This window comes from Macaca mulatta, chromosome 12, assembly GCF_049350105.2.
Source record: "Macaca mulatta isolate MMU2019108-1 chromosome 12, T2T-MMU8v2.0, whole genome shotgun sequence".
Taxonomy (NCBI): domain Eukaryota; kingdom Metazoa; phylum Chordata; class Mammalia; order Primates; family Cercopithecidae; genus Macaca; species Macaca mulatta.
This window is the reverse complement of record NC_133417.1, coordinates 112,773,983-112,895,878: the sequence shown is the minus strand read 5'-3', so window position 1 is coordinate 112,895,878 and position 121,896 is coordinate 112,773,983. Positions and strand designations below refer to the sequence as shown.

Genomic DNA, 121,896 nt, shown 5'->3' with positions numbered 1-121,896 from the left:
AGAACCCGTAAGTAAATATAATGAGGCACATGTTCTACGTTAGAGCGCTGGAGAGGTGGGGAAGGTTTTGCTTTATTTTTTGAGGTCATATGCATGATTTCGGCAGAAAGGATGGAGAATAGGAAGAAGAAACAGAAGCGGCCCAAGGTTCCAGGACAGGCTTCAGGGATGAGCAGCCTGGGGTCTAGGGAGGTTTAGTAATTTCCCAAGGTCATCCCACTTAAAGAGTCAGAGGAAGAATTTAAAGTTTCCATATTTGTCTGGCCCCAAAGCCCGTACATATTCTTTCTTGTGCCCAATGCTGGTTCTCCCTGCAAAAAGGGGCAGAGAGAGAGAAAATAAGGGCAAGAAAGGGAGGTCTTAGTTAAAGTGAAAGCTGAGAGGCAAGCGCAGGAGGTAAGAGAGAAAGTAAATACTAAGAGAGAAAGCGAGAGGACCAAAAAAGAAAACGAAAAAGGTGAAGACCCTCATTGGTGGTCTTCCAAGTTCCCTTGTTACCCTCGAAGCCGCAGTCCCCAGCCTTCCGATGGAAGATTAATCTGGAGGCCGGGGACGCCGCCTACAGGACGGAAGAGGCCGGGAGAAGGAGGTTCAGGCCCCCGCCAGGCTCCCACCGCGGGCAGCAGACGCGGGCCCCGGGGGAGCTCTTAAAAATATCTGCGCTCCGGGAGGTAGGGGTTGGGGAGGTGGCGGTGGCTCACGCCTGTAATCCCAGCACTTTGGGAGGCCGAGAAGACCGTATCACTGGAGGTCGAGAGTTTGAGGCCCGTCTGGGCAACATGGTGAAACCCCGTCTCTACTAAAAATACAAAAAAAAGCCAATTAGCCGGCCGTGGTGGCGGGCGCCTGTAATCCCAGCTACTTCGGAGGCTGAGGCAGGAGAACTGCTTGAACCCGGGAGGTGGAGGTTTCAGTGAGCCGAGATCGCGCCACTGCACTCCAGCCTGGGCGACAGAGCAAGACTCCGTCTCAAACAAACAAACAAACAAAAAATCCCACAAAAATTTCTGGTGTAGGCCATTTATCCCAGCTACTCGGGAGACTGAGGCAGGAGAATCGCTTGAACCCGGAAGGCGGAGAATGCAGTGAGCCGAGATCGCGCCCTTGCACTCCAGCCTGGGCGACAGAGACTCCGTCTCAAAAACAAACAAACAAACAAACAAAAAATCAGCGCTCGGGGCCCCCTTCCATGGCCGGCTCTCGGGGCCGGGTCGCGGGTAAGGGAGTTTACCCTAGCTCGCTCTAATGTGCAGCCGCGCTGAGTGCGGCGGGCGACGTGGGGCGAGGGGGCCCTGGAGGAAAAGGAAGCCTGCCTCGGGAGGATGCCGGCCCCCGCGCGGTCCCACTCAAGGGGACCCACTTCAGCCGCGCTCTCTGCCAGGGCCTGCGGCCAGGGTGCCAGGCCCTAGACACCTTCCACGTCCAGCGTGGGTCGTCACGGGTAGGTGCGCCTCGGCATCGGGAGGAGGGAGACGGGGGCACTGGAGTCTGCAGCGCCGCCCGGGGCAGGGGCTGAGACCGAGCGCGCGCCAGGGGCAGGGGCTGGGACCGAGCGCGCGCCCGCAGCTCCGCGCTCCCGACTGCAGCCGGAGCCCGCCGCGTCCCCCGACCCATTTAAAAAACTTAACACTCGGGCGCCCACGTGTTCACTTCCCCCACCGCGCTTTAGTTGAGAAGGGTTTTGTGACTTTTCCACTCGACTGCCGCCAAGCGGGCTATTACGCCGCTTCGGACCCCATAGTGGAGACGCGGGGACCAGAGTGACCACGCATTCTTCGGAGGTAGCTTTCTTCATCACCCGCTAACCCGCCACCTTTAAAAAACAGGCACAAGGCGCAAGCGAGAAAGTCAGAGGCAGAGAGCGGCGGAGCACATGCTAGAAAGGTAACGAGCACATTCAGCGCCAGGTAGGTGGCTTTTCCCTCCGGCTGGGAGAGCCCGGGGCACCCCACGCTCTCCCTGCGCACCCGCGGCTGCTCGGCACCCCGGTCTCGCTCTCGCTCCTGCCCCCACAGCGCTTCCCTCGGCGGCCGGGGAAACGGATTAGGTCGTCCGTGTACTTGGGGATGCACGCGGGAAAACCCCGGTCCCCCCTCCCCGCAACGTCACTCCTCCTCCGCGCCACGGCCCGGCTCCGCCCTAGGCTCCGGGGACACCTGCAGGGGGCGGGGTGCCGGGAGACCGGAAACGCGTGGCTCCGGGCCGGGGCGGCCAGCCTCCGCCTCCACCTCGCGGGCTCTTTAAGGCCGGCGGTTTCCGCAGCCAGCCCGGGGCGGGGAAAGCTGAGCGCGCGGGCCCCACTCGGGGCCGCCTCCCGAGCCGTAAGTACCGGCGTGGCGACGCCTCCGCCCGGCCTGGGCGAGTCCTGGGCGCTCCGCCGGGAAGCTCACGGCGCCCCGCATGGCCGGGGGGTCCTGAGAGGCCCTGTGCCCCCCTCGCCTGGTCTCCCTCTCACCCCTGAGGGGATGCCGCAGCTCCGGGGCCCGCGGGCAGGAAGGGCGCACTGGTCGGCCCGGGAGAGGGGTGAGTGGGGGGCAGCTCTAGGGGGACCTCGGGGAGGCCTCCGAGCTCCTGCTGTCCCCGTGAGCCACTCGGAGGCCCCCAGTGTCGCTCCAGTCCCGGGAGGACGGAACTGCGGCGACCGTATATTTCTGGCTTATCAAAACGCTAACACCCAGTTTAAGGGCAGGTTCGGTCCCATTGTTATCACTATTGAAGCAGCCGATGGAGGAGGGGAGGTAGGTGGCGAAACCGTAACAAAAGAACCCGGGCCGCCCGGCTGGCTGCAGCTGCAGTCCCGACTCCCGGGTCTGGATTGGAAGCGCTGCTTTCTCCGCTTCCCTGGGGCCCTGGGCGGTCACCGCCAGTTCCACCGCCTGTGCAGCTCTGAATTCACGGAGTGGTAGCAGTGCAATGTGTAGGGTATTCTGCGGAAGTTGGAATGTTCTGGGCTTTTTTTTTTTTCCTTTCCCGAAGACATCCGTTGACACAAATGCCGAGCCAAATCTCACTCAGGTTCGAAAGAGCCATGCAAAAGAAATTGGACAAAGGCTTCCTTCACCTGTTTTTTTTTTTTCTTTTGAACTTGTAAAACAACCGTAAAAGCATTTGGAGTTAGTTAAGAGATAATGTATCTTTTGGCCAGAGCGTCACCCAGGATTCTTTTGCACGACAGGTCTGAGCAGAGGGCAGGGTGCAGGCGGAATGGCCCTGGTGCCCTATGAGGAGACCACGGAATTGGGGCTGCAGAAATTCCACAAGCCTCTTGCAACCTTTTCCTTTGCAAACCACACGATCCAGATCCGGCAGGACTGGAGACACCTGGGAGTCGCAGCGGTGGTTTGGGATGCGGTAAGTAAGCCCTGTGGGACCTCTGAAAACGTCCACACTTGCTTGTAAGACTGACTTTTAAAATTATTTTTAAAACAGCCTTATTGAGATGTAATTCACATACCATACACTTCACCTTTTTTTTTTTTTTTTTTTTTGAGACAGAGTCTGGAGTCTCGCTCTGTCGCCCAGGCTGGAGTGCAGTGGCGCGATCTTGGCTCACTGCAAGCTCCGCCTTCCGGGTTCATGCCATTCTCTTGCCTCAGTCTCCTGAGTAGCTGGGACTACAGGCGCCCGCCACCACGCCAGGCTAATTTTTTGTATTTTTTTTTTTTTTAGTAGAGATAGGATTTCACCGTGTTGGCCAAGATGGTCTCGATCTTTTGACCTCGTGATCCGCCCGCCTCGGCCTCCCAAAGTGCTGGGATTACAGGCGTGAGCCACCGCGCCCGGCCAGCTTCACCTGTTTAAAGTGCACAATTCAGTGCGGTTTTAAAAATTTAGCATATTCCCAGAGTAGTGCAACTATCACCGCTTCAATTTTAAAACAGTTTTACTATGACTGCCATTCCAAACCGGTATCCCTTACGTCACTCCTCTTGTCCCCCCACATAGATTACATTTTTAAGGTGAGTAAATGAAAGCTGAGGAAAGTTAATGACTTGCCAGTAATTACCCACTGGGTAAGAGAAGATCGGAAGGAAAGCTCCCAACTGCTTTGGACACGAATTATCTCTCTCTCTCTCTCTCTCTTTTTTTTTTTGAGACGTAATCTCTCTGTGTTGCCCAGGTTGGAGTGTAGTGGCGCAATCCCGGCTCACAGCAGCCTCCCCTTTCTGGGGTCAAGTGATTCTCACACCTCAGCCTCTGGAGTAGCTGGGGCTACAGGTATGCGCCACCACACCCGGCTAATTTTTGTATTTTTTGGTAGAGATGGGGTTTCGACGTGTTGGCCAGGCTGGTCTGGAACTCCTGACCTCAAGTGATCTGCCCGCCTCAGCCTCCCAAAGTATTGGGATTACAGGCGTGAGCCACTGCCCCGGCCGAGTTAGTCTCTTTATTCACAGAGTATTGTAAAGTGGCAGAGCCCAAAATGAAGATTATGTGTTTTAAGTTTTCCATAGTTATAATCGTTAAAAAATTGTAACTGCTTTTTCACTTCTTCCTCTCGCAGCAATGTTCTGACTTGTGCCCCTAGCATCTAGCCCAAACCTAGGACTCAGTGGGAACTCAATGTTGAATGCATGATTGGCATAAATATAGTTTGACAGTTTTAACATTGTTAGGGATGTTAAACACGTAGGAATAAAAATCTCAGTATCGTAGTAATACCACTTCTAGGAATCCAGTCCAGGTAATTACATGAAAATTACTCTGGTAATAATAAAGATATAGGCCTGGTGTGGTGGTTTGCACCTGTAATCCCAGCACTTTGGGAGGATGAGGTAGGTGGATCACTTGAAGTCAGGAGTTCGAAACCAGCCTAGCCAACATGGTGAAACCCCATCTCTACTGAAAATGCAAAAATTAGCTGTGGTGGCTGACACCTGTAGTCCTAGCTACTCGGAAGGCTGAGGCAGGAGAATCGCTTGAATCTGGCAAGCGGAGGTTGCAGGGAGCTGGGATTGCACCACTGCACTACATCCTGGGTGACAGAGTAAGCGTACATCTCAAAAAAAAAAAAAATAATGATGGGAAGTCTCCTAAATACCATGAGGAATTGCCAATTATACTCACAATATGTGGCTGTGAGAAATAAATTATAGTAAAAGTTATGTTAACTTTACATACTTCTTTCTGTAGGGTCATAAGCAAATGCTAAACCACACATCAAGTATCCAAAACTTTGGCCAGAACTTACCTTCTGATGCCCAAAATGTATGGTGAGGGCCCCTGTGGGGCGATGACCGTCAGTGACACAGCTCAGAGAGCCTTGGGCAATGTGTTACTTTTTCCCTATGGGTGAAGTTGTGGCTTTGCTGACTTGAGTTTGGTTTAGGAACTGGGCGTTCCCTTAAACAAAATCATAGAAATTGTTCACGTCAGTTCTTGCAGAATAGTTGTGTAAACTTCAAGTGTAAAAGTGCCATGATACAGTAAAAAGTTAAGTTTTCCAGGCTGGGTGTGGTAGCTCACGCCTGTAATCCTAGCACTTGGGGAAGCTGAGGCAGGTGGATCACTTGAGCTCAGGAGTTCAAGACCAGCCTGGCCAATATGGCGAAACCCCATCTCTACCAAAAAAACTACAAAAAATAGCTGAGTGTGGTGGTACATGACTGTGGTCCCAGTTACTGGGGGGCGCCGAGGTGGGAGAATCACTTGAGCTTGGGAGGCGGAGGTTGCAGTGAGCCGAAATTGTGCCACTGCACTCCAGCCTGGGTGACAGACGGACTGAGACTCTCATCTCAAAAAAAAAAAAAATAAATAAAATAAAATTAAGCTTCCAGATCCAGCAGGACCCCATTTAGTGTGGGCATCGTCTCTGGGCATTGCTGTGGGACCCTGTGCTTGCTCTAAGGGGGAGGTTACCTTGCTTCACCAGCTAAGTTCCTGTGTGTGTTAAATTGGGAATTGAACCTCGAAGTGGGAGAGGTGTGTGTGTAGCTGACCTGAAACCCTGCAGCTACTCAAGCACATGTTGACCTTAATCGTCATCACGCTGTGTTTTCACTCAGGCCATCGTTCTTTCCACGTATCTGGAGATGGGAGCTGTGGAGCTCAGGGGCCGCTCTGCCGTGGAGCTGGGTGCTGGCACGGGGCTGGTGGGCATAGTGGCTGCCTTGCTGGGTGAGTGTCATGCATTGACTCCTTAGTGAGTAGAACTCACTGAGAGGTGCATTTGCTGTTTTCTTAGCACAAAACCCATTGTGGGTTTTCCCCTTACTGGGTTATTATCTTTTGCTTATACTTATGAGTTGTGGGCCAACTGCTGGGGCTCTTAACTCCAGTGAGGCTAACAGGCTAATTTCACTCTCTCTCTAATTTCTCTCTCTAATTTCTGTCTCTTACACACACTGTTATTTATACTTCCCATGGGAGATTGCTCTGCTCCCCTCAATTCTGTGATGCCAATAGTACGGTCTTAAAGTGAGTCGATTCCAGGAGAATAATCTTACCCATGCATAGAGTTTTTTCACGTTAAGGGGCTTTCTTTCCCATAGACTATCAGATTTAACCCTGTGAGGGAGATAGAGCAGATAATCTTTTCTTCATTGCTGAGGGAACTTTCTCTTGTAGGGAGGTTTAGCCCCCACTATAGTTTGTACTGACTTCTTATTTTTAAAATTGTATGAACAGCATACAGTTCTGACTTGATATCAAGGCTTGTCATTTTAAAATTTGGTATACAGACATTAATTGAGGCCTGGAGCTGGAGCATTTTTAGGCTTCATTGTTATTTTTATTATTGACTATTGACTCATTTCTATAACTTCTGAGATATATAGTTCAAGCTATCTAATCATAAGGATAGACCAGCTTTCAAGATTCCATGTATGATATTTATCACTTCCATATTGTCACCTGGTGCTCTTGTTAAAATGCAGATTCTGATTTGGCAGGGCTGGACTAGGGCCTGGGAACCTGCATTTCTAACAAGCAGTAGAAATGTCAGTAGTGATGCCGACACTGCTGGTTCTCAGACCACACTCGGGTAGGAAGGATCCAGGATTCTAGAGTATTCTAAACTCATCACATTGTCTACAGATATTTGAGGACCAGCTAAAGCCCCTCTTTTGTTTTGCCTGTTTTCCAGAAACCCAATTCTTTTTCACTATTCCTTTTTCTGCTTAGCTGTTACTTTCCAAAATTCGATAGGGAGCATGGGCAGGGGTGGTGGTTAAAAGTCTGTATAAATTGACGGAGATGTCCGTCCTCTTCGACCACAGCACTTAAGTCATCAATGAAGCCCTGGCTGGTACACTGCCTTTTATTCTTTTCAGGTGAGCCTTATAACATCCCCATGTATGTTAGGTATTATTTTTAATTTTCATTTTTCAAACAAAGCTGGAATTCTGGGAGATTAAGCTACTTTCTGAAGTCCTGATCCCTGGAGATCTGGGACTCAAAACCAGGCTTGTTAGACACAGTTAGTTATTTTATTTTATTTATTTATTTATTTTTTGAGATGGAGTCTCACTCTGTTGCCCAGGCTGTAGTGCAATGGCACGATCTCGGCTCACTGCAGCCTCTACCTCCTGGGTTCAAGCGATTCTCCTGATTCAACTTCCTGAGTAGCTGGGACTACAGGCGCGTGCCACCATGCCCGGCTAATTTTTTGTTTTGGTAGAGACGGGGTTTTACCATGTTGGCCAGGCTGGTCTTGAACTCCTGACCTCAGGTGATCTGCCCACCTTGGCCTCCCAAAGTGCTGAGATTACAGGAGTGAGCCACTGCGCCTGGCCTATTTTATTTTTTTTCTGTAATTCCAACCTCTCTCTCTGCTGATATGAGAAGAGTTGCATAAGGGGAAATGAAGTGTCTTCTGTTTCCTCCTGACAACCAGGGCTTCATGCAAAAACTATTGGCTGGTGTATAGACATGTTAGTGTAGCAAAGTGCATAGGCTTAGTTATACTTGGTTTTGACTTTTCTTTTCATTCTTACTAGTTTTGTGACCTTGGGCAAGTTGCTTAACCTCTAAACATTGATTACCCCATCTGTACACTGTGCATAATAGTAATATTTACTCCACAGTGAGGAACCAATGAGATGTGTGTATAACATCTGCTGGCTCATTGAGTGACACAAAGGAAATGCTCCACGAGTGTTGATTACTTTCTGAGTACTGCTTTTTCTGATCTAGCAATCTGGATCTCTGAGGTTGGGAAAGTCAGAATACGGTATTTCAGATACCACCATGAAGCAAAGCATGCTTCATGGCCAGGCTACACTGTGGCCTTGTGGAGTCCTTTCCTGCCCCACTGCAAAGGGTTAATTTCTGCCTTCTTTTCCCCATAGTGCTTGGAATACCCCGCCTCTATCACAGCTCTGTCACATTTTATTGCAGGCAGGTGTTTCATGTGTCTATCTCTCCTGGCAGGCCAAGGCTCCTGAGGAAAGGGACCATGTTTCATTGTGTGGCCTTGGCCCTTGGACAACACCTACCACTCAGTATTTACTCAAATAACTCTGGAATAAGAGATGAACAAACTAGATTGAAGGCTTTTTGAAAATCACGGAAATTTATTCTGATTCAAGCAGCAGAGACAGAGAAATAATTTTTAAAATTATGAAAATATTTTTGTTATAAAACTGATGTAACTCTGTTACAAAAATAAGCTTAAAGAAAAGGGAAAAAAACTCACCAGTGATTCGAATTATTCATGACTCTGCAACATAGTTACCATTAGTATTTTGGTGTGTTTTGTCTCTCTCCATCTGTATTTTTAATCATCGTTGTAATTATGATTATATATATGTGAATATATATGTCTGTGGATGTGTGTGTGTGTTGTGTATCTGTATACACACACCTATACAAATGATGTTTTCACATTATGTCATAAGCATTTCTCTGCTACTGTATGATTTTCATACTCACTATCTGTAGTCGCTACAAAGTATTAGGCTGGAGAAGTTTTGCTGTTGGAGCCTGAGGGTAACAAGATGTTAATCTCTTCAAAATAGAATCAGTGAGTACTAAAACAGGTAGTGATTTTGAAATATCAGGAAGAGATTAATTATTATTCTTTTAAAAGTAGCTTCCCTTTTTGTAACCGTAGTCATTTATTCCTGAATTTGGGGAGAACCCACCACAAGCCTGGTGGTCCACTGGTTGGAGCAGTAAACAGGCTGGCAGGTGTCCCTGGAAGCTTACGTTCTGAGTTTAGTGGGTAGAGGTAAAGAAAGAACACACACACACACACACACAAAAGCAGTGCTATGTAGATATTTATATAGGGTGATGAGACTTTCCTGTTAAACCAGCTGCTAATTCCTGAGCAGTTCCTGTGTTCTGAGGACTGTGCATTACACCCTTTCATTCTCACAGTGACCCTGCATGGTAAGTAGGCCTTACCTACTTATAGCACCCTTCCATTGGTGAAAGGAAGGCTGCTTGGAGGGTAAGTAACTTGCCTGAGGTCACAAAGCTAATGGATTGTGCTTAGAATTTGAATCCAATCTGACTCTCAAACCCTGGTTCTTAGTTTGAAAATCTCCCTGGCCTTAATGCTACTTGGAACTATAGTAGTCCCCCCTCATCTGTGATCACTTTCCCCGGCTTCAGTTACCCACTGTCAGCCTTGGTCTGAAAACACGTGACTAGAGTATGATATTTTGAGAGAGAGAGAGAGAGAGAGAGAGAGAGACCACATTCACATACCTTTTGTTGTTGTTTTTGAGACGGAGTCTCACTCTGTCACCCAGGCTAGAGTGCAGTGATGCGATCTCGGCTCACTTCAACCTCCGCCCGCTCCCTCCCACCCCCCACCCCCGTTCAAGCAATTCTCCTGCCAGGCTAATTTTGTTTTGTATTTTTAGTAGAGATGGGATTTCACTGTCTTGGCCAGGCTGGTCTTGAACTCCTGACCTTGTGATCTACCCATAACTTTTATTATGGTATATTGTTATAATTATCCTGCTTCATTATTTATTGTTTATCTCTTACTGTGCCTAATGTAGAAATTAAACTTTACCATAGGTGTATACATATCGGAAAAACATCTTATATACAGGGTTTGTTACTATCTGTGGTTTCAGGCATCCACTGGGGGTCTTGGAACATATCCCTTGCAGATAACAGGGAACTGCTGTATCCATAGAATAAAAACACCCCATCTTGAAGATAGGAGGATTCTGTAAATTGGGATGGGGTCAGGGAATCTGAACTTTAAAAGCTTCCCATGTGATTTGATGCCCAGCCAAGCCTGTGGACCACTGTCTTGAAATATAATGCTCAAGAAGATCCTATCTTCAACTTTTCTGTAATTCGAGTGCAAATCTCAGCTGAACTTTTGGCTTGTGTGTTTAACTGAAAGCTGGATATCTGTCCCTGGCTATTTCCCAGCACCTCAAATGGTATCTGTTTAAACCCAAACTCTTCTCTTTCTAAACTCGTTCTTCTTCCTTTATTCTGAGTTGGCATCGCCTTCCAAGTAGTCACTGCCCCCTCAACTCCTTGACTCCCCTTCTACCTCCCCTACCCCTTGGAGTCCCACTGATTCTGTCTTTTAACTGTTTCCTGGATCTGTCTCTCTCTGTCCCCTCCCACTGCCTGGCTTGAGCTCTCATCATCTGTCACCTGCCTGCATGACCACATCACTCTTTCACCTGGCCTATCTGCCTCTGTTTGTCTTTTTAAACCTACTTTCTCAATAGCTGTTAGAGTGGCCCATCTAAAATGCAAAATTGATGGCATGACCTGTGCTTGAAAGCTTCTTTGGCTTCCCACTGCCTGCCTGCAGGCTAAATCCCAGCTGTCTTAGTAAGGCTTTGTTATCTCATCCTGTCTGACTCTTCAGCCTCACTTTTTCTCAGCAAGATTGCAGTGCATGAAGTTCCTGGACACACATCCTGCTCTGGCCTGTCCCATCTGCCTTGGATGCCCTTTCTTCACACCTTTCCCTTGGTTCATGCCTCATCTTTTAAGTGTAAGCTCAGATTTCCCTTCCTTTGGGAATTTTTCTTTGAACTCTGCTCCTCTTGAAGAATTTCTCCTTTGTAATTTCCTATGCACACTCATGCTTCTATTATTTTTCTTCCCACACGGCATCACAACTGTGTTTATGTGTCTCTCCCGTGTGAGACTTTGAGTTCTGGGTAAGGACTTTCTTCCTCATCTTTGTATCTCTAGCACATAGTATGTGCTTGAATGTTTGCATGAATAAGGTGTTATAAAACTAAAACAAAAAGTGCTGACATGTTTATACATTCTTTTCCCATTACTAATTGACAGCATACTGTGTTGTCTTATTGGGTCAGTTTCCATTAGTCTTTTCTGAACTAAATACTGTCTCACCCTCCTTACCCAGCATAAATCTCACGGGCAGTCATTTTATCACCATCTTCATGTACGGTTGACACCGACACCCTGCCTTTCCTTGCTTCAAAACAAGCCAGGTTAACTGCAGCCTTCCACTGTCCCCGGTCTGTGCCTCTGTGGCTGAGAGGGGCTGAAGGAAATGCTGCTGCTGGGTTTCACTGTATTTTTTTTTTTTTTTTTTTAATAGGAAGTTTTACTCTTGTCGCCCAGGCTGGAATACAGTGGAGTGATCTTGACTCACTGCAACCTCTGCCTCCCAGGTTCAAGCCATTCTCCTGCCTCAGTCTCCTGAGTAGCTGGGATTAGAGGCGCCTGCCACCACACCTGGATAATTTTTTTGTATTTTTGGTAGAGACAGTTGGCCAGGCTGGTCTCGAACTCCTGACCTCAGGTGATCCACCCATCTTGGCCTCCCAAAGTGCTGAGATTACAGGTGTGAGCCACCGCACCCAGCCAGATATTCTATTTTTAAAAAAACATCTTACTGCCTATCTCTCACTTGAATGTAAGTTGTGTGAGGGGAGAGGTTTCTGTCCTGTGGCTGATGGTAGTCATTCAGATATGTGTGGAATTACAGGGAGTGGTCAACTGACATTAAGATCCTATTCAGACTTCTGGAATACCTACCAGATTAGAAGTAGTCTTTGAAATGCCTGGGACAGACATTAGAGAAGGCCTTTATGAGCTGGTAAAATGAATACTGAGGTGATGAGCAGATGACTCAGTCACTCCAATATTGCCTGTAGAGTGCTCTGTGTACTGTTAAGAAATTTCAGAGATACAGTTCTAACTCAAACCCTGGAAAAGGCTGTCTGCATTTTTTTTTTTTTTAAGAGATAGGGTCTCGCTCTGTTGCCCAGGCTGGAGTGCAGTGGCATGACCATGGCTCATTTCTCACATGACAAAATACCAAAAATAGGGAAGGCCTGTTTTGTGAGGTTAAAATTTTAAAAAAGAATGATACGGCTGGGTATAGTGGCTCAGGCCTATAATCCCAGCACTTTGGGAGGCCAAGACAGGTGGATTGCTTGAGCCCAGGGGTTGGAGGCCAGCCTGGACAACATGGCAAAACCCTCTCTGTATATTTCTAAAAAAAAAAAAAAATCATAGAAGAGAGAAATTGGCTATTAAGAAATCCCAGTCCACCTCTCCTTAGGCTGTTATGAAGCAGCCAATCTGTATGTGTTTATGTAATACATATATAATCACTGAAAAATTACTGAATTGTATGACAGTAATGTAAGTGAAAATACTTGTTCTTTAAGTGCTAAGTTAAAGTTGCTCTTTTTTTTTTCCTTTTTTTTTTTTTTAAGACGGAGTCTCACTGGGTTGCCAGGCTGGAGTGCAGTGGTGCGATCTCAGCTCACTGCAACCTCCGCCTCCAGGGTTCAAGCAATTCTCCTGCTTCAGCCTCCTGAGTGGCTGGGACTACAGGCGTGCGCCACCACTCCCAGCTAATTTTTTTGTATTTTTAGTAGAGATGGGGTTTCACCATGTTGGTCAGGATGGTCTTGATCTCTTGACCATTGTGATCCGCCTGCCTCGGCCTCCCAAAGTGCTGGGATTACAGGCATGAGCCACTGTGCCTGGCCTAAAGTTGTTCTTTAAGTGCAGCCTTGACCTCCTGGGCTCCAGAGATCCTCCCACCTCAGCCTCCTGAATAGTGCCACCATGCCTGGCTAATTTTTTAATTTTTTGTGGAGATGGAGACTCTCTATGTTGTCAGGACTGGTCTTGAACTCCTGGGCTCAGGTGATGCTACTGCCTCAGCCTCCCAGAGGGCTCGGATTACAGGTGTGAGCCACTTGGCCTGGCTGTCTGCAATTTTTATTGTCAGAAGAGATGAAAACTATCATTGAAATCTGCCCATTGGGCAATACACTGTCTAGCAATGAATGGTCAAAGTGGTAGGTTCAGGCTTCTAAAATTCAACAACTTGAGCATTTTCATCAGTATCTCATACTAGGACTGTAAATTTCAAATTGAATTACTGCCCTAATTTATGTGTCAAGATAAGAAACACTGAGTTTCAGCTGCCACTGAAATAGTGCTTACTACAGCTAGTCTGGAATCTTGTGGGAAGATTACCTATGAAGATTACAAACTGAAGAAGGATGCAAATGGAAAGAATTTTATGAAAGATTGAAACATAATTTTAAATTTCAGAATTTCTGGGGCCAGAAGTAAAGAGTATTACACGTATTATATCTTTCCTACAACGTAGAGAAGGTGGATCCAACCTGATCTTATGTGCTTGTTCCACCTTAAGGTTGTCTCTTACCCATATTGGTTCAAAAAAAAGGATCTTTTTGTCAACAATCCATAAGAAACAGTTTAACTTTCTACACTGTGTGTAGAAACTTAGCATTAAGAACAAGCATTTTAACTTACAGTACTGTAATATACTTAAGTAATTTTTAAGCTTACTATTTTTCAATAACGATATACAGAAAACATGTAAGTTGGCTGCTTCATAACAACCTAAGGAGAAGTGGACTGGGATTTCTTAGTAGCCCATTTATTTCTTCCATGATTCTTTTTAAAACTAACCTTACAAAACAGCCTTTCCCTGTTTTTGGTATCTTGTCCTCTTTGCAATAACAGTCTGCTCCCAGATTTTTTTTTTTTTTTTTTTTTTTTTTTTTTTTTTTTTGAGACCGAGTGTTGCTCTGTTGCCCAGGCTGGAGTGTATTGGCATAATAACAGTTCACTGCAGCCTCAACCTTCCACGCTCACGTGATATCCCACCCGTGCCTCCTGAGTAGCTAGGACCACAGGTGTGCACTGTGCTTAATTAAAAACAAAAATTATTTGTAGAGATGGAGTCCCCTGTATTACCCAGGCAGGTCTTGAACTCCTGGGCTCAAGGGCTTCTCCCACCTCAGCCTCCCTAAGTGCTGAGATTACAGGCATGAGCCACCATACCTGGCCTGCTCCCAGATTTTTCATTCTTGGATTCCATGTTACCCTGCGGCCAACTGACTTAAAGATAATGACCTTTGGGAGGCTGAGGCGGGCGGATCACGAGGTCAGGAGATGGAGACCATCCTGGCTAACATGGTGAAACCCCGTCTCTATAAAAATACAAAAAATTAGCTGGGCACGGTGGCAGGCACCTGTAGTCCCAGCTACTCGGGAGGCTGAGGCAGGAGAATGGCGTGAACCCGGGAGGCAGAGCTTGCAGTGAGCTGAGACCGCACCACTGCACTCCAGCCTGGGTGACAGAGCAAGACGCTGTCTCAAAAAAAAAAAAAAAAAAAAAGATAATGACCTAATGAATAAAGTATGGGCCAGCTCTGTTGGCAGAATTCAGAAGCATCAGCCGTGTCACTGCTTAATTCTGCATTTTTTTTTTTTTTGAGATGGAGTTTTGTTCTTGTCACCTAGGCTGAAGTGCAGTGGCGAGATCTCAGCTCTGCAACCTCCATCTCCCAGGTTCAAGCGATTCCCCTGCCTCAGCCTCCCGAATAGCTGGGATTACAGGTACCCGCCACCATGCCTGGCTAGTTTTGTATTTTTAGTTGGCCATGTTGGCCAGGCTGATCTCCAACTCCTGACCTCAGGAGATCTGCCCGCCTTGGCCTCCCAAAGTGCTGGGATTAAAGGCATGAGCCACCGCACCCAGCCAATTCTGCAATTTATGGGCACAATTTTAGCAAATAGCAGGTATGTCATAGAGGGAAATCCAGAGTCACTTTTGCCAGTAGTTAGTGCAAAAGGAGTTATGAGTCATTTTTCTATTGCAGCTGTCCATGAAAGGCATGATTGATATTCTGCGTATCAGATGCAATATTTAAGAGACACTCTACATTTAACTTGACCCCCTCTCTACCTAACAGAGCTGTACTGATGTGCACATCACTTTTTCTTTGTCCCACATTGTAGGTGCTCATGTGACTATCACGGATCGAAAAGTAGCATTAGAATTTCTTAAATCAAACGTTCAAGCCAACTTACCTCCTCATATCCAACCCAAAACTGTTGTTAAGGAGCTGACTTGGGGACAGAATTTGGGGAGTTTTTCTCCTGGAGAATTTGACCTGATACTTGGAGCTGATATCATATATTTAGAAGAAACATTCACAGATCTTCTTCAAACACTGGAACATCTCTGTAGCAATCACTCCGTGATTCTTTTAGCATGCCGAATTCGCTATGAACGGGATAACAACTTCTTAGCAATGCTGGAGAGGCAGTTTACTGTGAGAAAGGTTCACTATGATCCTGAAAAAGATGTACATATTTACGAAGCACAGAAGAGAAACCAGAAGGAGGACTTATAATTGGCTATAATTTATAAGAATGCTGTCATTGAGTGTGCCACTTAAGGTCTTAGACTGCAAATCTAAACATATTTAATGAAATGTCTTACTGTACAAAAAGTCTAAAGCAAAGGTTCTCAGGGGAGAAAGCACATGTGCAGTTTTAAAACAAAGCAGTGCTTTGTCCCATTGCTATGAGTTTTAGTCATATTTACTCACACTGAAATCCAATTAACATTAAAGGATTAAGTGTGAGATTTTGGTTTATGCTATTTCTGTATCTCATACTATTCCCTCTTAATAAAGTTTCCACTGATGACATGAAGGCTGGTATAAAGATGTCTTTAAATGAGCAAGCTTTCTTTGGTAAGATTAAATCTTAACAAATTATTTTTAAAACCTTCTGATATATACAATGTTTAGCCAAGTTTTCTAATTTTCTGGATGTAAAACAAAAGGTTTAACATACATTCCTTGAGCTGTTAGTGCTATTGAAACCTTTTGCCCTGTTTAGATCCTAAAAACTTTTAGTTGGTTGAGTAGGATATGAGTTTTTTTGAGTCTCATATCATACTTTTTGCCTTAATTTCAGGTTTATATATGTTAATAAAGGAATTAAATAAAAATGAAATTTCAGTTACTTTTTGAAAGCACCTGAAATCTGGCTGGGTGCGGTGGCTCATGCCTGAAATCCCACCAATTTGGGAGGCTGAGGCGGGCAGATCACCTGAGGTCAGGAGTTCAAAAACAGCCTGGCCAACATGGTGAAACCCCATCTCTACTAAAAATACAAAAATTAGCCGGGCGTGGTGGCAGGCGCCTGTAATCCCAGCTACTTGGGAGGCTGAGGCAGGAGAATCACTTGAACCTGGGAGGCAGAGGTTGCAGTGAGCTGAGATTGGGGACAAGAGCAAGACTCCGTCTCAAAAAAAAAAAAAAAAAAAGCACCTGAAATCTTGAATATGTTGTCTATTTCAAGTCAAAAGCTGAGGTTTTCCCCTTCTGCTTTACCCTTGCTCAAATGTCTTAATGCAGTTCTTTCCCGAGCTTTCCTTGCTTCCTTAACAATGCATAGGATGACATTAGAAGTTTTAAATCTCATCCCTCCCTGAGATGTTAGCTTCCCACATATAAGCTCCTTTTGTATTGTACTTGTAATTGCTCATTCAACATTAGTATTGCCCCATAGAGTGTAAGCTTCTTGAGGGCCAAGAATGCTTCTGCCTCTTCCATTGTTGCTTCCCGAGTACCTTCTGTATATTTCATAACCAAATAATGAAAAAGATATATTCCATTTAAAGGACATTGACTTTGGGTTAAATGATTGTTATACTGTTTGATGATTATCTTTGATACACTTTGACATCTCACATACACACGAACTTTTCTTTTTACAATGCAAACGTTTAAACAATAGCTTAACTTTAGACTGCAAGAATATTATAATCTCAATATGGTATTTGGTACTAGAGATAGATTTCTTTTATAAAATCTTAAAAACAGGACGTTCTCTTCCTTTTGATCCCAGAGGTGAAAATATTCAGTATGTTGTTTTCTACATATATTGAAATAGCAGTTTCACTTTAATAAAGATGGATTAAAAGTTGTGAGCATTCTGTGATATACTAGTTCAACACAATTCTAATACACATGAAATGGAAATACCCATTGCTTACTGAATCCATAAAATGTCAGTGCTGCACCATGAATATGAAAGATTGTTTAAAACAAAGCCTGGCAGTATCACCAACACTATAATGACAAGCCAGTTCCACTTAGGTATGTTATCGGAAATGCATATATTAGTTAGAGTTCAGTTTCTTTAAGATCCATAACTTTGGAGATGGGTGTTAACATGGATGGGGCAGGGTGGGTTAGAGGTGGGAGCTTCAATAATATGCCTGGGTGATCTACCAAATGAGGTAAGCTATTATTGGGTTGTTTTCCATTTTCATAAAACATTAAGAATCAGAAAAATTTGAAAGCAGCTTTTTTCCTTTGACCTACAAATTAGAAGCACAGGCAAGAAAAAACAAAAATCATCAGAAATAGTTAGGTTGTCCAAGTGAAAAATCAAGTGATTTTCTTGGCTTGGGGCTTAGAATGTTGTTGCAGGTCAGGTTCCTTGGGGAAATAGACTCAAAGATTGAGATTAGGGTGTGAAAAGTTTAAATGGGGATGCTTTCTCCAAGATCAATATTCTGACCTTGGAAAGCAGACTGACTGGGAAAGAGAAAGAAATTGGGCTGGATGTAGTCAGGAAAGTCCTCAGCTAATTCTTTAGAGTTGAGATGGTCCTGCAGTTAAGCCATAATTGAGGCAGGTGATGGTCCTTTATGACCCTGCGTGGACTGGTGGATACAAGGGTCATAACGTGAAGCTGAAGATAGTACTGGAGAGGGAGTCTGTTGGGAGCCATCAGCCATCAACATTCCCAGAAGCTGGGGAAATGAGTGTTTCAGGTGTGTGTGTGTGTGTGACAGAGAGCGAGCGAGAGCGTATCTGGGCAGCACACCACAGTGTCCACTATCAATGTCAGTGAAGTTGGGATGTATTTTTTACTTATTTTATCCCATAAATGCACATTTTAAGTGTGCTTGTTTTGTCCTCAAGTTAAAGATAGAAACCTAATCCAAACCTATTTTACTAAGTCTTGATTCTCACTCACATTGCCCAATTTCTTTAAACAGTTATGCATTTAAATAATCCAGTGGGTGTCACTAACTTTTCCCCCAATTAATACCAAATACTGCTGCCAAGATGCTATGTTAAAATGTATGTACGATACAAGGTTCTTGGAACCCCACTCTAAAGAATGCTGTTTTCCAAGTAGATTATCACTTAAAGGGTAGCTTGCTTTAGTTCATGGTAGATAGCCTGGATGCCATCTTCAAATAGTAGTTATCAAAATGCTTTTATCTGTTAACACTAGATTGCAAACTCAGGGCAGAATAACATTATTTGGAATGTTTTATCTTAGCAAATACAATTTATGCTCCTAGAAGGCAAGGATGATAGCACATGTCCATATATCGTTTTCTTTTTTTTTTGAGATGGAGTTTTGCTTGTTACCCAGGCTGGAGTGGAGTACAGTGGCGTGATCTTGGCTCACTGCAGCCTCTGCCTCCTGGGTTCAGGCGATTCTTCTGCTTCAGCCTCCTGAGTAGCTGGGATTACAGGTGCCCGCCACCACGCCAAGCTAATTTTTTGTATTTTTAGTAGAGATGGGGTTTTAATTATATTGGCCAGACTGGTCTTGAATTCTTGACCTCGTGATCCACCCACCTCAGCCTCCCAAAGTGCAGGGATTACAGTTGTGAGCCACCATGCCTGACCTTATATTCTGTATTTCAGGTGGTAACATGGTGCCCTGTTCATAAAGGGAGTTCACACTGACTCATGAAAAATACACATTCTTTTACAGATGAGTTACCATATGCCTAATTTATGTGCTTTATTTCTCCTTGCCCAAGGTATAGGAGAAATAAATTTGCAGGAATATTAAAGTATCGAGGCATACTCTGAATAACAAAATTACCATAATGTAAAAGATTCACAAAGATTCACCTCCAATAATAATACCATTTAATTGCTGTTTATGGTAAGCATTTACTGCCAATTCTTTAAAAATGAACAAAAGTAAAATTTTAAAGTACTTAAAAAAAAATCACTATATAATGTACCCCAGTACTGTTAAGTGGCCCTAGGTATAGGACTTCACTTAATAGTTGGTAAAACAGACTTGTAATTTGTGTTAGTGTTAGACAAACAGTCACCACCTCACTGCTCCCCAGAATGTCTCTCTAGAGAGAAGTAGCTTTCTCAAAGTCTTTAACACGAATGTAGTAAGTGAGTATAGAGAACCCTGCTCTGGGAAACTAGAGACTTTTATTGTCTTAGCACTGACATAAACAGCATGACACCGGATAGTCCTTAGTTCTGTTTTACCTTAAAACGTGAAGATTTTTTTTTTTTTTTTTTGAGACAGGAGCCTTGCTCTGTCGCCCAGGCTGGAGTGCAATGGCACAATCTCGGCTCACTGCAACCTCTGCCTCCCGGGTTTAAGCGATTCTCCTGCCTCAACTTCCCAAGTAGCTGGGATTACAGGCGCCTGCCACCATACCTGGCTAATTTTTGTATTTTTTAGTAGAGACGGGGTTTCACCATGTTGGTCAGGCTGGTCTCAAATTCCTAACCTCAGGTGATCTGCTCGCCTCTGCCTTGGCCTCCCCAAGTGCTGGGATTACAGGTGTGAGCCACCGCACAAGGCCCAACTTGAAGATTTAATTGTTAGCTCTTTCTGCTCTAAAATCATGTTACACCTTTCCTTCTACAACCAGAGAGGAGTTAAACATTTAGTAACACTAGAAAAGATGGCATATTGAAAACTTGTTTCTTTGCTGAGAACAGTTGTTTCTGAGGATGAGATTAGAAAGAAAACAGTATTAACAGAGATGAGAAAAGGAAAGTCTTATTAAAGTCTGTGCCACTTCTAATTTTAATTCCAGAAAAAAATGCCTAGACTGTAAAGTTTGACATAAAAATAGTAATCAACATAACTTAATAAAAATTGCTTAGCAGATACCTAATAATCATTAGGAAACAATATCCAAATATGAAGAAAACCATAATTCAGAAATAACTTTTACTTCTCAGTATTCTGGAGATGTAACTTGTGTAGACCTAGTTACCAACCTGTGTATATCTGTAACAGTAAAAAATTTCAAACAGCCAAATGTCCCCAAAAGAGGGTACTGGTTAAACTATATCTGTACAATGACAGCTGTTTATAAACCACTGTTTGTAGCTACCTTTTGTGTAAAAAAGGGAGAGGGAGGAGGAGAGAACATACATTATATTTGTGTATATATGCACAGACTGTCATGAATAACACAGAAAACTGCTTCTTACAGTTTGCCCTTTTGCATGTTCCATTTTTTTTACAAGTGTACATATTTCATAAAGTTTGAAAATAATGAGGACATTATAAAGCAAAAATTTATAGGTGAAATATTATAAGGGCCTAGTACCCAGAATATATAAGGAACTTAGAACCCAACAATAAAATTTCAGTGAACAAAGGACTTGAACAGACATTTCTCCAAAGAAGATACACAGGTGGCCAAACACAAGAAAAGATGCTCTACATCATTAGTAATCAGGGAAATGCAAATCAAAACCACAATGAGAGACCACACCCATGAGGATGGCTATAATTTTTTGAATGGCAAAATAAGTGTTGATGAAGGTGTGGAGAAATTGGAACCCTCATACGTCAATGGTGGAAGGTAAAATGGTACAGCGGCTGAGGGAAAGTTTGACAGTTCCTCAAAAAGTTAAATGTACAATTTCAATATGACCCAGCAACTCCACTCCCAGGTATATACCCCAAATAATTGAAAACAGGGACTCAAATACTTGTACAGGAACATTCATAACAGCACTATGAACATTAGCCAAACGATAGAAACAACTCAGCCGGATGAATCGATAAACTTATGGTACATATCCACAATGGTATACTTACTATAAAAAGTATACTTAGCTATAAAAAGGAATGAAGTACTGCAAACATGCTACAATGGATCAACCTCAACACCACGTTAAAGAAGCTAGACCAAAAAAGTAATACACATATTGTATGATTCTCACATGAAATATCTGGATGTAAATCCATAGAAATAGGAAGCAGATTGGTGGTTGCCAGGGACAAGTGGGGAGGAGAAAATGGAGAGTAACAGGGCTTTATTTTGGAGTGATGAGAATGTTTTGGAGCTAGATAGAAGTGGTGGTTGTACACCATTGTGGATGTACTGCCACTTAATCGTTCACTTAAAAAGTTAATTTTGTTATGTGAATTGCATCTTAATTAAAAGCAAGGATAACATTCAATCCTGGACATTATCCTTCCTTTCCATTTGGTGTCAGGCCCGTTAGAATTCTCGTCCGGTTTGGTCAGTGCACTTAAGATGTGGAGAAATTAGAATGCACAGTTAAGAGGGAGGATAAAACTGATTAAGGTAGTGCTTTTCTAGGTTTCCCCTAAACAATTTAACAGGTGGATAGTGGCACCACTTACAAGATGGAAAAACCAGCTGAAGGAAGATTTGGGGGAGAAGTTAAGAGTTTTATCTTGGGCTTGTGTTTTGCAACCAGAGTGTAAAAGACATGTTAACTCTTCAGTGGAGAAGCACTAAAACTAGAAATGGATCAGAATTTTCTCTTTGGATGTGACTTCTCAAGGATGGTCTTGTCACTTCAGTGCCTGGTCAAATGACAATGAAGATGGGCAATCTTTTCCTGAAGGTCCAAGCACCTGAACATGGCAGGGTGACCTCAGATTCCGATATGCTCAGAACAACCCTGGTTCATGCCTATTGTCCCCCATGTAATTAATACCACTCTCAAAAATGTCTCATTTTGTGCAATAAATTATGTAATCATTGTTGTAGAAAATAAATGAAATTAATTAATCCTTCCAATACAATGGCAGGTATAGCAGGCTTGAACACATCTTGACAGTGAAGAAACATACGAATATGCAGCTGCTTATTTTCAGATGTCTCAGAACTTATTTCAGAAGTTAATAGTCTAAGAGGTAATTTTATTATTCTTACATCTTAAGCAAAGATTAACCATATCCCTTCCCCTTTCCTTCCAATTTATATGATCAGAGTTTTAGAATTGCAAGGGGACCTGAGAAGGTATATATTCTTACTGTCCTTTCAGTGAACACATGTGTTTTATGACATCAGAGACAGCTGGTCATATGTCTCCATTGGTCATCTCGACAGTAACATCTCCAAATCCACAAATAGGCACTGTTCAATCTTACTGAAAAACAGGTTTTGTCCTTAAAATTAGGGATCCAGTAACTGAAGGTATGTTCTTGTTGTCTGAATTAGTTTTGTTGCCTTCCATCACAAGCTTGTAATATATTGTAACTTTAAGTCCAATAAAACATGGCTTCACTCTACTAGCAAAAAAACCCAACAAAATATCAAGAGATCCCATTCCCAAAAAAGAGACTTACAGAGTTTTTAAAAGCATGTTTATGTGACTGCACATAAATGTTTGTGTAAAAAGAGCATTGACAGTTGATACCACAAAGATTACAGTAAGAAAAAGCACTTTATGACAATATTTCACAAATTCACAAGGATCACTTTAATATACAAAGCAACTGCTACCATTGTGAACACAAAGCAGCTATTATGTACATAGTGTTAATAAAATGCATTGTAACTCAGTACATTTTTTTCTTTACACATAAAGCACAAAAAGATTTAGGTAAAAAAATTAAAACAGGGATGTTCTAGAATGTAGGGAATTTTATTAGAAACGTATTTCCCTCATTATTTATTTATTATTTCAACTCCAATAGAAACATCAGAGTTAAAAATCAATACCCTGTTTTGTGCTGACAGTTTTGGGGGAAGTCTTTACCCCAATCCTCAAGGAAAAACCAAAAAGCCAAACACCTTTCTAGGAACTTCCCTGATTATTTTGCTTTTAAAAAGTTTCAAGTGATATATCTGGGTTAGAAATAATTCCTTTTGTAGGGTGTTACAACTGACATGTGGACAAATCAGTCAAGGACAACTTTACATGGAAAACTGCTAACTAGCACTCTTTGTTGCCACCCCTAATAAATCTATACTCAAAAAAATGTTGACAAATTATTTCCCACTTTTAATATAAATAATTTTATTACATACACAAATTGGAGTGGCACTTGGATAAAAATACATCTATAAAGCATTTACCAATTCAATTTTAAAAACATAAGAAAATAAAACCTCCCAAACACAATGATAGATCATTTCACTTGGCCAACAAACATAAAATCATTATTTGCAGAGATTTTCTTCCTTCCCTACCAATTTTTAAACTATCTCAGATTTACTCTCACATCTCTGAGATGCTTCTCAGACAAAAGCTTCGAAATGCCATACTTCTATAGGCAAGTAATGTTAGGTCAAATGTGAATTTCCTACTCTTTGATAATTTTCAAAGACATTTCCAGAAGATTGTTCATTTCCTTTTACTTGCTGGTGAGAATAATTAAAAATGTATCATGTCATACCCAGCTGGGACCTGCACCCACCGTACCAGAATGCAGACAGGTCAGTATTTTCTTTCTGTGCTAAAACTGCCTGTTTATAATATCAACTTGCATCACCGGCTTTGTTCTATTTTATTTATATATTTTTAAAATTTTTCTTTTTTTAAAAAATAAATTTCAAGCTAAAACACCTGAAATATAATCCCTCCATTCAAACGTTATCTGGTCCCTCTTAAAGTCGGTCTGCCCCCTGAGGACACATACAAAGGCTTAAGCTACATTCACTAATCAATAAGAACTTATCATAAGCAGATGAGACAGATGGAACTTCAGCACCCTGTTTATTTGAAAATTTTCCATACTGACTCAGCTTCATGATATGTTCAGCCCCTCAAAGATTAATGCCTCTCCTAGCCATTGATTCTACAATGTCAAGGAAACCAGTTCCTAGTACATACAGTGACTGTGTAGTCAACTTAATAGTCAACATTATTACATTAAGAATATTCAAGATGTATGTAAGCCACCCAACAAAAAGTTCTAGTTGTGCTTTGTACAACTGAGTGAACAAATTTATCTCACAACTCTTCACCTTCAGGCTTACTATGCACACTTTACTTTATCCTTCCTCATCTGCAATCAGTCAAATTTAGGCAGCATTTCTTTGATGTTAACAAAGCCATTAAAAATGAAAATAATTCAGTAAAATGATTACATGTGGTCTCTGTGAAGACAATTGCTCTAAAAAGTCTTGTACTATTCTAGACAAATTAGTGGACATTTTGGCATACTATGTACAGTATTAATGTGATGAGGATAAAAGTCTCATTAAAAATTGAAAATAAGTATTATTCACTTGAGTTATTTTGCCTTCAGTCTTTATCCAAGATGAAAAAGAATAAAACAAGGTTTGAGCCCGTCTTTTAATTAACTGGGCTAGTCATATCTAATTTCCTGATGTTCTTCTTTTACAGCTGTTTTTAAGGCTAGCTTTTAGGTGCTAAAATATTTTAATTAATGAAAAACTTCCATTTAAAAAGTCACATGATTTGAAGAGAGGAGAAAGACTAAAAAGTTGAGAATTACTTGATGAGGGAATTTCTTAAGTTGCTAATACCCAAACTGGGTCATTTTAAAAAGTGCAAGTTACACCAGACATTTACAAAGGACAGAATGTAAATATATTCCAAATAAATATACAACTTTTCTATTAGGTCCATGGGGGAAAAAATATACCAACAGCTTTCAGGGCTACAAAGGCAACAAAAATAAAGCCTCTTGAAAATAACTGAAAAGGTATGTAACACTATTCTAAAATCCACTTTAATTCAAGATCTTAACTTTAAGATATATTAGCCCTATTTAATCCTGCAAAATGAAGCAACCGTGATCTTCAAAATAAACAGAGACCAATTTCTGGTAATAGCTGACTATAGCTGATCATAGAATTAAAAACTTGTTAAATATGAAAAGAAATCTAGATTGAAGTCACTTCAAGTAAGTAAAAGCATCCTGGTTTAAACAAACATATTTCCTCCTAAGCCTTTGTATGATTCCACATGTCACTCCAAAAGGTCAAAATGATAGTAGGGATTTGTCCTGAGAGACAAACTTCAGCCAGATGACATCTGATGGAATAGGCTGCCTGACTGGTATTGTGCTTTCAGAGACTAGCACTGCTGCTGACCTACTGTCAAAACACATTTTCTGACAAAACCCCTGCTCAAATGAAATGCCAAAATTCCTCCCCCAGGATGATTTTTGAAAAAATCAGTGGTTCCTTTAAAAAGCTATCTTCAAAATGTTCTTACCACTGTTATAGCTGCCACAGACAAATCATAAAAACCAAATACTTTTGGGGGAGATGCTTTCAAGTGACTAGTAACTTTAAAAGTATGAAATATTTAAAAGTATGAAGCCAAAGAAAACTAATAAAAAATAAAATACTTGGAAAAAGATTAGAAGATAAAATCAATTGTTGAGTGCTGGAGTAATGCAGTCATAGAAACTACCAGAAGGGATGCAACAGAACACACAAAAATGTAAAATTTCATCTGACCTCAATATACTATAATACTCAGCATTCCTGACTTAAGAGCTCTCAGAGCTTTAGATTATATACTGTATGTATATATATATATATGTACACATATATTATACAAATGCCACCCCCCCAATAATATCTAAATGAAGAGAGCACCTATGACAATATTATGGTTGCCAATATGGTACTTGAGTTTGAAAAATAATGAACTTAAAATTGTATCTGATAGCAATTATTTAATAATGAACACACTGGATCTAGCCCTTTCTAAGCCACTTTTCAGTTAAACACTATCAAAGCTTGAAAACTCATAAGAGTAATATATCAAAAATAAACCCCTCCCCACTTCATTTTTATTAGAGTTAATCTGTCCTATAGATAAAAGTGCCACATGGCCCTATATTTGCAAAGTGAGCAATACGAAACTTGCTATTTTCTAGGCAAATCAGTAGCATATATACAAATTCCTATGATGACATTTTTATTCCCTTTTGGCCAATATAAAGAGAAAAACATTTATTACTGGTAATGTGGCCACATATGTTCTTGGCTACAAGGTTTTTAAAAATTATGTCATTTTCTTAATAAAGATTCTCAAAGTTTCATGCTTACAAACAAACCTCCCCACCATTCTTGCATTAAAAAAAGAAAAAACCTGCACAAAAGATGCTTGATTTTTATCTTTATAAACTGAAATCTTCAAGTCTCACCAAAGGTCTAAAACAGATTTAGCAACAGGATACATTTCTCACCTCACCATTAAGTAACTGACTTCAAAACCAGTGCAGTCATCCTCAAGGTATGAAGGACAAGGTCTTTATAACTTATAAATTCATCCAGCTCACATGAATGTGATTGCCTTGATTTATCAGGGACTAAGAGGGCCACCAACTTCCCAGTAAGTAGAAAGCCTCAACTTTGGAAAAAAAGCTTTAGAGAATACAAACTGCTAAACATCAGGCAATTTTTCATTTATAACACTTATGACATTCAAAATGTTCAATTCGACATTTTGACTCAATAAATAATTCCAACTTGTGAACATACTGTGACTTTGCTTGATTTCTGTTAAACCAGTTTTTAAAAATGACATATCTATGCTGTTACACAATTTTTATGCTATAACTTTCCCCATTAGCTCAGCAGGACAAACATCAAACTTTATAGTTGTTTGAAAGCCTTCTTGAGAATCTGGTGAACTGTCCAAACATAAAGACTAAATCACTCAATTCTTAGAATGATGCTCCTTCATAAACTCTGTTCATCCTTGAAAAAAGACAATGGTTTGTTACAAACAAAAATATACCATTTACAAATGTAATTAAAATCTTACTTTTTAAAATGGATCTAGCAATTAACACTTAAATCTTCATATTTTGTTATTAAACAAGCTTGACTTTCTTAAATAACTCTTGACTAAATAAAAAACATTAGTTTTCTAAGTGTCTCAACTCTTTTTTAAAAGGAATTTCCTTCCCAAATGAGAAATTTTTTTATTTTTATTTTTTGAGACAGAGTCTCACTCTTGTCGCCCAGGCTGGAGTGCAATGGTGCTATCTCGGCTCACTGCAACCTCTGCCTCTCAGGTTCAAGCGACTCTGCTGCCTCAACCTCCCGAGTAGCTGGGATTACAGGCGACCGCCACCAGGCCTGGCTAATTTTTTTGTTTTTAGTAGAGATGGGGTTTCACCATGTTGGCTGGGCTGGTCTTGAACTCCTGACCTCAGGTGATCCACCCACCTTGGCCTCCCAAAGTGCTGGGATTACAGGCATGAGCCACTGCGCCCGGCCCCAAATGAGAAATTATAATCTAATATTATGTCAGTTTCCAATTTTTAAAATTCACCTTAGTCTTTTTTTTTTTTTTTTTTAAGAGTAACTGTTAGATTTATCAAGCTTAGTGAATAAAATGAGTAATAATTAAAAGTGGTATTGAAAACAATGTATGATATACACAAATACAGACTTTTAATCAGGAATTAAAATTATAAAATGACAAAGGCTATACAGCATATTGGAAAGCTAAAGCAGAACTAATAACTACTCTTTTTACAAGAGAACAAAAAATGTTTTGTAAGAATGACAATCCAAATATTGCAGTACAGCAGTCATTCAAATATGTCTGGAAATAACTTCCCTTGTGCACATCTAACACTGTACTTTTTATATCCTTACAACTTCTTTCATTTAAAAAATTCAGTAGAGATTCTCTGTTAAATTGTTAATATGGAAAAGATTTAAAATCAGTATTTTTCTACAACATGTAACATTTCATAAACAAATATATATCACTGCTTTATTTGACATCTTGAAGGCTTTCTTGGTGGTGGTATAATGTAAGTGCAATGGGCAACAGTAAATTAGAAATATCTTTTTATGTAAATGAGTGACAATATAAATATTTTTGAAGGTGAGGACAATAACATTTATTTAAAAATCTTGTTATATAACTCAAGGGATTGGTTTACTGATCAGCATTTTACTAAGGATTTAGTACTAACTAAAATATGCTTTGTACTTTTATTTACTTTGATTTAAAATTCAAATACCATGCTTTTTCGTTCAGTTGGTTACTTCTTTTAATGTATTCAAAAATGTTGAACACATACAGAACTGAATTAAGAAGCAACAACTGTCCTATGGAAGAGCTGTATTAGTACAGAATGCTTTTAAGAACCAAGGACAAATTTTCAGTATTGAAGAAGAGAACATACATAGAAAGCACTCCAAATTCATTTCTAATTCCTTCAATACCATACTAAAGTTCTTTTTAGAGGGTATGTCTCTTAACAGTTTTACATAATTCACAATGAGAATGTGAAAACATGTCAATTTGGCAATCAACACTTCTTCATTGCACCTTACTTACTTTATGCATGCGGCCCACACATTACTTCAGCTCAAGAGGCTGGGGTAATTCTGTCCCTAAGGCAATCAAGGAGCTCAGCACAAACCTTGAAATCATTTTAAAAAAGATTTTCTTTTCCTCATTTCTCCCATCAATTTACAAGTAAACAAATTATTACTTCTTGAGGAGGGTGGGGGTTGAAAAGCAGAAGTCTCTTCATGATTCCTGGCGTTGAAAATTTCTTGAGGGGAGAAGTGGAGGCAGGTGTTGGAACATTCACAGTTTAATGCAAAAGCACAAATGAATGAAATTCTGTAGTTGCTTTCAGGCAGTTTTGCGCATAGAAAAAAAGAAATGTTTAGAAAATAAAATGTTTATTTTGTCTTTCAGGTTGTGGCCAAGCCAGTCCATTTTCCACCTTAACAGGTGAAAATTTAAATCCCAAATTAATCTGATTTGTGGCAGTAAAGGTCCTTAAGTGCTTTTAGCTCCTCAATCAATGTCTTGTTTTGATTTTCAAGCACTGCCACTCTGTTTTCTAAACATTTCACATATTCTTTCTTCTTTCTACGACACTCTCGAGCTGCTTCCCTACAAGCAAAAGATGGGAAAAATAATGCAAATGATTTCCACATATTTATTTTGGATTACCTTTTTTTTTTTCTTTTTTAAAGAAATAGCTCACAGCAACCAACATTTTAGTATATATTAAGAATTGGAAAAGATATACAGAATGACTTGGAAATTACCTTATATTAAAAATTTTAATCTGGCCAGGCGTTGTAGCTCACGCCTGTAATCCCAGCACTTTGGGGGGCCAAGGCAGAGGGGGATCACCTGAGGTCAGGAGGTCAAGATCAGCCTGGCCAACATGGCGAAACCCCTCTCTACTAAAAATACAAAAATTAGCAGCATGTGCCTGTAGTCCCAGCTACTTGGAAGGCTGAGGTGCGGGCATCGCTTGAACCTGGGAGGCAGAGGCTGTAGTGCGCTGAGATTGCGCCACTGCACTCCAGCCTGAGTGACAAGAGTAAGACTCCGTCTCAAAACAAACAAACAAACAACTCCATAAACAAATAAGACCTAAATGACCACTTAAAAATTATACCTCTCACTATTAAGATATTCTGCATAATTCCTGCAAAACTTGAAATTCTATCCATATCAACAACTAAGAAAACATTAAAGCTAAATTTCAATGTGTAACAATCCTTTAAATAGAAAATCTTACAAACTAATCATTTCAGGGCATTTAAAAAATCTAACAGTCTCTTCAATAAATGGTGCTGGGAAACCTGGATATCCACTGCAAAAGAATGAGGTTGGACTTCACCTTATGTCATACACAAATATTAACTCAAAATAGATCAAAGACCTAAACATAAGACCTAAAACTATAAAACTTCTAGAAGAAAACCTCTCTGACATTGGATTTGGCAGTGATGTCTTAAATACAATACCAAAAGCAGAGGTAACAAAAGCAAAATAGACAAATAGGGCTATATCAAACTAGGAAACTTCTGCATATCAAAAGACACAATAAATAGTAAAAAGGCAACCTACAGAATGAGAAGAAATATCTGCAAATCATGTATCTGCTAAGGGGTTAAGATATAGAATAGGCAAGGTGTACGGCTCATGCCTATAATCACAGCACTTTGGGAGGCTGAGGTGCGAGAAATCTCTTGAACCCATGTGTTCAAGACCAGCCTGGGCAATATAGTGAGACCCTATCTCTATAAAAAATATTTAAAAAATCTAGCCAGGTGTGGTGGCACATGCCTGTAGTCCCAGCTGCTCAGGAAGCTGAGGTAGGAGGACTGCTTGAGCCCAGGAGGTCTTAGGTTGCAGTGAGCCATGATCCTGCCACCTGCATTCCAGCCTGGGCGACAAACCAAGACCCTGTCTCAATTAAAAATTAGTTAGGTGGTGTGTGCCTGTAGTCTCAGCTACTCAGGAAGCTGAGGTTGGAGGCCGGGAGGTCGAGGCTGCAGTAAGCCATGATCATGCTGCTATACCACAGCTTGGGAGACAGCTAGTAAAACGCTGTCTCAAAATAAAGGAAAAAAAAAAAAGATCTAGAATATATAACGAACTTTTGAACTCAACAGCAAAATAACCCAATTTAAAAAATGGGCATAGGGACTTGAACATAGATTTCTCCAGAGATATATAAATGGCCTATAAAAAGATGCTCAACATAGACCGGGCGCGGTGGCTCATGCCTGTAATCCCAGCACTTTGGGAGGCTGAGGCGAGTGGATCACGAGGTCAGTTCAAGACCAGCCTGGCCAACATGGTGAAACCCCATCTCTACTAAAAATACAAAAATTAGCTGGGCATGGTGGCGGGTGCCTGCAGTCCCAGCTACTTGGGAGGCTGAGGCAGGAGAATCGCTTAAACCCGGGAGGTAGAGGTTGCAGTAAGCCGAGATTGCGCCACTGCACTCTAGCCTGGGCAACAGAGCAAGACTCCATCTCAGGGGGGGAAAAAAAAAGATGCTCAACATCACAAATCATTAGGGAAATGCAAATCAAAACCACTAGTTATCACCTCACAACCATTAGGATGGCTACTATCAAAAACCACCACCAGCAGAAAATACCAGTTGTTGATGAGGATGTGAGGAAACTGGAACTCTTGCATACTGTCGGTGGGAATGTAAAATGGTGCAGCTGCTATGGAAAATGGAATGGAGGTTCCTCAAAAAATTAAAAACAAAATTTACCATATGATCCAGCAATTCTACTTTTTCCTACATATCCAAAAGAATTGAAAACAAGGTCTCAACACCTGTGTTCATTGCAGCATTATTCACAATAGCCAAGAGGTGGAAGCAGCCCAAATGTCCATCAGCAGATGAGTGGTAAGCAAAATGTGGTATATACATACAATGTAATATTAATATTATTCAGACTTAGGAAGGCCCTCTGCATGCTAAAACACAGATGAACCTTGAGGGCATTATGCTAACACAAGCTAGTCTCAAAAAGACAAATATTGTGTAATTTCTCTTATGAGGCATCTAAAGTCAATGATATTCATAGAAACAGGACTTAGATTGGTGGCTGCCAGGGGCTTGGGGGAATGAGGAAATGGGGAGTTGTTGTTTAATGGGTATAGAGTTTCAGTTTTGCAAGATGAACAAGTTCTGGAAATCTGCTGCACCACAATGTGAATGTACTTAACACGACTGAACTGTATACTTAAAACTGATGAAGATGGTAAATTTTGTTATATTTTTTACCATGATTAAAAATAATATTATTTAAAAAATCTAACATAGATTAAAAATAATTAAAAATTGTTCTTTAGCAAGTTACTCAAACTAAACCACTAAATTATTTTTTTAGCTCTGTGTGGTCAAGGGCCACAATCTTGTTACTTAAATCTTAATTTTCTGACTGTAAAAAAGACATGGTAATATTTTCTACCTCAAAAGGTTTGTGAGAACTGGTGTGGTGGCTCACCCCTGTAATCCCAGCTCCCAGCACTTTGGGAGGCTGAGGCAGGCAGATCACTTGAGGCCAGGAGTTTGAGACCAGCCTGGCCAACATGGCGAAACCCCATTTCTACTAAAAATACAAAAACTAGCTGGGGATGGTGGCAGGTGCTCGTAATCCCAGCTACTTGGGAAGCTGAGGCAGGAAAACTGCTTAAACCCAGGAGGCAGAGGTTGCAGTGAGCCAAGATAGCGCCACTGCACTCCACCCTGGGTGATAGTTTCCGTTTCAAAAAAAAAAAAAACAAAACAAAAAGTTTGTGAGGATCAAATGAGTTAATATATGTAAAGCACACAATATAATGCCTAGAATGTTGAAGATGTGTTAGCTATTATTATTTTTAGGTAACTTAAAATGGTAGTATACTGCAATTCCATTGATGTCTTCATCCTCATGTAGCCTATCGATTCAGAAAAAAGTAGCATTTGCTTCTATTTTTCATTTTTATTTTTGAGATGGGGTCTTGCTCTGCTGCCCAGGTTGGAGTGCAGTGGCACAATGAGGGCTCACTACAGCCTTGACCTCCCAGGCTCAAGTGATCTTCCCATCTCAACCTCCCAAGTAGCTGGGACCACAGGCAGGCACCACCATGCCCAGCTAATTTATTTTATTATTTTTTGTAGAGACAGTGTCTTGCTATGTTTTCCAAACAGGTCTTGAATTCCTGGACTCAAGCTATCCTCCTGCCTCAGCCTCCCAAAGTGCTGGGATTACAGGCATGGGCCACCGCACCCGGCCTTGATACAAATTTTAAGTACGTACGACTGATTTGCTAAAGTATGACTAATATGCTAAAGGCTCTAATAGGAACGGTGGATAACATGTGAGATCAGATGGGTTATTTCAGTAGTGGCATGGAAATTATGAAAAGGAATCAAATGGAAATGAGACAAAGAATATGTCTGATGTACTCGTAAGTAAAACTGACACAACTGAGGAAAGAATCAGTGAACTTGAAGACAGAACAACAAAAAGCTGTGTGACAGTCTCCAACATCTTAACATATTTATAACTGTAATCTCAGAAGAAGAGGGAGTACAGGACGGAAAAATATTTGAAGAAAATATATCTGACAATTTTTTTGTTTTTTGAGACAGAGTCTTGCTCTGTCGCCAGGCTGGAGTGCAGTGGCCCCATCTCGACTCACTGCAACCTCCGCCTCCCAGGTTCAAACAATTCCCTTGCCTCAGCCTCCCGCGTAGCTGGGATTACAGGCACACGCCACCACGTCTGGCTAATTTTTTGTGTTTTAGTAGAGATGGGGTTTCACCATGTTGGCCAGGATGTTCTCCATCTCCTTATCTCACGATTTGCCTGCCTTGGCCTCCCAAAGTGCTGGGATTGCAGGTGTGAGCCACCACACCCGGCCGATAATTTTCTAAAATTAATGACAGACACCAAGCCACAGACAGAAGAACAATAAGTAAGATAAATATGGTGGGGATGGGGGAGGAAGGAGGGAAGGGAGGGAAAAATCCCTAGGCATATTATATTTGAAATGCTGAAAATCAGAGGCAGAGGGAGAAAAGGAACATTATATACACACAGATTTCTTGTCAGAAACCATTTAAATCATAAGAAAATGAAGTGACATCTTTTTTTTCTTGAGATGGAGTCTCACTCTGTTGCCAGGCTGGAGTGCAGTGGTGTGATCTGGGCTCACTGCAACCTCCGCCTCCCGGGTTCAAGCAATTTTCCTGCCTCAGCCTCCCGAGTGGCTGGGACTACAGGCATGTGCCACCACGCCAGCTCATTTTTTGTATTTTTAGTAGAGACGGGGTTTCACCATGTTGGCCAGGATGGTCTTGAACTTCACACCTTGTGATCCGCCCACCTCGGCCTGAAGTGACATCTTTAAAGTTCGTCACTTCAAATAAAAAAATGATAAACCCAGAATTCTATACCCAGCAAAAATATCTTTCAAATATGATGATGAAATAAACTTTCTCAAACAAAACTAGAGGGAATTCATTGCCAGGAGATCTGTTTTCTAAGAAATGTAAAAAAGAGTTTCTGCGGCAGAAATATAATAGATTAAAACATGGATTTATATAAGGAAATGAAGACAATTGAAAATTAAATACATAAATGTAAAATTAAAAATTTCTACTTGTGCCATAGTTTGCCAATCCCTGATCTAAACCATTTAAAAGACATGTAGCTCGGTAAAAAGGCAAGACCTAAGTATATGCCACCTACAAGAATCCCACTTCAAGTATAAACACAGAAGAAAAAGGATGGTGAAGGATATATTATGCAAATACTAATCCAAAGGAGGCTGGCAATGGTGGTTCACGCCTATAATCCCAGCACTTTGGGAGGCTGAGGTGGGCGAATAACTTGAGGTCAGGAGTTTGAGACCAGCCTGGCAAACATGGCAAAACCCTATCTCTATTAAAAATACAAAAATTAGCTGGGTGTGGTGGCACACACCTGTAATCTCAGCTATTTGGGAAGCTGAGGCATGAGAATCACTTGAACCAGGGAGGTGGAGGTTGCAGTGAGCCGAGATTGTGCCATTGCACTCCAGCCTGGGCAACAGAGCAAGATTCTGTCTCAACAAACAAAAAAACCAACCAACCAACCAACCAACCAAACAAACAAAAAACCCAACAACCCAAAGGAAACTGGGGTAGCTTTATTAATATCAGACAAAACAGACTTCTGAAGAAGGTATTGTCAGGGATAAAGAAAGATATTATATAATAATAAAGAGGTCTATCCTCTAAGAAGACATAATTCTAAATGGGAGACCTAATTCTCATGTATGAGGCCAAAGCTAATAGAACTGAAAGGAGAAATGAACAAAGAGCTGAATACCTTAATACACTCTCCTCTCAGTGATGACAGACTAAGTAGAGTCTCAGAGATGACAGAACAAGTAGAAAATTAAAAATGATATAGTACACCTGAATGACATAATCAACTACACCTATTTGACACTGATATGATACTTGATAATTTAAGAGAATAAAAATAACACAAAGTATGTTCTTGGGCCATAAAACACCTGGGAAGATCCTTGATTATTTGGAAATTGAATATTAAACATTTCTAAGTCTATAGGTCAAAAAAGAAGTCTCAAAGGAAATAAAACAATTTTAAACTGAATGCAAATAAAAATATGACAACCCAAAATTTGTGGGACACAGCTAAGCCAATGCTAAAATGGAAATTTACAGCCCATACTTATGTTAGAAAAAAAGGGCTTAAATCAATTATTTATATCAAGGGTTGCCAAACTTTGCTTCCCTGCTTGTTTTTGTAAATAAAGTTTTACTGGAACACAGCCATGCTCATTTGTTTTTGTATTATCCATCGCTGCTTTGGTATTACAACGGCAGAGTTGAGTAGTTGTGACAGATCACTGGGTCTGCAAAGCCTGAAATATTTACTCTCTGGCCCTTTACAAAAGATTTGCCAAACTGATCCAACTATTGTCTTAAGAAACTAGATACCTATAGGCCGGGCGCGGTGGCTCACGCCTGTAATCCCAGCACTTTGGGAGGCCGAGGCGGGCGGATCACAAGGTCAGGAGATCGAGACCACGGTGAAACCCCGTCTCTACTAAAAATACAAAAAATTAGCCGGGCGCGGTGGCGGGCGCCTGTAGTCCCAGCTACTCAGGAGGCTGAGGCAGGAGAATGGCGTAAACCCAGGAGGCGGAGCTTGCAGTGAGCCGAGATCGCGCCACTGCACTCCAGCCTGGGCGACAGAGCGAGACTCCGTCTCAAAACAAACAAACAAACAAACAAACAAAGAAAAAAAAAAAAAAGAAACTAGATACCTGCAGATGTTTTCTTAGAAACTGAAATAAGACAAAGGTATATATTAACAGGAAAAAATTTACAGTTAATGGAAAAAGAAACTATAAAGAGAACAATTAAAAAAACCAAAGCAAGAGAAAATAATAAAGATTAGAGTACAAATCAATACAATTCTTTTTTTTTTTTTTTTTTTTTTTTTTGAGACGGAGTCTGGCTCTGTCGCCCGGGCTGGAGTGCAGTGGCCGGATCTCAGCTCACTGCAAGCTCCGACCCCGGGTTCCCGCCATTCTCCCGCCTCAGCCTCCCGAGTAGCTGGGACTACAGGCGCCGCCACCTCGCCTGGCTAATTTTTTTGTATTTTTAGTAGAGACGGGGTTTCACCGTGTTAGCCAGGATGGTCTCGATCTCCTGACCTCGTGATCCACCCGCCTTGGCCTCCCAAAGTGCTGGGATTACAGGCGTGAGCCACCGCGCCCGGCCAAATCAATACAATTCTAAGGAGAAAACTAATGAAACTAAGAATTTTGGTTGCTTAAAAACAATCAACAAAATTGATAAACCTTTAGCCAGACTAAAAGGAAAGGAAGGTGGCTGGGGTGGGGGTGGCGAATAGAGAGAGAGAGAGAGAGAGAAGACAAAAATTGTCAATGTTAGGAATGAAGGGTGGGACATCCCTACTGACATCCCACACAGTAAAAGAATAATTAACACTACAAACAACTGTATGGTCATGAATTTGATAACTTCCAAGAAATGGACCAATGTCTTAAAAACACAAACTTCCAAAACTCACTGAAGAAGAAATAGTCTGAATGATCCCATTATCTATTAAAAAAAAAAAAACAGAACTTCTCAAAATAGAAAACTCCAGGCCTATGTGGGTTCACTGGCAAATTCTACCAACCATATTAAGGCTTAAATAATACAAATATTACAATCTCTTCCAGAAAAACAGAAGGGAAGACTTCCACCTCATTTATAAGGTCAGCATTACCCTAATGACATGAACTCATGACAAAGAAACTAAAGTCCCATATTAGCCATAAACGTAGATGTAAAAATCCTCAACAAAATATTAGCAAATTGAATTCAGTAATGTATAAATGATACTTCATGACCAATTTGGGGGTTCATCCCAGGAATGCGTGCATATCTCAAAATTGGAGTATGAATGTAATTCACTGTAATAACTAAGTAAGAGAAACGACATAATCACCTCGGTAGATTCTGGAAAAGCATTTGACAAGATTAAACAACAATTTATGATGAAAACTTTCAGAAACTAAAAATCAAAGTTTTTTTTAAAACATGTAATAAAGAGCTTTTACAGAGACCCTACAGCTATTACATTATTTAAGGTCCCCCAAAGGTGTCCATGTACTAATCTCTGCAGTCTGTGAGTATGTTACCTTACATGGCAAAGGGGAATTAGGTTGCAGATGGAATTAAGGTTGTTAATTAGCTCATCTTAAAATAGGAAAATTATCCTGGGTTATCTGGGTGGGCCCAGTTAAACCACAAGCATTCTTAAAAGTAGAAGAGGAAAGCAGAAGAAAACGTGACTACAGAAGGACAGAGATACACTATGTTGAAGATGGAGAAAGGGGGCCATGAGGCAAAAATGTGGGTAGCCTCTAGAGCTAGAAAGGGCAAAGAAACACATTTTCACTTAGAACCTCCAGGAAGGAATGCAGTCCTGCTGACACCTTCATTTTAGCCCAGTGAGACCCAATGAAGGCCTCTGATCTTACAGAACTGGAAGACAATAAATTTGTGTTGTTTAAGCCACTAAGTTTGTGGTAGTTTGTGACATGCAGCAATAGAAAACTAATATACCCCCTAAGATCAAGAATAGGGCAAAGATGTCCTCTCTCACCACTCCTATTCAACATCACAGCACAAGTCCTAGACACTGCAATATGGAAAAAAAAATTAAAAGGCATGCAGATTAGAAAGAAATAATTAAAACTGTCCATATTTGTAGGTGACATGATTATTTGTGTAGAGAATCCCAAAGAATCGACCCACCCCACAAAGCTCCTAGAACTAATAAGTAAATTTAGAATGGTCATAGGATAAAAGTTAAATATATAGAAGCCAATTTTATTTCCATATACCAGCAATGAACAATTGAATATACCATTTCAAATAGCACATGTCCCCGCCCCCACCCCCCAAAAAAACAGAAAACAATTTATACTTGGGTATAAATCCAGTAAGATATGTACAGTATCTATATGCTGAAAGATAAATTAAGATTATATTGTGTTCATGGAATCAAAAACTAAATATTGTTAAGATGTGACTTCTTCACAATTTGATCTATAGACACAACACAGTCCTAACCAAAATTCTAGCATGCTTTCCGTAGACATCAACAAGCATATTATAAATATATTAAAATGCAAAGGAACCAGAACAGCCAAAACAATTTTAAGAACAAAGTTGGAGGACTCACACTATCAAATTCAAGACTTACTATAAAAGTACAGAACTCAAGGCAACATGGTATTGGCTAAAGGACAGACACAAAGATCAATGGAAAGATATCCCAGAAACAGACCCACAAAAATATGGTCAATTAATTTTTGAAAAAAAAAGCAAGGGCAATTCAATAGAGAAAGAATAGTCTTTTAAACAAATGATCTGGACAAATGGATGTTCCTATATTAAAAAAATGGATCTTGACACATCCTCATACCTTATACAAAAGTAAACTCAGGAAGAAATTACAGATCTAAATATAAAACTCTTAACATAAAACATAACACTTTTAGAGGAAAACAAAGTCTGTGTGATACTGATTTAGGCAAAGAATTCTTTTTTCCCTTTCTGGTTGACATAAAATAATTGTACATATTTATGAGATACAGTGATATTCTGGTATGTGTATACGGTATATAGTGATCAAATTATGGTAACTAGCATATCCATCACCTCAAACTTATTTTGTTGGGTTGTGAACATTCAGAATCCTCACTTCTAGCTTTGTGAAAATACACAACAAGTTGTATTTAACCATATTCACCCTATGGTGCTACAGAACACCAGAACTCATTCTATCAACCTAGATGTAAGTTTGTATCCATTAACCAATCTCTCCCCATGCTTCCTATCTCACCTTCCCTTCCCAGGCTCTAATACCCACAATTTTACTATCTACTTCCATGAGCTCAAAAAATTTTTAGCTCCCACATGAGTGAGAAAATGTGGTATTTATCTTTCCATGTTTGAGTTATTCTGCATAACCCATAATGTCCCCCAAGTTCATCCATATGGCCACAAATAATGAATTTTCATTCTTTTTAGTGGCTCGATAGTATGCCACTGTGTATATATACTGCACTTTTCTTTATCCATTGATAATGTTGATGGATATTTAGGTTGATTCCCTATCTTAGCTACCGTGAAGTGATGCAATACTGATTTCCTTTCTTTAGAATAAATACCCAGTAGTAGGATTGCTGGATCATATGGTGGTTCTTTTAGTTTTTCTGAGAAACCTCCACACTATTTTCCATAATGGCTGCATTAATGTACATTCTGACCAACGCTGAGAAAATTCTAACACAAAGAGTTAGAAAGAGTTCACCTTTTTCTGCATCCTCATCAATGTTGCTTTTTGTCTTTTTGATAATAATCATTCTAACTAATGATACTTCATTGTGATTTTAATCTGACAATTAGTAAATGTTGAGCTTTTCAAATATATTTCTTGGCTATTTGTATGTCTTCTTTCGAGAAATGTCTATTTATACCTTTTGCCCACTTTTTAATAGGATTTTTTTTTCCCTGTTAGGTTGAGTTCCTTGTATATCCTGTTTATCAGTCCTGTGTCAGATGAACAGTTTGTAAGTATTCCTCCCATTCTGCAGGTTGTCTCTTCACTCTGTTGTTTCATTTGCTGTTCAGAAGCTTTTTAATTTAGTATTTCCACTTAACTATTTTTCTTTTTGTTGCTTGTGCTTTTGGAGTCTTAACCATGAAGTTTTTGCCCAGTATAATATCAGGAAACATTTCCCCCATGTTTTCTTCTAGTAGTCTTTAGAGTTTGGGGTCTTATGTTTAAGTATTTAATCCACTTGGAGTGGATTTTTGGGTATGGTGATAGGTAGGTATTTAGTTTCATTCTCTGCACACAGATATCCAGGTTCCCCAATACCACTGATTGAAGAGAGTGTCCTTTCCCCAATGTACGTTCTTGGCACATTTGCTGTAAATAAGTAGATTTATTCCTGGTTCTTTATTCTGTTCCACTGGTCTATGTGTCTGTTTTTATATCAATACTATGTTTTGGTTACTATAGCTCTGTAGCTTATTTTGAAGTCAGGTAGTGTGATGCCTCCCATGTTGTTCTTTTAGTTCAGGAATGCTTTGGCTATTTGGGCTCTTTTTGGTTCCGTAAGAATTTTAGGATTCTTTTTTCTATTTCTGTTACAAATATCATTTTATTTTGATATGGATTGCACTGAATCTGTAGATTGTTTTTGGTGGTATAGTCATTTTAACAATAGTAATTCTCCCAATCCATGAGTGTGGAATGTCTTTCCATTTGTCTTCCTTGATTTCTTTCATCAGTGTTTTGCAGTTTTCAGTGTAGAGATCTTTCACCTACTTGGTTATTTATTTATTTTTTGGCTATTGTAAATGGAATTGCTTTCTTCATTTCTTTTTCAGCCAGTACATTATTGATGTATAGAATTGCCACTGACTTTTGGCCAGGCATGGTGGCTCACGCCTGTAATCCCAGCACTTTGGGAGGCCGAGGCGGGCGGATCATGAGGTCAGGAGATTGGGACCATCCTGGCTAACACAGTGAAACCCCATCTCTACTAAAAATACAAAAAATCAGCCAGGCGTGGTGGTGGGCGCCTGTAGTCTCAGCTACTTGGGAGGCTGAGGCAGGAGAATGGCATGAACCCGGGAGGTGGAGCTTGCAGTGAGCTGAGATCACACCACTGCACTCCAGCCTGGGCGACAGAGTGAGACTCCATCTCAAAAAACAAAACAAAACAAAAAAAGAATTGCTACTGACTTTTGTACGCTGATTTTGTATTCTGCAACTTTACTGAATTTGTTCATCAGTTCTAATAGTTTTTTGGTGGAGTCTTTAGTTTTTTCCATATATAACATCATTTCATCTGCAAACAAGGGCAATTTGATTCCTCCTTTTCCAGTTGGGATGCCCTTTATTTCTTTCTCTTGATTAACTGCTTTGACTAGGACATCCAGCACTATATTGAGTAAGAATGGTAGAAGTGGGCATCTTTCTCTCATTCCAGTTCTTGGAGGAAAGCCTTTCAGCTTTTCTCCATTCAATATGATGTTAGCTGTGGGTTTATCATACATGGCCTTTACTATGTTGAGGTATGTTCCTTCTTATGCCTAATTTGCTGATTATTTTTATCAAGAAAGGATGAATTTTATCAAACGCTTTTCCTGTGTCTACAGATGTGATCATATGGCTTTTTTCCTTCATGCTGCTGATGTGATATCATGCAATAACACACCATGAGCATATGCAAATATGGTCCAACAATCATACTTGCATCCCTGGGATAAATCCCGTATGATCATGGTGTATTATCTTTCTGATATGTTGTCAGATTAGGTTTGCTAGTGTTTTGTTGAGAATTTCTGTATCTATGTTCAACAAGTACAGTGATTTGTAGTTTTCTTTTGTTGTGTCCTTGTCTGGTTTTGGTATTAAAGCAATGATGGCCTTGGAGAATTAATTAGGAAAAATTCTCTCATCTTTAATTTTTTGGAATAGTTTAAGGAGAATTGGTGTTAGTTCTTCTTTGTAAGTTTGGTAGAATTAGGCAGTAAAGCCATCTGGTCCTGGGCTTTTCTTTATTGGTAGACTATTACTGATTCAATATCATTACTCATTATTGGTCTGTTCAGGTTTTCCATTTCTTGATTCAATTTTGATAGATTATATATGTCAAGAAATTTATCCATTTCCTCTAGGTTTTTCAATTTGTTGGTGTATCATTGCTCATAATAATCCCTAATGATCCCCTATACTTCTGTGGTATTAGCTGTAGTGTCTACTTTTAGTTTTTAATTTCATTTATTTGGATCTTGTCCCTCATTTTTTCTTGGCTTATCAATTTTGTTTATCTCTTCAAAAACCAACTTTTGTTTTCTTTTTTTTTTTTTGAGACAGGGTCTCACTCTGTTGACCAGGCTACAGCGCAGTGGCACAATCATGGCTTACTGTTGTCTCAGTTTCCTGGCTCAAGCGATCTTCCCACCTCAGCCTCCTGAGTAGCTGGGTCTACAGGCTTGCACCACACCATGCTAATTTTTGTATTTTTTTTGTAGAAATGAGGTTTTGCCATGTTGCCCGGGCAGGTCTCGAAATCCTGAGCTCAAAAATCCACATACCTTGGCCTCCCAAAGTGCTAAGATTACAGGTGTGCGCCACCATGCCCAGCCCTGTATTGATTCTTTTAGACTTTATTTCATTTAGTTCTCTGATTTTTACTATTTCTTTCTTTCTACTAATTTTGGGTTTGGCTTCTTCTTTTCTAGTTCCTTGAGGTGTATTGTTAGGTTTTTTATTTGAAATCTTGCTACACGTTCCTGATATAGGAATTTATTGGTACAAACTTCCCTCTCAGCACTGCTTTTGCTGTATCCCATAGGTTTTTATATGTTGTGTTTCCATTTTCATTTGTTTCAATAAATTTATTTCCCTCTTAATTTTTTCACTGACCCAGTAGTCATTCAGGAGCATGCTGAATTTCCATTTATTTGTACAGTTTCTGAAGTTCCTCTTATTACTGTTTAATTCCATTGTGGTCTGGAAAGATACGTTATGTAATTTTGAGTTTTAAAACTTTGTTGAGATTCGCTTTGTGGATATATGGTCTATCCTGGAGAAAGTTCTATGTGCTGACGAGAAGAACGGAATCTGCAGCTTTTGGATGAAATGCTCTGAAACTGTTAGGTTCAGTTGGTCCACAGATCATCTTAAGTCTGATGTTCATTGATTTTCTGTCTAGATGATCTGTCAAATGCTGGAAGTGGAGTTTTGAAGTCCCCAGCTATTATTATATTGGGGTCTATCTCTTCCTTCAGCTCTAATGTTCGCTTTATATATCTCATGCTCTGGCATTGGGTGTTATATATTTATCATTTTACGTCCTCCAGCTGAATTGATCCCTCTATCATATAATGACCTTCTTGCTCTCTTTTTATGGTTTTCAACTTAAAGCCTATTTTCTCTGATGTAAGTATAGCTACTCCTGCATACTTTTGGTTTCCACTTGTGTGGAGTTTTTACCCCCATCCTTTTATATTCAGACTACATATGTCTTTACAGGTGATGTGAGTTTTTTGGAGGAAATACACAGGTTGACTTTTTAAAATCTAACTTAGCCAGTTTATATCTCTTAATTCGGGAATTTAAAATTTATATTCAAAACTGTTATTGATATGTGAAGGCTTATTCCTGTCATTTTTGTTTGCTGATTATTTTGTATATTCTTTGTTCTTTTCTTCCTTTTTTATCTTTATAATTTGGTATTCTGTAGTGCTAACATTCGGTTCCTTATTTTTTTTCCAATTGCATGTTTACTTTACCAGTGAGATTTATAATTTGTATGTTTTAATGATACAGCAGGTATCATCCTGCCACTTCAAGATGTAGGATCCTCTTACACATTTCTTGTAGGACTGGTGTAGTGGTGATGAATTTCCTCACTTTCTGATTGGGAATGACTTTATTTTTCTTTCATTTCTGAAGGACAGCTTTGCTGGGTATAGTATTCTTGGCAGGCCGTATTTATTTCCCCCTTTTAACACTTTGAATATTATTATACCACTCAGAAATGTAAAATTTCTGCTGAGAAATCGGCCTTTACTCTGATTCCCTCATGTGACCTGGTATTTTCCTCTTGCTGTTTTTAGAATTCTTTTTTCTTTGTCTTTGACTTTGGAGTTTGAAAAGAATGTGTCTTAGAAAGGCCTTTTTGGATAAACTGTTTTAGTACATATGAGCTTCCTGTATCTGGATATATATTTCTCTCTCAAGACATGGGAGGTCTTCAGTGATTATTTTGTTAAATAGGTTTTTGATGCCTTTTCCTATCTTTTCTCCTTGTGGCACTCACAAAATTGAATTATTTGTTTGCTTTATGATGTCCTATGTAGGTTTTCTTCATCCTTTTTAGTGTGTGTTTGACTGGGTTATTTTAAAAGACCTGTCTTAAAGTTCGGAAATTCTTCTTCTGCTTGATCTAGTCTATAGTTGAAGTCCTTGACTGTTTTTTATTAAATTCTTCAGTTCCAGAATTTGTTTTTTCTTAAAATATTTACCTCTTTAATTTCTCATTCAGATCATGAATTGTTTTCCTGATTTATTTGTATTGTCTATCTGTGTTCTGTTGTTTCTTGCTGAGTTTTCTTAAGATCATTATTTTCAATTCCTTTTCAGGCATTTTATTGATTACCTGCTCTTTGAGATCTGTTAGTGGAAAATTATTGTGTTCCTTTGGAGGTATCATGTTTCCTTAGTATTTTATGTTTCTCGTGCCCTTATCTTGGTATCTGTGCAACTGCTGCTTTATCCAGTTTTATGGATTGGCTTTTGTAGAGAAATACTTTTACTGTAGATGTAGCTATACTGTTAGCTGGGTAGGGTGCTCTGGATTTGATTCTAGGTGGGTTCAGATGTGTTATCTCTGTATGATTTCTTTTACTGTCATCAATGGTGGTATCTATGATTCTCTCAGGGCATCTATGATTTCTTCAGTGGCTTAGGCTTCGGTTGTCAGTGGAGGCTGTGATAAAGCTTTGCTGAGGATGGGGATGCCAGGTTGGCTGGTATGTGGACACAAAGGTCTTGACGGTGGCAGCAGGTCGGGCAGGCCTGTCTGCAGGCCTCTGGGTGGCATGCATGATAGTGAGAGCAAGCTGATCCTCATGACTCCAGACAATGGGTGCTGGTGGGCAGGACCAACCAATCCTCAGGCACCCCAGATGATGCATGTGGGCACCAATGGGCCTGTCCATAGGCTCTTGGACATGTGTAAGTGGGCTGGGCCTATCCAGGCAGAAAATTCATAAATACAATACCACAAGCATGATGTGCAAAAGGACAAAACTGATAAAATGGGCCTCATCAAAATGGCAACCTTTTGCTCTGCAAAAGATAATGTTAAGAAAATTAAAGAAAAAGCTATAGACTGAAAGAATGTACTTGCTCTGACAAAGGATTTGGAAAAAAGGTCACTGAAAACAAAAAAAAACCAAACAATAGAAATGACTAAAAGATTTAAGAAGACATTTCATCAGAGAAAACATATAGATGGCAAATCACATAAAAGTTACTAGGTGAAGGCTGGGCACGGTGGCTAACACCTGTAATTCCAGCACTTTGGGAGGTCGAGGTGGGTGGATCACCTGAGGTCAGAAGTTCAAAACCAGCCTGGTCAACATGGCGAAACCCCATCTCTACTAAAAATACAAAAAATTAGTCGGGCATGGTGGCAGGTGCCTGTAACACTGGCTACTCAGGGAGGCTGAGGCACGAGAATGTCTTGAACCCAGGAGGCAGAGGTTGCAGTGAGCTGACATCCTGCCACTGCATTCCAGTCTGGGTGACAGAGGGAGACTCCATCTCAAAAAAAAAAAAAGTCACTAGTGAAGTGCAAATTAAACCACAAGATATCCATTATACAACTTCTAGAGTTGGGGGACAAATAATAAACCTGACAACGTCAAGTTTTGGCAAGGATACAAAGCAACTGAACTCTCATGCATTCCTGGTGGGAATACAAAATGGTACAGCCATTTTGGAAAACAACTGGACAGTTTATTTAAAAGGTTAAATATACAGTTAGTTACATTCCATGCAACCAGCCTACTCCTCTTTACTCATGTTAATGGATAGTTCATATAAAAACCTTTATGTGTTGATAGTAACTTTATTTTTCTAAAACTGGAATTAACTGGGATGAAATTCAAGGTGAATAAACAAAGCACAGTACATCAATAAAATGGAACCATCTGGGATAAGTCCCAACTACTGATTCATGCAACAAAATCAATAAATCTTGAATGCATTTTACTAGATGAAGGAACCAGATCTAAAAGGCTACAAATTATAATTTAAGATTCCATTTATAAGAGATTATGGAATAGGCAAAACTGTAAGGGTAGAAAACAGTTCAGTGGTTTTCCGGGTGTGGGAGAAGCTGACTTCAAAGGGATATAAGAGAATACTTAGTATTATATAACTGTTAGTTAACTAGTGTAATTGTTCCTTATGGCATTGTGGTGACAGATACATGACACTTCATCTATTAAAACCCATAAAACTATACAGCACAAAGAGTGAACTTATGTACATGCAAATTTAAAGATAAAAGCTTAGGGATGTCAGAAAATCCCAGAACTGAAGATGGTGACAAATCTAACTGTACTATAATCATATGATGTAACCTCACTGAAAGGGCTAGAGAAAAAAGGAGCAGAGTGAAGTAACTTTAGAAAACAGCACTTTTGCTAAATACTATTAGGCCAAAACCAAAAAAAAGTGTATATAAATACTGCACTGTAACTGGTAAACTTGTTTCTCACAAGGGTACATATTATCAGTTCTTACAAGTTTTCTGTATGTATAGTAGATTTAAACAAACATATAAGCCAAGTTTCTGTCAGAGAAAGAAGTTACAAATAGGCAAAGAGAAGTCTACAGTGAGCCATGTGGTTAAAGCTTAGAATCAGATATGTTACTGCATATTCATATTTATTTTAAGTATATAGTTGTCCCTCAGTATCTGTGGGGGATTGGTCCCAGGAACTCTCATGAATATCAAAATCCACAGATGCTCAAGTCCCTTATAAAAAATGGCATTATATTTGCATATAATCTATATGCATCCCCCTATATACTTAAAATCATCTCTAGATTACTTATATTTAGTACAATGTAAATACTATGTAAATAATTTTTATACTAAATTACTTTTTTATTTGTATTATTTAAAAAATTGCTATATTATTACTTTTTTTCTTCAATGTTTTAAATCTATGGGTGGTTGAATCCACAGATATGGACTATGGAAAACAAAGCCAACTATATATAAAGATAGAGAAGTAAGAATGTGTGCGTATATGAAGGTGTGTATATATATGTATGTATTTTTTTTTTTTGAGACGGAGTCTCGCTCTTTCACTCAGGCTGGAGTGTAGTGGTGCCATCTCAGCTCACTGCAACCTCCACCTCCCAGGTTCACGCAATTCTCCTGCCTCAGCCTCCCGAGTAGCTGGGATTACAGGCATGCACCACCACCCCAGCTAAATTTTCTATTTTTAGTAGAGACAGGGTTACACCATATTGGCCACCATTTTCTAATAAAGGAACTATGGATCATTGGAAAAACAGCTCATTCCAAGGCTAGGGAAGGGAAAACACAAGATGAGAACTTGGACAATCTTGCAGTCTCAGAAAGTAAAGATGTGCTTAAAAAGTAAAAAATGGGGCATGTCAAAAGGACACAGAAGACACTTATAAAAGATGCCAGTGGCCAAAGCTAGAACAATATGAACAAATAATAAATAACAATAGTACTGGATTATAACTCCCAAAATACATGTCTTATTGATAAAATAATGTGGAGAAGAAACAAATCTTGTTTATAGAATTCAGTTGTTAAGCTGTTAAATATAGAAGGGATGGGGATATAGAAAATTCCCATCAGAATAGCAAATAGAAATAATTACTGTAGACAAGATTTACTGATGAATTCTAAAATTGGTGGGCAAAACTTTAAAGAGAAAATAATGTATCTGCATAGCCTCCCAAGTATTTCTTCTAAAATACACCTAATTACTGTGGTGGTTTTAACATATGACCACAAATTGTTTCATATTCTCCCTTTTAGGAGGTGGAATTTAATTCTCCTCCCCTTGATTATGGGCTGGACAAACAGAAAAATGGTAGCTCAACAGTGGAGACACCTGGACAGCACTTTAACCAAATGATCAAAGTTAACATCGCCAGTTATGTATGTGCTCCCTGATGTGATGTTATGAGAAGGGTACACTATACCTCTGTGGAATTTCTCCCCAAAACCTATTATCTCAATCTATCCATAAGAAAACACTGGACAAATGCAAATTGAGGGATATTCTATAAGAAAACAGATCACTGCTCTTCAAAAGTGACAAGGCCATCAAAGACAAGGAAACAGAAACTTTCAGACTGAAGGAGACTATAATTAAATGCAATATGGTACCCAAATTGGATTATATAAGTAAAAAAACTGGGGAAATAAAATGTACGATTCAGTTAATGGTATTATACCAATGCACTTTTATTTTTGATAAATGTACCCTGGTTATGTAATATACTAAGATTAGAGGAAGCTGGATGAAGGGTATCTGGAACTCTGCAGTACTATTTACAACTCCTTTGTAAGTTTAAAATTACTTAAAAATATATTAAAAATGTATATTTACCTTTCTTTGTACTGGTTTGAGTAAAAAAACTGACTTTAGAATGTTAACATTTTAGATGATGAAATTGGAAGTAATTAAATTTTTAGGTAATATTTCTTAATTTACTTATAATGAACATGTTTTACTTGTGTAATAATAATAAATAAAAAAAAACTGATAGTAATGTACATACTCTTTGGTAATCTGCTGTTGTCCGAGAACATCTTCCCATCTTAATAAAAATACATCTTTATTTACTGTTAATGGCTAGATGTATATAGTTGAATGGATATATTTTAATTCATATCAAATATACTTTAATTTTTTTAGAATTTTTCAAATTTTTTACCCTATCCATTTTCTAAGAATCTGCCTATTTATATCCCTCAACTCATTAGTTTTCTGACATTATTTGTTAAAATGTTTGCTACTTTTCTTTTACTTTGCTAAATAGGGGGTTTATAGTTTCATAGGATCACATTCATTTAACTTTTTCCTTTGTTACTTCTGCCTTTAGGGAATCTGCTTTTAAAATCCCCCTCCAATGTAAAGTTACATAAAGGCAAAGGTCACAGACTGCATTACTTTCACAATTTTTCACTCCCCATTCCTGTAGGAAGAGTTCATTTCCACTACACTGACTTCGGGCTTGTCCTTGCCTGTGCTGTGGCTGACAGAGCACAAGTAGATGTAATGTTCACCACAATCAAGCAAATGTTTTCAAAAGCATTGCCCTTTTCTCAAAGAGGTGCTGCTCTAGCCCAGGATCCTACACTCAGATGGGCATATGAAGGAGAGTCACAACAACTGACCTGCAGCTGCCAAAATGTAACACATGTAAGGAAGAAATTTTAAGACACTGAGATTCGTGGTTATTACTGAAGCAACACAAATTAATAGAACAGCTGTCTACACTTTCTTTCAGAATGTTTACCACTTATCTTCATCTTGAAATAAATGCCAATTTGGATAGTGACGAATTTTTTGGATTACAATCTTTTCCTATCAAAGTTTAGTTTAAGATAGGCTGTGTTTGATGTGCATAAGGGGCGTTCATCCTAGTGAGCATGCTTAGGAAGAGTGTGCTTCTCTTAACTTTTCCACTGAAACAGTCACACTAGAAGAGGAAACCAAATATGGAGATTCTGGTGGTGCAGCAAAACCACTGCTGGTATAAATTTCTTTTAAATCTCTTATTTTACCTTAAAAATAAGGTTTATTTCTCTCAAATATTTTAGCAAAATGAACATTCAAGGAAAGCACTCCACATTCACCCCCTAAGGCTACATACACATCCCTAGCATACTGCCATGTGCTCTGGTTTGAGAGGCACAGCAGAAGATGGCTGCATACTGGAATCAGTGAAGTAGCATGTTTACAGCCTTTGGTGCCAGATATGGGTTCAAATTTCAGTTCTACTAATCTCATAAAGTGTGTGACTTTTGGCAATATATTTGATTTATCTCTGATATTTACCTTCTCCTCCTCTAAAGTGTGGATAAGCTTCTACCTCACTGTAGGTAGAATTAATAAAATAATATATACTGGGGCTTAATAAATAGCACTCGGCAGAAAGGTCAAAGCCAGAATATATAGAATTAGGAGGTATCAGCATATAAAGTAATGCCTGAAATACATGGATATGGATGAAGGTTCAAAGGAAAAATTTGAAAAGTAGTCAGAAAACCAGGTGAAGCCAGCCAAGGAAGAGTTTAGAGTAATGAGAAGTCGAAAGTGTCATACTCCATAGAGTTAAAATTAAATGAAAGAAAATACTAGATTTGCCAAGTGGGAGGGAATTTGTACCTTTTTATAGACATATGAGGGGTATGCTAGTCACAGAAGCCAGATTCCAGTGAATGGAGGCTGAAAAAGTAGAAGCAGCAGTAATCTGGTAAGGAAAGGGGAAAAGAACTATAGCAGAATCAATAGGAAGTTTCCTTTTTCAAGAGTAGGGTAACTACATCTAAGCGAAGTAATGTTATGAAAGAGTCCATGGTAAGTCTCAGGCAAGCAAAGGCTGGTAGCAACTGTAGTTACGTGTGGCCTGTTCCTAACTTGTTGGTGGCAGTGGTCCTAAATCTGAAAGAAAAATAAATAGAAGAAAAAGGAAATTTGGTCTGCCAGTCAACGCAGTGAAACTTTTTTTTTTTTTTTTTTTTTTTTTTGAGATGGAGTCTTGCTCTGTCGCCCAGGCTGGAGTGCAGGCGCCCGATCTCGGCTCACTGCAAGCTCTGCCTCCTGGGTTCACGCCATTCTCCTGCCTCAGCCTCCAGAGTAGCTGGGACTACAGGCGCCTGCCACCACGCCCGGCTAATTTTTTTGTATTTAGTAGAGATGGGGTTTCACCATGTTAGCTAGGATGGTCTCGATCTCCTGATCTTGTGATCCGCCCGCTTCGGCCTCCCAAAGTGCTGGGATTACAGGCGTGAGCCACTGCACCCGGCCAACGGGGGGAAACATTTTGTTCCACAGAGCCAAACTACATAGACATAAACAGAAGTCCTTCTGTTGTGTTTTATAATCAAAAGGATTTATTTTCTGATTTTGCTCCTATGTTTGCTTAGAACTGTTTTCTTTAGTAAGCAGTGTTGTCTTAAATATTACTACTCAGCCTTTGCTTGAGACTTCTTAATCAGACTTGCTTCTAATTTTAAGTTAAGAGTTTCCTTATAACCGGCCGGGCACGGTGGCTCAAGCCTGTAATCCCAGCACTTTGGGAGGCCGAGACGGGCGGATAACGAGGTCAGCAGATCGAGACCATCCGGGCTAACACGGTGAAACCCCGTCTCTACTAAAAATACAAAAAATTAGCCGGGCGAGGTGGCGGGCGCCTGTAGTCCCAGCTACTCGGGAGGCTGAGGCAGTGGAATGGCGTAAACCCGGGAGGCGGAGCTTGCAGCGAGCTGAGATCCGGCCACTGTACTCCAGCCTGGGTGACAGAGCGAGACTCCGTCTCAAAACAACAACAACAACAAAAAAGAGTTTCCTTATAAACATTTTTAAAAACTGAAAAGATTTTAATTTTTATTTACAGATTTTAATTTATATTTTAAAATATATTTAAATTATGAATGCAGCCTTTATGCTTCTGTTTAGTAAAACCTAAATACTCAAAATCACAGACGGATGGAACACAAATAAAAGTCACTTGAGGGCTGGGCACCATGGCTTATGCCTGTAATCCCAGCACTTTGGAAGGCTGAGAAGGGTGGATTCATGAGGTCAAGAGTTCAAGAGCAGCCTGGCCAAAATAGTGAAATCATGTCTCTACTAATACAAAAATTAGCCAGGCGTGGTGGTGGGCGCCTGTAATCCTAGCTATTCGGGAGGCTGAGGTAGGAGAACTGCTCGAACCCAGGAGGCAGAGGTTGTAGTGAGCTGAGATTGTGCCACTGTACTCCAGCCTGGGCGACAGAGCAAGATTGTCTCAGGAGGAAAAAAAAAAAAAAACAGTCACTTGGCTTGTTGTAACTCTTTTTCTAATATCAGAGAAAAATCTCTGCCAGACAGATTTTTCTCTGAGTTCAGATATAATTTACTAACATTGTGACAGCTAAGAATATTTTAGGAACAAAAAAGCTGATCTGAGCTGTAAGTGAAATTGCACACACACAGACACACACACACACCCATTTCAACAGAGCACTACAGTTACAAAGTGCTTTCAAAGGAATTATCTTACTTGACTCTTAAAACAATACTTGGGTGTGTGCTGGAATCCCATTTTGCAAACCTGAGGTATAGAAAGTTAATACTGTCTCCCAAAATGGAGGGACAGGGCTAGGACTTGGAAGCCCTGCTTCTTTCACTTTATCAGTGTTTGAAGTATCCTGGGATGAACAGTGAAATACTTTCATCAATTTCAAACTTTTTAAAACTTTACATACCCTATTTTCATTTTCTTCTGTTTGTCTCGGTCACTTCTATATGAAAGTTCTAAACTAATATTTAGTAACTTGTTTTTATTGTTTTTGATGGCAAAATCATTTATAGCAATGAAGTTACTTTCTGAGAACTGCTTTACCAACATTTCGTAGATTTTGAAGGTAGTAGTTTTTGAAGACTGTATTTTAAGATTTTTTTCCATAATGTGGTATTCTTAGAATATATTTTTGAAGAATCTTTAGGTGTTAAAATGTTATTATTTTGAGTAAAGATATTATTCATTAAAACATGAACTGGCCACCATACATTTACTTTGTATCAAGTAAATTTAATATAGATAAAATTTAACACACAGTTAATATACATATGTGAAACTCTTGATCTTCTTGAACAATACTATATATGAAAAGAAACCATTTTGAAATAACCTGGCAAGCTGGCTGGAGTGCAAACATAGGAAGGTTGTGCATTAAATCTCCTGTGGGGAAACTGCATGAAAGAAAACTACTCCATGATCAAAGATTGACCCATAATCCTATAGCTATCTTATAAATGCAGCTCATTAAATAAAGTTTACAAGATCCATTAATTCTGCTGGGAAAAAAAAAACCCAATGCAAAGATCCTATTACCAGTAGATGTAAAGATACACATCCAGTAGAAAGTGAAGACACACTTAACCCACAACAATCTAAGTAAATGCAGTATATGTACCTGTTCTTCATTAGACGAACCTCTCTCTTTCGTGCTGCTTCTTCAGCAGGCTGTGTAGGAAGTGCTGGGGAGGATGCCATAACAACTCCAGGGGCAATAGTGCTAGTGGGTGCTGTGCGAATCTGGTATGTCTGTACATCTCCAGAGGCAGCTGAAAGAAACAGTGATTATGGTGTAAGACAGAAACACTGCAACTTGATTCAATTATGTGTATCAATCATCAATCTAAGCATGTATTCTGGACTAAAAGGGAAACAAAAAAGAAAAGATGATTCTGGCTAAAGTGTTGAAAGAATCAGCACTCTTTGCGCCACTACTAAGAAATAATTCCCAATGTAATGTATTTATTACAGTAACCTATGTCTGCTGGATCTTGTATTTTATTTTTCATTTGAATGCAGTTCTATTCTGTTGTTAACATGCTTACCAACCTTAAGTCTAAAAGGTAAGTGGGGCACAGCTTGGATGATCTTCCTAGATAGAGTATAGTCCTCAATGTCTTCCTTTGATATTGGTAAATTCATATTAAAAAATTTCAAGTAGACTCTTGCCACGACATAAAAACGACCATGATTTTTCATAAAATAGCAAAATGAAAAAGAAGATAAAGCATTATGGTCAACTATTATAGATTTTGAATTAAAACAAAACCGAAAGTATGAAAAAGTGTATCACCTGATGCCAATTATATTATTTGAAAACATATTGTTTTAATGTAAATGATAATGACTAAATAAACTGAAGTTTTATTTTTCTGATTCACCATTTGTAAAAACAAACACAATCACTATTTGTCAAACTGCTTCTAAAAACAGTGTAATAATATGCTCTCCTAAGGAACCTAATGTTACTTAAAAAATTTGAAGGTCTTTATTAAATTATTAATATTAATTATTAATATCAATTAAAAAGTATGCTTTGAGTGGAAAAGATTTATATACTAAACATGTTACCATCTTCAAACTGACGTTCAGAATTCAAATTCACTGACATCCTGCTTTACAATTTTTGAGTACCTGCATGTAAAGTGAAAAGGTGTTTTACTCTCATCAATAAGCAAAATAGTATCTTTTTCAAATACTCGCTTAATAACAGAATATATTCTGTAAACATTAGGGCTCTTTAAATAAGTTATGACTCTCTCCAGTTGGTGTTTCAGGATTATTCAATTATCCATGGTGAAAGGATACAACTGTCATTACCTAACACAGGCAAAATACATTATCATTTATAAAAATATTTTCAGAAACAGATTTATTATTATTTCCTCAATCAGCAAATTTCTAACCTGGCATTAACTATATTCCTGAAATATTCAAACGAATCCAAAGAAAAATGGTTAACTGATATCCATAAAGATTCCTGAAACAGACAGAAAAAAACAATTAAACTAAAAAAAAAAAAAAACAAGAAAAACCCCCAAAAACAAAAAAGCAACTTCTATAATTTGTCAAGAATTTAACAACTACTTTTTCTCTAAAGAACAGCATAAGATGGTATAAGATTTTGTGGAATATGTTTTCATTTGAAATAAAAACTGGGTCAAGTGCAGAGGCATCCCAACACTTTGGGAGCCCGAGAAAGGAGGATTACTTGAGGCCCGGAGTTCAAGACTAGCCTGGGCAACACAGTGAGACCATGTCTCTAGAAAAAAAAAAAATAATAATAAAAACTGATGATCTCAGAAGATTTAAATTTCTTTTGAATAAAAAGCACAGAAACAGAATCCTGAACTTCTAAAGACTGTTTTCAGAGATTTAGTGCAACTCTTATTTTACACATGAAAACAAAACAAAACAAAAACGATAAAAAAAAAAAACAAAAAACAACACTTTTCTGAGGCCCAGAGGAGCTTTTACTCAAGGCCTCATAGCAGATTCATGCAGTTAGATATAGAATCCATCTTTTCTAACTCCTGATTTCCTGGTCTTTCCTTCTAACCTGTCCTGTTTCTTCTACCCCAAATAGTAAAGATGTTAAAGGCAGATGCAATATTTTAAAAACTGAAAATAGTTGTTTTTATGCCATGACATTTTGGTCCAATTGGAATAATGGAAGAGTTCATGGAAAATACTATCTATATTGAAGAAATGTTAACTACATTTGAATGGAGCTTTGTAATATGATACTTACTTTTTCTGTGAGTTTATAAAATTTTAGTATTTTGAAGAATTTACCACACCTGTGAATTCTGAAGTCCCTTACCTTGAACAACAACTTGGTTGCTGGGCACTAAGATCTGCTGTCCATCAGTGGTCTGTGCATACTGTAGAATGGTAGTACCCGGCTGAGTGGCGGCTGCATTGGTCATGGTTAATGTTTGCAGGCCCTGTACCCCATCGGTACCATTGTTAGCCAGTTGTATTGCTCCTCCCTGGGTAATGGCAACTAAAATCCAATGGATTTTATTGTTACAAGTTTAATACCATATAAGACTTTTAAAACACTAAATCCAATGTAGAATAATTTGTAAAATAGTCTAGGAGAAATTACAGCAAATAACATCACCAAGAAGTGTCTGATATATTCAAGTAACTTGCTGCTCAGGAAACCCATATTCAATTTCTACAATAGAAATGCACTCTATGAACTGCATTCTAATTTATTATAATAATGCCTGTTAACAATTTTTTAAATGGAAAAATGTTAAATTCCTTCTGAAGTTATCTGGTTCTGCAGAGGTTCCACTCTGTGATCCTTTATTTCAGCATTAACTACATAATGTATTAACACTTGTCCCACTAATAAATAAATTTCTGGAGAGTAGGAATTTTCTTATCTACTTTCATACACTTAGCACAGTGGCAGCCATGAAATAGGCACCCAATAAATGGTTGTTTTAACATATAACTAATAAAGCAGTTCATCAGTGCATTCTATTCCCTAACTCTTGTAGAAATTCATTAATGGTATCTAATCTACTGAATGAAACAACTGAAATATCCTATGGAACTTAATTATCAACAGTCTCTCATGGAATTTTAAAATCAGAGCTCAAGGTCATCACTTAGAAAAAAAAATCTTTTACTGTCAATTTCTAAATTATTTAATACATATCCAAGCATTTTCATATGGAACCCGTTATTTACGCCCTAATTAGCCACACCTGCCATTCATTTGTTAAACAATAAATCAGTCAACTTTTGCTCATACTAGTAGATATTTCACTTTATGAAAAACTAAATCAACTTTATGCTACAGTACATAGAAAAATTTAATTTAAAAATTAGATTGTTTATTTGGAAGAAGGATTTAGATAGGTGGCAATATCCTCTCTAGACAATTCACCCTGTAGGGGGTCAAGCTTTTCAGAACGAGAAGGACAGAAAATTACAATATCACATATAAAACTGTACAACTGATTTTAACTAAGAAAAAAGTAAACAATGCAGGAAAGTCAACATGTCTGATTAAGCATGTCCATTAGAAGGGAATTAGTTTGGGATCAGTTATCCAACAGCTATGGGATATAACATCCTGAGTCACCTGTACATGGGAAATTGATTATCTATTGCCTAATCAAGAAATAAGAAGAGTTAATGGCTACAGTGTGATAAGTTTAGCAAAATGATACTTGTGAAAATTAAGACGCTGGCATATACACTGGATCTAGTTTAGCGAATCCCAGAAGTTTTACTTCTCTTAGGCAGGGAGAAAAATGAGTAAGAACTATTCTAAGATTAATTTTGCATGATTACTTGAAAGAATCAGAAAGTTAACAGAAACAAATCACAATTTCTCATTTAGAGTTAATGAGTGAATTCTACTGTATTTAACATACCACTTTCTTCTTGGCTACAGAGCAGTAAACTCAAGGTGGGAAGAAGAAAGAAATAGTAAACCATGTATGACAAGACTGAGTTGTAGTGTGAGTTCCATCACTGAACAGTTTAATTTTTTTCTTTTGAGACAGGGTCTTGTTCTGTTTTATAGGCTGGAGTGCAGTGGCAAGATCTCAGCTCACTGTAGCCTCCAACTGTTGGGCTGAAGTGATCCTCCTGCCTCAGTCTCCCAAGTAGCTAGCACAGGCCATCAGGCCCCACTAATTTTCTAAAAACATTTTTTTGAAGAGATAGGGTTTTGCTATGTTGCCCAGGCTGATCTTGAACTCCTGGCCTCAAGCAGTCTTCCCACCTTGGCCTCCCCAAGTGTTGGGATCACAGACACGAGCCACTGTGCCCAGCCATCACTAAACTGTTATTTGATTCTGTTATCTCTTCTCTAAAAATAAAAGCATCTGAGTTCTAGCCACTAAGTACAATTTTGTAAATATCAAATGAGGTCATGTATATGAAAATACTTTGGAAAATGAAGTCTAATCCTACTGGTTTTTCTCTATAATATTTATGTATATATTTTATTATTCTCAAAATATTTGAGATAGCTTTCAATAAAACACAATTCATTAAAACAAAATTAAAAAGATAGAAGTCAAGTAATGGATGTATCCTTAGTTATATAAAACAATTGTAGAAGAAAATCTAGACTAAGAAAGTAATAAAATTAAACAGAAAGTTAGCTAAGAATCTGAGTGGCCGGAATAAAGAGGGAAACATCATGAGTCATAGTTTTATTTAGTGAAACAAAAAAATTCAAGTTCAAAATGACAGATATAAGTTTTCTATCTAAGAGCAGAATCACTAATAAGACTTTACTATCTGGGACACTGAACCAAGTAACAGATAAATCTAGTAACAACATGAATTTAATAAAATAACCAATTTAAGGAAGGAGTGGAAATTCATGCCTCCACCTAGAAGGGTACTTGCAGAGGATACGCTTTAATTTGATAATTCCACTCTTAGGATATTTTCATAGCATTGTTTGAAACAGTAGAAATGTCCTAAATGTTCAACAGCAGAAGAATGCTTAAATAAGTGCTATATTTATACAGTGAAACACAATGCAGCTATTAAAGAAACAAAATACATAACTATGTGTGTTTATATACCTATGGTGAATTCCAACAACCATATGTTCATTTTATAAGTTAAGAAATATATAAATGTTGCTGTATATGTATTTACTATATTGCTCGTAATGAAAATCAAGAATATAATGTTAAATCAGTTCCATCAAAGCCATGTGTGCATATACAGAGAGGACACAGGATAAAAATAATGAACAAAGTTTATAATTTCAAAGTATTAATCTCTCTCTCTTTTTTTTTTTTTTTTTTTGAGACGGAGTCTTGCTCTGTCACCCAGGCTAGAGTGCAGTGGCACGATCTCAGCTCACTGCAACCTCTGCCTCCCGGGTTCAAGCAATTCTTCTGTGTCAGCCTCCTGAGTAGCTGGGATTACAGGCATGCGCTACCACGCCTGGCTAATTTTTGTATTTTTAGTGGAGACAGGGTTTCACCATGTTGGGCAGGCTGGTCTTGAACTCCTGACCTCATGATCCACCGCTTTGGCCTCCCAAAGTGCTGCGATTACAGGCGAGAGCCACCGCGCCTGGCTTAATCTCTTAAAACTAGCAATTTTCAGCTGCTGGAGGAGAGGAGTGTACCAAATTAAACATCTGTGGGGGCGGTGGCACTTCTCTAACGTTCATTTCCCCTTTTTAGATTCTGATAGGCCTCTTTCCTAAAGAGCATGCTTCCTAGTTCCAGTGAGAATCTCTGTAATAGTGAATCTGTTACTGATGGGAGTATGTTGTATCCCTCAGGTATGCTGAAGTAGGGGAAAAATAAAGATCATGTATCAATGTCTTTGAATACACATCCTGAATAACTGAAAGCATCTGGTATGAGGCTATCAACTGAAAATCACACACACATATAGAGTTGTAGGTACAGAGTTGTACTTTATATCTTCCACAAAGATCTTAAGAAGAAAAAAGATGACTAAGCTAATTGAGCATAGTGGATAAAAGCTTAGTCAAAAATGCCTTCCCTCTACTTAGTCTCAAAAGGTTCAGCTTGCAGAGTTAAAAAGTTTGCTACTTGAGAACTTGTCTTTAATACAGTTGGGAATGCAAATTAGAGTTATGCAAACCAAGGTTGAACTGGAACTAAAAAATAACATGGGGGTCAAACTTTCATGCATATTTCTTAATTTTTAGATTATTTTTATAAATAGGGGTGGGGTCTTCAACTCCTGGAGGGCTCAAGTGATCCTTCTACTGTGGCTTCCCAAAGTGCTGGGAATACAGGCGTGAGTGCGGGGAATACAGGCGTAAGCCACTGTGCCCAGCCTCAAGCTTTTACGCATATTTCTGATACAGATTCCCTCAGGGCATTAGGAAACGAACCCAGTAAAGAAGTTTCAATGTGTACATTTAATTTGTAACTAAGATGGGTGGGGGAAAGGATATAAATGGGCAGCACTGGGTTTAATAAACAAATCCAAATGAAAAAAATCACTGAATGAATAAAGCACTCTGAGAGGCAAAAAAAAAAAAAAAAAAAAAGGGAAAAAGAGAAAAAAGTACCATTCACACAAATGCTTTTGATCAAACAAAATAAAATTCAAAAGGACCTTATAATAGATTTTGGTTAAAGATAAGAAGACAGACCTAAGTGCCAGACAGAGACATCATAGAAATGAAAACTTTGTAATTTTGTAAGAGCAATCGTTGCTTTATGCGGGCCAAAAAGTATATTACTATCTTTCATATGAAAAGAAGTAATTGAATGTGCTGACTCAACCAAGCCATGCTCATCCCCACTTGAAACATTCTAAAATACAAAGATATTAAAATGCTATTTTCAGAAGGCAAGACAAACTATTAAAATGAATACAGAGATATATTCAAGGAATGATTTTTTTAAATCTAAAAAACTCATGTTTTTTCAACACATATGAGGACTAAAACCTACGGTCTCAATTAGTGGTTCAAAAACTTCAGACTTTTCATGCATCTGCACAGAAACAAAAGGACATCTAAAAGGCTTATATACTTGACTAATCCTAACTAGAACTCTCTGAAGAAAAGAAAATACTACCATTACAGAACTTTGCATAGTGAAGAGTAAAGAAAATATAATAATGACAGCAAAACTGAGAAGACTTGGCACTTATACGGTTTCTCTGAAGAGAATGCAACTATTAGTTTTTCTCCTCACTTTTTGAAACAGAAATTGTCTATTACTCACTATACTGTCCACTGCTAGTTTGGTAAATTGGAGTTGGCACCGTTACAGTGGTGATGGCAGGTGCTGAGGTCTCCTCTTCCGACTTCTCTTCTTCAATTCTTGGCACTCCTGGTGCATCAGAAGATAAGTCATTCAAAATTTTCCTACAAAATTAGAAAACTAGAATAATTAAAAATATAAGTAAAATTTACTGGATAAATACAAATAATAGTTAAAGATGAGAAAACTGACAGAAAGCTGGTAGTGCTTAGGACAGAAGGTTTTTGTTTTTTTTTGTTTTTTTTTTTTTTTTTGAGACAGAGCCTTGCTCTGTTGCCCAGACTGGAGTGCAGTGGCACGATTTTGGCTCACTGCAACCCCCACCTCCCGGGTTCAAGCAATTCTCCCACAACAGCCTCCCGAGTAGCTGGGATTACAGGTGCCTGCTACCACGCCTGGCTAATTTTTTTGGTATTTTTAGTAGAGACAGGGTTTCACCATGTTGGCCAGGCTGGTCTCGAACTCCTGACCTCAGGTGATCTGCTCGCCTCTGCCTTGGCCTCCCAAAGTGCTGAGATTACAGGTGTGAGACACTGCACCCAGCCAGCAGAAGTTTAAAATATATAAATTACATGAATAAACTCTTCATGGGTCAGGGATTGATCTAGACGTCAAAATGAACCCAAGTAAGTACAAAAAAAAAAAAAGATGGATTCTCTTTAATATCAACGTAAGGAAGGGTGCAATTAAGGGTAATAATAAGACTGACTACATTAAAAAAAATCTTTTGCATCTCAAAGAACACACACACACAGTCGGAAAGTAAAAAGTCAACAATCAATTAAGGGGGAAAAAAGATCAAAACCTGATTTTTAAATTCTCACTTTTCAGATTGGGAAACAAAAAAGTTTAACAATATCTGTTAGCAAAGCTACAAAAAAACCCCCACACTCTCATACATTGCTGCTGGGAGTATGAAACTGGCACAACCCCGATATAAGGAATTGGTGAAATTTAAGGAAATATAGGTGTTCATGCCTCAATCCCATTTCCAGGAATTCACCCCAATTCCAACAATATGAAAATAAACTCGCTTAAGATTATTTCCATTAGCACTGTTTGTAACTGCAGAATAGTGGAGATATATATCCAAAGTCTAAAATAGAAAAAAAAAAAATAAAAAGGAAAATAAATACTGGAAACACTCTATATGCCTATATATAGGCGAGTGGTTGAATAAACTATGGTACATCCAAATAATGGATATAGCATATCTTTTGTGTAAGGAAAAAAGGGAAATAAGAAAATGTACATGTACCTGCTCATTTGTTCAAGAGAAAAAATCGGGATGGATAAACCAGAAAGTAATGATTTTAGCTATTTACTGGGGATGGGTAGGAAAGAAATGAAAACGACAGAAGGAATGGGGAGGCACTACTGAGTATACTTTTTTGTGCAATTCTGACTTTTGGTACAGTGTTAAATGTTTCACTCACTAGGAAAAAAAAAGCGACAAGGATGAGTGGAGAAACTCTAAAATGGAACCCCAAAACAGAAGAACCATACCATATTTCAAGTGAACAACATAATCACACTGAAAGGCGGGGAAAAAACCCCCTAAAAACCCCAACCCAAGTAATTTTTGATATCTTAAATTTGTAACAAAATAGTTATAAACTCTGTCCCTTTATGCTATTATAAAAAATGACATCTTCCTATATCATGTGCTTATTCACATAAATTTATAGTTACTGTTTTATGCCTTTGTCTTTCAAATCACATAGGAAAAAAGGAGTTACAAACCAAAACTATAATAATCCTGGCTTTTATATTTACCTAGGTAATTACTTTACTAGTAGTATTTGGTTGGATTTGCTTCAGGATCAAATGTGTTATATACTAACATGAGATACACTTCAAAGTTAAAATCTAACACTAGCTGTACTTAAAATAAATTATGAATATAAATACATATAACATATACTGGTAATATAAGATTTCTTAGACCTCAAAATCAATTTATTGTGAGTCACTTAGGATTCTTAATTTAATTGTAAGGACAGAGAAAGGGGTTAGTTTAATAGCCAAGCGGGGGGAAAAAACTACCCCTTTGAAAAACAGAAATATATAAAAATAAAAATAATTTACACTAACAAGAAGGAAGATAATTATGAGTCTGAAGTTTCTTAAATGCTCAAGTAAACGTGTCAAGATTTATGGAACTGTCCTTCCTGGGATACTTAATGTGGAGCTAATTTTTACACTAAAAAACGGTTTTGGTTCACCTTGGAGGCAAGGCATGGACTAGGCAACAACAATAACTGAACACAAAAATTACAGTAAACTACCCCTAAAATTAGGGGATGTTAGTAAAGCATCTTCCTGAGACAATTATCAAATTAATAGCTATCTGTTAAACACCATGGCATAAAAAATGGTTTGCAATGTGTTATTAAGCAGATAAATAACGGAGCCTCAGAGTTGGCTTATAACTAAAAAATGCTATAACCTTATTAAATGTATTCCACATTTTTCAACAGAAAGACAGCCAGCACAGTCTACAGAAACAGAAAAAAAAAAAAAAATCAGGACTGGTGAGAGTAACAAGTGCTCTTCTTATTCTGTAGGATAAGCTTCACTTTATTTGAGACAAATAACTCAAGATGAAGAAAAGTAATCTATAAAGAACTGACCTGAGCAACTAACTGGTCTTCTGACATCTCTTTATCTGCAACTACCTAAGACTTCCTACACATCTTAGATTCTAACTATTAAAATCCATACCTGTAAGAAGGCCTCCTTGAAAGAATTTCCCTTCGCTTTTGGGAATCAGTTACACTATCCACTGACTCCTGTGAATCTTCACTTTCTGCAATAGTTGAAATCTGAAAATAAATAAAAACTTTATCTTGATAATCAAATTTAGTTCCTATAAAATTTTTGTTAAACAGTCAAATACAAAAAGTCATATATAAACTTTATACATGCTTCAGTAGAAAAAAATCAGTTCTTATGGGAGACAACCATACCAATCACTCTCCCCTTCCCTTTACTTACCCTATAAACTAAGATGAAGTTAGAGAACCTAAAATAGCTACAGTTTAATTTTTTTTCAGGACTCCATGTAATCAATCCTGAATGCATCAGTATTACTTATCAGTTTTTTCTTACATCTGTTGGAACAAAACTACCAACTAAAATAAGGTTTCTGATATAAGGGATAAAATGGATGGCTAAATATTTGGTACTAAGTCTATATAGTGACTATACAAATATTATTCTTTAACTTTATAAACACTTATGAATATATTTACAGTTATACAGTAAGACTGGCGATCCATCATCACATCCCTGACAGTTGTTCCTAGCAAGTTAGGAAAAACTCCTAACATGTTTCAAAGTTAGCATTCTATAATCATGTTTAAGTAAAAATTCAAGGTAAAGAACTATGCATTTCTGAGAAGAATCCCTAGACTGAAAAGTAATAAAGTGAATAAAAATTTTGGTACTATACTATTATATGCATTCCATAGATGGAAGAACTAAGATACAAAGTAGTAACTCACCCGAGTCACAAAGCTAGGAAGTAGTGGAGCCACTGTCAATATTTAGTACCTCCATTTTAGAGATCCTTACCAGCATCAAAATCCTGGTGGTTCCAGTCTCAAACCAGACTGTTCTAGTCTCAAACCAGGTTTGTCAGAAGCAGCAACCAGTGGCATTTTCACACCTTTTCTAGACTAGAAGAGTTCACTTACCTAAGTTGCTTGATTGTCAAATTTACACTGCCCACGTTTCTCTAATCAGCAGAAACCTTATGCTCTTTCCTGAACTAGGGACACATTATGCTGTCAGATTAAGAATTATACTTAACCAAGACAAAAGGGTCGATGTAGGTTAGCTCCATGTCAAAACGTATGGCAATGGCAGTAAGGAAACATATTCAGAGGTTCTTGAGAAATTCCAAGTGTACTCTATGTGTGGTCTGAGCCTAACGGTTCTCCCAAGTGGGCATTCATTTTGACAGGGCTTTGTGATATGCATGCTCATTTAAAAATGAAACCAGGTAAATCTAGTAGCTTGTAGTAGAGCATACTTATAATGAAGTAATTTGCCCCATTCAAGCACTTTAAAGTCTACGTACAGTCTGAAAGACCTAAAAATCAACAGGCAACATATAATGAATTCACAAATGACAGATAAAAAGATTAGTAATGCTGAATTTAGTCTGTGATTCTCAGCAGAATAATAATCCTGTAATTACTGCCAAAGGAGCACACAGAAAAGTTTCACGTTAATCAGTAGCTGCTGTAACTAGCCCACACAAGAGTCTCTGCACAAACTTTCTCATATATAGAAGATCAGGAACTATGAAAAGGCCCGAGCAAAGGATCAGAAATTCAAGGAATAACAAGACTGAACTCAAAGTGGATAGTACTGTGACAAGTGTTGTTTTCCTTCGTTAATACTCCACTCAGAATTCACTTAGTTCCTCTTTGGCTCTTTCTGTGTTCACTGCTTGACTCTCACATGCCCCATCCTTACACCCTTCTCTTAAGGACATATAGTGATTAAGGAACACCCCCCGCCCCCTTCCAAGTTGGAACTCATTAAAACAACAACATCAAAACATGCCATATAAACTACCCACAGGATAGTTTTGAAATGAAACAAATTAATGTTGTTTTAAAATCTGTGTCTTTTAATTTTTTTTTTTTTTCTAACTCTGGATTTATGGCCCTTAATGGAAAAAAAAAAAAGGTTGCCTTTCTCTGACCTATAAGATTTTGTCAATTCACACAGAAGGAATTAACTTATCACTATTTAGTGCTTGTAACTCTGTAAATGTAAAGAGAATTCAGACCACTGAAATGAACACAACACTTCCTCTTTGGGAATACCATCCGAAGACAAGTAAGCCATGAAGCCAATTCCTATGGAGTCCCTAATCTATCACTTAATCAATAATAAAAATACTGCCACAGGATATACCAACCCAAGAATGAAGTCTAATGTAAACTATGGACTCTGGGGCATTATGATGTGTTAATGTAGGGTCATCAAATTATAACACAAATGTACTGGTCTGGGGGGACGGATGTTAAGAATAGGGGAAGCTATCCACGGAGTTGGGGGAGGGTGTACATAGATAATCTCTGTAGCTTCCTCTAAATTTTGCTGTGAACTTAAAACTGCTGTTAAAAAAAAAAAATCATACTGGACCCACATAACAGATCAATAAAACTCATGTCAAAAATCTATTTTACAAATAACAGAATAAAAACATACATATGAAAAAGTATATCCCAATTATAAACATCACATATCATCACCTTCCAATGATGGAACCCTTTCCTTTTGGTCTCATCTCCTATCACTTATTAACTTCTTTCTGAATTTTTTCAATAGGTCTTTAATTTTGGCTACTTGTAAGTCAAGAAATTTTCAAAAAGCTAAACTACCACTTGTAGATATAAAGTTTTAGGTCTGTATTTCTCAACTTTGGTTTATTTAAACACATACTACCTGTTTATATTGGAAAGGTGGAGGACTCTGTTTTGATTATTTGAAATCTTAAAATAAACTATAAAGTAACTAGAACCAATCAAAACAATGGTAATATTCGATGTTTACTAAAACTATACATGGTCCTCTGGAAACTTAAGCACTCTCCCTTGGTAGAGTTGACACTCATGGTTTGGATATAGTTTTTTTTTTTTTTTTTAAATTAAAAAATTTTTTTTAAGAGACAGGATCTCACTCACTCATCCAGGCTGGAGTACAGTGGTGCGATCACAGCTCACTGCAGCCTCAAACTCACGGGCTCAGGAGATCCTCTGGACTCGACCTCCTGAGTAGCCGGGATAGCAGGCATGCACTACCACTCCCAGCTAATTTTTACTTTTTTTGTAGAGACAGGTTCTTGCTATGTTGCCCAGGCTGGTCTTGAACCCCTGGCTTCAAGCAATCGTCCTGCCTGGGCTGGGATTACAGGCCACTGCGCCTGGCCTTAGATACAATGTTTTACTCATTGGATCATGAAGCTTACTGAAAGTCTAGATCAATGATCTTCAAACTCTTTTGATCTGCATGTATCTCTTACAAATAAGAAAAATTTTACATAGGCATACATTTTTCTTATTTCTAAATTTTAAGTATTTGTATTATAAAACAAGAGTTCTTAAAGAGATAGGATAAGCACAAATATTAAAAATTTATATATTTCTTAAAGATAAATAATGTAGTTTTTCAGGATAGTGAGAATGACATGATTTAATATGCTTCATCAAAAAATCATTTAACACTTTTTTTTTTGTTTTTTTTTTAAGACAGAGTCTCACTCTGTCACTCAGGCTGGAGTACAGCAGCATGATCTTGGTTCACTGCAACCTCCATCTCCTGGGTTCAAGCGATTCTTGTGCCTCAGCCTCCCGAGTAGCTGGGATTATAGGCGCCTACCACCACCCCTGGATAATTTTTCCATTTTTAGTAGAGATGGTGTTTTGCCATGTTGGCCAGACTGGTCTCAAACTCTTGAGCTCAAGTGATGCGACTGCCTTGGCCTCCCAAAGTGCTGGGATTACAGGCATGAGCCACGGAGTCTGACCTCATTTAACACTTTATAACAGTCATTTAGAAATCAGATTCTAAGCTTGGGTTTTCTGAAACGTGATTTAACAATTGCTGGCATTGAAAAAGAAAACTCATGTAGATAACAAAACTAGGTGCGTTTGAAGTGTGCTTACTAAATAATCATTTTCATCTACCAATTATGCAAGCTTTCAATGAGATTTATCTAGTTTATTATTTTCATCTCCCTGGCTCTAAGTCAGTTTATTGCATGTTAATAGGAAGGGGTTACAATTTTGTATTTTTAACAAACAAATTTGACACCTGCTGAAACTCTGGAAGACTTCTAAACAATTTAGAAAGTTCTATTTCTAGGGTTTTCAAGTATTTAGATTTGAAATTTTAACACTTATGTTGTAAACTGCATCTCCAATCACTTCCTTCCTTGCTTACTCTATTCCAGCCATACCTTTCTGTTATTCCTTGATATCCCAAGTATACCCTCACTTCCAAACCTTTGGATCTGCGTGCCTTAGCCTCCTTCATTGCCTTCTGGTTTGTGATGTGCTCCCTGAGCACATTACATAAAGTAGAACACCCTTCCCTCCACATCATTCTCCATCCCCTTCCCCTGGCTTTATTCATCTCTCTCGTACTTCTCACCTGACACACTTTATTTTTTCATAGTCTGTCTCTTTTCATTAAAATATGATCTTCATATTATTTGCTCATTGCTGTCTTTTATAGCAAATAGAACAGTGACTGGCACATAGCATGTCACCAATAAACATTTGTTTTATGAATGAATGATAATTTAAAGCAATAATCTATTCTCACATCAAGAGAAATGTACCTCATATATTTTGGAAACTTTATTCTAAAATATTAATGAGATCTCCCATCTACAAGATCCTCTCCTTGTTTGATCATCTCTTCTGATAGAAACTATTTCCTAGTTGTTAACACTAATCACCATTAACTGGCTAAGATAACTATTAAAATAGATACTCCATAGTTTAGGCCTTTTAAAGAAAAAAATATTATATTTGTATCTCTGTTTGTAGAATCCAGGGTTCAAAAAGTCCAACTTTTATTTTATAAATACATACTCTTAAATTAGAAGTACAGCTCACCTTAACGGACCTTAATGGAAAAATGTGTTCCTTAAAGATGAATACAAGCAAATAAAAAAAAAAAGAATATTTCTATAGTTAATGGCCATAAAATCTCCATGTCCAAATTATGTTGCCCCAGAATAAATATTAAAATCAAGAATACAATCAACAATAACACCTATTACAATCAAAAATAGTAATCTTAGCAAATGTTATGGCTGTAACTTAATTTTTGTGTTCTTTATAGAAAGATCTTCTGTAAGTGAAAAAGAGAAAGGTAGATGTGCCCAAGGTCATTTGACTTATTAATGTCCAAACTGGTTCTGGAATCTAGGTCTCCTCACTAGCAAATCAAGTTTTTTCACTATTATCAAGAGGAGAATATGGCTAGGGAATTAGTAGTGACACAGTATGGACAATGGTAAGGTAGGACTCAATGGAATAAAAACTAAGGCAAAGGACTATTGCTCAGTCATTGTGATTTCATAGAAATATCAAGTTCTTAGATCTTTACATGCACAACACTATCTTTTACTTGTTAACAAATGTCATTCCCAGTGTCTTATGGAAATTCATACAACTGATGATTTCACACAAAAACATTACTTCTCCTCCCCCACACTCCCACTTAAGTGTCAAAGCGAACCAAAAGCACAAAGACAGAATGAAGTAGAGGTGGGTAATAGCAGTTCAATGACTCAATAGTATAAAATGGCTGACAAATTATACTGAGGACATTAAAAGAACGCTTCCAGGACAGAGACAGCACTTCTCCCCTCTACAAATATTAATCAGTTCTGGTTACCGTATGTAAAGAAAATATAACATCTCTCACCCAGAAGAAAACAACCAAGATGGTGAAGAGGAAACAAAGTTATACCATCTAACAAATGGCTAAAGAAAAATAGTTTGTTTAGTCTGGAAATTTTCTTAAAAATAGGAAGGGTGCGGGGGATGGGGAAGAGGAAGCAGTCCAATAGAACAGGAATTAGACTTGCTAATCTAGTTTCCGAGAATAGAACCTGTGTTTACCTGGGATCTCTAGGTGAAAGTTTTAGAAAGATACATTTTGGATCATCACAGGGAAGAATATTTTAGTAATCATTCCTAACTGTAAATAGGTTACCTCAGGAGATTGAGCTTCCTTTCTCTGAAAGTGTTCAAGTAAATGCTGGACTACCATTAGGAAGAGGGGAGAAATGTTAAACAGAATTAAGCAACAGACTAAGGGCTGGCGAGGTAACAAGTATGGCCTAGACCCAGAAGATCTCTGAGGGTTTTGTTCAAGTGCTGAAATTCCATGTTTATAGAGGAAAAGGACAAAGACATAAAGAATAATTTCTCACCTTCCTTTCTAATAATAGTTCTCTCCAAATCTAGGACCTAGGACTCACCTGTGTTCCGGAGAAAAGTCTTTTTAAGTCCTTACAGGAAGACTGTGAAGCAAAAAATATGAAATGGGAGGCTGGGGTTATGGCCTACTTGAATGAACGTTCAAGTCTTTTTTTTCAATAAGCTCAATTGCAATGATCTATACTGCTCTCGGTTCCCTACAGTTAAACAGAGTAGTCACCTTCAAAGGTCTACAGTGCCTTTATTACCTGTGGATCAAACCCAAAGGAATGATCTCTCCAAAGAATAAGATAACATGCATAGTATAATCCCTGATCCTCAAGATGTACCCTCTGAATATATTATTTAAAAGTTACACACTGTAACTGAAACCCTAAGCACAGTTGATTTTACAAATGCTTTATGTAATTTCTAAGTTCAAATAATATCTTAGGTAAGGGTATTAATTTTTGATCAAGGGTTTATTTTTCTCCAATAGTAGATTCAGAAAATTCATTACTATTTTTGCATCTCAATTTTTCTTAACTGAGGTACCTCAGTCCTACAGTTTCTCCCAAACATTTCCACTTTATCTCATGTACTTCATTATTTTCCCCAATCATTTTTCTTCCGCAGCTTAAGAAATTAGTCATTTTCTTTTGTTTGTTCTTCTGTATATATGTTCCTACACATAAGGTGACTATATAGATGCAGCATATTCCTATACTGTGAATAAAATAAACTCTGAACTAGATGTGTCCTTATTTTCATAACTAGTGAAAGGAGAGAGATATGGCTATAAACAATAGTTATTAAAATAGATGCAGAACTTTTTATACACATACCTGAACTGTTTGGACTTGTGGAGACTGAATAACTGATGGCTGGGCCGCCTGAATGACTCCATGGACTTGAACTGTCTGCCCATTGGGCAGCTGTACTAGAGTTACAGTTGGAGCAGAAGATGTTGCATGAGCTGCTGGCATAGATACCTATGGTGTTGAACACAGAAAAGAATTATCATCCCAGACACTCTTTGGCAGTACTCATGTTCAATATGAAATAACATTTTAGAAGCAAAAACGTGACCTTTTTGCTAGAATGTATTTCCCTGATATGAAAGTAATGACTAAATTTAATATTCTTTAACAAAAAAACACTATAAAAAACACCAAAAACTATACCCCTACCCTTTTCAGCTGTTCCCAAGTGACAAAAAAAAAAAAAAAAAGCTATTTCAATGTTATACCAAATATATAATACGGACTCTCAGAACATGGGGTATCACTTTATTTGTATGGCACTTTACATTTTCCCACCTGCTTTCATTTTCAATTTCTGATTTCGCTATTTGAAGAAAATGAAGACTCGGTGATAAGGATATCCATTTTAAGAGCAAAAATAACTGCTCAACGAGATTAAGTGTTCACCCAAGGTCAACAGATATACTATCCTTGAAGAAACATAAAATTCTTCAGAATATGTTAAATAAGTCACATTCTAAAATCTAACTGCTCTCAAGCACGAGCAAACCTGACCTACTAAGTCTAGAACTAACGCAGTTTTAATGAGTCAATATCCAGGTTAAAAGGGTCCTTAGATCATACATGTCTATCAGATGTTATTTATTGCTCCTATGCTTGAACGCATTCAAGGATAGGAATTCTATTTGCTAATTCAGGAAACAGTTACTGGGGACCTATGTTCCAGGATTAATGTCAGAACTGAAACTACAGAAGTGAGAAAGAGAGGGGTTTCTGACCTCAAATAAATTATTGGGGGTATGTATGTGAAGGAATGGGGAAAAGAGACACAAATAAATACAATTCAGTTTAGTAATGAGGTTTGCTAAAAGAAAAATGGACACACTGAGGAGAATTACTCTACCCAACCTAAGAGAAGGGGAGGCTACCTGGTAAGAATGTGAATTTAAAACAAAAGAAAAAATTTAGAGTTGTTATTATTACTTACAGGGAAGAGTCAGAGAATTTCAAGCAGAGTGGAGCAGTGGCAAAAGCAAAGAGAAACAGCATACATGGCAGAGTGGGATAACCAGCAGCTCAGCACCAATGGAGCACATAAGTGTGTTACTGTATGATGTTTGAAGTAGGGAGAGAGAAAACAATGGAGGCAGGTGGGCCTAGAAGTGCTAGTCATAAAAAGCCTGTATTATGTCACATCAAAGAAATTGCACTCTATCCTGAGGGAACTGTAGAATCCACCGAAGGACTTTTGAACTCCTAAATACCAAGGTGATTTTTGCTTTTAGATAGATCACTTTAGGCCAGGCGAGGTGGCTCACGCCTGTAATCCTAGCACTTTGGGAGGCTGAGGTGGGTGGATCACCTGAGGTCTGGAGTTCCGAGACCAGCCTGGCCAACATGGTGAAACCCCATCTCTACTAAAAATACAAAAAATTAGCCGGGTGTGGTGGCAGGCGCCTGTAATCCCAGCTACTTGGGAGGCTGAAGCAGGAGAACTGCTTAAACCGGGGGGGGGCAGAGGTTGCAGTGAGCCGAGATCGCGCCATTGAACTCCAGACTGGGCAACAAGAGCAAAACTCCATCTCAAAAAAAAAAAAATCACTTTAGTGGCAGTGTGAAAGATACGTATTTTGGGGGGAAAACTGGTGGTGGGGAGACCAACGAAGAAAGCCCATGCAGTAGTTAAGGAAAGATGATGAAGGCCAAAAGTAGGGCAGTTAGTAGTAGCAGAGATGGGAATGAGGGAAGTGATTTTATGAAAATTTGGAAGCAGTCCAGAAACGGCTTTATGAATGGTTAAAAGAGGTGACAGAGGAACTGCAGATGACCCACATTTCATGTCTGAAAGAGAATTGGTAGACTATGTCCTTAATTGAAAAAGAGAATGCAAGAAGTAAGGACAGCCTTTTGGGTGACTGGAGTTGTAATAGATGATGAGCCTAATCTGACATCTGAATTTGTAGAGATGTTTATTTTAGCAGGCAGTGAAATATTTGACTGTGAAGCCTGGGGGAAAGATCCCTATAAAAACAGAGTCTTTGGCATACAGGTTAAAACCAGGAGCTTCCATCTCTGGATAGTAATAAAGTCCTTCCTTATTAATCACTTTCTCTCTGGCCACTGTAAGTCTTGCTTAGTCTTATTTGGTTCTCAAAATGTGGTCCATGGAATAGCTTCATTAGAGTCACACAGGATACTCTGTAAAGTTAAATCTAACAGGAACCCAATCGTACTTCCCCTGACACTGAAGTTTGAGAACCATAACCTTACTCAGAGTATCTCATCTCAATTCCATAGAAATGCTCTTCTAATATTTGAAGCAATTACTATGTTCTCTTTCCTGAGCCTTCTCTAGGGAAAATATACCTAGCTAACTCAATGAATAATTCCTTTTCTACACTAATAATTTTATATAATGGCTCCTCTCATTACAAATTTATAAAATACAGACAATAAAAAATAAGAACCCTTTATATTCCTATCACCCATAGCTAATCACTTTTAATATTTTTGCTGTAGATCTTCTAGATGTTAAGGCACATGTACATTCAACTGACTGACTGAGATGGAGTCTTGCTCTGTCACCCAGGCTGGAGTGCAGTGGTGTGGTCTCAGCTCACTGCAAGCTCTGCGTCCCGGGTTCATGCCATTCTCCTGCCTCAGCCTCCTGAGTAGCTAGGACTACAGGAGTCCACCACTACACCTGGCTAATTTTTTGTATTTTAAGTAGAGACGGGGTTTCACCGTGTTAGCCAGGATGGTCTTGATCTCCTGACCTCACGTTCCGCCCGCCTCGGCCTCCCAAAGTGCTGGGATTACAGGCGTGAGCCACCACGCCCAGCCCATACATTCAATTTTTATAACATGCTATCTTTACTCAGCCAACCCTTCTTTCTCATAAAACCATTGGAAAACATGCTTTACCATACCAAAAACACAAATTGTGAGAAAATGGAATTCCCAGGATGACACAATACAGCTGACTCTGGGGACAACCAGAGTGGACAAAATAGTGTGACTCCAGAGATAGATATGTTGAGGGTTATCATCATAAAGATGCCTACTGGCATTGCATCTTCTTCTTCTTTTTTTTTTTGTTGAGAGGGAGTCTTGTTCTGTCACCCCGACTGGAATGCAGTGGCGCAATCTTGGTTCACTGCAACCTCTGCCTCCCGGGCTTAAGCAACGCTCCCGCCTCAGCCTTCTGAGGTAGCTGGATTTACAGGCGTGTGCTACCACGCCTGGTTTTTTGTATTTTTAGTAGAGATGGGGTTTCACCATGTTGGCCAGGCTGGTCTTGAACTCCTGACCTCACGTGATCTGCCCGCCTCAGCCTCCTCAAGTGCTGGGATTACAGGCGTGAGCCACGGTGCCCAGCCTAGCATTGTGTCTTCTTCTTTCTAGAGGGCAAAATGCACAGATGAGCCCAGATTCTTATGTGTTGCCCCTGTATTGATGGAAGTCCTGGTTCTCTCCCCTTAAGTCCTGCAGCCTGCCTCGTATGAGTACATTAAATGTATCTAGCTTTGTCTTATTCCTGAAGGCTGGAGGTAAGCCCTGGTGGTCTTACGAGAAAACACAGAACAGCTCACTCCTTCTGACTATGTTCTTGCTGGAAATCTAGTATCTGGCTCACACTATCTCAGCCAGACACCAAGTGTGGTGAGCCCTCTATTTCCCATTATTCATCCTTGCTAGGTGACTTCTGTAGGAACTTTTAAACTCTTGGAGAAACTGAAGCTACATATATCAGAGTTTCTGTTAGGATTATATTCTCCTGGGAACCTTCATCTGAAAGAGGCGGTATCACACTATTACCTAGCAGGTCTGTATTTGCTATTTGTTTTTTAAGTTAACCACCTTTCTCATTCCTATCTATGTAAACAGCTGTTAATAAAATATCTGAGGAAAATACATGCAAACAAACACATAAGAATGAGAGAAAATATTCTTAAAGATAGGATGTTAAAGACAAAGATGAAATGAAAGTATCAGGAATTATATTTAAAATATACAGGAAACAAGAAAACTACTATCATCCTTAAAATTTCCTTACATGTCAATTTATTTGCTTATCCTAATTTTTAGTTTAGGTATATAAACTTAGGCTTTCATATTATCTGCATCTGCACTGCTGAAAAATAAATCTGTGTCATACAAAAAAAAAAAAAAAAGCAGTTGTCATACAGAGCCAAGGTTTTCCTTCCTTATCTAAGAGCATCAATTAATTTACCCATAAGTTTAAAATGTAATTATTTCTGGGTCATTTCACTAAAAATACTGTATTATTGTTTAATAATACATTTTACTGTTGTTATTGAATACTATCATTTCTAAACATACGCTAATACTAAGTAAACAGGAATTTTGATATTGTAAGAATTATCTCTTGCTCATTCTATGTATATCTATGTAATAACAACTAAATTCTCTTCGAAACATATTCCTCTAGGAAGAGTCACAAACTGGAATCTCTCCACGTATTTTATACCTGGGCTAATGTGGCAATCTGTGGCTGGGCTTGAACTGTCATTTGTTGGTTTTCAGCTTCTGTTACAGCTGCATCTCCACTCTGCTGGTTCTCGGCTCCAGATTCCATGGTCATTTAGTTACCTATAATAATATGGAAGAGTGTTACAAGCACCACAGTGCTTTGTGCTTTCATGACTTTAAAGGCAAATTTCAAGTTATAAATAGGTATATACGTGGTGGTTAAGTTACCAAGTGAACTCAGAAATCTAGTTAAAATATAATGTAGCTGAATTACTGTCAAACTTGTTCAAATATGCTGAGCTATAAAAGTTCTTGTCCTTTCGAAGAAGAAAAAAACATTTCTTCTCCCTTGGCTGTTTCTTCCCAATGAGATATTACCTTGTCTAGAAATAAAAGATTCTTCTCTTACATAAATCTCCCCTACTAACAAGGAGAGGTGCAGTGGTAGCAAAATTATAATTTTTCAAAACTATACTCATCGGGTACAGAGAGATGGCAGAGAGTGGAAGTGAGCTAATGATGACAGAGTCTATTAGATATTGGCTTCATAATACCTCCCATAAGGGTATTTCCCCCCATAAGAGGAAAGAAACAGGAATTGTAAGCTACTTCCAAAAGTGATTACTAGTGGTAGGACAAAATCAGTCCGTTTCAAGCCCAAATTTTTTTTAGAGATGAGGTCTCGCTCTGTTGCCCAGACTGGAGTGCAGTAGCGTGATCACAGGTCATCTCAATCTAAAACTCCCGGACTCAAGTGATCCTCCCACCTCAGCCTCTGGAGTAGCTGAGAATACACGTGCATGGCACCATACCAGGTAATTTCAAAAGCCCAAGTTGTGGAATTTCAAGGTAGAAAGGTGGAATAAATGGCCACAGAGCCAAATCAGAGGTGCCAAACACGGAAAAAGTTAAGGCATTCTGATACCTTACTCTATGTATAGCATGCAACACTATACTGTACACATATATACATACACAGAGAAACACCTTTTATATTTTTTAATTGTAAAATTCTGTGTAAGGTAAAAATTCGTACTACTTTTTGGGCTCTGCTTTGCTAAGCACTTAGTGTATCTGTTGGGTAATCTAACACTGGATGGCAGCAAAAGTGGAGTGGAGAGCAATTCCTACCAGCAGTAGCTACTGTAAATCAAGGTTAGAGAAATCTCTGTTAACTGGGGAAACAATCCTGTCTAAAGGATTCAGGAAAACAGGCAATGTTTCTAGGGCCTGTTATAATTCAGTGTCTCGCATCTTATCTGTCAAAACAAATTTGTTAATACTGACGGACTACCTTTAGTGATTCCACAAATAACACAAAAAGCCCACGACTTTTCCAGAATATATTTCATTTATTTTACAACTCTGAAACTGATCATCAAAACTGTCACTGATCCTTGTGATCATTACACTCCACCACAATGTATTACATACTAATACATTTTGCTATCACTCATAAGGTTCTATAAAAAGAAAGTGTTTTACAAGTGACAGTTTAAAAAATGAAAATGAAAATATCTCTGTAGAAATGAATATAAATAGTTTGGAAATATCAAAATCCACAAAACACAGATGATAAGGAAAAAGATCAATAGACTTGAATACATTATTTAAAACATTCATAAAGCCACCAAGACAAGTGCACTGACCATATAATCAATAGTAATATCCAGAGATGTAGTTCAATGGTATTTGCTGTAAAATTTTTTAATCATAACAAAAAAAAACCACCTGAAAACAATTATCCATCATTAAGAGAACCATTACAAAATTGTGACAATGAAAAAATTTAATATATTGACATACTGTAAAATAGAGCCCCATTTATATTTTTAAAAAAGTAAAACAAATTGTTGTAAAGGTTTATGCATGCAAAAGGTGTGCAAGATTAAACACTAAACTATTAGCAGTAGCTCTGAAGAGAGAAATAGAATTTTGTAGAACTGTACAGAATGACTTTCACCTTTAACTCTAGACATATTTCAGTATTTTAATATTGACTGAAGTTTCTTTCTTCCCATGAGCATGGATTCAGGATTACTTGTACAATTAAACTTTAATGTCACAAGACATGTATAATATTATAAAATAATAAATCAAAACTATAATTTTGATACAAAGTTTTTAAAATCTCAGATACTTTTTATATGAAATTACCATTTTTGTTTAAATTTTGCCTATTTACCCTATATTTCTAAATTATAAAAAATAACTTAAAAAAGTATCAAATAACTCTGGTTATCACTGGTGATTAACTCACTGAGTTATATTTTGCAACCTTTTTATTTAAAAATAAAAAACTTCATTTTTAAACTAAAAATAAGACAGACATCAAATGTAACAAACAACAACAACAAAAGTTTACCTGGGCTGGGAGCGATGGCTTATGCCTGTAATCCCAGCACTCTGGGAGGCAGAGGCAGGAGTTCAAGACCAGCCTGGTCAACATGGTGAAACCTCATCTCTACTAAAAGCATAAAAACTAGCCAGGCGTGGTAGTGGGTGCCTGTAATCCCAGCTACTTGGGAGGCTGAGGCAGGAGAATTGCTTGAACCCAGGAGACAGAGGCTGCAGTGAGCTGACATGGTGCCACTTCACTTCAGCCTTGGTGTCAGAGTGTCTCAAAAAAAAAAAAAAAAAAAAAAAGTTTACCTGTAAGTTATCCATACTTTTCATCTTGAAGAAAATGGCATATAAAAACAAAAAACTAATTTCAGTAACAATAAAATAAATAAATAAATACTCTCAATGACAGTACTGAGTCAAGGTAACAAGAGCAGACATTCACAGCCAGGTGTAGTGGCTCATGCCTGTAATCCCAGCACTTTGGGAGGCTGAGGCTGGTGGATCACCTGAGATCAGGAGTTCCAGACCAGCTTGGCCAACATGGTGAAACCCTGTCTCTACTAAAAATACAAAAAATTAGCCGAGTGTGGTGGCAGGTGCCTGTAATCCCAGCTACTTGGGATACTTGGGAGGCTGAGGCAGGAGAATTGCTTGAACCCAGGAGGCGGAGGTTGTAGTGAGCCGAGATCACACCACTGCACTGCAGCCTGGGTGACAGAGCTAGACTGTTTTACCAAAAAAAAAAAAAAAAAAAAAAAACAGTAGACATTCACAATTTTTTCTCCATTTCTCCCCCTGCAAACCATCATTTTATCTAGAATGAAGATAAATACAAATGTATCATAATACCTCCTTTGTAGACAGGGTATACACAACCATTTTTAAAGGACTTTATTTCAAGCCACATTTTTAAAGCTATGCTGTCATCTGGTATGTGTAGTTTTACTCTACCATTTGATTAAACACAATCTAACGCACAGATTGATCATTTATTTCATTTTTATTTACAACACATTGAGACTACTTAATTTTTTTTGACATTTAAGGTACAGAACACCATTACAACTTTTTGTTTTGGAAAATAAAATATTACTGTATTACAATAAAGGAACAAAGCCATTAGTGAATACAAGTAAATTTTCATTACAAAGACATACTCAAAATGCTTTTCATCCTCTTCCCTCCACAACTGGATAATAATTTCTTTTTAAAACAAAGTGTGATATTTCCAATGTATAGGAGCCCAATTTAAACAACTGGTGTTTTATTATCATTTCATTCAAGCAGCCTACCAATCCTTTTTTGGGGTAGAGGATAGCCTTCTTAATTTTTATAATTTTTATCTTAAGTAGATACCAACAACTTAGGCAACAGTACAAATATAATAGTTCATCAGAAAAAGTAGGCCTTTCCTTAAAGTGCTGGTGAGAATTATTTTGGACTTTGAAAGTTTTTTGCTCTTTTTGTTTATACCCTCAGGTATAGAGAGGAGAGATGGTATAGTATCATGTGTAGAATTTTTAATTTTCCTATTTACCCAGTACCAGTCTAGCTGGCAGTGCCATAATCCAGACACATATGTGAGTTCCCAAGTGGTATGAAGGAGATTCTTAATTCACTAAACAAATGCAAAAAATAAATAATAAAAGACTGAATAATGCTATAAAATAAGAAAGAAACCAGATACATATGAACTCAGAATGTTACATGAAACATCAGGCTTGGAACATTAGAAACAGAATGTATCGTAAAGTCATAAAGTCACTTAAAATGTACTATTGGCTTGATAGTTTTGTAATTCTTGTTCTTTCAATGATTCTGTTTTTAAAATTTATTTGGCATTAAGGTTTAAGATTTGGGGGTTTTTTGGATTTATCTTAAAATTAACATAAGACTAATCCTTTAGAAACTTTGAGCTTAGGTAACAAATTTTGAAATAGTGCTATGTTTAAAAGAAACAATTTTTTAACCGATTCACAGATATGTATCATTTTGCTATAATGGTCTCTGGAATTCTACCCCTTAATATAAAAAGTAAAAAGCCAAGTGATTCTGTAGCATTATTCATTCAATCTTTAGAAAAACAAAGAATGTTGTTCTAAGTAGGTGGGAAACACAGCCTAACACTTGATGACAAGCTGGATTTGTCACCAACTGGCATTGTCTCTAGTGGTTGTTAGACAAACTAAACTTTCTGTGTTTTAATTTCTCATCTGTAAAAACAAGAGGGATGAATTAAAAAATTAAAAGATGCCTTTTTTGTGTGTGTGTGTGTGTGACAGAGTCTCGCTCTGTCGCCCAGGCTGGAGTGCAGTGGCACAATCTCGGCTCACTGCAAGCTCCACCTCCTGGGTTCATGCCATTCTCCTGCTCAGCCTTCCGAGTAGCTGGGACTACAGGCGCCTGCCACCAGGCTCGGCTAATTTAACATTTATGGTAAAGGAAGTATTTCCTTTTATTATATACTAATACATATAGCAAAGAATGACACATTGAGTAAGAGGTCACCTAGCCTCTTGATCCTGGGCAAATACAGAGATATTCTCATCCATTTGTACAATAATGAGACTGTAATACAACCTGAGATTATTAGCAGTATTTTTTTTTAAAAAGCTACAAGCCATACTTCTACCTAGTGAAGATTCTTAGTGGAGATTGTCTTTTATCTATTATGTTGCTCTGGTCATAACTGTTGTTAAGTTATTAAACAGTTAATTAACAGTCCCTTCACTTAACTTCTAAAGTTTTTTCTTTCCATTCTAGCCTCAAGAAATTTATCTGATTAGATTTCCCAATAGTAAAGGGACTTTCATATCCCATATTGTAACACTTTCATACCCCTTTCCACAGTAAAAGCGGTAGTAGATATTAAAAAGTTTAAAATGTAGTTTAGGTAAACATCTCAGCAAAGTGTCAAATGAGTGCTTCCTCGGCATTTAAAAGAAGAGACTGTGTTCAGCAATAGTCAGGAGAATGAGAGAATTCCAAAGAGGCATTAAGGATGAACACAGTATTGATAAGTTTGGGAAGAACTTTTTCTACAAGAAAAATGGAATGAGCAAAGGTTTGAATTATAGCCCTGTACAGAAACGAGTAAGTTAGTGGCTGATAAGAGACTTTGTATAGAAAACAAGGAAAAAAGATAAATGATAATAGCCACTGAGAATAAAGCAATGAACAGAAGAAATTTTAAAAACTCTGCTTTTATGTAGCTTACATTCTAGTAAACAAGTAAAACACGTAAGTCAGATGATGGGAAGCGTGTAGAAAAATAAAGCTGGGAAGAAGGTTGGAGGTTCTTAGTATTATAAAGGTTGACTATATAACCCTTATTAATAAAGTAGCATTTAAATTCATCTACTCAAGACCTGCACAGAACTATACTGAATCAGGGACAAATTCTGGCACCACTGTTTCCTTACTTAACTACCTATAGCAAGTTAACAAAAATCTTCATCAAATTACAAATTAAAGCTCATAATAGAAAGCAAGCCCATACTACCACTTTTTCTTTCAATCATTAAGCAAAAGGAAAGAATACATACTTTCACCTTAAAATATTTTGACCTTTAGGAAATGTCCCAGTCCTTATAATCATCAACATTCTAGTCCAAGTTTATGAAAAATAAACCCATCTTCCCCACAACCTAGTAAACTTTCTAAACTCCTAAATCTAGGGCAATTTTCATCCCATTTAGGATCAGAGATAACATTCAAAGAAATAAGTTGTGAATTTTGACTGTAAAGAAGAAATAATACATTAATAACTAATAGAACACATGCTATGATTAAAAACAAAAAAATAGAATGACCTCAACTAGAAGTGAGAAAAACACATTTCCCTGCACACTAACAAGTGGGCAACTCCTCCTGAACTCTCAGCAATCAAAAATTCCAGGGATTTAAGGAAATCACATGGCAGAACTCCAAAGTCTCCAAGGTAACCACAGCAAAAGGCATATTTGGGCACATGATTTTAAAACTGAATGACTATTTTGTTGTTACAGTCAGATATGTTAACTAAAAACACTCTTCATAAGTATATCTAGAAGTACCTACATGTGATACATAATTATTTCTAAATAGCTATGTTGTACCTATATTTAGTTTTTAGGGTAACTGAAAGCCTTGCTAATACATTTTTTTTTTTTTTTTTTTTTTTTTTGAGATGGAGTCTCGCTCTTTCGCCCAGGCTGGAGTGTAGTGGCACGATTTCAGCTCACTGCAAGCTCCGCCTCCCGGGTTCAAGCGATTCTCCTGCCTCAGCTTCCCGAGTACCTGGGACTACAGGCGCATGCCACCATACACTCGGCTAATTTTTTGTATTTTTAGTAGAGATGGGGTTTCACTGTGTTAGCCAGGATGGTCTCGATCTCCTGACTTCGTGATCTGCCCACTCCGGCTCCCAAAGTGTTGGGACTACAGGCCAGGCAGGCATGAGCCACCTCTCCCGGTCAAAGCCTTGCTAATACATTCTTACACCCTTCAAAATACCTTTATTTTCTAAAGTGTTATAATGTTCAGGTGCTACACAATAGACTTTAGCTTTCCAAGAATCAGTAACTATGTTGCACTGTCTACTGTTTTCCTCTACTTTTTTCCCTGCACTTTTTTTTTTTTCTTAAGTAGGGGAGGGTTGTTAACCTTAAAATACTTGTCATTTATCTTTACCATATGTCCAATCTGGGAGAACTGAGATGTATCTAATCAATACTGGAAAATTAGCAATGTTCCAGGTTTCTGATGCTAATAATAGTCTATTGGTGTTAAATATAGCACATCTTCATTGAGACCAGACAGTCAAAAAAGCATATTCAAATGTCATATGCATATACATATATGTATATATATATGTATACACTCCTCAACAGATCAACTTCAACTGAATAAACCTTAGACTAGATTAGACTGATCACACTGTAACAAAGGTTATAAATATTTTAAGGGGACAAGTTAGAGCAGGCAATGTGATAAACGAAAATAAATTGGTATCTTTATCAAGCTGAGTTTTCCCTGTGCTCCCACCAAGGTCCTTCTGCTTTAAACAGACAACAAATCCTTATTTCAGTCTCCAATCTAGACATTAGAAAGCAAGAAAAGTTATACATGAAGTTAACTCTGTGATCTGAATCTGATAAAATTTAAATTACTTATAAGACAAGAATAAAAGCATGAAAATTTGTTTACTTTTGTAAACTATGTATTAATAGAAAACACCAAAATAACCCAACCACCACCTTAACCACCAAAAAGAGGGCGATATATAGCAAAAAGGAATCTTTTTTCTTTTTTTGTGGGGGGCAGGCGAGGCGGTGCGGGGATGGAGTTTTGCTTTTGTTGCCCAGGCTGGAGTGCAATGGAGTAATCTTGACTCACTGCAACATCTGCCTCCACGGTTCAAGTGATTCTTCTGCCTCAGCCACACAAGTAGCTGGGATTACCGATGTGCACCACCACACCTGGCTAATTTTTGTATTTTTAGTAGAGACAGGTTTCACCACGTTGGCCAGGCTGGTCTCAAACTCCTGACCTTAGGTGATCTACCTGGGTCGACCTCCCAAAGTGCTGGGATTGCAGATGTGAGCCACCAGGCCTGGCCCCAGGAATCTTTTCAATATTATTTAAGAAAATAAATTCTCTGATTTATTGGATTTAACTCAGAGAAACTGTTTAAGTTCAATATTTTGTATTTTATAATTGCAGTTTTGTAATTACCAGGGTATTTGAATGCCATCCTTGATAAATAAACTTGTTTTTAAAAAATGTAGCATACCCAGGCTGGGCGCGGTGGCTCACGCCTGTAATCCCAGCACTTTGGGAGGCCAAGGCGGGCGGATCATGAGGTCAGGAGATCGAGACCATCCTGGCTAACACGGTGAAACCCCATCTCTACTAAAAATACAAAAATTAGCCAGGCGTGGTGGCGGGCGCCTGCAGTCCCAGCTACTCGGGAGGCTGAGGCAGGAGAATGGCGTGAACCTGGAAGGCAGAGCTTGCAGTGAGCCAAGATCATGCCACTGCACTCCAGACTGGGTGACAGAGCAAGACTCCGTCGCAAAAAAAAAAAAAAAAGTAGCATGCCCTATGACAAAGATATTGTTCTTGAAGGAAGTATTTAACAGATATGTGTTAGAGAAATGCCAGCCAGGCGCAGTGGCTCACACCTGTAAATCCCTGCACTTTGGGGAGGCCAAGGTGGGCAGATTACTTGAGGCCAGGAGTTTGCGATCCACCTGGCCAACATGGTGAAACCCTGTCTCTACTAAAAATACAAAAATTAGCTTGGCGTGGTAGTATGCACCTGTAATCCCAGCTACTCAGGAGGCTGAAGCACAAGAATGCTTGAACCTGGGAAGTGGGGGTTGCAGTGAGTCGAGATTGCACCACTGCACTCCTTCCTGGGTGACACAATGAATGAGACTCCATCCCCCCCAACCCAAATAAAACGTCATCTGATAAACAGAAACATACTGCACGGTTTGACAGCCATCTCAGAATATGTGACTAAATCTATAGCACCTTTCAACAAGAAGGGTGTAGTGCTTTCTTAAAGTTTTTTTTGTTTGTTTGTTTTAAATTAAGTACTTGCAAAGTTTACTTGCCTTGTTTTCCTTCAGGTAAGACTCTACTCAAGAATTTGAAACAAGTCTTCATGTATATGGCCACCAACAGACAGTGTTGCTTAGCTAAGCAGCAGCCATGACTATGCATTATTTTAGATAACATTTTTATCTCATATCTTTTCATTCCCCTTTCATTCCAAACACCCACTTAATGGGTGTTTCACAGCTTTTTACACTTTGAACATTTCTAAGAACTGATTTCACAGAAACCTCTATACATGAAGCATTACAAAATGGCTATTTGGAGCTCATTTTTTTTAAGAAAAAAGAGATTATATACTTCCTACAGTTACTTTGACAAAAGCAATTTTTATGTTGACAAAGAATGAAGCTGTCTTCAAATGTTAGTTCTGCTTTGTAAACTAGCTCAATGCTGAAACTGTAAGGACCCAAAAGTTATTATGCCCCAAAGTTAAATACGTATAGCCTACTTACATTTACTTACGAAAACCAAAGTGATTATGTCAAAATCACTACATCCAAATGGGAGATGAATGTCCAAGTGTTTTTAAAATAAGTTTATGAAGTAACATTTGTTATTTTGAATTGTTATTCTTGGTGAATTATTTACAAATTGGACATGCAAGAGTGAAAATTCAGTTTTCTTCAGGTGAGACAGACATGTTATGGGAGGAATTATAATGCAGGAATTCTGATGTTAGCTAACTTCACAGATAGAGAACAAAAGATATTAAGAGATTTGTAAGGAAAGTTCAAGACTTCAGGGTTATACCAGATAGCCTCCAATTATAAAAAGTGAGGAGTTCTCTGTAATATTTGGCAATGGAACTATGCGGACTATTATGTAATATGCTAATTAGTTTGATTACATTTTGCTTACTAGTCAAACAGCAAAGGAAAAAGCCCAAGAACTCAAAGGTACCAAGGACATACTGGACTACATTTAAAAACCAACCATGGTTAATCTATAAAACTGACAAATGGCATGCAGACAACAGTACATACTTTATGTACAGGCTTTGATTTGTTTTTTTTTTTTTTTTTTTTTTTGAGACAGGGTCTCACTCTGTCTCCCAAGCTGGAATGCAGTGGCATGATCTCAGCTCACTGCAACCTCCGCTTCCCAGGTTCAAGTGATTCTCTTGCCTCGGTCTCCCAAATAGCTGGGATTATAGGCACCCACCACCACACCTGGCTACCTTTTTTTATTTTTAGTAGAGATGGGGTTTCACAATGTTGGCCAGGCTGGTCTCAAACTCCTGACCTCAGGTGATCCGCCCACCTCAGCCTCTCAAAGTGCTGGGATTACAGGCATGAGCCACTGCGCCCAGCCTACTGTTGTTGTTTACTTTTTAATCTTAGGGTTCACTCTTGGTGTTGTACATTCTACGGACAAATGCGTAATGACATGTATCCACCATTACAGTATCATACAGCGTATTTTGCTTTATGTACAGTATTGATAAAAGACTTGCTTCAAGTTCAGGCATCTTCATCTTTAATCTTGAAAGAATCAACATAAAGTCCAACTGTCTATGTAGATGTACTGTTTATCACCAACCTGGTGGTGATTTCTGGTAAGGTCATTTTGATGACCACAATCTCATGCTATTTCTCATGTCTCAGAGGTTGGAAGTACTATCATAGTAAAGTATCAGAGTTAATAAAAACTCAAAGTAGAAAACCTTCCTTTTAAGCTTTGGACAATGAATCTAATTTCCTCAGTTAAAAAAAAATATGTTTGGTTAGGCATGGTGGCTCACACCTGTAATCCCAACACTTTGGGAGGCTGAGGTGGGCATATAACCGGAGGCTGGGAGTTTGAGACCAGCCTGGCCAACATGGAGAAAGCCTGTCTCTACTAAAAAAATACAGAATTAGCCAGGCATGGTGGTGCATGCCTGTAATCCCAGCTACTTGGGAGGCTGAGGCAGGAGAATCGCTTTAACTCAGGAGGCGGAGGTTGTGGTGAGCCGAGATCGCGGCGTTGCACTATAGCCTGGGCAGAAAGAGCGAAACTCTGTCTCCAAAAAAAAAAAATTCACTTCCTTTAATCTGTACAACTCTAAAAAGGAATTGTTCCTAACTTTTACCTTTCAAATTTATGACCCTTTAATAGGGAATCACTCATTAAACAAATACTCTGTGCCTACTACGTAGTAACGCCTACAGAGCTTTCAGCAGAACTGAAAATTACTACACAGTAATAGTCCCATACTATGGGACTATAGCATAATACATATAAGAACTTTTCTCTGGAATTAGGCCAGGCAGAGTGGCTCATGTCTGTAATCCCAGCACTTTGGGAGGCCAAGGCGGGTGGATCACTTGAGGTCAGAAGTTCGTGACTAGCCTGGCCAACATAGTGAAACCTCATCTCTACTAAAATACAAAAATTAGCCGGGCATGGTGGCACATGACTGGAGTCCCAGCTACTCAGGAGGCTGAGGCAGGAGAATCGCTTGAACCCAGGAGACAGAGGTTGTATTGAGCCGAGATCATGCCACTGCACTCCAGCCTGGGCAACAGAGTGACTCTGTCTCATTTAAAAAAAAAAAAAAAGGCCGGGCGCGGTGGCTCAAGCCTGTAATCCCAGCACTTTGGGAGGCCGAGACGGGCGGATCACGAGGTCAGGAGATCGAGACCATCCTGGCTAACACGGTGAAACCCCATCTCTACTAAAAATACAAAAAACTAGCCGGGCGAGGTGGCGGCGCCTGTGGTCCCAGTTACTCGGGAGGCTGAGGCAGGAGAATGGCGGGAACCCGGGGGGCGGAGCTTGCAGTGAGCTGAGATCACGCCACTGCACTCCAGCCTGGGCGACAGAGCCAGACTCCGTCTCAAAAAAAAAAAAAAAAAAAAAAAAAAAAAAGAACGAACGAATCTTTCTCTGAAATGCTTCTACATTGTTGGTGGTGTTAGTTCAACCATTGTGGAAGAGTGTGGCAATACCTCAAAAACCTAGAGGCAGAAATACCATTCAACCCAGCAATCCCCTTACTGGATATATACCCAAAGGAATATAAATCATTCTATTATAACAATACATGCATGCATATGTTAACTGCAGCACTATTCACAATAGCAAAGACATGCAATCAACCGAAATGCCCATCAATGATAGACTGGATATAGAAAATGTGGTACATATACACCATGGAATACTATGCAGCCATAAAGAACGAGATCATGTCCTTTGCACGAACACAGATGGAACTGGAGGCCTTTATCCTTAGCAAACTAATACAGGAACAGAAAACCAAATACTGCATGTTCTCATTTATAAGTGGGAGTTACATGATGAGAACACATGGACACTACGGTAGGGGGGTGGACAACACACACTGGGGCCTGTCAGAGGTTTGGGGGTGGGAGGAGGAAGAGCATCAGGAAGAACAGCTGGCAGATGCTGGGCTTAATACCTGGGTGATGGGATGATGTGTAGAGCAAACCACCATGGCACACGATTACCTATGGAACAAACCCGCACATCCTGCACATGTACCTCTGAACTTACAAGTTGGAAATAAAAAAGAACCTTTCTCTCAAGAGCTTACAAAAACTAATGAGAGATAAAATATGTACTATATATGAAAGAGCTTGACATGTATAAATTATTATAACTAGTTTAACTATAAAATCCTTCCAAACAAGTACTTAACACCAGTAATTTAAAACCATAAACTTCTATTTGGAAATGGTAGGAATACAATGAATTGTGGAAAAAAAGAAAGAATAGCTTCCTATTTGTGGTAATCTGATGCAGATCTGATTAAGAACATAATGAAATCAATGTATTTTTTCACGATCTTGGCTAGAATATTTACCCTAAGTGAGTTATTTATAAGTTTAAACTAGTATTACTTAAAAACAAAAATTTTGGCTGGGTGCAGTGGCTCATGCCTGTAATCCCCAGCACTCTGGGAGGCTGAGGTGGGCGGATTACAAGGTCAAGAAATCGATACCATCCTGGCCAACATGGTGTAACCCCGTCTATATTAAAAATACAAAAAAATTAACTGGGCGTGGTGGTGCGCGCCTGTAGTCCCAGCTACTCGGGAGGCTGAGGCAGGAGAATCACTTGAACCCAGGAGGCGGAGGCTGCAGTGAGCCAAGATAGCGCCACTGCACTCCCGCCTGGCGACAGACTCCATTAAAAACCAAACCAAACCAAAACAAAACCCATTAATAAAACAAAAACCCTGAAAACTTCACCAAGAGATAATGCAGTACTACAAGAGTGATGAAGACTACGCCTTACTTAGTGTGAGTTTCTACACAGTAAATACATCACTTAAATTCTCCAGGACTCAGTAAATACATCACTTAAATTCTCCAGGACTCAGTAAATACATCACTTAAATTCTCCAGGACTACTCACTCCCCCTTCATAGGTAAATGTTTGTAACTGTGAATTTCCCAAATATGGTAGAGTGTATGAGTTATACACTACAATCACATAGTCATTATAATACATTCTCTCATAATAAATAATAAATTCTTGATTCATAGTTACAATTGGGCCTCCATATCCAAAGATTCAGCATCTGTGGATTCAACCAACTGCAGATCGAAGATGTCTGGGGGAAAAAAAATCCCCAAAGTCCCAAAAGTAAAGCTTGAATTTGCTGCATGCTGAGTCCTATATTGAACCCATGAGAGTCAAGTGATGGGCAGGCACTATATAAGGTATTATAAGTAATCTAGAGATGATTTAAAGTATATGGGAGGACATTATCGGTTATATGCAAATACTATGCCACTTTATATAATAGGGACTCAAGCATCTGTGGATTTGGTACCTAAGGAGGTCCTGGAACCAATTCCCCATTGATACCAAGGGACAACTGTGCTTTAAATTAAAATGTTTCACTCAAAATTATTTCTCGATTTTCATCTTTGCTTCTTTCATCTGTCACTACAAACTGAAGGATATGGACACAGAATAAAGGGAAGGCCTGAGGTAGCTGGATTGTAACTTCAAATACACATTAGTAGCTTTAGTTATTTTTCATTAAATAATGGTATCTTGTTTGCCTGGGCTTTCACAGAGATCACGGAGATATTTTTTAAATGTTTATAATAATTAAACAAGAATTTATGATGTACAAAATATAACACCAAAACACAAACAATAAAAGAAAAATTAGATGAACTGGAAATCATAAAAATTAAAAACTTTTGTGCTTCAAGAGACACCATCAAGAAAATGAGGAAAACCCACAGGAGAAAATTTTTGTAAATCATATATCTGACAAGAGACTTGTATCCAGAACAATAAACAACTACAAAAGCCAACCCAATTTTAAAATGTGCAGAAGATCTGAACAGAAATTTTCCCAAAGATATACAAATGGCCAAATCAGCACATGAAAAGAAGCTTCATATCATTAGTCATGAGGGAAATACAAATCAAAACCAAACTGAGCTACCTCTTTGCACTCAGCAGAATGGCTATAATTAAAAAAACAAAACAAAAACAAAAATCCCAAACCCCCCAAAACAGATAATAACAAGTGTTAATGAAGATGGGGGAAAATTCAAACCCTCATACACTGCTGGTGGTGCAGTAGATTGGAAAACAGTCCGGCAGTTCCTTAAATGGTTAAACACAGTTACCATAAAATTCCATTCCTGAGTATATACTCAGAGAAATGAAAGCAAGTCAACATAAATGAATATTTATGGCAGCATTACTCATAACAGTCAAAAAGTCCAAATGTCCATGAACTCCACAAATAAAATGCTGTATATCCATAAACTGGACTATTATTTGGCAATAAAAATGAATACTGATACATACTACAACATGAATAAACCTTGAAAATATTATGCTAAATAAAGGCAGCACATCACAATGGACAGTAGGCTATATGATTCCACTTATACACAATGTCCAGAATAGGCAAACCTATAGAGACAGAAAGGAGATTAGTGGTTGCCTAGGGCTGCAGGTATGGGGAGATTAAGAGGTGATGGCTAAGAGATGTGTAGGTTTCTTTTAGGGGTAATGAAAATGTCCTAAACTGATTGTGGTAACAGATGCACAACTTTGTGAATATACTGAAAACCACTGAATTGTACACACCAAATGGGTGTATTGTATAGTATGTGAATTATATTTCAATAAAGCTATTTTAAAAAGTATCTATGATGTCCAATTTTTAACAATAATACAGTCATGTGTCACTTGATGGTAATATGTTCTGAGAAATGCATCATTAGCTAATTTTGTTGCAAAAACAAAACCTAGATGGTATAGTCTGCTATGTACCAAGGCTACATAGTATAGACTACAAACCCATACAGCATGTTATTGCAATGAATACTGTGGGGAAATGTAACACAATGGTAAGTATTTGTTATTGAAACATATCCAAACATAGAAAAGGTACAGTAAAAATAAAAGATATATAAAAGATAAAAAATGGTACACCTGTACAGGGTGCTTATCACAAATGGAGCTTGAAGGACTGGAAGTTGGTCTGGGTGAATCAGTGTGAGAATGTGAAGGCCTACAACATTACTGTACACTACTGTAGACTTCATATGCACTGTACACTTAGGCTATACTTTTTTTTTTTTTTTTCCTGAGACGGAGTCTTGCTCTTGTCACCCAGGCTGGAGTGCAGTGGCGCAATCTTGGCTCACTGCAACCTCCGCCTCTGGGTTCAAGCTATTCTCCTGCCTCAGCCTACTGAGTAGATGGGATTACAGGAGCCTGCCACCACACTCGGCTAATTTTTGTACTTTTAGTAGGAACAGGGTTTCGCCATGTTGGCCAGGCTGGTCTCGAACTCCTAACCTCAGGTGATCCACCTGCCTTGGCCTCCCAAAGTACTGGGATTACAGGCGTGAGCCACCGTGCCCATCCAGGCTACACTAAATTTATATAAACAACATTTTCTTTCATCAGTAATACATTAACCTTAGCTTCCTGTAACTTCATATGCTTTTTAATTTTTTTAACTTTTTGACTTTTTTGTAATAACACATAGCTTAAAACACAGATACATTGTACAGCTGTATAAAAGTATTTTTTCTCTAAAGGGATTTTAAGTGAAAGCAAGTTTATTAATAAAGTAAAGCAAAAAAAGAATCTAATGCTTTTTGCTTTTTTTTTTTTTACTTTTTAATTTTTTGTTCAACTTTATTTTGTTTTATTTTTTTTGACACAGGGTCTCACTGTGTCACCCAGGCTGGAGCGCAGTGGCACAGTATCAGCTCGCTGCAACCTCTGCCTCCTGGGTTCTCCTGCCTCGGCCTTGAGAGGAGCAGGGATTACAGGCATGCACCACCAAGCCCAGCTAATTAATTTTTGTATTCTCTGTAGAGACGGGGTTTCGCCATGTTGCCCAGGTTGGTTGAAACTCCTGGGCTCAAGCAACCCACCTGCCTCAGTCTCCCAAAGTGCTAGGATTACAGGCGTGAGCCACCATCCGCGGTCACTTTTTAAAATTTTTTGTTAAAAAGACATTCACACACACATTAGCTTAGGCCTACACAGGGTCAAGATCGTCAATATCACAGCCTTCCACCTCCACATCTTGTCTCACTGGAATGTCTTCAAGGGGCAATCACTTGCATGGAGCTGTCATCTCCTATGGTAACAATGCCTTCTTCTGGAATACCTATAAAAGTTCTTCTTAATAGGTTTGTTTACACTAGCACGGGACCACTGTTGTATATGCAATCTGTCATTCACCAAAACGTTCTTACAAGGAGAAGGACTGGGAGTCAGGAAATCTACATCTCAGCCCAATTCATCATTTTATTCCTCTGTTTATACCTTATCTTCTCTTATGTGAAACTCAAAGCTCCCTGCCTCATACTCAGCATTCCTCATAATGTAGATCTATAATCTAATACTTTCTTCACCAATTTATGAGTATGTCAAGTTCATTGTATGTCCATATCTTCATTTTGTTGTCCTTTCCACTACCTAGAATACACTCCATTCTATCTGTACTTATCTAAGTTCTTTAGTATTCAACGTAAATTCTACTTTTCCCACAAAACTTTTCCTCACTAAGCCCCTTCTCTTCTGAACTCTATAGCTCTTCAAGATAGCAAAAATTATGTCATGTATTCTGGCACATATAAATCATTCTATCTTATACTATTTCATCATCCCCACTATACCATAAGATTCTTGAGGGTAGGAGCCGTATAGTCAGGCTTTAGGCAGGCTTTATTGCTTATATCAACTAGAACAATCTTCATTTAATACCTAGGTATTTTTATGAATACCTAACTGAATAAATTTTCTTGTGATTATTTCACCAACTATAATAAAGTCAATGGTCAATAAATCTTCACTGAATAAATGATTGATAAATGGCAATACATAAAGTCAAAGTGTTACTACTGATCACAGTAAACGATAGAGCTACTACTGATACTTATTATAAGAAAATGACTCCCTTTCAAGAGTACAAATAGGGCTGGGTGCGGTGGCTCACTCCTGTAATCCCAGCACTTTGGGAGGCTGAGGTGGGCAGATCACTTGAGGTCAGGAGTTGGAGACAAACCTGGCCAACATGGTGAAATCCCATCTCTACTAAAATACAAAACACACACACACACACACACACACACACACACACACACACACACACATTAGCTGGGTATGGTGGCACGTGCTTGTAATTCCAGCTACTTGGGAGGCTGGGGTGGCAGAATCGCTGGAACCCAGGAGTCGGAAGTTGTAGTGAGCCGAGATCACACCACTCCTTTCCAGACTGGGAGACAGAGCAAGACTCTTCTCAAAAAAAAAAAAAAAGAGTACAAATAATTCAGAATAATCTACAATTTTCACTTCAGCAGTGAAAAGGTATTTCTGTGTCCTCTACTGCCAACTACTTACTTATACCAACAGGGATAACACCCCTCAAAAATAATGGTTAACCTTGGGTAAATTACAAACATTTTTAGTTACTTCTATACTGTCATACAATTATAACCAAAAACTTACAAGCAGATAACCAGATCCTTAGAAATTCACTTAAAATTGATGAAAGAAATGTCTTCGTTTCAGAGACCATTCACTAATCTTTGGGGAAAGACACATTCTATCATCATTGGTATGTGTCAACTTTCAGATCCATTCTACTCCTAAACTATTTTATTAATAATTCCCCATTTAACTCTTTAATCAAATGTCACTTCTCTTCTTTCAGAAAAAACTCACCATCAATTCCTCAGACCTCATTCTCTCCAAACCTTGCCCCTTTTAAGATTATTTTTTAGAGATCCTAGAATCATTCGAGAGGGAGAAAACCGAAAGGGTGTTTTTCATCTTTGTTCACGCAGCTAGTCTCACGGTAAACTCCTTTATCACCTTATTTCAACCCTAAGAAAAGGCAACTTAGGCACTTAGTTCATCAAGGAGTACTACTGTTTATTTTTTATTTTAGAAGTTGAGATTGTGTATCTAGCTTCAAGAATTTTTTACTACATAGTAATTTTTCATCATTGGAGATGTATAATGCATGTATTAAATTATAGGTAAAAATTTTTTTTTTTTTTTTTTTTTTGAGACAGAATCTCGCTGTCGCCCAGGCTGGAGTGCAGTGGGGCGATCTTGGCTCATTGCAAGCTCCACCTCCTGGGTTTGTGTCATTCTCCTGCCTCAGCCTCCTGAGTAGCTGGGACTACAGGCACCCAGCACCACGCCCAGCTAATTTTTTGTATTTTTAGTAGAGACGGGGTTTCACCGTGTTAGCCAGGATGGTCTCGATCTCCTGACCTCGTGATCCGCCCACATCAACCTCCTAAAGTGCTGGGATTACAGGCTTATAGGTAATTATTCATCACTGGAGAAACTGCCTTCTTATCTATTGGAATAAATGCCAGAATATGTTTTTCTAAGCGACCCTCTTTCTGGTAGCCTAGAAGACAAATAAGCAAACATCTGCGCAAAATATAATACAGGGTGAGCATCCCTAGTAAAACATCCAAAATCTGACACTTTTTAAGCACTGACATGATGCCATGAAAAATTCCACACCTGACCTCATGTAACAGGTCACAGTCAAAACTGTTTCATGCACAAAATTATTAAAAATTTTGTATAAAATTACCTTCAGGTTATGTGTATAATGTGTATATGAAACAAATTTCATGTTTAGACTTGGGTTCCATCCCCAAGATAGCTCATTATGTATGTATACGCAAATATTCTAAAATCTGAAAAAAACCCAAAATTGGAAATACTTCTGGTCCCAAGAATTTCAGATAAAAGATTTTCAACCTGTAAAATCTATTTTCATAGGGCTTTGTCTGGCAGAGCTTAAAAGGAGAGAGATGGCAAAACAAAAAACAACAAAAAATGACAACAAAAAACCCAGTAGATGAGATAAGAGTATGTATATATTAAGGGGAGTCAGACATTCTGAATGTGAAGAAAAACTAATGTCTATTCTTATTTAAGTTTTGTCTCAAAAACCTACATTTTACCGATGTGATAAAACCACACCTTCTACTTACAACTTCAGCAAGCTGACCAGTATCTGGCTCTTCTATAATGACTGAACTAGCATATTGGAAAGAAAAAAAACCAGGTTCACATGATCAGTTTGTTGCTTTAATGATCTTTGCCTCCACTCCAAGAGTCAATCTACTGACGATTCCACTACACTGTGGGAAATCATTTAACTCTGGTAGTCTACAGACAGGTATGTTCCAGATAAAAAATGTTCTGCCTTTACACATTTCAATGATCTACCCCACCCCCATCCCCAAATATGTGAAGAAAAGCACTCTTGTAGGCTGGGTGTGGTGGCTCATGCCTGTAATCCCAGCACTTTGGGAGGCAGAGGCGGGTGGATCACGAGGTCAAGGAGATCGAGACCATCCTGGCCAACATGGTGAAACCCTGTGTCTACTAAAACACAAAAAATTAGCCCGGCATGGTGGCCGGTGCCTGTAATCCCAGCTACTTGGGAGGCTGAGGCAGGGGAATTGTTTTAACTCAGGAGGCAGAGGTTGCAATGAGCTGAGATCGTACCACTGCACTCCGACCTAGCAACAGAGCAAGACTCTGTCTCAACAACAACAAAAAGCACTTTGCAAACATTTTAATCATTTAGCAGGTACAAATAGCACATAGTAATATTTTATTTATGAGACAGCATCTTACTCTGTCACCCAGAGTGGAGTTCAGTGGCATGATATTGGCTCAGTGCAACCTCTGCTTCCAGGGCTCAAGCAATTCTCCTGCCTCAGCCTCCCAAGCAGCTGGGATTACAGGCTTATACAACTATGTCCAGATAATTTTTGTACTTTTAGTAGAGATGGGGTTTCACCATCTTGGCCAGGCTGGTGTCAAACTCCTGACCTCAAGTGATCCACCTGCCTCAACCTCCCAAAGTGCTGGGATTACAGACGTGAGCCACTGCGCCTGGCCAAATAGCACATAGTAGTATTTTAAATCAAATATTAGTAAAACCTCAAAGCAGTATTCTTACATTAAAAAGTTTGGCATATATGATCAATGCATAACCACCACCTTGGGAATACAAAAAACGAACTATACCATGACAGTTTTTTTTTTTTTTTAAGACGGAGTTTCACTTTTATCCCCCAGCCTGGGGTACAATGGTGCAATCTCAGCTCACCGCAACCTCTGCGTTCCAGGTTCAAGTGATTCTCCTGCCTCAGCCTCCTGAGTGGCTGGGATTGCAGGTACCCGCTCCCATGTCCGGCTAATTTTTGTATTTTTAGTAGAGACAGGGTTTGAGCATGTTGGCCAGGTTGGTCTCGAACTCCTGACCTCAGGTGATCCATCTGCCTCAGCCTCCCAAAGTGCTGGGATTACAGGCGTGAGCCACGGTGCCTGGCCCATGACAGCTTTACTTAATGATGCTTTTTGCAAAGAGATTTGTGTCCTTGCTGCTAATTATTAATCACTTTTTGAGTTTAATCAACTTTAAAAAGTCATAGTGTATATATTTTAAAGATAAATACAAACAGCACGTATATTTAAAATGTACTACAGCATTCAGACATGGTGGCTCACGCTTGTAATTCCAACTCTTTGGGAGGCTGAGGCAGGCAGATCGCTTGAGCTCATGAGTTCGAGACCAGCCTGGGCAATAGGGCAAAACCCTGTCTGTACAAAAAATACAAAAAATTAGCCGGGCCTGGTGGTGCGCGCCTGTTGTCCCACCCACTCAGGAAGCTGAGGTGGGAGGATAGCTTGAGCCAGGAAACAGAGGTTGCCGTGAGCCAAGTGTGCACCACTGCACTCCAGCCTGGGTGATAGAGACAAATCTTGCCTCAAAAAAAAAAAAAAAAAAAAAAAAGTAAAGTACTATAGCTTAACACTGTTTCAAAAAGCTAGAGAAAAAAAAAAAGGTAGTAAAACTTATTTTGTGCTTTGGCTGAAATACGTATTACTTGGTCCAACTGGTTGACCAAAGGTTTACACAGGGGGAAAAAACCATTTATACAGTAAAGTTTATCATCTCAGCAATCATATAGGTGAATCTCACTATTTTTAAATTTAGGTACAAAATATAAAACTCATATTACATTAAGAAATACTAGAAAATCAAGGTAAGTTAACAAGTATGTAAAAAATAAATGAATGCAGGGAGAAATCTAATATAGTAATCAGCCTTACTGGGTAATAATATCCCATGAGCTGTCTGTTAAAAAAACGCAAAAAACACTGGACTATATGGAATGTTCTTTCTCATTAAGATAGAAAGCTACAAAAACCTTTTTGGCCAAAATAATAATTGAAATAAGTAGTCTGTTTAGAAGTGTAAGAACCTCAACAAAAAGAGTTAAATTCACCTCGTGAGTTAACTCTTAACCTGGCTTGCTTGCCTCCTCATGTACATTTTGATCATTTTACTAAAACTTTTAAAAACTGGAGCTAAACAGGAAATGAGGACCTTTAAATAACAATTTCCTGTCACAAACTATTTTTCATTCAAATAAAAAGTTTTTCATTTAAAGAAATAAAGACAAGATGGCAGTTTCCCTTAGTTTAACAGGTCATGTAAGACCTAAAAGTAAAATCAGCTCACTAACTGGTTAATAAAGTCTACTTACATAATAAAATGCCTCAAATTATATGTTAAAAAATGAAGAAGCTCTTTATGTGCTGATACAAAATTGCTAAGTTTAAGGCATGTTGAATAGTGGGGGGAAAGCATGATATAGGAGAGTGTATACACCGTATGCTACCATTTGTACAAAAAGGGGGAGACAGGACATACATATTTGCTCGTGTTTGCATAAAACACCTCTTAAAGGACATATAAAAAATTGCTAACACTTAGGTAACAGGGCAAGAGAATGTAGGGCATTTTGCTGTATTATATTTTGAATTACAGATCATCTGAATGAATTACTTATTCAAAAAACCAAATTGGAAATATAAAAAATATACTCCTCACTTCACCAAAGGTGATCCCTTTTTCCTTTGACTACTTTCTTTTGACACATAATTTGTCTTAGTCACTGTGTCTCCAACAGTTCCTGAGGGTAGAGATAAGACAATGTAATTCATCTTTGGATTTGTTGTAGCTTCTGATCCACTGTATTACATATAGTAATAATAAATAATTTAAAAAGTAACAGGCCGGCTGGGCGTGGTGGCTCACACCTATAATCCTAGGCATTCAAGACCAGCCTGACTAACACGGTGAAACCCTGTCTCTAATAAAAATACAAAAATTAGCTGGGCGTGGTGGTGCATGCCTGTAGTTCCAGCTACTAGGGAGGCTGAGAAAGAAGAATCACTTGAATCCAGGAAGCAGAGGTTGCCATGAGCTGAGATTGTGTCACTGCACACCAGCCTGGGCAACAGAGCGAGACTCTGTCTCAAAAAAAATTAAAAGAAAAAAACCTTGTCAACACTTGAGCACTTGACACTTGTACAACGCCTGGAACTTAGTATGTATTACTTTATAGTTAATCCCCACAATTCTGAGGTAGTTATTCTACATTGATCAGAAAGGAAAGTGAGGTATCCAGAAGTTAAGATAACTTGCCTAAGGGCCCACAGGTAGGAAGTTAAAACAAAGCTTAAGGGACTAGCTATCATTAGTTGTAGCCCTAAGGTACTTTATGTTTATCTCACAATCTTATGAAATAAGTAGTAGTATTCTAATTTTACATATAAGGAAACTGAGGCTGACAAAGATTAAGAAACTTCCTTTAGGACACAAAATTCCTTTAGAGTAGGTACAGGAGAGTAGTGGCAATGCTTGCATTCAGACGTAGGCCTGTGATTCCAAACCTCATGCTCTTTCAACTACATTCTCTGTCACAGTGAGTGCTAAATAAATATTTGAATTACCATAAACTGTTGTCTCAAGTGATACTGCCGTAGAGATGAGTTCACATATGGGTAAGAAAAAGAAAATTCCTGCATTTTTCTATCTTGACATCTTACTACACTCTTAAATTTAGATTTGAGCTCTATTCAATAAAGAAGCCATCAAAGTTACACCATATATCAAGATATTTGCAAAACTATGTCACAAGCTGGCTGTAAACAAGTTTATGTAACTGATATCTGATAAGCTATTTATGGAATAAATGAAACTATAAATTTTGGTAATATACTGTAAGCATTAGGTTAAAAATAAATAATTTTCCCTACTGTTATAAAAAGGAGAAAAAATTTAAAAACAGGTGAAGAAGACACATACTTGGTTTTACTATAACCCCATAACCTTACTGTACCCAAACAACAAAACCAAATGTCTTAGAATGAGAGAGAAATAAAGCTACTTCTCTATGAAGAAACCAAAACTTCTAATAATGAGACCTAATCAGGCATATGAGTTTCAGAAAGTAGAAAAAGAAAGGTGCCATTTTTATGGATCAGGTTTCTAAGTTTCTTCAGGCTCTTTATGTAGGGGGGGAAAAATTCATTCAAAACAGGTAACACTTAAGTTTTAAATTCCCAAAGAAGTGTTCTTTTAATATTCTTCAAGCAAATTCTGTCAAATAATTTATTAGCTTTCTAAATGCAGGTGTTCATGGGGGAAAAAAAAAAAAGATTCAAGTGGATCCAGCTGTAATTTTTACCGATGGCTGGAACAGTGGAGAAGTACAATTTAGTCACATGTTCCAGGTGAATGTTCACAATATTAATGAATATAAAAGTTTGAAGTTCCACCTGGAATTGCTAAGAATCACAAATTATGAATGTATAAATAATAAAATACGCTGGGCAAGGTGGCTCACACCTGTAATCCCAGCACTTTGGGAGGCCGAGGCAGGCGGATCACAAAGTCAGGAGTTCGAGACTAGTCTGGCCAACATGGTGAAACCCCGTCTCCACTAACACAAAAATTAGCCGGGTGTGGTGTCCTGCGCCTGTAATCCCAGCTACTCGGGAGGCTGGGGCCGGAGAATCTCTTGCACCCGGGAGGCGGAGCTCGCAGTGAGCCGAGACCGCCCCACTGCACTCTAGCTTGGGCAACAAGGGCGAAACTCCATCTCAAAAGAATAAATAAAAATTAAAATAAAAAATACAATTTAAAATATCTCTTGGGCAAGACTGAAGAAAGAACGTATCAGTAAACAATTTTTTTTTTTTTTTTTGAGATGGAGTCTCGCTGTGGCCTGGCTGGAGGGCAGTGGGGCAATCTTGGCTCACTGCAATCTCCGCCTCCTCAGCTACCCTAGTAGCTGGGATTACAGGCATACGTCACCACACTCAGCTTTTTGTATTTTCAGTAGAGACGGGGTTTCACCATGTTGGCCAGGATGGTATCGATCTCTTGACCTCGTGATCTGCCTGCCTCGGCCTCCCAAAGTGCTGGGATTACAGGCGTGAGCCACCGCATTCGGCCATCAGCAAACAATTTTTTAAAAATCTCACAAATGAAGAGTCGTATATTCTTTTTGTTTGTTTGTTTTTGAGACGGAGTCTTGCTCTGCTGCCCAGGCTGGAGTGCAGTGGCACAATCTCAATTCACTGCAACCCGAGCCTCCCGAGTAGTTGGGATTACAGGCGCGCACCACCACACCCAGCTAATTTTTGTATTTTTAGTAGAGATGGGGTTTCATCATGTTGGCCAGGCTGGTCTTGCACTCCTGACCTCAAGTGATCTGTCCTCCTCAGCCCCACAACATGCTGGGATTACAGGCCCTAGCCACCGCACCCGACTTACATTCTTAACAAACAAACAAACAAACAAACAAACAAAAATCTACTCAACTGATACTGGCTTGCAGAACATCATAAAGGAAAAATGGTAACTCACCATTATCAATATAATTTTTTCAGTGTTTGAAAATAAAATCATTTTCCCAATCTTTATAGAAAACCTCCCTTTACCGCATCTTCTTAAGTTTCTTGTAAATGACAAATTGCTAATGTGGTCTTTTAAAGAGAAGCAATACAACAAAGCACGTTTTGGAAAAGTGACTAGGATACAGAAAAATAAGACAGTGCTTCTGGTGCCAATCAGTATTTGTTCCTAACCAGAAGGTTTGTACGTGTCGATCACAATGCAATCATACAGTGACAGACAAGTATTTTTAAAACAAACTTGTTCGTCTTTTGCACCACCTAAAATAACTGTTTGGGGCTTTACTTTTAAATCAGGAAATGAGCCATAAATGTAAAATATTTCAATAGGCAGCAATCAAAAGTATCTTCTACTAAACCTTCAGAAGGCAGACGCCAGCTGAGGTTAGAATTATAACTTGGGATGATATTACAAACTTAAATAGGTCATACCGCATGTCCTTTAAAAATTCTTTTAATTTTTAATGTGTCAATGATTTTTCTGCTGTCCTCTTTTCCCAACAGGCGAAGAAAAAATACAGCTTGTGGCTTAAACTGGCAATCTCAAGACGGGGGTTACCTACTGCATGAGAGAGAAATAATGGATACTTTAAAGTCTATTTTTAGAAGTAGTATTAAATCTCTCATTAAAGTTCACGAAGAAATTCGTGGGAAATATGGTAGGGGGAGTGGGACAGGGTGAGGGGAGATCCAGATAACTCAAACGCGGTTGGCAAGGTTGCACCCCGCGAAATGATGTAAAACAAGAGTACATCGGCTGATAATTCGTTTCAACGAAGTGTTTCAGAATGATAGACCTCGAGTAATGATTACCTTATTGAAAAGGGTTAAAACCGAAACTGTTTTCAAACGCCAGCTTCCCTTTTATAAGATCCCAACAGTTTAAAAAGTTATTATGTTTTTCTTAGCACCCTCTTTCTCCCAAAAAGCATGCATTTCCATGACTACTGACTTTAAAAAAAAAAAAAAAAAAAAAAAAGCAAGGGGGTGAAGGAGTAAAAAATTTCCCCCCAAAACACAAGCTCTCATCTCTCAACTAAGCAGCACAGGGCAGAAAGCAGCATTTCCTCAACGGTGTGGGAGCGGAGGGGAAAGGGCATGAATAAAATACAGCACGAGAGGAAACCTTGGGTTTCGAACTTTATTGCACAAAGAGTGGAGAGAAGAGTAGGTCAGACGTTGCAGCTCTTCCCCTTGCGAAGCGGGCATGGCAGACACCGAGGCCACTGGGAAGGCAGCAGGCACCTTCACCTCCTCTGCCCTCAACTGTCGCCTTCTTCCTCCTCCACCCCCCACCGGCACCTAGGCGGCGGCTGCCCCGGAGGCCAGGCCGGGTCGGGCCGGGGGCGAGGCGGGCGGCGGGGGCCGGACGAGCGAGCGGCGCGGGGGGCAGCGCCGGGCCGAGCGGGCGGCCTCCCCCGGGGCGGCTCCGGGCTCCCGGCTCCGCGCCCGGCCCGGCGGCGGCGGCGGGAACGCGGGCGCCAGCTCGCCGCGGCCGGCCGCCCGCACACACCCCCGGCCGCCGGCTCCCACCCCGCCCGCCGCCCGCCGCCCGCCGCCCCCCGCCATGAGCGCCGCCGCTGGCTGCAGGCAGAGTCGCTGCCGCCCCGGCCGCCGCTGGCTCCAGTCCGCCGCCATTATTCTTTGTTCGCTGCGAGCGGCGGCGATGTTGTGGGGCTCGGGCGGAGGCTCCATCTTTACCGCGGCCCCTCCTGCGAGGGGAAGGCCCCAAGCGCGGGTGTCCGGCGCCTCCCCGTCCCCCCTCCGTCCCCCCGGCTCTCTCTGGCTCCTGCCTCCTCCTCCTGCTCCTCTTACCGGTGGTACAAGCTCCTCCGTCACTGCTTTCGTTCACGGCCCGGATCTCGCTGGAGTTTTATTCTCTCCCCCACGTAACACACCGCGTCAAACTACACCTCCGCCGCGTCACTCACCAACACTCCGCTTCTCCCAGCCGCCCGGGCCACAGGCAGCAGCAGCCGCCGCCGACTGAGGAGCCGCAGCCAGGGAGCCAGCCAGCGCCGCCCAGTGCCGAGTGCGCAGCGGCCGCGCACGGAAACAGCCGAGCTGGGCCCGGAGCAGCTCGAGCGGCCCCGCCCCCGCGCTGGGGACGGAACTTGCCGAAGGCCTTCGGGTTTCTTCGCGCGAGGCGGACGGGTTCCGCCGGGAGAGGGAAGGCGAAGGCGGGCTGAGCCCGGCGCCGGGAGGAGTGGTCTAAACCCCAGCGCGGCGTTCGGATCGATAAAGCTGGCGGCGGAAATTTGAAGGAGGAAGCGGGGTTTGTGTGTGGCCCAGTAGGGGAATTCCTGAGGGGTGTCGGCGACTTGGTGGAAACCCCCACGCAGGCCTGCCTCTGTGGCGGTGAGCGGCGGGCTAAGAAGGCGGCTGCGGCTGCCCCGGCTCTGGTCTTGACCGCCGCGAGCCCCGGGAACTTTCCGACGCCGCCGGGAGACGGGGGACCGCGGGAGCCGTACGGGTTGGGGAGGAAGGTCTGCTGCGCCTCTGCCAACGTCCCGGCGCCTGGGACCCGGGGACGTCGTGGGACCCCCGTGGGGACGGGTTTTCCTTTCTGAGACTCCGCAGAGAAACCTGGCGGCCGCCGGCGGAGCATGCTTTTCTGAGGGGCTTTGGCCCCGGTACTGTGGCACCTCCCGGGGCTCTGCCCGGGCCGTCGCTCTGCCCCGGCCGTGGCTGACGTCGACGGCCCTCGGAGGCCTCCGAGCCACAACCTGCCGGGACCGCTGGAAATATGCCCCATCCCACCTGCCCGCCCTTCTCCAGACAACATCCTGTGTGGCTTGCTTTCTTCAGCCTGTTTTCTACAGCAGGGATTCGCACCCACTGCACCCTAAACCCAGCAGGGGGACTTCCGTGGCTGGAAACTACTGAACTGCTCTCTCAGAGGTCGCCCAGGACCACACCACTAGGTCCCCACTCTCCCTGATAGTGAACTCTGCGCCCCTCTCCCTGGGGTTTCAAGTCTTTTTTTTTTTTTTTTTTTTTTTTGAGACGGAGTCTAGGTCTTGTCGCCCAGGCTGGAGTGCGGTGGCACGATCTCGGCTCACTGCAGCTTCTGCCTCAGCCTCCCAAGTAGCTGGGATAACAGGCACCTGCCACCACACTTGGCTGATTTTTGTGTTTTTAGTAGAGATGGGGTTTCATCATGTTGGCCAGGCTGGTCTGGAACTCCTGACCTCAGGTGATCCACCCGCCTTGGCCTCCTAAAGTGGTATGGTTACACGCGTCAGCCAGCGCGCCTGGCCTCAAGTCTTAATCATTATTTTTCTGTCCTTTAAAGGAGACGTGTCTTTAGGAAGCAGAGAGTGTTCAAATCTGGACTCCGCCCATTACTCACTTCTCTTGTAAGGAACTGTCCTTCCTGGTACTCCAGGTACCCTACTATTTTCTCATAGACTTTGCCCTTAACAAGTCTCCTTTCCTTCTGTTACTCTCAACGTTTCCTTCTCTACTGGCTCTTTCTTACTAGTATTTAAACATGCTTAAGTCTCTCAATTCTTTAAAAAGATTTCTCTTCTCCCTAAATTGCTCTGCAACAACTCCAGCTGTCTCTTACCCCTGGACAGTCTCTCACATCCCACCTCCCAGCCCTCTCCAGTGTCCCCACTGCTCACCTGGAGTGGTTCTGAATTGTCCACAGACAAGCTTCATGTCTGTAAATGCAGCGGATCGTTTTCAGTCCTCATTTTACAAGCCCTCATCCCAGTATTTGACATGTTTGACCACACTCTCTTCCAAATACCGTCTTCCCTCTGGTCTTATGTCACAGGTTTCCTCTCTACCTGAGTTTTCTCTTTAACAACCAGCCTCTCCTTCTTGATCTACCTCTTACACATTGGAATCATGCTGAGCTGAATGAACCCTGGCCTTCTTACTGAGTCTCCCCATACACTTTCCTAGGTGGTCTTATGCTCTCCCAGTAGCATCAAATACCTTCTGTCAAAGACTCTTCAATCCATAACCCAAGCCTAGGTCTTGCTCTGGAACCCTATATTCATAGTTCCAACATACTGCCTTTGGTACACTTTTCATTTGGATGACTTAGGGCATTTCAAACTCAGCCTGTGTATCATAATTCCTTCGAAATGCTCCTCCCATAGTCCCTGGTTCAGTAAAGGGTATCTTAACATCTACTCAGTTCATGCAAGAAACCTAACACACCTCCAACACACAGCAGAATCACCTACATGTGTCTGTTTCCTGGAAAATTGGATTTGTGACCTCTCTGTTCCCATGACCATTTTTTCATTCCCATTTTAGTCTAAACCACTGTGGTCTCTTGCTTGAAGTCCCACAATAACCCATTCAGGTCCTCCAAAACTGCTCTTCCCTCATTCCAATACATTTGCCATACTGCTGCCAGAGTAATTTTTTAAATATAAGTCTGATCATTGACCTGCTTAAATTCCTCCAGTGGCCTCCCTTTGCTTACCACACATTATCTAAGCTCCATTATCTTGTCTTTCTCTCCAGCCTTTCCATCTGTCCCCTTAGCTACCTGCACTCCTTGCATAGTATTTTAATTTTTTCCAGGCTCTCCTCTTTTTATTCCCTACTGTAGGCTCTCACTTCAGGGTATTTACGCATGCCCTTCCCTTCCCCTGGAATTCTTTTCTCTCACCCATTCCTCCTACCTAACTGTAATTTATCACTTTCTTTTCCAATTCCTACTTCTCATTATTTGGTTAGTGTCCATGTAATTGTGCAGGTAGGGACCACATCTCTCTTGTTCACTACCAGCTTTTCCTCTCCCTAGCAACAACACAATGTCTAGAATATAGTGGTACTTGTTAAATATTTATCGAATAAATAGTGAATTTCTGAGTGGTCCCGGGCAAAGTTTCTCAACATTTGAGTTCAAATCCTGGCTCTCAGTGAGTTCAGGTTTCCGTAATAAAGTACCATGTAGACTTGGTGGCTTATAAACAACAGAAATTTATTTCTCATAGCTCTGGAGGCCGGATGTCTGAAATCAGGCTGCCAACATGGTCAGGTTCTGGTGAAGGCCCTCTTCAGGGTTGTAAATGGCTGTTTTTTCTCTTTATCTCACAGTGCAGAAAGAGAGCAAGAGCTCTTGGGTTCCTTTTATAAGGCACTAATCCCATTCACACGGGGTTTACCTCCCAAAGGCCTCATCTCCTAATACCATCACATTGAGGGTGAAGATTTCAAAATATGAATTTGCAGGAGATGGGGGTGGGGGTGAATTCATTGCACTGGCTCAGCCACTTATTAGCTAATGACTTTGGGCAAATTGTTCACTCTTGTGCCTCAGTTTTCCCATTTGTAAAACAAAGATGATAATAGCACTTACCTCATGGTGTTATTGTAATGATTACATGACATAATACCTGTGAAGTATACTTGGAACAATGTTTGTACTTGGAACAATGTTAGGAAAAAATGTTGCCTATTACTAGCTTTTATTTGGATATCATCCTTGTGTCAAATACGTTTTCAAAATTGGGTTCGTTGGCCAGGTGCGGTGGCTCAAGCCTGTAATCCCAGCACTTTGGAAGGCTGAGACGGGCGGATCACAAGGTCAGGAGATTGAGACCATCCTGGCTAACATGGTGAAACCCCATCTCTACTAAAAAAATACAAAAAAAACTAGCTGGGCGTGGTGGCGGGCGCCTGTAGTTCCAGCTACTCGGGAGGCTGAGGCAGGAGAATGGCGTAAACCCGGGAGGCAGAGCTTGCAGTGAGCTGAGATCCGGCCACTGCACTCCAGCTTGGGCGACAGAGTGAGACTCCGTCTCAAAAAAAAAAAAAAAAATTGAATTCATCTACCTGCTCTTCTTACCGTGGCCTTATACATGGTATCAAAACTTTGGAATTATTTACTCATAACCCATAATTATCACCCAGCAAATATGGTGAGTTTTTATTTTAAAATGTCCTCATATTCATTCTTCCTTTTTATATACACTGACCTTCATTTAGACCCTTATTATCATTGATTATTTTGCTAACTTTCTAGGTGTCTTCTAACTGGAGGCTAGCTTCCCCTATTCACTTGGGCCCTTACTGTCAGACCAGTGGGCCTCAAACAATTATTAAAACATGTATTCTTCTTGACTTCTGCTCTAATGGCCTCCGTTCCCACCTAACTTTGTTCATTCATTTATTCAATCATCCATTCATTCCAATGCAAGTTATTTTACTACTAACAATTTGGGGTATACTCCAGATTTTCAATCTCTCTACTTTGACATTTCTCTCTTGAGTATTCTCTCTTCGGATATACTCTAGCATTTTCAACCTCACTACTTTCTGACATTTCTACTTTCAGCGTCCAAGTTTTGTCTCTGGGATTTGGAAGCCACCTCCATTTTAAAATGGATTTTTTTCAGGATCAGGCTCTCCCTGTGTTGCTCAGACTGAAGTGCAGTGGCTGGACACAGGAGCGGTCATCGCACGTGACAGCCCCGCACTCCTGGGCTCAAGTGACTCTCTTGCCCTCAGCCTCCTGAGTAGCTGGGACTACAGGCAACCCCCTATTTTTGACTCAGTTTTCCAATTGCAAAATGTGGTCAATATCAGGGAGATGAAGGAGGAGCGCACATGGATGTAACTTGATAGAGTATAAGAAAAGTATCTTGAAAGAGGTCCAGAATGGGGGAAGGTCCCATAAGATGATTATAAAAGGCTTCAAAGAGAAAGTGGTATTTGAGAGCTTTTCTGTAATCACAACTTCCTCTTCCTGTTATTTTTTGCCCGTTTCTGCTGTCGAATATAATTTTCACCCTCATTGTGAACTCAAGTTCCATGAACCCTGCCTAGCCTAGTTCATCACCTCCTGTGATTTGCTTTCCTACCTAACCCCAAGACCATGGTGACCTATTTCATTTATTCTAAAAATATCTGTGGAGCACCTACTTTGTGCCAGGCATTCTTCTAGAGACTGGAGAAATTATGAACAAAACAGATTGTCTTTCCTCTCACATGTTCTAACATTTTCAGCCTCTCTACTTTCTGACATTTGTCTTTTTGCTCACTCTTTTGTGCCGTCATGCACTCTCGTGATTGTAAGTACTATGTCTATGTTGACAACTCTCAAAATTATATCCTCTCCCCAAATCACTTTCCCAAACTCCATACTCATTTAAAATACCATGTATTCATATTTCCACTTCCACGTTGTCTTAGCCTCTGTTCTCCCAGATAGCATAGCCTGAGGCAAAAGGCTCTGTGCTGTTATTTTATTAGGGAGTACAATTCCAAGAAAATGAGTATAGGGAAAAGGAGTGAATTGGGGCAGGAGGTCAAGATTCAGTCAAAGGGTTACTAACACTACTGTCTCTTCCTGCTCCCCCGGCCAAACACACTTACTTTAACTTTATGGGGGCACCAAGCAGACACTCATGTGATGTGTGACCTGACCAGGAGGCAAAACGCTGCCAGGTCGTTTCTGGCTGAGGTTGATTGGTCAGTGGCCCCACAGCCAAGCGAGGGCAAGATTATCTGAGGTGCTACAGATGTCTACTAGACATCTCAAACTCAGTGTGTCCAAATGGACCTAATTGTCTCCCTCACATCTGCACCTGCAGCCCTTTGCATCTTAATGGCCAAGGTTAAAAATCTTGGCATGGGCTGGGCGCAGTGCCTCATGCCTGTAATCCCAGTACTTTGGGAGGCCGAGGCAGGTGGATCACCTGAGGTCAGGAGTTTGAGACCAGCCTGACCAACATGGAGAAACCTCATCTCTACTAAAAATACAAAATTAGCCGGGCATGGTGGCGCATACCTGTAATCCCAGCTACTTGGGAGGCTCAGGCAGGAGAATTGCTTGAACCCGGGAGGTGGAGGTTGCTGTGAGCCAAGATCGCACCATTGCACTCCAGCCTGGGCAACAGGAGTGAAACTCCATCTCAAAAACAAACAAACAAACAAAAAACCAAAAAACCTTGGCATGATATTAGTGACTTGTTTTTCCACATTTATCAGGAAATTTTGTTGACTATACCTTTAAAATATTAATATATCCCCAAACTGACTACATACTACCATTACAAGTGAGCCTAATAACTTCAGCTCTTGCCTGGATTACTGCAATAACTTAAGAAATTTCCCTACTTATTTCCTTGCTGGGCACCAGCCACACTTCTTCCTTGGCACCCTAGGGCTTTCCCCATGCTTAGAATGCTTTTTCCAAATATGCAGAGAGCTATCTCCCTTGCCTCCTTCAAATCATTGCCAAAATGTCACCTCACTGAGACCTTAACCACACTACTTAAACTTGCAACTCGACCCTCACCTGAGCCACCCCCCTACACATCCCAGTTTTCTGAAATCCCCTTACCCTGTTAATCCTTTTTTTCAGTGGGACCTATTACCTTCAAACATACAATCTATTTTACTACTTTTTATGTTGTCGTTGACTGTTTCCCCTGCTAAAATACAAGTTCTAAAAAGCAGTATTTTTGTTTTTGCTCACTGATGTATCTCAAACATTTGGAATCGTGTCCTGACATAATATGTGCTCGATATATATACATACTTGTTGAATGAATTTATAACTTGCCTGTCTTCAGTCTCAGGTGGTTTTACACTGTTCAGATTTATTTTCTTGATTATTCTTTCAGTTAAGGCGAGGAGGAAGATATATTATGGGTTTTTTATTTATTTGCTAAGATGTCTTACAGTCTTAATATAATAGATATCAATATGTAAATACTTCTGGGTGAGGAATTAATTGAAATCCTCAGTATCCCTCTATTTATGATGGCTAAAAAAATGTGAATGACCCAAATGTCCCCATTACTGAATAGTTAACCACTTAATTCGTTTTTGTCTCTTTTGTATACATGTACCTGCCTTAACTCTTATAACTCTACTTATTCATTTCATGTATACTTACACATACTCTTTATTGAACCATAAACTCTCAAAGGCAAAGTTGTGTTTTGTTGAACTTGTATCCTAGTAACTGTCATGTAATAGTAGGTGCTCAGTAGTGTCTGTTGAATGAAAGAGTGAATGAATGGTAACAGTTTCTCCAGCACTGGTTAAGGGAATGTACTCCACCCTGCTGATTCAAGCATCAGATCTACTCAGAAATTCTTCCCCAGCTGAGAAGTTGGGGATGCTGAGACTCTTCACAGTTGAAATCAATGTGAAATCAATGTGAAGGGAGCTGTTATCAATGCTAAGTAATCTTGTGGTTTTATTTTATTATTTATTACTTATTTGTTTATTATTTTTGAGACAAGATCTCGCTCTGTTGCTCAGGCTGGAGTGCACTGGTACAATCATGGCCTACTGCAGCCTCTATATCCTGGCTCAAATAATCCTCCCACCTCAGCCTCCTGAGTAGCTGAGATGACAGGCACACACCATCATGTCCAGCTAATTCAATCTTATGTCTTTAAAGATAAATATGCTCACAACTCCCAAGTCTTAAATCCAAGCTTGTATTCCAAGTACCTCAGCATCTTTACTTGTACGTTTAATAGACCTCTTCATTTGATCATATCCAAAACAAAACTCAGCATACCCCTTCCCCTCAAAAGCTTTCTCTACCTACAACCTTCTTTATCTCAGTTACTGGCAACTCCATCATTTGATTGCTGAGACCAACTCAGCAACTCTTTTATATCCCACATTAAGTTTGTCATCAAAGCCTGTTGCTGTCTCTTCAAAATATATGACCACTCTCCCCAACTCCACTGATAGCAGCTTGGTCCAAACTACTGCCATCATTGACTAGAATTTTGCATTAGCTATCCTTAACATTCATTCTATTCTCAACACAGCAGCCAGAGTGATACCTTTAACAGTATAGAACAGACCATATTAAGACTGTTTAAACCTTTCTACAAGCTTCCTATCTCACTCGGAGTAAAAACAAATATTTTTACAATTAGTCCCTGTACACCCCCCTTACCTCTCTGGTCTTACTTCCTGCTGTTATTCCCCTCCATTCTCTGTTCAGTCACATTGGCGGCCTCCTTGCTGTTTCTCAAACACTTTGAACACACTCTCTCCTAAGAGACTTTGCCCTTGCTGTTGTCTCTGCCCTGAATGCTTCTTCCAGATATCCATGTCTTCCTCGACTCCTCAGGTCTTTGCTAAAACGCCCCTGTTTCTGTGAGGCCTTTCTTTACTACTGTGGTGGAAATTGATCACCGAACAACTCACTTCTTTGCTCTTTTGCTCTTGCTATTTTCCTTTACTACTTATTTTTCTCCATTGCACATACCACTTTCTCTGCGCTATATATTAACTTATTTATTGTGTTTATTGTCTGCCCCCTCTAGGGCAGGGACTTTTGTCCCTTTTTTTTTTTCAGTACTATATCCTTAACATCTAGAAGAGTGCCTGGTACACAGCTGGCACTCAAATATTTGTTGAATGAATACAATTGAAATTTTGGATGTAATCTCCTGGATTAGCATAAGCAGGTCTTTCTTAGACTGATCACCTGTAGGTGCATCTATAAATATTGAGCTTCTGTATTACAGCCTGAATCATGGTGGCTCCACCAAGTTAACATCTTCTTGTGGTGCCCGATTTCTACGTGGCTACACTCTGCCATTTCTGTCTGGGTTCCTTGTAACCTGAAAGAGACGTAGACCTCTTTGAAGCTTTCTGGTCTTCCCATGTCACAGAGTCAGAACTGGAGAACTGATCAGTAAGATTCTGGTAGCTTGTAATTAGCATTTCAAGGGCCAAGTGGTAGGATACTAGTGCTGCTGCATATTCCATCTTCTCTGCAACTGAAAGCAATGCCATGTAAACAAAGTCAGGTGGTCTCTTATTATCTTAGAAATTGCAAAAAGTCCAGTGTCTGGCAACTAAAACCAATAACAGTAACAAGCAAAGATTTATTGGCTGGGCACAGTGGCTCAAGCCTGTAATCCCAGCACTTTGGGAGGCCGAGGCTGCCAGATCATGAGGTCAAGAGTTCGAGTCCAGCCTGGCTAACGTGGTGAAACCCCGTCTCTATGGAAAATGCAAAAATTAGCCAGGCATGGTGGCACGTGCTTGCAGTCCCAGTTACTTGGGAGGCTGAGGCAGGAGGATCTCTTCAACCCAGGAGGCGGAGGTTGCACTGAGCCGAGATCGTATCACTGCACTCCAGTCTGGGCGACAGAGTGACTCTGTCTCAGGAAAAAAAAAAAAAATAAAAAAGATTTATTGAGTGCTTGCTTTGTGCTGGCACTCTTCTAAACACCTTTTGATATATTACTTAATTTAATCCTCACAACAACCCAGTGAGGGAAATATTAATATTAGGAACATTTTACAGATGACTAAACTGAAGCCAGAGAGGAAATATGTCTGTGGTCTTAGAGCCAGTGAGTGTCAGAGTCAGAATGTGAATCCAGGCACATTCTGACAGGCTTTAGAGCCGGAACTCTTAACCATTGTGTTCCACTGCCTCCTTACAGAATGAAAAGGGGAGAAGAACTTTACCTTGAAAAGAAAGCAAAATAATTATGACTCCATCATGGTAATTCTGTCATTCTAAAAGCACCTTCCTAACCAAGCACTTTCTTCTGGTATCAACCCTGTTGCCGTTTCATGCATAATACAAGATTTAGGCTGACTGGCCTCCAAGGTACCTTGTCACTCTCCCTAGTCAAAGGAGTGGGCTCCTTGAAACACTCTGCCAAACCCTTCCCGTGTATCTTTGCTTCACTAGCTCCTGCTCTTTAGCTGAGCTCTGAAGGGTGTGTCATTAACTCTTGAGAGCCACACATAACTCCTCAACGCCGACACCCTAGTCTGGTTTAGGTCCCTGGACTCTACGTGTTTATTTCCGTCAAAGCACCTATCTTGTCATTGTTTTGTTAATTGTCTGTTTCCCTGCTGGACTAATCTCTGTGAAGACAGAGATTGTGTCTGCCTTATTCATTGCTGTACCCTTAATACCTAGCATGGTGTTTGGCATGTTGGAGGAGTTTGTTAAAATTTTTTTGAATGTTCCATCTGGACTTGGTAAAAAAAAAATTTGAATGAATTTAAGTGGTATTTCTATAGCCTATCTGCAATTATATCCAGGTATTAAGGTGAATTTTCTTGTGGCTAGGCTAGCCTACCTTTTTAGAAATGGAAGAGATGATTTTCTTTCAATCTGCCTTCTAGCTGTTGGGTTTTCGTGTTATGGTATCACTGCCAATGCCAAAATGCTAAGTTTTCAATTAGTGCCACTGTCTGCTTCAGATACAGCTGACATTCAACTGTTCTGTGATGAATATTTTCCTACGGTCTTTTACATATATGTGCTAATTTAAATTCAGATAACTTCTCTGAGTTTCAGGTTCCTCAGCTATAGAACCAAGTTACTTAACTGGCTTCCACAAGATCAAACTTGTAAGTTTGAGAATTGGGGTCTGAATTTAGAACTTCCAATTCTAACCTTAGCTTTTTTGTTCATATATGATGTTGCCTTCTGATTCCTACCTTTGATTCTTCTCTACTAGTCCACAGGTAGCACCAGATTACTAAGTAACCTGCACATTTCATAATCTTGTCATATGCATTTCCTTTAAAAAAAAACTTTTCCTCCTCTCACTTATTTTTTCTACTTTTATTTTCTTCTCATTCTTATTCTGCCTGCTCTCCAAAACAGTGACAGGGTTTACGAAAACATTTCTGAGGCCTCTTATAGTTTCTTTCTTTCTTTCTTTCTTTTGAAATGGAGTCTCGTTGTGTCGCCCAGGCTGGAGTGCTGTAGCGTGATCTCTGCTCACTGTAACCTCCACCCCCCAGGTTCAAGTGACTCTGCTGCCTCAGCCTCCCAAGTAGCTGTAACTACAGGCGTGCACCACCACACCCAGCTAATTTTTGTATTTTTAGTAGAGATGGGGTTTTGCCATGTTGGCCAGGCTGGTCTTGAACTCCTGACCCCAGATGATCTGCCTGCCTCGGCTTCCCAAAGTGCTGGGATTACAGGCTTGAGCCACCGTGCCTGGTCCTGTTCTAGTTTCATATGTGGATTGAGGGCTTTATTGAGATTTGATTATTTCTTTTGTTAAAAATTTAATTTAATTTAATTTTCGAGACGGAGTCTCGCTTTGTCGCTCAGGCTGGAGTGCAGTGGCATGATCTGGGCTCACTGCAAGCTCCGCCTCCCGGGTTCACACCATTCTCCTGCCTCAGCCTCCCGAGCAGCTGGGACTACAGGTGCCCACCACATGCCCGACTAATTTTTTGTATTTTTAGTAGAGACAGGGTTTCACCATTCACAGGATGGTCTCGATCTCCTGACCTCGTGATCCACCTGCCTTGGCCTCCCAAAGTGCTGGGATTACAAGCGTGAGCCACCGTGCCTGGCTGAGATTTGATTATTTCTATGCTGTTATTATTATATCTATATCAGAAGTAGATGTGAGAAGAGTCTCAAAGATTGGAACCCAGGACATACACTATTTGGATTCCTGATTAAACAAGATGATTGAACACATGCTTTTTACTCTGCTCTTTCCTGACACCCCACAGTAAGGAATAAGAAAAGTATAAAACCGGCTGGCTCAGTGGCTCACACCTATAATCCCAGCACTTTGGGAGGCCAAGGTAGGAGTTCGAGACCAGCCTGGGCAACATGCTGAAACCCCATCTCTACTAAAAATACAAAAATACGAAAATTTGCCAGATATGGTGGCACATGCCTGTAATCCCAGCTACTTGGGAGGCTGAGGCAGGAGAATCGCTTGAACCTAGGAGGCGGAGGTTGCAGTGAGCCGAGATTGTACCACTGCACTCCAGCCTGGGTGACAGAGCAAGGCTCTGTCTCAAAAAAAAAAAAAAAAAAAGAAAAGTATAAGACTTTATGTAGAACAATGCCCTCACCCCCAAGATGTCCATGTCCTGATTCTTGGAACCTGATTCTTGGATAGGAGATACTTTCCTCGATTAGAACATGAATGTGTTTTATCTCATGGCAAAAGGGACTTTGCAGATTTGATTAAATGAAGGAGTTTGAGATGAGGAGATTAATTTGGAGGTTTTAGGTGGGCCCAATGTGATTACAAAGATCCTTATAAGGAAAGAGGGAGGAAGGAGAGTTAGGATTTGCTCCCCTGCTGGCTTTGAAGAAGGAAGATGAGGCCATGAGCCAAGGAATGCAGACAACCTCTGGGAGCTAGAAAAGTCAAAGAAACAGATTCTCCCCTAGAGTTTTCAGGAGGAATGCAGCCCTGCTGACACCTTGATTTTAGCCCACTGAGACTGATTTTGTACTTCAGTCCTCCATAACTGTAAGATAATAAATTTGTGTTGTTTTAAGCCATTAAGTTTGTGGTAATTTGTTACAGCAGCAATAAGAAACTAATATAACCTTCAAAGGACAGAAAGGGCAGGAAAGGAGGTAACAGAAATTGAGAGAACTCAACATATGTTTGGAAGACGAAAAGTGGATGGGAGAAAGGTAACTGACTTGGCAGAGTAGAGGAAGCTGATACCTAAGTGCCTGCAGAAGGAATCGGAGGCTATACTTTTTCATTCCATTTGCAGTAGCTAGGAAAAAAGTACAAAGGGGGGCCTACAGAACATTAAGCTAAACATTTAAAAGATATAGGCTACTAAAAAATTGCTTACTAAAATATATCCAACTTCTGTTATGCACACAGAGCTTTCCGCCATCATTTTAGTGCCTTCTTAAATATGACTGGAAAATCAGGGATTAGCATACACTTAAACAAAGTGTTCAGCATGAAAGAGATAATTCAGCAAACTATATAACCAACTGACTAACCAAACAGAAAATCTGATGTATTTGAATGTATTGAGATGAGATTTCAACAAGTGGTAGATAGTTTTGAATTAGTGGTATCTTCTTAGAAAACTAAGTAAATGAAAAGAACAATACACTTATTAACTCCAGGGAAAACAAAGAGTTGGGTAGGAGAAGAAAAGTAAGCATAGTTTATATTTGGCTGAAATCTGACTAAAATACAAGGTTCTAATAATATAAATACTGATTATTGATCTAACTGAAATAGTGATACATGGTGAAAGGTGAATGTGGTGGGCATGCAGAGAGGGAGGAGTCCTCTTATTTCCATAATGAAGCCAATAAATAATGTCTGAAGCAGAAATACCACATTGCCACAATTAAAACATTTTATTTAGAGATATGGTAGTTAATTCCAAAGACTCAGCTAAAAGGATGTACGGTGGCTGTCTATGGGGAAGGGCAAATATTCAGTGAGAGGGCTGTTGACTCTTTAAACTATGAACATGTATAACTTTGAAAAAGCTAAATTGTTTTTTTAAAAAAAGGACTAAAAGATGATCTTAAGGAGAAAAATGATGGGAGATACTTTCCTAGATTAGAAACACATGAACATTAAGATTGAAAGAGATATTTAAATCTCAAAAGGACCGGTGACCATGCCATTTTGGAATAACAGTTATTTTTTAGAAAGCACATACAACCTTGTAAGTGGGGATTAAGGGTTACATACAAAGGATTAGGAGTGAGATTGGCCCTGGACTTCTCAACAGCATCATTGAAGCTAGAAAATAACTTATCAATGCTTTCTAATTCTGAGAGAAAATTATACCAAATCCAGTATTCTGTTGTTTTCAGACAACTAGGTCTTTGCCTGTCATGAATACTTTCTCAGGAAGCTACTAAAATACCAAATGAGGGAGTAATCCAAAAAAGAAGAGCCAAGAACAAGGATATATCTGTCAGCTTAGGCTACGATGCAGTAACAAATGGCACTAAACTCTCCATGGTTTACATCATAGGTTTATGGGATGCAGGCTAATGGAGCATGCTCTATCTGGGATATTGCTAGTCTTATGACAGAGGGAGAAGACAGCGATGGTGAGTCTGCCTTTTTAGCTTTTACCTGGAATTGATGTATCACTGGCTATTCCAAATCACCTGGTCACTTCTGAGTTTAACAGGGCAAGGATATAAAATCCTTCTATTACAGCATGTCTATAAGGTGGACATCACAACTCATGGCCAAGACTCATATCAATGGGATGAAGAAGTAGCATCCACCCCAATGCAGGAATAGCGAATGTTTTGAACAATAATACTACCTATTTCAAAAGGAACCTTTATATAGAAGGGAGCAAAAAGAATGCTCAGGACAACATCTGTGCAATGGTCTCAGAAACAACAACTTGGGATTGAGAAGGATAGGTAAGAGAGCTCTGAGAGGAAGGTCAGGTTGGAAGGTGGGTGGGTGACATCTGTTGCTTTTCTGACAGGTTTGATTATTAGATAGCTGCCTCTCTGGGTGGGCACTAGAAGATAGGGAGAGATGGGGTACGGGACTGCTGTTTTCTCATCAACTTTTTTTGTATGAAGTGTTTTAAAAAACTGCAATGTAATAATATACATTTAAACTATTCTTTAAGTGGATAGAAATTTACTTTATCTGATATGTCAGTGTGCGTGTGCGTCTGTGCTGTGTATGTGTTCTGTGTGTATATATGTGTGACTAACTGTCAAACTGTAGTTACGGATAGTTTGTTACTGTCTGCCGCAAGATAAGTGTAGGCATTGAGAGTAAGCATTTATAAACTTGAATAATAATTTGATAGAATATTTTATGTCTATTGAAATCAATAATACGAACTTTTTGGACTTATATTTTGTATTCTTGGCTTTAAAAATTTTGCTTTTCTGGTAATTCATTTTTACTGTATTTTATGAAGGCATTGATCTGCAATGGATTGGAAATTTTAAAAAAAATTGGTCCATCTTTACGCAGTTTAGAAACCCTGGTTTAGGGTATAAAGGTAAGATTATAGGATAAAAATATTTCAGAATTATTACGCTAGAACAATCAGCAAATCACCAATGCTACATTTTCTGACCATCTTTCCTCCACAATTCTATTGATGAGAATTTATGTAGAAGAAACAGAAGCATGTTGAAGTCAGCACTCCCTGACTTTCCATAATTAAGTGATTTACAACAGCCTCGTCTTCCTCCATCTTGCCCTCTCAATAAAGCACCTGGAAAGAACCCAAAGAAAATAGTATTTTCCAGCAGGCCGTGGGAAAACAGCATTAGCAACCCTGAGAAGGTGGAGACATTTAACTTTGTGAGAACAAGATCACTTTTTTGTACTTCTGTCCAAATTCTGCATTTTTGACTGTACTACTTTCATATTAGTGAGTGTTAATAGTCAAATATGTAAAGCATTAGTAGTAATAATGCAAAATGATAGGGATTCTCATGCCTTTTTAACTGGTTCATTGGGTTCTTGCTTCTTTCCCTTCAGACTTTATGCCCATGCTACCTGATGCTAAAAGAAAGCAAAGAAAATGTCCATAGCAAATGTCTTTTGGGGCTTAAAAACTGATGCTTTACTGGGATAAAGTAAAATAAATTTATCATAGGATGTATTTTTAGGAGCACAAACAAACAGTTCTTGTTAAGAATAGTGACATTTCTTTCAATACGTAAGTAACAAAAGATATCAGTAATTCTACCCATCCTAAAGCTGAAGTTCACATGCATCTTGATAAAGCACTTCTGTTCTCTGTGTTAGTTGTGGTTCAGTCATGAGTGTTGTCTTGGTAATACTGGAAAACAGAACACAGAAGACTCATGCCCTAACAGGAATCGTTACTACCTAAACTCAGTTACAGGATACAGTGGTTCATGCCCCAAGGAGCGTCCCATCTCTGCATAGGAAAATGTTGTCATAACATGGTTAGGAGTTATCCACAGTGTTTCTAAAACTAACCTTATCAGAGTATCTGACTTGTGTGTTCAGATACTTAATCAATGGTTGTCTTCCCCTCGCCCCGCTCCAACACATACAACACACTTACCTTAATAACATCCAAAGAAGGGCTCCGTCTATTTTCAAAAGCTCCTCCCAGCAAGACTTTTATTCTCTCTCTACCCTCCCCACTTCTGCAAGGATTTAGAAACAGGTTTCTTGTCTGGGTGTGTACATATGATGGGGAAGGGGAGAATGAATCTGTTTTTGTTGTTTCTTGTTTTCGTTTGTTTATTTGCAACTTTAAAGTAACTTTCCTTTGACAATAAGGCTGTGAAGAATTATGTCTCTTTTCAGGATTTCCCACCCAATTTATTAAAGTATAGTTGACAAATAAAAATTGTATATGTGTCAGGGCATGGTGGCTCAAGCCTATAATCCCAGCACTTTGGGAGCTCAAAGCAGGAGGATCACTTGAGGCCAAGAGTTCAAGACCAGCCTGGGCAACAAAACGAGACCCTGTCACTACAAAAAATAAAATAACATTAACTAGGCATGGTGGCATGTGCCTATAGTCCCAACTACTCAGGAGGCTGAGGTGGAAGGATCACTTGAGCCCAGGAATTGGAGGCTGTCGTGAGCTACGATCATGCCACTGTATTCTAGCCTGAGTGACAGATCCAGTCCTTGTCTCTAAAAAGAAAAAAAAAAATTACTAAGAAAAAATTGTATGTATTTATAGTACATAGAATGTGATGTTTTAATATATGTAGACATTATGGAATGATTAAATCAAGCTAATTAACATATCTATCACCTCATATACTTATTCTTTTTTGTGGTGAGGACATTTAAGATCTACTCTCTTAGCCATTTTCCAGTACATAATACATTATTATTAACTATAGTCACCATGCTGTATCATAGATCTCAGAACTGAGAATAAATCTTTTTATCTGTGTACATCCCTGGGCAGCAAATGAGAATAAGAACCCTTAAAAAATTCAGTGTCATGATTGCTAGTGTTCTTTTTCTGTGTAAACTTTTCTTAGCAAGGAATCTCTTCCTATTAACTAAATTCTTAACTATTTGACATACTTTTTAAAAAAGTCCTGTCAAAAATGACAATGATTTATTGTACATGTTTGTTTTTTCTTCCAGGAATATCTTCTTGCCAGCAGAACTTAGAGGAAGACACATATGCCTATGCCTCCCCTGCACAAGCAGATTTTCATATCATTAGGGTCTTACATTTATAGATCAGGAAACATGTCTATTCTATCCCAATCCATGAGTTGGAGCAGATACAATTACAGTTCTGAGATCCTTTTAAGATAAGAGGCCCCTTAGTACCTATAGCGTACCTATATTCTCAAACTATGAATGAGAGTTATAAAGAGTGAAATGGAATTGAATTTGCTAGAATTTGTTGTGCTCGCAGTCCTGGCTCTTGCCAGTATAATTTCTTAATCAAAGTCCACAATCTCCTTAACTAGGCTTCTTCCATTCTTCCAGGACAAACTACTTTTTTTTGTCCCTCTCTTCCTCAGTACAATTACCCAGTGAAAATTCATGGACTGAATCTGCAGATGTTATTGTCTAATATGTTACTGTCTGATACTCTGTAAGTGTTACTAATATCTTTCCATGGCACAGTCCTAAATAGTTTTCGTAACTGTGGTTTTGAGCCTATGCTTTTGTCATTATGTGTCAGAGTTTCTTGCACATTTTCCAGGAAGCTGCAACTGAATCATTTTCAGGACTTTTATATAACCTAGTCTATCATCTGTAGTCCAAGATTAAACAAATACTGCATGCTCTTGTGGTCTAAGTGATACAAGATGCGAAAGGGTTATAACCAAACACTCCCTAAGTAGCTTGCTGCAGCCCAGGAATGCTTACTGAAATTATCCATAATATGTGATATAGCCAAAGGAGTTTAAAAAACACCCTCTCTTCCTTTCCTTAGGGCTTGTCCTAAGTTGTCCCTTCCTTGTCGGAGCTTGCTGCATACACAGAGGCTGAGCACTTGTCATGTGTTATGAATTATATTACGTATTCAGGTATTTGTCTAACCCCTTAGACTTTAAGTGTCCCAATCCTCTTAGCCTCGACTCTTCCTTCTATGCCTGAATTTTGACCTTAACAGAGAGAACCAAACTTAGCATTCTAAACACAAAAGACACAGGAAACTAGAATTCGAGGTCTACATGGAACAGAGATATAGGCCACGCTTGTGATAACATATGGAGCAGGTATGAAAGGCTTGTGCTAAAGATTTTGTTCTTAAAATTCTTAAATGTGAGGAATTATTAAATAAGAGGCTGATGACCTTTTTCCAAGAAAAAATATTGCAAAGTATGAAAATCTTATGGGACATACAGAAAGTATAAATTTTCTTTGCTATTTTGAGCTTTTGCTGAAGAGGAAAATAATGGCAACTACTTCATAGTATTGTTGTGAGGATGAAATGAAAAGATAGAAACGTATCACTTTGCACTGTCCCTGGCACATTGTAAATGATTAGTATTGGATATTACTATCATATTTCATTACATCTGATTAAAATGTCATTTTTTGTATCACCAATAAAAATTAATTTCCAATTAAACTGACACAATGATTTATCACCAAATTATTTTATATTTATTAAAAAAATATTAGACTTATTTAGACAGGTTTTTAAAATCATATTTCATTATTGTGCCATAGATATAAAGGCAAATGTAAACAAATCTGTAAACATAACATTTCAGGTATTTCTAGGACTTTTTCATGATCAGAGTCTAATTCTTCAGGATCACTTTTCAACTCAGAGACACTGATTTCTGTGTTTTTTTTTCTCAAAATATTGTCTGTGATATCAAGTATTGAAAGTGAGAAATGTAACATTTCTAAAATGTTTCCCTCTGCTGAATCCCAGATTTTCTTTCAAACTACTGTGCTCACTCTCCTTGTGTTTGCTTCATCTTACTAGAGCATGTCAATGCAAGGTTTTTAGAAAATGGCCAGGTTTATATTCTTTTCTGAATTCCTGCTCTTTGGATCCTAACTTGTTTCTTTCATAGTCTCCCCGCTTTGTTCATGATAACTCCATTGTAGTAGTTGCTTAGATCAAAATCCCAGGAGTCATCCTTGGGTTCTCTTTGTCTCTTACATCCCACATCTAATCTACCAAGTTTCTATATAGAGAATCTGCCCTCCTTTACTGCTACTATTCTGGCCTGAGGCATCATCATCTCTCACCTATAATTACCTCTTAACAGGTTTTTCTGCTTCTGTCTTGGCCCCACTACAATTCTATTCTCAACATAGTGGCCAGAGCAAATCTTACAAAACTAAGTCAGATAATGTCTCTCCTCTACTCAAAACTCAGCTCTCCCAGCTCCTCATTTCGCTCAGAGTAAAAGCCAAAGTCTTTGTAATGGCTACAGGTCCGACAAAATTAATGCTCCCTGCTTCACCTCTCTCCCTCTCTTCCTTGCTTCTGGTGCACTTTGCTCAAAACTCACTGGCCTCCTCACAGTTTCTCAATCTCATCATCATGCTCCTGCTGGAGGGATCTTTGCTTTAGCTCTTCCCTCTGCCTGAAATTCTCCTCCTCTAGGATCTACAGAGTTAACTTCCTCACCTCCATCAAGATTTTGATGAAATCTCATGTTCTCACTGAAGCCTGCCATGGCCACCCTATTTTAGACTGCAACCTGAATCTCTTGTGTGCTCTAGTCCGTCCCATTCCCCATAATCCACTCCACAGTTTCTTTTTCCCATAGCACTTATCAGTATAACATACTACGGCATTTATTTATGTATTATAGTTTATTATCTATCTTTCCTTAGGAGGGTAGGCATCTTTGATTTGTTCAGTAATGATTCCTAAGTGCCTAGAACCATGTCTCATTGGTATTCATTCAATACTTGTTGAGTTGTACTGAATTGTGGTAAATCCTATGAGCGATGTCAGCACAAGGTGCTATGGGCGTATACGGAAATGACTCCACACAAATCAGGTTAAGAAAGACTGTGAAGGAGTTGAGGCCTCCTCTGAACTTTCCTTTTTTGGAGATGAGGTCTTGCTGTGTTACCCAGGCTGGGGTACAGTGGCTATTCACAGTGATCATAGCATATGACAACCTTGAAGTCCTGGCCTCAAGCAATCCTTCCCACTTTAGCCTCCCAAGTGGGTGAGACTACAGGCACACCTCAGCTCTCAGCAGAACTTTTTTTTTTTTTTGAGATGGAGTCTCGCTCTGTCGCCCAGGCTGGAGTGCAGTCATGCGATCTTGGCTCACTGCAAGCTCTGCCTCCTGGGTTCACGCCATTCTCCTGCCTCAGCCTCCCTAGTAACTGGGACTACAGATGCCTGCCACCACGCCTGGCTAATTGTCTGTATTTTTAGTAGAGATGGGGTTTCACTGTGTTAGCCAGGATGGTCTCGATCTCCTGACCTCGTGATCTGCCCGCCTTGACCTCCCAAAGTGCTGGGATTACAGGTGTGAGCCACCACGCCTGGCCTCTCTGCAGAACTTTTAAGGATAAATAGAGTGAGGCAGATGAAGGAACCATGAGAAGCAATGAAATCATAGAGGCAAAGTG

At 39.4% G+C, this 121,896-nt stretch overlaps 2 protein-coding genes across 20 annotated transcripts; one reads left to right on the top strand and one right to left on the bottom strand.

Annotated features, from left to right (window-relative positions):
- The first annotated feature begins 404 nt into the window (after nt 1-404).
- On the top strand, nt 405-48,444 carry METTL21A (methyltransferase 21A, HSPA lysine). Of its 13 annotated transcripts, none has more exons than XR_013401812.1 (7): nt 2,243-2,321; nt 3,176-3,351; nt 6,006-6,117; nt 22,069-22,173; nt 28,923-28,958; nt 39,602-39,653; nt 47,703-48,444. XR_013401812.1 is itself a non-coding variant. In XM_077956475.1 (6 exons), exons 2-5 carry the CDS (start codon nt 3,205-3,207, stop codon nt 39,604-39,606), a joined length of 300 nt encoding a protein of 99 aa, XP_077812601.1. In that variant the 5' UTR covers nt 2,243-2,321; nt 3,176-3,204; the 3' UTR covers nt 39,607-39,653; nt 47,703-48,444.
- On the bottom strand, nt 23,793-101,628 carry CREB1 (cAMP responsive element binding protein 1). Of its 7 annotated transcripts, XR_003721169.2 has the most exons (10): nt 101,456-101,628; nt 74,427-74,548; nt 69,797-69,943; nt 69,014-69,055; nt 62,719-62,819; nt 59,956-60,098; nt 55,065-55,247; nt 52,860-53,010; nt 28,554-29,123; nt 23,793-26,950 (listed from the first exon to the last, which is right to left on the bottom strand). XR_003721169.2 is itself a non-coding variant. In NM_001261120.1 (9 exon segments), coding segments are annotated over 8 exon segments (1,026 nt in total). In that variant the 5' UTR covers nt 74,541-74,548; nt 101,456-101,508; the 3' UTR covers nt 27,556-28,978.
- Nucleotides 101,629-121,896: the final 20,268 nt, after the last annotated feature.

Coding starts and splice junctions, on each gene's coding strand:
- METTL21A (XM_002799030.4), top strand. CDS start 2,466: ATGCCGCAGCTCCGGGGCCCGCGGGCAGGAAGGGCGCACTGGTCGGCC. Junction 3,352..6,005: donor CAGCGGTGGTTTGGGATGCG/GTAAGTAAGCCC, acceptor GTTTTCACTCAG/GCCATCGTTCTTTCCACGTA. Junction 6,118..15,198: donor CATAGTGGCTGCCTTGCTGG/GTGAGTGTCATG, acceptor CCCACATTGTAG/GTGCTCATGTGACTATCACG.
- CREB1 (XM_028830547.2), bottom strand. CDS start 74,540: ATGACCATGGAATCTGGAGCCGAGAACCAGCAGAGTGGAGATGCAGCT. Junction 62,820..69,796: donor CACAAGTCCAAACAGTTCAG/GTATGTGTATAA, acceptor ATTTATTTTCAG/ATTTCAACTATTGCAGAAAG. Junction 55,248..59,955: donor AACTAGCAGTGGACAGTATA/GTGAGTAATAGA, acceptor ATTGGATTTTAG/TTGCCATTACCCAGGGAGGA.